The sequence below is a fragment of the Mustela erminea genome, chromosome 5 (assembly GCF_009829155.1).
Source record: "Mustela erminea isolate mMusErm1 chromosome 5, mMusErm1.Pri, whole genome shotgun sequence".
Lineage (NCBI taxonomy): Eukaryota > Metazoa > Chordata > Mammalia > Carnivora > Mustelidae > Mustela > Mustela erminea.
Window position 1 is genome coordinate 119,775,850 of NC_045618.1, and position 144,179 is coordinate 119,920,028.

At 45.4% G+C, this 144,179-nt stretch overlaps 1 protein-coding gene and 2 long non-coding RNA genes across 3 annotated transcripts; 2 read left to right on the top strand and 1 right to left on the bottom strand.

Moving 5' to 3' along the window:
- Positions 1-7,141: 7,141 nt before the first annotated feature.
- LOC116591644 lies at positions 7,142-7,733 on the bottom strand. The gene is made up of 3 exons (XR_004286089.1): positions 7,548-7,733; positions 7,368-7,478; positions 7,142-7,206 (listed from the first exon to the last, which is right to left on the bottom strand). It is a non-coding gene; the product is annotated as an uncharacterized LOC116591644 (long non-coding RNA).
- On the top strand, positions 7,142-11,717 carry LOC116591643. The gene is made up of 3 exons (XR_004286088.1): positions 7,142-7,458; positions 11,213-11,536; positions 11,626-11,717. It is a non-coding gene; the product is annotated as an uncharacterized LOC116591643 (long non-coding RNA).
- Positions 11,718-36,528: 24,811 nt separating this feature from the next.
- LOC116591646 lies at positions 36,529-92,757 on the top strand. The gene is made up of 8 exons (XM_032344725.1): positions 36,529-36,614; positions 38,141-38,329; positions 45,516-45,787; positions 54,657-54,756; positions 55,558-55,679; positions 88,945-89,025; positions 90,603-90,740; positions 91,814-92,757. The coding sequence occupies exons 1-8, from the start codon at positions 36,576-36,578 to the stop codon at positions 91,917-91,919; spliced, it is 1,047 nt and encodes a 348-aa protein (XP_032200616.1). The 5' UTR covers positions 36,529-36,575; the 3' UTR covers positions 91,920-92,757.
- Positions 92,758-144,179: the final 51,422 nt, after the last annotated feature.

Genomic DNA, 144,179 nt, shown 5'->3' on the forward strand with positions numbered 1-144,179 from the left:
AGTTAAATCCTTAGTGTCGTAGGTCCCAGCCCTCCAATACTATATCAAACACTGTTATGCACATATGCAGCACTGTGATCTAATTTAAATAATACTTTTTTATTATTTATACTACTATATATAATATACATCAACACTTTTGCTATATAACCTAAGTGATGACCCTCTTTTAGTTACCTGCCAAACTCGGGACTTTGGTTTATATCGCAGTTAACACAGTTACAAAGTTGTAATGGTGTCTTTTCTTTGTAACAGAATGTGTAAATCAAAGTATATACATTGTGTGGTGTTCCTGTTTCTGGAGTTTCATGAGGATTTACACATGGCATTCAGTGTTCTGTATAGACCTGCCTACCTTCGTGAATTCATCCGTTAACCCCTCTACCTTTGAGAGAGCACCAGAGGTGGTTAACTCCTTGTTTTCTCTCTCTTCTACTGGTTATTCTTGAATTAAGCACAGACTCGTCAGCTCGGTTGCTTTTATCATGAATAATGCGTGTGTGACCTTGACATTCTTCCACAGTTCAGCAAACAAGTGCTAGCTTCACTGACCAAAAATTAAGGAAGGAAAATACGATTTTCAAAATGATCCATCTTTTAACGGCCGAAACCGATGTGTCTATGGTGCTGCGTTTTGCTGTCTGTCCTACTTTTGAAATCAGACCTAGGTGAAAGATCACTTCTGACTTTACTGTGATCCGCTCACAAGTACCCTTCCTGTTCGTTTCGTTAGCGTTGAAATCAAGACTATTTATTTGGAATACGTTCAACAGTGTTTTTCCACTGTTATTTCATTTGCAAAAGTTGAGAACAGCCTTCCCTACCTTTTGCAAATAACTGATATTCCATATTGGATTCGCACCGACTTCGATATGGTGAGCCTGTCAAACCCACAAATTGTATTTCATCCTTTCATTACTGTGGCCTGAGTTCCCAAACCCCCACCCCACCCTTTTTTTTTTAGATGAAACTTAGCACAATTTCAGTTATTTAAACATGAAGCATTTCTTGAGTCTGTATGTTGAGGCCATTACAGCTCCTAGCTGATTCAGTAGCCAATTTCATGCTGTGTTACTCACACTCACTACTTATTACTGCCATGGTGAAAATGTGGGGTGGGGGGAGTACCCGGGTGTGTCTGGGAAGCATTATACACTTGTACATTTTTTTTATACTCTGATTCTGTAACATTTCTGAGTTGCGTTTTTGTTTTACAGAAGAAAAAATAATAATAACGGTGATAAAGCAATCAGAAGACCAAGAGGTTACTATCGACGCTTAGGGTCGTCTGACCTTTGCTGGCCAATAGTCCTACATGGCCAAATGATAATTTACTAGAGTAATAATTTTTCAAAAGCCAATTTTTTTTTCTGTATTTTCTGTATGAAACTGCCAATATCATGAATAGAAAGGGAGAACCATAAAGGAGAAAGGAAGTGACGTTCAGCTGTGTTTGTGTTACTAAAGGAGCGACGCGGAGGCAGGCACGATCAGCCCAGCTTTGGGGACCTGATGGTGTTGCTTTGGAGGGATCCATATTTGCATTTCGCATTCTTCATATGTAATCATATTGCCAAAGACAAACTATTTCATCATTTATTGTAAATAACACTTTTCCCCAGACCTACCATAAAGTTTCTGTGATGTATTGTCTTCCAGTTGCAATAAAAATTACTGAGTTGCATCGATTGAAGAACAATGCCATGTCGTCTTGTGTGCACTGCGGTCCGTATGCAAATGCCGGGCAGTAAAGTCATTTTCTGTGTCTCACCAGCACTAGGGTGTGTGTGCCATTCTTTACAGTTTGATTTTTTTTTTTTTTAAGGGTCTCAGCCACACTTTCTGGACCCACGCATCCCTGTGCATGCTCCCCTTGTGGGGAAAACACAGACACAGACACACACACACACACCCTTTTTGCAAATACACAAACTCCCCACCAGAGGCTGTTCTCACTTGTGGCTCTCAGCTCTGGTCCAGAGAGTCATTAGACAGCAAGCCTCCCAACACAGAACTTAGAGCTTGTGTTAAAACAGATTCTGCCTTTCATCTGGAAGCTGGCAAACAATACACTAAAATTCTGTTTGGGGGCTAGAGCCTGCCAGCCTCTCCCGGGTCTTGAGGGTTTCTTGTGATAACTTTTCTAACCCTTAGACTTTTCTTCTCCTGTAGATTTAAGCTATCACCAACCATGACCCCCACAATACACCCCAGAGCCAGCACGGAGATGGACGGCCGGAAGGAGTGGTCAGACAATCAGTAGATCTTGGGGCCCCAGTCACCATGCTGGAGGAGCAGAAAGGGTGTTCTCTCCTGTGCTGGTTTCGTCTCACTGTCCCAGCGAGCCCACCAGAAGCCCCCTCCCCCCAAGACCTCTCAGTGTGGTCACCCCGGACCCCACATGTTGGCATTGCTGCCATTTCTGTTCCCACTGCTAAAATCCTCTAAGAAGCTATGCTGTCTCCTTCCAGATGGCAGACCTTCAGTATTTAAGGAAGAGTGGTTGGGAAGAAAAGCAGAAAGTCCTTTGGGTCAAATCTGATGAATCAGGTAGTTGACCAAGTTGAGTATGCTCAAGGTCAAGTGTAATGGGTGGGGGCTTCAATAAAAAGCCCATATTGAGTGTGTTTCCTAATTTAACCTCAAGGTGGTTAAAAAAGACTCCCAGTTAGACTGAATGCTCAAATACCTGAGGAAGCTCTGTCCAAATGAGAACACCTCCAAATGCTCATAGGACCTCCAGAGGCCCACAGACCATCCCACGGAAGAGAGGAAGGGTGGAAATCTGGTACTCAGTTGTGACCTGCAGTGAAGACCAAAATGCAAGTCCTCTCGGGTACACTCCGGTGTAAGGGAAAAAGGAGACAAGTAGCAAAGACTTGAAATAAGACCACGGCGGTAGGAAAAAAACTGCACCAAAGTCAAACTCATCGAATTAGGTATTGCATATTATTTCTGGTAATGATGCTTGTGCTATCCTCACGAGGCACTTCTCTTTTTTAATTCAAGAAGCATCATTTGGCGCCAATCCTATCCCAGTGACAGGTGGGTGACAGTGACAGGTGGAGCCAGCCTTGAAGGGACTTGCAAGCTAGTGGAGTCCTGAGCTGATGTGGAAGGCAGATGCTCAGGCTTAAATGGCCCCCAAAGGGGTTGAGGCCATTCTTTCTGGAGCAGAGCTTCCTGAGGGTTAAGCAGGGGCAATCTTATTGGAACAAGTTCAAAGTATTGCCAGGTGACTGGTTTGAAAGGACAGCACTCGGGTGTATCTCTAAGCTGCTTCTATGTGTGTTCACTTCCTTACTCTCTATTCACGTGCCTCCTCATCCGGGTTCTCTGCCTTCAAGATGGCAACCGGCCACCGCCTCCTCCCTCTTCAATTCACACCCCAATTCCCAAAAAGAGGTCAACGAAGGATGACTACTGTCTTTATTTTATTAAAAGCAGCTTGGTATAAATGCAGAGAAAGAAGAAATCAGGGGTACTAATAAAACTCACACTTGTAAGGGACTTTCTGTCCTTCCTGCCCTGGTTTTAACTGCAGCGTTCGCCAGGCTGTGCTGTGCATTTGGTTGGAGAGCTCTAGGTCAAAGTGTTCTTGGAGCCAAACTAGACTCTGCCTTGAAAATGTAATGATTTGCTGGATAGATGCGTTATTTGATATCTAAATAATACGTAAGCTCTCCTTCTAATTTTTAGGTATTCTGGTTGTGGGCTGTCCCTGCAGTTTAAAAATTCATCCTGGACAATTGAAAATGGGTTCTTTTCCGAAAAGATCAAACACTGTCTGTAAAGTTTACTCCTCAGAGTAGTGAAATTCTCCACCTACTTCAGTGACCCCGAGGACCCTTTTGTGTGTTGATCCTGTGCTAGTGGCGTTTCTTCTCTAGTCCCTCCTCCCCTCTTGACTGCTCTGCCTGATGAAAAGGAAGTGTCTGAACTCAGAAATCATCACCCTTCCAGAAAGTTCTGAACAGATGAAGGCAATTTCAGAGGAAGTCTGGGCATGACGAGGAGGCTTTTGGCTATGTGTTGAAAGCTCATGTCTGTTACCTTGCTTCTCAAACCCCTAAGAATGAAAAGGGCCTGAGTTATGCACAAACATAGTGACCATTTTTCCACTGATTGGAGTACAAAACTAAGGAACTGGGGAAAGACAATTAAAAAAAAAAAAAAAAAGACTGAAATGCAAGTGAATAAACCGGTTTATTAAATGTCCACCCCTTCCCTTTGTTTTGTGCGAATAAACCTCCCCAGGACAGCGCATTTCAGTAATGTCTTAGGAGCAGCATCTGGATTTGAAATCATTCTTGGGCATTGTTGAATAAAGTATACTAATGACTCGAGAACTGTGTTATGCTTCTTCATACTAAAGTACTTGGGGGAGCATATGGCTAAATTTCCTTCAAAGTGTGGCAATTTATTTGAGAAAGATCAAGGAATTCTATTTTTTCTCATCTGCTCTTCATTGCAAAACTGATTTCTAAAAATATGGAATATGGAAGAAGTGGAGTGTGATGGGGTAAGTCCGAAAGCAAGACCGTGGCTGATTTCTTAAACCCTCTGGGATACAGTTTCTTCACGACCTAGGTCCATTCTATTCACTTCTTAAAACTGGAAAGGACCTTAGACACCAGTGAGTCCCAACTCCCTGTCTTACCCAGTTGGCCGCTGTGGCACAGAAAAAGACAGGGATTTGCCCGAAATGCCACAGCTCGCTTGTGGCAAAGCCGGACCCAAAGGAGGAAATTGTCCTTCTTATCTTGTGTCATACCCATCTGTCTGGCATGCAATTAGAATCATCACATCTGTAGAATTTTAGGTGGCAATCCCCCATAGGTGCACACACCGTTTTCTGTCCTATGCATTTTCCCCACAGGTACCATGAGCATGACTTTTTTTTTTAGATTTTTTAAAAATTTTTTTGACGGATCACAAGTAGGCAGAGAGGCAGAGGCAGGCAGAGAGAGAGGAGGAAGCAGGCTCCCTACTGAGCAGAGAGCCTGATACGGGGCTCGATCCCAGGACCCTGGGATCATGACCTGAGATGAAGGCAGAGGCTTTAACCCACTGAGCCACCCAGGTGCCCCATGAGCATGACTCTTTAAATGAGACATAATACTCTAGCGAGAGAATGCCTGTCATCTTCAACCGTTCCTTCTTCGTTGTTTACAGAGCTTGGACTTTTCTCTCCCTGATAAGTAATACCACAGTGATTATCTTCAGGCATGTGTCCATTTGCACGTTTTCAACTTGTCTTTTGTTAGCTAGCCTGTTGGACTGTTGGAACAGAAGGGTTAGCAATGTCGAGGTCTTTCCCTACAGGCTTTCCAAAAGGAGTCGGTGTGGATAGCAGCGAATGAAAGCACCAAAGTTTTCACCGCAGCCTCGTCAGTATTGGAATTTACTTTTCCCCTTGCTTCTTGCTAACAGGCAAAATCTCCGTTATTACTGTTCGAATTGTCATTTCGTTACTACCAAAGTAATTTTTAAAACTGTTTCTCGTAATCTTCTCCTTGATTTTCTCTTTTCTCAATCATCTGGAAGCAACTCCCTAGGAGTTTGAAAGAAAGGGAAATGAGATACACGGACTCTTTTGTACCATGTTCCCGATTAGCCATTAGGTGGTGCCAAGATGACCAAACCCATCACCTGAACTCAGGGGACCCTTTCATCTTGAGACCCTGTAACTGTCCTGTTATTGAAACAAAAATTTCACTCCATTAAACTTTCATGGGAAGGTTCTTGGACGAGCCTGGAAGTCCACAAAAATGCAAGCTAACTCTTCTTGCATACAGCAACCATTTCTCCGTGTGGAAACGATAATTTCCTAAGTCTTTTCCAGAACAGACATTTCAAGTTCCATCTACTCTTTCTCTCTTTCTCTCTTCTGGACATGTTCCCATCTGTGATCAAAACCGAGAGCTGAGAATAGAACTACAGGTAAGTTTGAGGAGGGGGATTGTCACCTCCTCCCTTCTAGATCTCCCATTTCTATTCCTGAAACCAAAGACTGAATTTTATTGTCAGAAGACTCATCATGCCACTGATTCAGACTGAACTTGCAATTAACTAAAACAGGTAAGTCCCAGCCATTGGTGTCCTTCTCCAGATATTAATTTGGGATCAGAGTCAAGGGCTTTGGGGCGCCTCAGTCGGGTGGGCATCTGCCTTCAGCTCCGGTCAAGATCGAGTCCATTCTGGGATCAAGTCCTGTGTCCATCTCCTTGCTCAGCAGGGAGCCTGCCTCTCTCTCTGCTTGTTTCTCTCTCTTAAATGCCACCTCCTTAGATTTGGTCCACAGTTCAAGGCTAGTTGAGATTACCACTGGGGGATGGTGTGAGGGTCCTGATTTTGCTGTCCCTCCTGATGTTGTTGGATCACAGATGTCTTTTGTATATTGACTTGGACAAAGCTGACGCCCTGTGGCATGGTTCTGGAAAACTGGTAGGTCAGTTTCCTTCTGATCAGCACACTCTGAGGGCAGATGCACTTGGCTTTATGAAAATAAAACCTACATTTCTCCATCCAATCAAAACTGGAGATCTTTGATCTCCAGGTCAAAAGTCCAGAGTCTTCCTTTATAAAAGAGGAAATAGAGTCATACTCTACGCTAATATGAATTATGCAAATCTGAAAGAAAACAACGAGAAAGAATAAAGTTTCACTGAATGAACAAAACTTGAAATGATGTAAATCCTGCTTTATTCCTATGGGGGAATTAGTCGTGATTTATGCGTGTACTAAATTATATGAGGTCTTAGGGAACATATCCCTCATAAAAGCAACCACGCTTTATTCATCCATTCCTTCCTCCCTTCATGCACATATCGTATCTTAGTGAGTCCAAACTGGCTTCCTTGCCAAGAACTTATGAACCATACTCACAATAATCCGGCCAAGAATATTGCCATGAGACTATAGATCTATGGTTTGCAGACAGGCTTCTCCTGTTTACAATCAGGACATTCCAGTATAATGTTTAGTGGTAGTTCTTCAGTCGATGGGAAGCCTTTTTAGAGAACTGCCGTATCTTGCAGGTAGTTAGCCTTTAAATATAGTCAAATGCATTTAAAATAATTGGGCTTCCTTTAAAACAACAACAACAATAACAGCAACAACTCAGACGATGAGTTTGGGTACTTCTGGCACTTACTTATTTTTAAATACATGACTCCTTTTCCAGCGTGGCATATACAGTGAAGCCTGTCCAAAAACATGAAAGGATTAGGAAGAAATAGATTCAGAAAGTTTTAAAATAGATTTTTCTCCTTCTCACTCACAGTCAACCCACACTTGTTTTTCAGCGACTGCTATGTGCCAATCCGGATAGGTGCCGGGATGCCGACGAGAAATGTGATTCCTACCTTCCGGCGTGCTCACCTCCCCAAATCTAGCTGTGGCGATTCATGGATGTCTCACTGGCAGCTGGTGGATCGTTCCCCAAACTTTTCAGTGGTGGGTGGTCTTCTTCAGGCCTAAAAATACTGGTTGCAAAGAACAGTCCGGCCTTTGTCACCCCCCGCTCGTATCTCTCCACTCCTCACCGCTGTTGGCTGGTGTGAAGTCAGGGAACAGAGCCCGGGGTTCACTCCAGCTACGGCAGGCTGAGCTCAGCTGGGGAAGGTCAAGGAATGAAACTGGACGCCACAGGCCCGAGGCCAGCACTCCGGTCCTGCGTCCCGTCCACTGCACACAGGATGTCTGTCCCACACAGCCATCTGAGACTTCATTCTGGCTAAAATGTCACAGACTGAAGGACAAACAGGACCAGAGAAGAGACAACCCCTACCCCAGGCTCCCCACCCCCACCCCCATCCCCCAATCTCCCACCTCTCAGGCCAGCCCGGACTCGTCTCCTTCTGCGTGTGGCTGGTAGGGGTGGAGGTGGAGGTGGGGCATGGGGTGGCGTGGGCATGACCTCGGCAGCCCCCGCCTCTGGCCGGGCCTCGGTCTCCAGCTTCTGTCTTCCTGACTGGCCACACTGGAGCCTGTTTCTGTGCGGGAAATCACATCACAGTGTGTCTGCCCCAACACGCTCAGCATGGATAAGTCAGAATCTTCAAATCATCACTGGGGGGGACAATCGATGCTCTTGTCCGGATTTAATGACAATCAATTCTCTCCCTGGCTCTTTGCTAAGTAAGTGTCATTGAGAACAATTGCATTTTGTTAACCTGGTCGCTGGCCTTGAATTTGCAGCTTCCTCCAGGTGATGGGAGTCCGAGCGTCTTGTTACCGCCCTGTTCTCAGTCAGTCACACAGGATGCTCAGCTGTACAATTAATGTTCTTTCCGGGCTGTTTTTTTAAGTCAACATGACAGCTCCACTAATCAGGAAAGAAAGTCCCTCCTTGGTGCCTGAACTCCCAGGACGGGGCTGGGGAGAGCCGGGGCGGTGCCGGCCTCTTTGCTGACCTGGAGGAAATGAAGCCAAATGCTCTTGTCGGGTGAAATGTTTCCAATCCCAACTCTGCCCTTTACCAGCTGTGTGACCTTGGGCAAATCACTCACCCTCTCTGATGCTGTTTCAGTATCAAACAGAATGAGATAATAATAGTACCTACCATGTAAGGTTAAGAGGATTAAGTGTAATGGTGCATGAAAAAGAGAGTTAATGTGACATGTGTCACATCTAAGAGGCTCCATAAATGACCATTATTATTAATTACTACTACTACTACTACTATTATTATCACTTTATCCTTAAGCATCCCCAAACTACCTTGTCCAGCCACTATCTGTGCTGACACACAGATAATGGCCCCTGCAGATGAAACTGAGAAGTGCTCTAAATATACTGGATTTTACAGACTCAATATGGAAATGACAATGTAAAACATTCCATTAATACCTTTGAAAATATTGATTACATATTGCAATAATATTTGGATAATATTGGGTTAAACAAAATATATTATTAAAATTAGTTGCACCTGTTTCTTTTTATTTTTCTAAAGTGGCTACTACTTTAGTCACTTTTTTTTTTCTTTAGCCACTTTTTGATTTGAAACAACATATGCAGCCCAGATACTGTCTCTCTTGGGCAGCGCTGCTGTTTCTACATAGAGTTGCTTTCAAAGAAGTCCCATCAAATAGCCAAAATAATCAACAGCCACAACAAGAAAAAGCAGACGACAAACAAAACACCCAGGAATTTTCCATCTTTAGTTTTCATCTCTTTGAAAAACAACATATAAGCACCATTCATGCTTCTCACAGTTCCTTTCCTCTTGTCCCAATTTCCTTGCACTCAATGCTATTTTGAGGCCTTTCCTTTGCCACTTCCCCGCCCCCACTGCCAAGCACTCCTAAACCATCTCCCCACTTCAGCCCACAGGACATTTGTCTGCTCTCCACTGTTCCTCCAGCTCCTCAAGTACACCCTTTCTCTCTAGGATCTTTCCTTTCCTCCTCCTACCTCTCACGCCGGGCTTTTTCTTATCTACTTCCTGAATTAGCATCTCGGAGGAACTGCTCTCTGGCTTTGACAACCACTCCCAAAGAACTTGGTTGGAGCAGAGCAGACTACCATTAACCAAGATCACAAAAGACTGATGAATAAACCAGAGTGCCCCTGGGTTAATTGACAAGAGAGAAAGCGTCTTTTTCAGGGACTGTACGCTCCCTCCACAGTGGAGGAGCGTTGACCCCAGATTTATACTATACGAGGGTGGGTTATCCCTTGCACAAAGCAGGGAGATGACATTTACACCGAGTGTCCTATGATGTTAAATGTACCTGGTGATTCCCAGTATCAGGGCTCCTGAGAAGATGAATTGGTCAGTTTGGTGAGCTCGGTATTAGAACCAAGAAAATCTGAAGAGAAAGATTTTATCAAAACCATGGAAAAACCTGGTGGAGGCTTCCGGACTGGCCGCCCAGTGTATCTACATGGAGGCCAGAGTGCCCAGATCCCCAGATTTGCTGCCTCTCTCTCTTGGCCAGGGCCGGGTAAACATGGACAAATTCTTACTCTTCTGCTCTTCTCCCAGGCTCCTGGAAGAACCGTGCTGTTGTGATTATAAACCTCCAGCCTGGACAGGAGGCATTTGATTGGGTTTCTGCTCAGTGACATGTCAGTTTTCCCTCCCACAAGTGCATACGCTGGTCCCCAAGACTTATCTCGGGCTTCATTCCTGTCCTTGGCTCTGTTCTGGGTTGAGTTGTGCCTCCCCGCTTTCCACAATCATCTATCGAGATATTGACCCCCCTCCCCAGTCCTTCAGAATGTGACCTTATTTAGAAATAGGGTCGGGGCACCTGTGTGGCTCAGTGGATTAAATCCTCTGCCTTCAGCTCAGGTCATAATCCCAGGGTCCTAGGATCGAGCCCCTCATCGGGCTCTCTGCTCAGCAGGGAGCCTGCTTCCCTTCCTCTCTCTCTGCCTGCCTCTGTGCCTACTTGTGATCTCTGTCTGATAAATAAATAAAATCTTAAAAAAAAAAAAAAAAGAAATAGGGTCATTGCAAATCAGATTAAGGTGAGGGTCATACTGGAATAGAGTCGACCTTTATTCTAAGAGCACTGTTGTCTTTATCAAAAGGGGACATTCAGACACAGACATAGAGGGAGAAGACCATGTGAGGACTGCAGGTAGGCTATCACAGGGAGAGAAAGTACTTGGAACAGATACTTCTCTGGCTTTCAGACGGAGGTTGGCCCTGTGGACCCCTTGACCTGGGACTTCCAGCCTCCAGACCTGTGAGACCAGACATTTCTGTTGCTCCAGGCCTCCAGTTTGCTGTGGTTGGTTAGGGAAGCCCTGGAAAACTAATTCCTCCACCAACAAATAGAGCTGCCTTTACGGGTGGCGAATCTCTCTGCCATTATGGGTAAACTCCTCCTGATCTCACTCTGGGAAGGACCCTGAATCTTCAGGGTTTGTTGGTTTGTTTGTTTTTTAAAGATTTTATTTATTTATTTATTTGACAGACAGAGATCACAAGTAGGCAGAGAGGCAGGCAGAGAGAGAGGAGAAAGCAGGCTCCCTGCCAAGCAGAGAGCCAGATGCAGAGCTCGATCCCAGGACCCTGAGATCATGACCTGAGCCGAAGGCAGAGGCTTAACCCACTGAGCCACCCAGGTGCCCCTGAATCTTCAGGTTTTAAAGATAATCTGCCATCACTCATAAATGCTAATCACATTATTAGTATTGTGAACAAAATCTTTTAAAATGAAACATTTAAATTCTTGGCTTGCTTTATTATAAGGTATCCTGGTGAACCCTTCGAAGGAAACACGCTCTATTATGCACTCATCTTGTTTTGAGAATGGATGGACGAAACCGTCAATGCGAGAAAGTCTTCTGCGTTTATGGCCACCATTTGGAGATACTGTTCATTAAGTTACTCGAGGACCCAGAGCCCGATATCTGACGACCCAGACAAAATCCTCTCAAAGCTCAGAGCCAAGAACCGGTGGGTTTCTGCTTATTCATTTTCCCCCATGATGAACTTGTATACAGTGAAAGATACAGGCTGTGTCTGCTTCCCTGTTTCTTCCTTCCTGCAACTGCCCTCGGCCAAGGGCTCTTGGTAAGTTGTTTTCTCCTTCCCCTCTTCTGCATGTTGTTCTGCTGTTGTCCCTCACGAATGCTGGTTTTACTGTTCCTTTACTTTGACAGCAGCCACCTCGGATCTCTTTGAAGAAAGCAGGATATGAATCAACAAATTGAAAAGAAGCTAGAAAACACCAAGTGAGGAAGTTTTGGGTGACGGGAGGGAGGGTGGGATGATTTGACCAGGAGCCTAGCCTTAAAAACAAAAACAAACAAATCAAAACCAAGCACAGTCGTCCTCCAGCTGACGGTAGGGCCGGCAGGCGTGTGGTGGAAGCTGCAGATGGATGGAGAGAGGAAGGAGGGCCAGGGGTGTTCGCGTGCACCCAGGAAGGGCCGCGAGCTGACTCAGGAGTGTGGGGACCCTGCGTCTTCCCTCTGCTAGATGTGGACCCCCGCTGTTCTGCAGGGACCCAAATTCATCAACTTCGTATTCTTTTCTGCATCTAGAGCAAACAGCAGGTCTGCTCCAGAAGCTTTACAAAAGGCCAGACTGGGCTCCCAGCATCCTGATGAACACCCCTGCTCTGCCCGTCCGGGACTAGGCATGGGGCCCTCTGTGCAGTGCAGTCCCCAGGGTCCCGGCATCTCCCTCCCTCTTCTGTAGGACTCCACAGTGGGGCGAAGGGGGGGGGGCAGTGGTCACTGAAGGACCCGACTCCATCCACGGGACCCTCCCTTGTTCCTGCCATTGGAGGGGCCCTCAGTGAACGAACATGGGCACAAGGGCTGTGCCCTGCCCCAGCAATCCACACGCAGGTCCTGGGGTGAAGGGTGCGAAGCAACAACACTTCTTGTTTTCTGGACTCTCCCTCACCTGGGGGTATGGGGCCCTTTTTAGCAAACAAAGGATTCGAAACAGAAGAGCTAGGAGGGCGCCTGGGTGACTCCACGGGTGAAGCCATCAACTCCTGGTCTTGGCTCAGGTCATGATCTTGGGGTCCTGGGATGGAGCCCCATGTGGGCTCTCTGCTCAGCGGGGAATCGGCTTCCCCTCATTCTGCCCCTTCTCTAGCTCTCATACTCTGTCTCTCAAATAAATAACTGAATCTTTAAAAGAAGAAGAAGAGCTACTGACACGGGGTGTTGAAGCCTGTCAGCCTGATCAGAGCGACCATTTGAGTGCTGATTGTATACCAGGGCCCGCGGCTGGCACTTCGTATGCACAAGTGTACGAGGCAGCATCTTCTACTCTCCACACTTCATAGATGAGGAAACGGAGGCAGAACATGCCCCCAAGATGTTCTGCCAGCCTCCTCAGGAGCCCCCACCCGTGGGGGGAGCCACTGTGTCCCCCCGGCCAGGCTAAAGACAGAGGTAGGACCCAGCAAGACCTTGACCGTGACCCTGCTAGACCCCTGCTCATCAGTGAAGGGACTTTTGAAGCTACTCCCCAATTTTGGAGTTCAAGAGTGGCTGAGGAAATAGGGAGGAAGCCCCATTCAGGGATCTGGGGTCTGGATTGGATTTAGGATCAGCTCCGGGGTGTTCTCTGGACATTGCTTGGGGCCCCTGCAAAAGGGCGGGGGGGGGGCTCTCTCTGGCTTACTCAGATGCTCTTAGCACCTAATGTGGGGATAATGCAGGCTTCCATCGTGGGCGGGGAGGGCAGTGGGATCAGGACAACCCTGTGCATAATGAAGCTATTGGAGCCCTGCCAGGCCCCCTTAGCATGCATGTTCCAGCCCCCACCAACAGGACTGTAGGGGGCGCAGCGCCCTGCCGGAGGGTCTTCTCCAGGCCAGGGCAGCCCAGCGAGCTGGGGCCCTGGTGTCCCACCCCAGCAGGCCTCAGCCAATGCCGGAAGGCTGCTGGAGTTTAATATCCCAGCTTTCTCAGTCTTCTGCTCGGGTAATTGTAAAGTGTGTGCTCTACACACTCTTGCTCCTCGAAGCGTGGTCCCAGGGCCCGCAGTGTGGACCCCAATGGCGGCTGGTTAGTGGTACAGAATCTTGGGCCCCACCCCGACCTGGTGCATCAGAATCGGTATTTTAACAATGTCCCAGGAGTGAGTTAAAGTTTGAGAAGCACTATCCTGTGCTGCTTCCCAGAGGTCCCCAGAGGGGTAAAGTTCTGGTGGCCCATAGTGGTGACCTGCTCTACACCGTACTTCTAAGGATTTCCTACACTTTGGTGTCTTACTCCCCCTGCCCTCTGCCACTGCTTTCTGGCCATGCCAAATACACTATGCCGTCTCTAGATCTTCTTCCTGGGGATACCAACCTAGGACCCATGACCTCTTTGGGACAAAATAATGGATCTGCTACAAAGCCCAGCCCAGCCTTCTCAACTGTGCAATGCCAGGCGAGTGACATTCGAGAAAAGCAGTATTTAGTTCTTAGAATTAGTCTGAGGATTAAAATGAGTGGCTTCTGTGAAGAGTTCGCACAGTGCCTGGCACTCGGTCGCCCTTCCAGAAATGTTGGCTAGGGCTACTCTTCTGCTGCTGCTTCTGAAACCCTCCCAAACTCCTGTGTCCAGTGAGTGTACCAACATCCAGGCCACGCAGGAACAGGGACATGGAGCTCTAGAAAGGGCTCTGGACTTGAGGTGGGAGCAAATGGCTTGGATTCAGCTGTGCTGCCAACCAACTGAACCTCAGTTTCCTTATCTGTGAAATGGGCATGTTAATACCAACTGTTAGTCCCACCAGGCTGCTGGGAAGAAGAAACGAGGTGGTGTATAGAAACCATTTGGCAGTGAATCTGGTCTGCGGTGGATACTGGGCAAATGTCTGTGGGAACAAAAGTAGGAGGGAGAGCAACTCGGAATAAATCTGCTGGGGTTGGGCACCTCTCCCAGCCCAGGGCATGACCCCAGGATGACTCATCATTCTTAAACCGCAAACTGGGGCCTGGCCTTCTGCCCACTGGTGCAGCCTCCCTGCCTGGGTCACCCCAGGGCCACCTTCCCCTGAGCAAACAGGAAGAGTCAACAGGCAGAGAGGCTGGGCCTCTTGCCACTCCGAGTGTGGCTCAAGTTCTTGTTTCATGCCCAGACAGGAGATGGTATTGTTCCATGGCTTTCCTCGGGGAAAGCCAGCCAGAGCAACTGTGGCCCCGTTGTTCCTGGGAGTTGGATAGGCAGGCCTGCTGGGGAGGTGGGGGGCTTGACCAGAATGAGGGAGTGTATTGCAAGAGAAGGTGTGTTCTCAAGTGATCGCACCTAGACCAAAGGACAGAAGAGGGGTCTCCACTGCAGGAGAGAGGAGATGCCGGCCTACTGCTCCAGGTACAGCCTTCAGCCTTGGCATCTGCGGTAGACTCACCACGAGTAGATGCTTTCTTGGAAGGGGCTACGAAACTGAAATGAGACCAGGCATTTTGATAGGTTGCTTTAATTATACAAAAGGTTAGTTGTTTACCAGCTTATTTATCTTCACAACCACCCCGTGAAGCAGGCTGGACACAGGATCTTATTTGACAAATGAGGGGAACTGAGGCCCGGAGAGGCAAATAATCAGCCTCAGTCACATGCTAGAGTCCAAAGTAGCAGGAGTCCCAGTCACATGAATTCTCCACCCCAGAAAATGGACAATTTAAATGGCAGGAAAAGGAGAGCCTCTGTTTTTTTATTATTATTATTATTATTATTATTATTATTATTATTTTACAATTGTATTTATGTATTTAGAAAGAGAGCTTGTGAGCGGGGGTGGGCAGAGGGAAAGGGCAAATCTCAAGCAGACTCCCCACTGAGTGTGGAGACTGACTTGGGGCTCGATCCCAGGACCCTGAGATCATGACCTGAGCTGAAATCCAGAGTCAGATGCTTAACCGATTGAGCCATCCAGCGCTCTCTCTGCTTTAGTTTTTAAAGTTCTTTTAAAAGTAAGAAGAAAGCCTTTTACAGATACCTCGTACAGATACCATTTTCGGTGCTTGTCATTCTTTTCTATAAATGCATATTTCCATCTAGTATCATTTTTCTTCTGCCCAAAGGACTTCCTTTGATGTTTCTTATTATACCGGTCTGCTGGGAATGAATTCTTTCTGCTTTAGCATGTCAGCTTTCATTTACTGAAAGATATTTCTGCTGGGTATAGAATACTAGGTATGTGGGTTTTTTCTTTCACTATTTTAAAGATGTGTCTCTACTGTCTCTCGGCTTACGTTCTTCCTGGTGAGGAATCTGCTGCCACTCTTCTTTTTTCTGTTTGGTATACACTGTATCCTTTTTTATCTCTGGCTAATTTCAGATGTTCTTTTTATCACAATGGCTTTAAGCAACTCAATTGTCCTTTGCCTTGGTGTTGTTTTCTTCATGTTTCTTGGGCTTGGGCTTCACTGAGCTTCTTGGATCCATGAGTTTACAGTTTTCTTCAAATTCGCAAAAATCTCAGGCATCATCTCTCCACCTTTTTTCTGTTCCTCCCCACGCTCCTGGAGAGACTCCAGTTACACATATATTAGGCTGCTTGAAGGCGTTCCACAGCTCACTGGTGCTTTATTTTAAATTTTCCCAGTTATTTTTCTGTTTCATTTCAGATGGCTCCTCCTGCCATGCCTTCAAGTTCATTGATATTTCACTCTGCAATGTTTAATCTGTTGTTGTCATCACACAGTATATTTTTATTGTAGATGTTGTATTTTCTTTAAAAAGATTTCTTTATTTTATTTTAGAGAGAGAGAGAGAGCACAGAGGGTAGGGGCAGAGGGAGAGGGAGAGAGAAACTTCAGCAGACTTTGCCCTGAACAAGGAGTCTGTTGTGGTGGTCAGTCTCATGAGCCTTAGATCACTAACTGTGCCAAAACCAAGAACCGGACAGTTAACCAACTGCACCACCTAGGCACTCCCAGACCTTGTATTTTTTTTTTTTTTAATCTCTAGTAGTTCAGTTCTTTTGGGGTCTGTTTTTAGAGCTTCTATGTCTCTCCTTAACATGTTCATGTTTTTCCCTGTCTTGCACATACAGAATACAGTTTTAAAAAGTCTTAATGTCCTTGTCTACTAATTACATCATCAATGTCACATTGGGGTCTGTTTCTATTGACTGATTTTTCACCTCATTTTGGGTTATATTTTCCTTCTTCTTTACATGCCTGGTAATTCTTAAGTTGGATGCCAGATGCTGTGATGGGTACTCTAGATGGGTGCTGGTATTTTTGTTTCCCTTTACATATTCTTGGACTTTGTTCTGGAATGTAGTTAAATTACTTTAATCTTTTTGAGGCTTGCTTTAAGCTTTGTTGGATTGTTCTAGAGCCTCCTTTAGCCTAGCGCTAATTTTTCCCCATTGCTGAAACAACACTTTCCAAGGACTCTTTCGATGCTCTGTGTATTATGACATTGCCCGCAACTTGGCTGGTAAGAACACGAACCACTCCCGCCCTGGGTGAGCCCTCTGGGTTGGTCAGCCTGCTCATTTTGTTGGCTGTTTTTCCAGGTAACTTCTTTACATGCACACACTCATCAGTGGTCAGCCAAGGTCAGATCTTCAGTGCTGTCTCCCTTTGTAACTTCCTCCTCGCTCTACAACCCTCTTCTCTGCCCCATGATTTCTAGCTACCATGGCCTGCTTGAATTCTTGACTCTCTCTTCACAACTCAGGAAAACCATCAGGCTCTGTGAGGGTTTCCCTCCCTGTGCTCTACCTGGAAATTCTTTCCCCTTGTTTATTTCTCTTCCCTTGGGGATCGCATCATGCACTATTGGCTGACATCTGAAAAGTGTTGTTTCATATGTTTTATTCGGGGTTTTAGTTAGGACAGGAGGGTAAGTTCAATCCCTGTACCTCTGTCATAGCTGAAAGCATAAATGCTCATCAGTTTCTTAATTAAAAAAAATTTTATAATGGTAACATATATCTAACATTAAAATTTAGCACTGAAGCCATTTTTAAGTATGTAGTTCAGTGGCCTTAAATCTCTCTGTCTCAATTTTAACCAGGAAAAAAAAAAACAACAACCTTATTTCTTCTAATAATTGCTCAACACTTACTCAGTGCCAGGTGTTGAAGTAGACATTATGGTTACACCCATTTTAAAGACACAGAATGTGAAGTTTAGAATAATAACTTGCCAAGGTGTCAGGGTAGTTGGTGGTGTAGTTTGGGTTTAGTCCCACAAAGCCAAGAGATGAGCTTCACTGAGAAACTGTTCCTCCACCTGCAGGCCTTCGCCTGTCTGGAAGGACTTCCCCTGGAAAGCTATTTCTCGGCTGGGAGCAGGCATTCCAGAAATTAGCCTCTAGTCCATGGTGACAGGGGCCTGTTCACCTGAATAACAGAAGTCCTCTGGGCTCGGGGCCAGGCCGATGTCTGAATGGTGGAGTGTCTGTCACCTGTGACCCAGGACAGGGCCAGGCTTGGCACACACATCTGAGAGAGGCTCTGTCCTCGAGGCACTGTGCAGGGCAGGGGTGCACCAGGAGTCAGCTGGCGTGTGGTGCTGGTGGAACCCCGAGACCACAATACATAGTCAGCCACTTGGAGTTAAATGTCAGCTTCATTTGCATCCCTGGCTTATCTTAAATTATAATTACAAATCTTCTGAAATCCCTGTTTAACTTCCTACCAGCTCCAAATGGGCACGTTAGTGGCCATTGATCCAGCCCATCAGGGATTCTTGGCTTCAGGGAGTCGATCCCTTTATGTACATGAATGAAAACAAGACTCTTGTCTCAGAAATACTCTGGCGGCCTCTTTGCAAAAGCTGTGGGGCATTTTCTCCCGCCTTTCACAAGAAAACCCTAGAAGCACAATTCCTTTGTATGGTTTCAGTTCTGTCAAATGCACTTTAAGAATCACAAGTGGGTTCTTCTTAGTTATTTCCCACTAGCGACTCATGAAGCTTGGAGTGTTTTATAGGTGCTCCTCTTACCAAAAGGGGTATGAAGGCCAAGGGACAGTCACCCTCACAGGCTCTCCACCCAGTGGGGGCAGCGCAGAGGCCACACACCCCCACCCACCCTGTTCATCTGTTCTCCCTTGAGTCTCTCTTTGCCTGGAGGTGTGCTGCCCCTCATACTGGGTAAGCTGTCCTCTGAGCCCTGGAGGGCTGGACTGTGCTTTTTTCCTCTGGTTCCCACCATGGGACATGGAGCCCAAAGTGCTCTTGGTTAAAAATTCCAGCCTTCACCACTATCACTTTATCTTCAATCGGTCATAAGTTCTGTGGTATCCAACCATCCCTGGTGCGTTCCTGTGGTGGTGCACTGGGAAACGAGTGGCCCACATTTGACCTCTCTTCACCCAGCACAGATGTGGTGTAAATCTCAGTCCCAAAGAGACCGCAGGTAAGGACACAACTACCCAACAGTCAGATTTTCCAGAGCTCCAACAGAGTAAGAACTATTCATTTGGTAAAGCAATGATTTGTTTCAAAAAGATCTGGGGGTGTGCAGTTCTGGGGAATCGACTTTTCTGGTGAACTGAGGTGTATACTTATCTCAGCACTTGGGTTGCAGCTGGGTATGGTAGGTTGAAGCTGATGTCTTCTGTGGGGGATGATGGAGAATCTGAAGGGCATTGAAGCAGCTCTTCTCTGAAGGTTAGGGGAGAGGGTGAGCACATCTGGCAACCTCACCTATAATCAAGGAAGGGAACAACCTGGAGAGGATGCTGTTCCCAGCATACTGGATACTCAGAACCAGGGCCAGCTTCATGCGTGTGCGACCTGTGCAGCCGCACCGACCCTATGTTCAGAAGAACTCCAATCTTGGTTTATTGTGCTACTGTCGCCATCTTTAAATTCTCCATTAATTTTGAACAAGGGAGCCTGTGCTAGGCCCTTGATGGCCAGTAGCTGGGCCCACATGGTCATACCTCAACCCTTCTCTTCCTCTACTGGACAAAATTATTTTCAGAAATAATCATGGAATAGAACAAATACTAACAATGGCCAGAAGAGAAATGCAAACATTGAAAGTTTTCTTTTATTGAACATTATATGTATAATATGTATAATAAATACATTCATTATTTTATTTTTAAATTTAAATTCAATTAATTAACATTTAATGTATTATTGGTTTCAGAGGTAGAGATCAGCGATTCATCAGTCTTATGGAATACCCAGTGCTCATTACATCACGTGCCCTCCTTAATGCCCGTCACCCAATTTCCCCAAACCCCATCCCCCTCCCCTCCACCTAATTACATTCATTTTTAATAAAATAAAAAATAAAATAACTGTTACAGCACAAAAAAGAAAATCAATTTTACTATTTGTCCAACAGTTTTTGTATATTAACACTTTGAACTTGGTCCTTTGGTTGCAGTCAGTTATCATATTTTATGAAAATAATTGTCCTGTAATGAACAATTTTTCAGTCCCGTTTCATTCTCCTGGCTTGTTCTTTAGTTTCTAAACAATCCACAGTTTAACAAGAAGAACAAATTTTGATTTTACAGGTAGTATTTAAATTCAGTAAACTATCTCAGGCATGAACGAAAAATCTGTACTTTCAAAGCGAAACCACCATACCTCACAGTTTATACTTGGTTTTCTTTCGCATTTAGACACAAAATCAAAATTGCGCATGCCCACATGGAATGAGCTCACTCAAGGTCTGTGCAGTCATTATGTCCAATTTCTGTTCAAAGGCAAGTATCTGGGAAACACGGTGTTGGGAACAGAGTTGTGCCCCAAGAAAACTTGGATTACTTCAAGCCATCAGGAAGTGAACCTCAAAAGGAAACTGCCAGCCCCTCCACCTGTCCCTGAAGGTGATCCCAGAACTGGGGGTTCTTTAAATGAACTCCATGTAGAAAACTATTTTTTTTACATTTTTTTAAATAATTTTTTAAATTTTTATATAAACATATAATTTATTATTAGCCCCAGGGGTACAGGTCTGTGAATCACCAGGTTTACACACTTCACAGCACTCACTATAGCACATACCCTCCCCAATGTCCATAACCCCACCACCCTCTCCCTACCCCCTCCCCCTGGCTACCCTCAGTTTGTTTTGTGACATTAAGAGTCTCTTATGGTTTGTCTCCCTCCCGATTCCATCTTGTTTCATTTATTCTTTTCCTACCCGCCAACCTCCCCACGTTACATCTCCACTTCCTCATATCAGGGAGATCATATGATAGTTGTCTTTCTCCGATTGACTTATTTCACTAAGCATAATACCCTCTAGTTCCATCCATGTCATCACAAATGGCAAGATTTCATTTCTTTTGATGGCTGCATAGTATTCCATTGTATATATGTACCACATCTTCTTTATCCATTCATCTGTTGATGGACATCTAGGTTCTTTCCATAGCTTGGCTGTTGTTGACATTGCTGCTATAAACATCTGGGTGCACGTGCCCCTTCGGATCACTACATTTGTATCTTTACGGTAAATACCCAGTAGTGCAATTGCTGGGTCATAGGGTAGCTCTATTTTCAACTTTCTGAGGAACCTCCATGCTGTTTTCCAGAGTGGTTGCACCAGCTTGCATTCCCACCAACAGTGTAGGAGGGTTCCCCTTTCTCCACATCATCGCCAGCATCTGTCATTTCCTGACATGTTAATTTTAGCCATTCTGACTGGTGTGAGTTGGTATCTCATTGTGGTTTTGATTTGTATTTCCCTGATGCCAGGTGATGTTGAACACTTTTTCATGTGTCTCTTGGCCATCTGGATGTCTTCTTTGCAGAAATGTCTGCTCATGTCCTCTGCCCATTTCATGATTGAATTATTTATTATTACTTGTTATTTGTTCTTTGGGTGTTGAGTTTGCTGAGCCCTTTACAGATTTTGGATACTAGTCCTTTATCGGATATGTCGTTTGCAAATATCTTCTCCCATTCTGTCAGTTGTCTTTCGGTTTTGTTAACTGTTTCCTTTGCTGTGCAAAAGCTTTTGATCTTGATAAACTCCCAATAGTTCATTTTTGCCCTTGCTTCCCCTGCCTTTGGCGATGTTTTTAGGAAGAAGTTGCTGCAGCTGAGGTCGAAGAGGTTGCTGCCTCAAGGATTTTGATGGATTCCTTTCTCACATTGAGGTCCTTCATCCATTTTGAGTCTATTTTCGTGTTTGGTGTAAGGAAATGGTTCAGTTTCATTTTTCTGCATGTGGCTGTCCAATTTTCCCAACACCATTTGTTGAAGAGACTATTTTTAGAAAACTGTTTATATTAAAGGATACGTAATAAAAATGCACTAATTTTAAGATAACATCAATCTTATTAAAACTTGACCAGAACTGCAGTAGTTGTGTAGAATTAGACCAAAAAACTGTCTCTGAGGGGAACTTACCATCAATAATGGGTAGTATTGTAGACTCATGGTGCCGATAAAAAGCAGACCAACTTTAGTACATATTGTTTTAAAACTTGCCACCAATGAAATGCCACCTGATTGCGTACATCTGAGTAGGGTTCCACCCCCAAGAGATGCCCTTTTAATTTTGCCATCAAAACGCACAAACTTTTTTGGTTTGAAGGGCGGTGGTAGCCAGTATTGCTAAGGATTCAGGGCTGCAAGTGGAAATACAACCATTGGGCAGGAAGATATGGCAAAATATCAAAAAGGCCATATCCCTTAATCTAGAAATTTTGCTTCAAGGATGTTAGTCTAAAAAGATAGTGTATCTGGAGAGTGAGCAGGAAAGATGCTCGACACAGTATTGCTGAGAATAAAGACGCTGGAAACAAATTGGTTGAATAAATCTCAGTACACCCATGCATTTCCAGTATGTGGCAGCCAGGTTTAAAGTGTTGTGTAAGATATTTAATGGTATGGGAAACTTGTCAGAACGTATTCTTAAGTGAAGCAATCAGATGATAAAACACAATGTATTATATTTCCCTTTTTAAAGGAAATCAGAATATGCATATTATTAGTACATGCCACCCACTTACCAGCTGGAACACAAAATAAGTTTATGTTTTCTTTTATATCCAAATTATGATTCCAAATCTCTGCCCCAAAGATCACGGGAAATCCATTCTTCCAGCTCCCATCCAAGGGCATTCTGGGAAGTGCGGGCCATGCTGGTCAGTTTCACAAATCTGACCTGCTTGTTCTTCCCTCAGCATCCTTGCTTTGTGGCTGTGCTGCTCAAAAGCCCTGCGGGTCACCTTCAGCAGCTGTTTTGGGAAGTAGCTCTCTTTCCTGGCCACTGGCTCCAAGCAGGCTCCCTTCCTTACCTGTCCCAGCTGCCTAAACCCAAGCTCAGGTGTTCAGCAAACTTCTGCGGAATGGTTGGGATGATATCCCAGGGTCAAATGCAGTGAATGCCTTGGTAGCTGAGGGCTCTACCTCCCTTCAAGGAAACCCCCGCCCCCCAATCACCCAACCACAGACGCACACCCCAGGTACATTCAGGCACACAGAGCTTGATCTGACCTCTCTTATAAAAAAAAAAAAAAAAAAAAAAAAAGCAAAAACAGTAGGTGTCAGCACAATTCCCAAAGCCAGTCACTGACATAACTAAATAATGCAACGTAAGGAAAACCAATGGTCCCGCCCAAACTGTCATTCAGATAAAAATCGTTTCTCCAGCTCGTCAAAGGCACAGTCAGGCTGCATAATATCCCTGTCTCCATTAGAAACCATGCCATACCAGACAGCCACCGTCCTGCCTCCTGCCTCCTGCCATTTCTCTTTCAGTTTGCCCGTTAAGTCCTTTACATGGGAGTCACTAAAGACCCCAGTCTGGGACTTTTTCGAAAAACATTAGAAATCTGCTCTAAGGGAGAAATGATATCTCCACTTCCAGAAATGAAAAATTGTCAACACGTTTCAAATGTTGTTCCTGCAGTTACAGGCTTCCACGAGGAAGAGGGCCATCCCAGCAGTCACCCTATTACCAGTGTGTGTGCACAAGTGTGTGTGTGTCCCTGTGCATGCGTGTGTTTTGTGTTGCATGGAAAACTGGTAGCATGTACAAAATCACAAATCATCGCCAAACTGAAGTGAAGAAGTTATGGGCAATGTTAATTTCCTCTTAATTGTCTTTTAGGTCTGTTTTGCTCGAATTTTAAGATTAGTTTGAAAAGGGGAGAAAGCACAAAGCGCACATTCGAAGCAGGGCTTTTTGTTGGTTTTAAACCCTTAATATTTTATTTTCTCTTCCCTCCATCTTTCTTCTAAAAACCAAAGCCCCGCATGTCTGATTAATTAAGGTTTTCAGCTAATCAGATTTTATTAGGTGTTTTACAAGTTTTCTAGACAATGTCCTATAAGCTGGTCTGACGCAAAAAGGGCACACGGGGCCTGTCTAATCACAGAAAGGAGCCTAATGAACAGAGCAGACTGAACAGGGAAGGTGTTTGTGTGAATCAGTGTGATTTGGAATCGGGAGAGTTTGTTTTAAAAAATGTCCATTTTAGCAAACAGCGAACTGAAATTAGTGATATTTATTTAAAACCCTACAGTGAGTTTTGAAACCACAGGGGCACCTTGATTATCTTGTCTGTAGCTCACTTTTTGGACTCAAATCTGATTTTTAAAAAGTATTCATTTTAATTTTAAAACTTTAAAGCAATTGTTTTTCTCAGTGCTTGAGCAGTTTCCCATCTGTCAGGTGGCAAATGGGCTGGTGCTTTTTAAAACAGTCTTTTATTTCAAATTACCAAAGTAATACATATTCATTGATGAAAATATGATAAATACAGAAGAGCTCAAAGAAAAACAATCATCCATAATCTCACCATGCTGTTCATGAAAAAGCTGCTCATTTGAGGCATTTACTTCTAGTCTAATACACACACACAAACACACACGTACCCCCGTACGGACTTAGCCCCACGAAAGCACACACTTTCAGGTGTACACGATAACCAGGTCGTTCCGACACACGGCTTTGTAGAATGTCATACATGTATCTTTAGAGATTCTTAGTTGTTTTTTGTTTTATTGGGTTTTTTTGTTGGCTACATTTTTCTCTGTCGTATTGTTGGATATTTACGTGATTTCTAATTCCTTGCGAGCATAATGACTACATCAGCATACATTTTTCTTGTATATTCCCTATGAATAATCTCCTTAAAGTAGAATTGCTAAAGCAAAGAAAGTGTGCATTTTCGAGGTTTTTGAGCCGTCTTGGTAAATATCCGTCTGGACAATTTGCACTCATGGCTGCTTCTTCAAGCCCAAGGGGAGAGCATTCTTTTCCCCACCCCTGGTGGGTATACCAGTATTTTAAAGACATCTTAATATCTTGGGCTAGCAGGCTAAACTTTTCTTTTTTAAAGATTTTATTTATTTGAGACTGGGGTGCAGCTTAAAAATGTGGACTTATTTATAAGTGTTCCTGTAATAAAGACAATACAATGAAATAATAAAAAACATAACAATAATGTTAAATACATTCGTATATTTATTTATATAATTTATTATACCTGATACAATATATACGTTTATTTTTTGTATTCTCTAAAAATAGAATGTAATAAAAAGGGCTGCCTCACTGTAATCTTCCCACAGAACAATTTATATTAGTCAACATCATTCTCACTGTAGGTGGAAACTTTGTAAGAGATGTGGGTAATATAAGGGGATATCTGAGAGTTGAGGGCCGGCCCATCATCTCCCATCAGGAATTGATGAAACCATTCCTAACCCCTGGGGCAAACAGCAATCAACCTCTGTTGCCCATCGGGTCACCTGGGGAGTTTTATTTATGTATTTTTAAAAGATTTTATTTATTTATTTCACAGAGATAGGCAGAGAGGCAGGCAGAGAGAGAGAGAGAGGGAAGCAGGCTCCCCGCTGAGCAGAAAGCCTGATGTAGGGCTCAATCCCAGGACCCTGGGATCATGACCCAGAGGCTTTAACCCATTGAGCCACCCAGGTGCCCCACCTGGGGAGTTTTTAAAAATGCTCATGTCCCAGGTGATTTGAATGTGCTGTCAAGGTTGAGAAGTGCTGATCCAGGACAGGTGTCTGTCCTGATAAGAAAGGTGATGGTAAGAGAGGGAGGGGCCCCTCGTTGAAAGGGGCCAGTGGAGGCCTATCTGTGTGTGTTGTATGGGTTCTTCGGGTCCTTTGCAGAGAGGGCCTGGTCACAAGATCTCGATCTGTTAGACACACGGTGGCACATCCCCTGCTTATAGGGTCTTCTACAGATGATGCAAAAGGGATGGAGGAAGTGGAAACAGTTATTCTCGTAAACGACTGAGAAAAAAGGGAGAGTTTTAAAACATGGAAGTGCTTCAAAGCCAATGCGAGTCAATCAACATTTAAAAATCCAGTTGCCGTTCTTTTTAGAGCGTTCTTGGAGAGACTCCAAAATTTTGATTCTGTGCTGTGATCTGGCTGGCCCTCCTCAGGGAGCTACTTTTCTGAAATTACTGGAGGAGCCTGGACAGGAGTCTGGACTCTCCGAGCCAGTGCAGGGCACAGGGGATCTGTGTGGGAGGCCAGGGTCTTCGGACCATCTGCTTTGGTCATCAAGGACACCTGCTGAGGGAAGAAGGAGGGAAAGATAAACTCTGCCGACAGTCACTTATTGGGGGCCTGAAAAACAACAGGAGGCACGGAGATCACGGGTCCTGATGACAGCGTGGCGGAGGCCAGGAAGCGTGTGCTGGCGGCGGCTGTCCAGGGACAAGATGTCAGAAGACCTTGGGACATCACGGGACGTGCCCAGCTTTCATGCCCTCCTCGGAAAACTGGGGAAGGTGTCCGAAACAGCTGGCACCCAAGGCCTCCTCTAGCTCAGACATTCCAGGAGCTGGTAAGTTGGAAGCGTAGGTTACCGACCAGCTCCGAGAGGGAGAAGAAGGAAGACCTCTCTTGTGGGAATTGTGTTCAGGAGGGTTGGAAGAAGAACAGCAAAAGAAGAGTTGAGTGTTGAGTGACTCTTCAGGAAACAAGGGGGTCTCGGGACAGAAGCGAGCCTGGGCCCTCAGTTTGTCCTCTGACCTGGATGCTGCCATTCAGATTATGAGGCAGAAAATGGCTGTGGTGCCAGCTTCTTCCCAGTTTCGTGGGGACTTGCCGTTACCATGGCGATGGCTAGGTGGTGTGATGTGTGGCTTTGTGCTGAGACCACCGCCTTCTTTGTTCTCGTCCCAACTATAGGTACTACCTCTGGGGCTATAATAAAGAGTCCAAGTAGGGGATTTCTGAGTTTGTTTGACTCACCTCAGGAGCAAATCTCTTTTCCCTCCTGCTATTGCTTCTATCCTCCAGGAATTAAGTTTCCTGATTAGAAGTTCTGAGGCATTTGGGTCCTATTTTCTTGAAGGCAGCAGAGAACAAAATCTGAAATATAAAACCCACTAGATGAGAAAAGAATAAAGTTTGGTCTGTCCCTTTGTTCTGTCTCACTAGCAAGAGATACTTTATGGGAAAGACACAGCAGCTGCCTTCAGTGATGTCTGTCTCTAAAGGTTAGGGATATGAGCCTCTTTGACTTGCCCCTTCACAACTCTTTCTGGCTCCATCATTCATGTGAGCTCCTCTAAGTCCTTCTGGAACTTATTTACCCTTTCAGCCTTTCTTGGATTCCAAATGATAGAGGCAACCCCTGAGATGAGCCCTCATCCATCAGCTGTAGACTCCAATTGGGAAGTAATGTTCTCTGTAGAAAGTTCTCTGCTGGGGTTCTTTCCTTGGATCTGCCTCTAAAAAGCTATGACCCTGAGCAAAGTCCTTCAATCTCTCTGAGTCTAGGTTTCCTATTCTAGAAAACAAAAGGAGGAGCTTCGGACAACCCCTACCTCATGGGGTGGTTGTATTTTGAGGGCAAGAATGGTGTTCTATTCATCGTTGCGTCCCTGGAGCCCAGCACAGTCCCTGACACATAACAAGAATTCAGTGACTGTCTGTCAAATGGAAGAGGTAAAAGGAAACGACTCTAGTGGTGATACTTCTGTCCCAGTTGGAATTCTTGGTGGCAAATGACAGAAACCAACTTAAACTAGCTGAAGGAGACACAGGACGTTTCCATCTCACATGCCTGGGAAGTCCAGGGGTAAAACTGGTTTCAGTCACGACCAGATTCCAAAGACTCTAGGAAGCTAGGAGAGCACAGACCGTTGGAGCAAAAACGAATCTTGCTTGTTGGGGCTCATACCTCTGCAGGGAAGGAAAATGTCAAAAGATGTCTGGATTTCTCATCCTGCCCTGCCCTTTCTGTGTTAACTGACCTTGGGTGAGTCACTTTTTTTGAAGTCCTGGCTTTCAACTCTCGAAGATGGGAATAAGAATATTTGCTCTCCATAAGGTGGTTGAAAAAGCTCCAAAAAAGCTAAGAATGTGAATTTTTCTACTAGCCTTAAAATGTAATTTAAATGCAAGGTAGAGGGCATGAAGCCTAATTTGCTTTGCAAGAAATCGTTTCAGAAGCATGTCCAGAGCCCTTCTTTATGTAAGCCTGCCTCTGAGTTGACTTAGACCCGCTAGTGAGTGCTTTACGTGGATTATCTCACTTAATCCTTACCTCATTCTATGCAGTAAGGCACTGCGGTTAGTTCCATTTTAAAGATGAGGACACCGAGGCTCTATGCATGCAGGGAACTCGCCAAGGAACACAGAAGTAGGTGGTGGAGGCAGGACACGGATCCTGGGGTCTGACTGAGGATGCTGCGTGTACCACCCCTGGGGATGTCCTATCCCTGTTCTCAAGGTTCTCTGTGCCCGTCCTAGCACGTTGGTGCTGGAAGTGACTCAGAGAGGGCAGAAGCCCCTTCCCCCTCTTACTGAGGTTCAACAGAGCCAGGACCTCAGCCCAGCTTTCTGACCTCTGTTCTGCACCTGCCAGAGTTTCCAAGAGGAAGTCCCAGAAATGCCAACCAAAGGCATCAACTGCATGAGAATCCCAGAACTGCTACAGAAGCTGGAGAACCAGACTGGGGTCCCTCCTCCGCTGCCCAGCACCAGACACGACAGTTGGCAGCACCTGATCCAACCCAAACCCATCCCCCACCTCACCCACCCAGACCCTGTCACTCTGTCTTCCCGTACAGAGTACTGTTCCCACCTCCCGATCTGGCCCACCCTGGATTCAGCATCTCGCTAGGGACAAGGGACAAGTGGAACATATGTCCCATGCCCAGGTCCTGGCTGCAAGGAGGCCTCAAAGGCAAGCGCCTGGCAATTTGAGCTTTTGGAGTGAGAAGCCGCATTCCTTCCTCCCAGTTCTCCAAAAAGGGTGGGGGAGGTTCCCAGACCATGAAAGGGGAGATAGATATCTGATGGGCAAAACTAACATTCTTGGGATTCTGGATAAGAGTAAATGGGGTCTCAGGACACGCCAGTTGGCTCCCCAACACCCACCCGAGTTGCTGAAGAGCAAATGGCATCTGCCCCTTTCCTGCCTCCCTGGGGCTCGGGGCGCGTGTTCTTCACGAACTGCTCTGAAGCTTGTTCTCCGCCCTCTGCTTCTCCGCCAAGGTGGTCTGCAGCCTCTGTCCTGGGTCGCACTCGCTGTGTCCTGTTGTACCGTACATAAAAGTAGGTGACGTGGACATTTAGGGAGCAGAGCCCCACACTCTGTCAGGTGCCCCAAGTTGTGAAGGGGAGAATGAATCTGGTGTCTGGGCCCTCGGTCTGTGGGCAGCCTGTCTGCGTCTATCTCCTCAAGCCCTCCTCCGCCGCCCCCAGCCCTGACCCCCAAGGCAGCCAGGCGTGGCTTGGGCAAGGAAAAGGCAGAGGCTCCCTGGGCTTGAACAGTGACTTTTCCAGGGACCTTCGAGGATGGAGCAAAGAGCAGCTGCTGCTGGGTCGAGAACTCTTCCCGCCGGACAAGCCAGTCTTTTGACTGTCGGGGCACAGGTCCTGGGTGACAACCTGGGACAGCAGAGAGTTTCCCGCTCCTTTAAAAGAGATGAGCTTTGGGCTTCTTTGATTTAAATATTTTAAATAGATTTGTGTGCGGGGTATTTACAACATGTCAGAGGGCGTCTCCTTTGCGGCTATCACAATGTGACTACCCCATGCTGTAAATGGGCAAACTCAGCAGAGCGGACAAACGACCACCCCATCCCTCCCCACCCCGGGTCACGAGGCTGGTTCCCAGGGGTGTAAGGATGGGGACCCAGCTTGTCGGACACCCGGGTCAGAGTTACTCAAACCAAAGACTTTGAGTCAGAGGACCCTTAAGTTTTCTCTCTCTCTCTCTCTCTCATTTTTTTTTTTAAGATTTTATTTATTTGACAGATCGAGATCAAAAGTAGGCAGAGAGGCAGGCAAGGGAGGGGGTGGGGGGGAAGCAGGCTCCCCGAGGAGCAGAGAGCCTGATGCGGGGCTCAATCCTAGGGCCCTGGGATCAAGACCTGAGGCGAAGGCAGAGGCTTTAACCCACTGAGCCACACAGGCGCCCTAAGTTCTCCTTTTTTAAGCAAGGAAACTATGGCCTAGATTGGTGAAATGACTTGGCAATATTCACACAGGTAGTTCGTGGCTGAATGGGGGTCCAGAACAGGCACAGAGCATGACTTTGAGAATCAAATGAAACCAGGTTAAAGTTCTACCTTTGCCTCTGTCCCAACCAGCCCACCCCTGAGAATGGGCACAGTCAGTTCCATTTCTTAACACTGCTTACACAATTGAATGAAATAAAAACACTAAGCCACTAAAGCGGCAGCTAGCACAGAATAGGGATATAATCCATGTCCTCTCTTCCCATCCCGACTGGACTCCTAGTCCAGTGCTCCTGCTGCCGCCTTGGCGTGACTGCCCCTGATAGAGATTCTGCTGGTCTTCTGTCCCATGGGGGTCAGGCTGGCCAACCCCCTCATTAACCACAATGACTTTGATTAAGTGCCAGCCTGTAATCCTAAAAGGGTCACATTATTAGGACCTCATAGAATTCCCCACAGCAATCTAGGACACCATCCTCCGGACAGCCAGATTATGGAGATTTCCCTCTCGCGTCTCATGCGCCACGATTTTATAAGCAGTGATTGTCATCTCGGTTTTTTCCAACTTCTCATTTCAAAGGATTATTTATGCAGACATCCTGCAAATCTGTGTCCCCTGCATTCCCAGGGTGGTGCCTGGAATGACTGTCCCTTCTCTCTCCCTCCCAGCCCCGAGTTTTGGCTCTGTGATATCTCATTATATTCTAAAGAGCTATCCACGAGGCAGGACACCACGGATGAATTAAATCGGCTTCTGTGGCAACACTGCTCTTAAGCAAAATATATTGATCGCTGAAGCTTTGGACCCACTTTAATCAAGTAATCTAAACAGGGCTTAAGCTTCAAAAGCCGAGCGATGTGCCCGGCTTCAAAGCGCTTACTTACACTGAATTAATTTATCCGGGTTGTACTAATGCTCCCCACAGCCCTGTGGATTAGAATGTTAGAGGTTGTAGTCAGGGCTCTGATCGTCTCCCCGAAGCCCGGCCTCTATTGATTGTCATGAAAAAGACACAAAGAGAAGTGGGGTACAGGGGAGGAGGGAACAAAGGGATTGGATCTGATTAAGACTGAGCCCTCCCTGTCTACCGGTGGCCCAAGGGTCCTGATGGCTCGCCCCAGAGGCTCCCAGGGCTGGTTCTGGGGATGAGACAGGGAGGAAGTCGGGTCTGCGTGTGAATGGGGTTACATTAGTGGGGGAATTGCTGCAGAACGTTCCAGCTGTGACTCTGAGTGGCAGCCAGAGGGATGGCTTGTGTGTGTGTGTGTGTGTGTGTGTGTGTGTGTGTGCACGTGTGGGAGAGAGGGAAGGAAACTAGACATCTGCTCTTCTGGAGACCAAGCTGCCAATTCCCACCCTGCTGGTAGTTACTTCTCCCCGCCAATCCCGTCAAGGAACTAATTCTCCTTGACCTCAATACTGGCTTTTGAGTGAGGCCCCAACCACATCCCCAATCTGGAGCTTGTGACCTTGTTACTCATTCATTCAACAGTTTTTTTGAGAGCTTGCTAAGTGCCAGACATTATTCTAGGTCCTAAGGATGCAATAGTGACCAGGATAGACAAGACTCCTTCTCCTCATGGAATTCATTTTCCAGTGGGGTGGATGGGACCAGGCTAACATCCTGTGTTTTTCCTTGTGATGGCCTAATGATGACATGCACTCTAGAGGAAGGGAGAAGGGACAGGGAGCATGTCAGCAGATATATGTGTAGGTGGTGGTGTTGGTGTGAGTTCAGTTTTAAGTCCAGTGGTCCTCATCGGGAAGGGGACCTTTGAGTAAAGACCTGAAGGAGATGTGGGAAGGAGGCACCATAGACTTCTGTGGGAAAAGTGCTCAAGGCAGAAGAAAAAGCACGTACAAAGGCCCTGAGGTAGAGCTTGGCTGCCATGTTTGAGGGGCAATGAGAGGGCCAATATGGCTGGGACAGCATAGGCAGAAGCAAGAGTACGATGACATGAAGTCAGAGACGATGGATACAAGGGCCAGGTGGAGGCCAAGGTCAGTCAGTGTATTTAGTTCCCTGGTTCAGTGATGGACCAGTGACAGAAACCATGAAGAGTGTGTCCTAATGAGACAGTAGCATCTTGTCACCATGTGAAGAATGAGGACAAAGCCAGAATGGAGGACAGTGGAGCCCAGAGATGGGTGACGTTGTCCAAGTCTCTCCTCCTACTGAGCCTGAAAACTTCACAATACTTGGATTTTTTCAATTTATGGGAGCCAATAGATCTTCCTTTTTGCCTAAACCATTTTGAATTGTTTTTTGCTTCTAAACTTTAAAGCCATAAGATTCCTACTTCTTGACACTATAACATCCATTTTCTTTCTGTATCATGCTGGGGGGCCCAGTCTGGCTCACTTTTCTCTTTAGAAGTAGGAAGGACCTTATGGCTCCTGGGTGGCTCAGTGGGTTAAGCCTCTGCCTTTGGCTCGGGTCATGATCTCAGGGTCCTGGGATAAGCCCCGCATCGGGCTCTCTGCTCAGCGGGGAGCCTGCTTCCCCACCCCACCCCCTGCCTGCCTCTCTGCCTACTTGTGATCTCTGTCTGTCAAATAAATAAATAAAATCTTAAAAAAAAAAAAAAAAGGAAGTAAGAAGGACCTTTGTGTCTCACTGCAGGGGACTAGGAGAGGACTTGCCCTGCTCTCTTCCTTTTACTCTCTCTGCCGCTAGAGGGCCCCTGGGCTAGCAGGGGTGGGGGATGGCAGCACTCAGAACCCCTCACCAAATCCACTTTCCTCCCTTCCAGCCAACAGCACCCTCAGTTTGTGCTGCTGGCCTTCTCCCACCTGAATCAGCACTAACGAAGGACCTAATATGTGCCAGATTTTACATACGTTGAGTTTCTACATATGCGATTATTTTCGCACCTTGAGGAGCTCACTCTGATATTCACCCAATATGACTGTGATGGTGGACAGTCCAGCCTCCAGTTCTCACGGTTGGTGCCCAAGCCACACAGGCAGCTAAAGCTTTCAGATATGACTCTTGGAGGTTATTGTCTCCTTGTATCTCTGGGGTCGGTGCCCCCCCCACCCCCCCCACCCCCGTCCTTAGATATCCAGATTAAATGGATCCAAATGCTGCTCTGTGGGTGGTCACAGACAGCCAGGCTTTCTCCAGTCTCTCGGGGGTTTTGTGGAGAGTAGAGGTGATGGCTTACATTTTCCTATTCTCCCCTGGCTCCAAGATCCTCTGAATTGCCAATCACATTGCCCCGGTGTGGACCCCCCGCCCCCCCATAATTAACACAAGGCATTAGTGTGTAGAAGACTTTACTGAAAGGGTAGAGCAGTGGAGTAGGGGTACATCACAGTAGCAGGTAAGGAGAAATCAAATATTACACCTCCCTCTGTATTTACTTACTTGGCCCTTTCCAACAAGAAGACCCTGCCGTGTGCTCTTTGCCATTCCAGCCATGTTGCTACACTGTCTCTCTTCTTCTAAACTGCTCACTTACTCCTCTGATTTTCAGGCTCACTCCCCTTTCTCATCCCCCTTTTCTCTCATTCTTTCCCTCCCCACCGTCCAACCTGATTCCCTTCTGCAAAGGGAAGGGAATCTAATCCAACCTGATTCCCTTCTGCAAAGGATTCACTTCTGCCAAGAAAATAAATTCATTCTCTACTTCTCAGCTCGGGCCTTAATGCGCTCACTTATCAAAGGGACCAGCCCCACGGGTCCCTCTTCTGAGCAGCACAGAGGAAACAGCTTGACTGCATGGTCCTCCCTTCCTCCCAGCTACCTCAATCTCTGCTGGGGCTGGGGTGGATCCGTGGTCGGTTCCCCAGGGTTGTTTCTGAATAATTCTATCACCTGCTAGAGGCAGAAGAAGCCACCCGTGTCCAGCCTCGGTTTCAAGACGTAAACTTCTCTTTATTAAACCACGCATTTTACTGGTGACCAAAACGAATGCTCCGTGAGGTGGGGTGAATCAGTCACTTGTCCAGTCCAGCACCGCTAGTCCCCAGGAGATAGCGGATTTGGATCCAGGTGTGATGATGACAGATTTATGCCGTTTTTACAACAGCATGATGAATTCCATCAAAATCGAGTCGTTACATCTACCGAGACCCATCCCTTCACATCCCCTGAGCACTTCCTATGCTGGGAAGGTGGTGGCGGGGGCGTCCGAGGATGGACAATAAAGGGTCCCTTCCCACAATGAATTCTTCGTCTCACAGGGAGACAGGCCAGAGGGCCCATGAATTAGGAGTGAAGATTCAGGAAGTTCAAGGAAAATGAAGAAAATGACTCCAAAAACTCTTTACCAATCTATTAAGGAATCAGGATAACAGTGGTTACCCACGGCAGGTTACGTACCTCCTCTGTACTTCGCATTTTTAACAGCTGCAATATGAAGATAATAACCGTACCTCTCTTACAGGCTTCCTGGGGGCTAAGGGAATTCACTGCCTGTAATACACATAGGATAGTGCCGGGCACATAGCAGACACTCCGTGAATGCTAGTATTGTTATTAAATAATGAATGCCATGCTTGGCCAACAATTATTTTACTTGATAAATATCACTAGCCCTGGCTGACTGTGGAGGAAGTTGAAGCTCAGGGGTGAGGGGACATCCTTCACATCGTGGAGCCATTTTTGGCAGAGGAAGTCAGAAAACGCAGGTTTGGGGATGTGGGGTGGTTCTCTTCCCAGTGTGTCCCACTGACAGTTGGGCATGCAGGACAGACAGCGAGTCAGGCTTATAGAAAAGGTGGGACTGACGGGGGGCAGAGCAGATTGGGTCTAGGAATGGATGATAAAGAAGGTTCACGGGACAAAAACCACTAGTTGTCCACCAAAATCTGTTCTCATCTTCCATGGTGACAGTGTTGAAGATGGACGCATGCTGCTCACTTAGGGACTACATTTCCCATCTTGCCTTGTGGTAAGGGGTGGTGGCCATGTTCCACTCACATTCCTTGGAGGAATGTGAGTGGAAGAAAGTGATTCCCTCCCAGGCTGGCACTGTAGGACCTGGGGTGTACCTTTCATGCACTTTCCCCTTTTTGTGCTTCTCAGACTACTTGTGTTGAAGAACTGGATTTCTACACCACCACACCCTCAATCTACAGCCAACCAACATTTTGTTCTACAATCTGTTCAGTGAGAGGTTTACTAGTTGTGCATATACTAAGACGTCATGGAAATGTCAAACTGCAGTTAAGTTTCCGAAAGCTTATTCTCGATGTCATGACTCAATTCGTGGTTTGGCTATCAAGAAGTTTGCATGCTTGAACTTTCTGCAGACCACACTTTAAGGAGCACTGCTCTTGGGGAGGCAGAGACAAACCCTGGTACTTTCCATGATGGATGCATGGAAAAGAGTGGCCTATTGGCCTGGAACATTCAAATGGGACAGTTAGATAAAAGAAGAAATTTACAAATCCATGTTCTTAAGCCACTGCACCTTAGGATTGCTTTCTTAGGGAGGTGTGTTTTACCCTAATATAGACGGGTCATGCCATCTATTAAAAGAGTGGGCTTTCACACCAGGAGAAGTGACCCCTTGATGCCCATGCTGTGGATAGACTGGGTCCCGCCGTGGGGACAGTACCATACCTCTGTGTGACATTCCTGAGCAAAACTGTGCCTGTATACCAAAGGATGATCCAAGAGCCCCTGGTTCCCTGCCAGCAACCCCCTTGCTGGATGTCTTACAAATTATAGGCTCTTAGTATGCCTTGAAATGATTTGGATCCAAATAAATCCATGTTCTAAGGCTCAAACGGAATCATAGGTATTGAAGTGCTTTGAAAGAAGCATGGTAAGCAAAGTTTAGCTCATAAAGCAGCTGGAGACCAGAAAGGATTGAGGTAAGGATTTAGGGACCCACAGGCAGATCTCTAAGAGCTCTGAGAGACCCTAAGGGGCACTGAGCAGGATCTAAACCTGGAAGTGAAGCCAAAATGTTTTTGATGCCAGGAATCACCCTGTCTCCGGATGAGTGGCCTCTGGCAGGTCACCTAGCATCCTCTCTGTGAAGGAAGATTGTTATGACAACGTTGCAGGATCGGCGTAAAGGTCTGGGAGAAGGTAGGTGTGAGAAGACCGGAGGGCACCTGTGTGCCAGCCAGGGCTGGTAGGGGACAGATGGCGCATTTGAGCTGAGTGATTTGAGAGAGTGTTATAAAGAGCAGCTTTCAAAGGTGCGGCAGGGACCGGGGAGGGGGGCCCTGCGAGGGACCGTGAGTACCTGGCTAGCAACGGTGTGTACAGGGTGGGGAAGGGGGCGTTACTTCCCCCAGGCCTGAGGGGGAGTGGAGGGGGCAGTTATGAGAATCTAGAAGTCTTGTTACATCTGGGTGGCATGACAGAGACAACCCTCCAATGGAAATGGCCACTAGCGCCAAGACGGATGCCGCCCCGCAGGGGGTTCTATAGGGAGTGAGCTGGGGAATCTATTCCCTGACCTTCCTCTTCCCACCCTCCTAAATCCTGCTGCTGCCTCCCACTGGCCAGGCTCTGATGGAAGGCAGGGGAAAGGGGGTCCCTGATGTCAATCGGCCTGCAGGACTCCGAGGAAGATGGAGAAGCAGGAGAAAAGATCCGCGGGTCCAGGGACTCTATCCCCCAACCCCCCACCCCCCGCCCCGGCCACCCCCGCCACCCCCGCCGCCCCCAGATGACGCTGCCCCACTTACAATGCCCCTTTAAAAGGCGGGGTTATCGTCTGCGGCTGTAACCATTAATGAGAAGGCCACAGGCATCTTCCAAGGCCCCACTTAGCTGAAGTTGAGACCTCCTGGATGCCAGGCCCGTGGGTCTGTTCTCACCTGGAGCAGCGTGTGAGCAAATGGTTCTTTCTGTGTTGGCTTCTCGCCAGATCTTTTTCTACCCCTTTATTCGCTCTTCTCTGTTGTCCTTGCCTAAGTAGCCACCATCTGGCCACAACCTGCCCGAGGAAGGGATTGGTGAGTCGAGGACCTGCGGTTGGGCCCCCGCTGCCTCACGAGGTGATTAGGGGCTGCTCGTCAGCAGATGTAGCTCAGTGGCGTTTTAATATCCAAATGTCCCCCCCACCACCACCACGCCGCGAGGAAGGCTGCGGCCCATTGAAGGCATTTCACACAGAGAGCCGTGATTGCCGCGGCAATAATTTCCTTCAACAGCCATTAACACACTTCTGAATGTGTTTTAAAAAAGAAAAAGGAGAGGAAAAGAGGGCGGACAGGGCGGGGTGGCAGGAGTCCTTCCCATTTCCTGGCAAATATCGATGTTCCCAGAGCCAACTTTGATTGGATGGGATGTTAATATCAGCCCGTTTGTGGTTACTAACGCCTGCTCAGGGCCCCACGTTCGTCCTGGCCTCCGCCTGGGGGTCACGCCTGCCCCTGAGACCTCAAGCTGAAGTGTACGTGGAGCCCAGCCCTCCTTGGGGTGCTTCATGCCTGGGCCGCCCGGCGGCACCCTCCCGTCCAAAGGGATGTTGTCTCAAGTCTTCACGGGTCAGTGAACTTTCTCAGTTCAGCTCCCTCCCTTGGCAGAGTCACCAGCTCTTGGGCAGGGCCCGGGCTCTGCCTCCTGGTCCAGTTACCAAAAGGTAAGCAAAAGTGAGCTGTGGCTTCTTCATGCACTCAACAAATGTCCACGGAGTGTCTACCCGGTGCCAAGAGCCCCAGATGGGGAGGTTGCTGCCAAGAGGGTTTGCAGAATGTGGGCACAGCACTGAAAACGCCCCCCAGAGCCAGGATGTGGGTCAGGGGGCTGAGAGAATGTCCCAGAGACTGACCCTCCCCCTTTAGCTGCTGGATTACGGAGAGCTGGGCAAGCCTGAGGAGAGGTGGGGCAGCCTGGGCAGCAGGGGCGGGGGCGTCACAGGATAGGGAGTGTTCATCAGTCTGGAAGTATTTCAACATCTTGCCGATTGTCCTCGTCCTATTGATATTTGGCAGTTGGGGAAAAATAAAGAAAGAAAACCCAGCAATATCTCCCATGTGCAGTGTGCCTCCTTCCAAGCACCAAGAAGCAGTCAGCTTGTCTTTTCTGCGCTTACAGGAGGGATATTGTTATAAAATCTTGCCCCAAGTGAAACCAGTAAGCAAAGGGTTAAGGGGGCTAATTCCCAGCAGCAGACTAGTAAGAGCAGCTGCAACTTTTTACCCAGCCTCTTTTGTTTGCGGTTAGATTTCCCTGACTCTCCTTGGGTGAGGTGGATGGCAGGCCTGCTCTCCTGTCTCCCCGTGGGCTGCCCGTGGAGTAAACCCCTTTCCTGGCCGCACGCTGGACTTCTCAGTGATTGGCTTTGTGGGCGCTGGGCAGATGAACTTCGGTTTGATTGCAAAACTAGCCGCAGCTCCATTTTCTGTGCTAGGCCTGTGTGGACTCAGGGACAAATCAGGAGACAAGTTTCAGGCCACCAAGGCACAGGGGTTGTTCAGCAGAAGCCTTTGGTCTTCGTTTACTGCAAGACAGAGCGACATTCTGGTGTGTCTGGATGGTTGGGATTGGAGATGTGTCTGGACAGCCATCCCCAGCACCCAGTCACCCCACCCTCAAGGAGGTAAGTGAAGAGTTTGCCTACATTTCTGGGGTCATGAGACACTGCTTCAGAAGAAAGACATGTTCTGCCCCCTTTTGTTGCCTCTCTTGGTCCCAAATGTTGGACTGTGCGGACATCCAACCGCCTCACTTGCTGACACCATCTGCTACCCCAAAGGGCTACCTTTCTCTGCTGGGTCTTTTTCTAGGTGGAAAGCTCTCATCCGTGGACAGGAAACTCATTCTCAGAGCTACACACAGTGGCATGGCTCCTCAAGTCAGAATGAGGGTCACAGAGGATGAGTCTAGTTTTGTCCCTGGAAACTAAGAACCGTAACGCGGTTACTATTGACAGTCCATGTCCAGGAGAGATGTTTTGCCAGCATTTGGTGGAAAGATCCCTGATTAATCAACCCTGGATTTCTGAGGATTACTAATGCTACCAAGGAGGCAGAAATGCCTAAGAAACAATGAGGGGTTGGGGATGAAGTCTGTGGTTTACAAAGCTAGAAGCTATGGCATTATGTTTCTTACAAATTACCGAAGGGGAGAATAGATGCCATCTCTCCTCTTCTGGGTTTCTCGGAGATCGAGTCTGCCAAAAGTTTCCTTAAAATCTGTCTGTTGATGTGCTTGTAAAAACCAAGTTACAGAACAGAGAATCTAGTAGGACTCTATTTGCATAAAAAGGAAGATATATACAAGGAATGTGGGCACGTCCACGGCTGTATAGAAAATGTTGGAAGAATAGACATGTTAGTGAATTCCTTCGGACTTCAAAGGCAGAAAAAGCTTATCTGTGAGACAATGTGTATTATGAAATGCATCAGTTTCCCTTTTCGCGTCAGCTGCTGGGAAGCTTAGATTTAAATTTGTATTCTTGTTATACTACTGGTGGGTTCCCCTGGAGAACAGTGGTTCCTCAACCTTGACCGCAAGTTAGAATCACTTGGGCAGCTTTAATGAGGCCCAGTGCCCAGGCCACACCCCAGAACAATTAAGTCAGGATTTCTGGGGAATGGGACTCATAAACTTCCTTTATAAATAATATTTTGTTTATTTATTTGAGAGAGAGAGGGGACAAGCAGAGGGAGCAGCAGAAGGAGAAGAAGCTTTCTCGCTGAGCAGGGAGCCCAATGTGGGGGCTCGATCCCAGGACCCCAGGATCATGACCTGAGCTGAAGGCAGATACTTAACTGACTGAGCCACCCAGGCACCCCTAGAATCTTATTTTTAAAATCCCTGAGTGATTCCATTGAGTGGCTCTCAGTAAGCACCAAGCAGTCTATTTAAACTCTTCCTTTCTCAAGTCAACAAGAAAGGAAAACCGCTCACCTGTATTTACATTTTCCTTGGATTTGATTTTTATTTACGTGTAATTTCTCAATTTGATTTTGTGCATTCTTGTAAATTGCCTCAAGTCCTCTATAGAACAAGATATAATATAAACAAAAATGATAAACTTGTGTTCAAGCATTATGACAAGTCCAGAGCTGTGTGATTTCAGTGAGGAGAATATTTTCTGCATGAGTGCATGTACTGGTAAGAGGGAGGGGGCACTAACATCCCATCAGGCTCCTGGGTGTGGAGTGAGTCTGCCCTAAGGAAAAGCCCACATCTCTAATTCCAAGAAGGACGCCCTTGGGACTAGTAGCTGTCCTGACAGACACCTTATTTGTGGGTGGAAGCAGGGGGTGTGGAGAATTCAATTGGGGGGGGGGTAGCAAAGCAAGATTTATTTATTTATTTTTTAAAATTTATTTGACAGAGAGAGAGACATCACAGGTAGGCAGAGAGGTAGGCAGAGGGGGAGGGGAAAGCAGGCTCCCCACTGAGCAGAGAGCCTGATGCTGGGCTCGATCCTAGGACCCTGAGATCATGACCTGAGCTGAAGGCAGATGCTTAAACCACTGAGCCACCCAGGTGCCCCCAAAGCAAGATTTATTAAGTGAGAATAAAATGGTAGTACAAAGAGGGAGGAGATCCAAGAGGGTTGCCGAGAATTCAAATTTTTTAAGGAATAAGTTCCAGGAATGTTGCAACATATTTTCTTCCTGATTATCTGAGGAAATGTTGACCTGCTAAATAAGGCTTGTGTGTAGGTCCAGAGAGATCTGACTCCCTCCTGAGGGGAATCTCCCCATCATAATTAGCTAAGACGGGACTGATTGGGTTAATTGCCTCCCACTGGAATCATGGCCACTGTTCTGGGGTGGGAGCCAGGTGGGGCTGGTTCTGGCACAGGGGAGGAGGGGGTACCATTTTCTCCTCTGACCCAGATTGTTCCCTTTTGAATGTTCCCCTGTGAGTCAGCCCTTGGTACTCCTTAGCAAGGCCATTGTCTGTGTGTAAGTGGAACTGGAACAGAGTGGCCGGAAGGCTGGCTGTTGCCTTGAACGCCAGTGGTAAATTTAATGTCCACAGGGCCAGAGAAGCAGAAAAATGTGAGCAAAGCCTAAGGGTGTGAGAGTAATGGGGAGGAGGGAGGGGACTGTCATGGAGTGGCTCAGAGAGCATTTAAGGGACATGAAACCTCAGATTGAAGTGGGGGTTAGGCAGAGGTGGGTAGAGAGCAACAAGAAGGGTAGGGTGCTGGGGACACAAGGGCCAGAGGAGAAAAGATCTCCAGAAGAGAGGTGATGCCACCAACTAATGGCATCCACGTCAAAATGTTGTCCAAGGGCATTGGCGGCCATGTGGCTCAGGTGCAACCTTAAAGCTCAGAACCTCACACATGTGTAGCTTTGGTCACACACAGGCAAGGGAAGGGAGTGTTGGCAAATTGCCCAGCAGCTACTCGGGAAAGTGAAGGACCTTGTTAGCCTTGAGACTCCCTCCACACTGTCACAGATCCCTGAGTCCCACCTGGGGTGAGGGGTGCTCCCGTGCCCAATTGGCATCCAGGTCTCGCCTAAGTCCTGGACGGAAGTGACGGGAGGTACCTGAAGGAAGTCAGAGCTCACGCTAGTGAAAGCAGAAGCTTCTAGAACCCATGGGACTGATGTTAGCCGGCTTATTGCCCAGGAGATGATACAAGAGGACTTAAAATAGCATTTTCTATAATTGCTTGAGTCTCTGGGTGTTTAGTAACCATGTCTGGCAGTCTATACCCAAGACAGGCTGGCTGTGGGGAAAGCCATTGTTAAAATAAAATCATTAGCTTAATAGGCTTGATGAAAAGGTTGGCAAGATGGGAATTTCCTCTTGCAATATGTTCTCCATCGAAACAGTCCCTGAAACCAGTAAGCCATGTTAATTATTGACTAAAATGCCCTATCTCCCAAGTTGTTTTTTTTTTCTTCTTAAGAACCTCATAAACATTACCTCCGAAAAGTTTGGAGTCCCCAGAATTTGCAGCCTCATACAGGGCTCTATGTTATTCAACTGCTTCCCTTCCTTATTATCATGCATTTTGTTCCCTAGTGAATATATGCATACACTCCACACACACACACGTGTGCACATGCACACATGCCCGTGTTATGCACATTTTCCAAGGGAAAGGGATGTCTGCTAATGAAGTGAAAGCACATAGTAATGAAGACGGTTAGCAAGGCCAAGGGCCCAGTGATGTCAACATTCTAATGAAGACCAAGCCAAGAATAAGAAGGCAACCTGAGAGAATCATGCCCATCCCAGAAGGACCGACACTGGGTGAACGGCTAGAGACAGTGTATTAAAAAACAAGTCCTTTCACAGCCTTGCTGCAGTGGGTGAGGATAGCCACAAGTTCTTGGTCAGTCTCCTGCTCCCTGCACCCCGACTGAGAGATGGAGGTTATCTCCCTCCCCCTGACCATGGGATCGCTGAGGCCAAGCGAAAGCACTATGCCGGTCCAGGGCCCGAGAATGGAGTTGGTCCAGCAGCTTTCCCTTTGTGCTTTTTGGGAGCCCTTGAAATGCCAGGTGACAAGTCTGACTACCTGGCTGGAGACACTGGGTGGGAAGAAGACGCCCTGAGACTCCACGGAGAGAAAGCGAGGCCGGGTTTTCCAGGGCCGAGCATCCCGACGACTCTAGCCTCAGCTGCCATCTGGCTGCAAGCACATGAGAGGGCGTCCGCACCAGCCGCAGAAGAGCCACCTGGTCAACCCAGAACTGAGAGGGAGAAAAATGGTTGTTATTGTTTTAAGCTGCTAATTTGGAGGGTGGTTCATTAAGTAGGAAGAGATCATCAAAACACTGCTCAAGCAGAAACAGAGGGCACGTTTCCTGAGAGATGATTTCCCACCACTGTTCTGATATTGAGCAGTTCCCATCACTGCTCTGATACTGACTATGCCCTTCCTGGGCTTTCTAGGTGTTGCCTTTTCTCAGCTGGCAGAATTAACAGCAGTGAGACAGGAGTCAAGGCCCGGGAGGAGAGGCCTTTCTTGGGGGATTGCCATCTTTTCAGATTAGCTGGGTGGCACCTCTCAGGGAGGACTGCAGGCCACTGGCACTGGAAGCCATCCAATGAGGGGGTAGGCAGGCAGGGCAGAACCCATGGGTCCTGGTAAAGAAGGCAAGGGGTGGGGGGGGGGTCTTCGTCAAGCAGGAGACAGAAAGGTGCCAGATTCTAACCAAACAGGCCCAGAGTATCTAGGAAGACAGGGAATTGTTTTCCTGTCTTTATAACACCAGTTTGCTGGCCAATGTCTCAAAATAGAATTCTGTGACCCTAATCCAGTTCCTCCTTGGAGAAAAGGAGAATGGTTCGAACTCACAGTTAAGGGGCCAGGACTTACCCATTGGGCACTGGGCCAGGCACTGTCCTGCACACTATCTCCTACGCTTCTCTGGAGAGACTGGGTCACTGGGGCTGACTTTTGGTTGCTTGAAATCCAAAACTTCTAATTAGAGTTGACTCAAACCTTGAGTCTTGTGTTATATTTATTTTAATTTAGCCCCCTTTCAACTCAAGATAGAAAGAATGTGACTTAAAATAATACAAAGGAAACAGGGTAAAAGAATCCATGTGTACTATTTGTTAGCTTTGATAGAAGTGGAAATGTAGCAACGTCAATGTTTGAACAAGTAACATTCCCACCCTCCCCTCCCCCGCAAATATAAACGTGCCAAGAGGCATTTAAGATGTCCTTTGTCCTTGATTTTCTGTTTCACTTTTCACCCTGACATCTGAGCAGCTTCCACGTTCAGATCACAGTAAACCATTTCCTTCTTATTTAATAAGTCAGGATTTAAGGCCTCGGTTTTATTTGAATACACCAAAAGCTTAGAAAGAGAGAGAGAGACTTTTAAGTACTTGGTTATTGTTGATCCGTAGAAGAAATCAGCTCCTGTCACTTGCAAGGCATTTAAAGGGGATCTGAAGGAAGGGTTCGTGGTAGGGATGACCTGTGCTTTTCTGTGTCTACGCTGAGAGATCAAAGGACTTCTCATCACCGAGAACTGTTAAGCACCAGAACCAGCTTGAGTGGTGACGAAATGTTTGTGTGTGTGTTTCTTACTAGAATGGTTCTGGGATGGCAGCATTTGAAGGCAGGAAGTCGCAGCTTTGTTATTCTTGCTACACTTATTAATGAGTCACAATTCATTTATTTTTAAAAGTAGCTATAAATAAAGCCAGGGCATGGTTTTAGCACTGTTTAGACTGAAAAGATTATTTTGCAATTTTTTTTGGTGAATCACTAGAACAATTAATAAAATACTCCATATCCATTGGAGCCCATTTTTGGCAATGCCCCTCCCCTCAGGATCTCTCTAGTATTAAATATTATACTGTTACAAGGCACTATGAAGTATTGAAATATTTATGTACACACACATAATATTTAAACATCTGTGGAGAAAAAAGTCAGCACACAAATGGGGTAAATTGCCATTTAAAAAAAAATAAGTCTCCCATTTCAAGTTCACTGAGCTGAATCTTTTCCTGTCTCACATGATCATATTGCTTTGCCCAGTAGAATGTGGATGGTCAAAACGTATACTACCCCCGAGTAGAGATTTTATCTTATTATTTTTTTAAAAGATTTTATTTATTTATTTGACAGAGGGAGATCACAAGTAGGCAGAGAGAGAGAGAGAGAGAGGAGGAACAGGCTCCCTGCTGAGCAGAGAGCCCAATGCGGGACTTGATCCCAAGACCCTGAGATCATGACCTGAGCCAAAGGCAGCGGCTTAACCCACTGAGCCACCCAGGCGCCCCTGAGTAAAGATTTTAAATGTGCTTATGTGTCTTGGCTTGACCACCTGCCCAGCTGTCTGGCACTGCGAGAGGAACCTACCCCAGGCAGGGGCTAATCTTTAAGCTTCAGTCTTGAGCAAAGACCTATGAGGAGTAGACTTGGATTAACCCAAAGTCTGAAGCCAAGCCATGACCGCCAACTCACAAAACTCAGAAGGAAACGTCTGTTGTCGTAAGGCCCTGAGATTTTTGGATTTGGGACATGGCATTGGCTCAGCAATTGCTGACTGATATAGGAGCTTTCAGATGAGTTTTAAAATTAATTTTCTTTTTCTCTATCTGCATTTCCCATTTTTTGACAATGAACAAACGTTATTAAATCAACTTAGCCCTGTCGTTCGATAGTGAGCACCAACTGTATGCCTGCTCCTGGGCTAGAGACTGGGAATGAGGTGGTAGGAAAACAGTTGGAAAGACCTGCCCTCGTAGAACTTAGAGTCCGATGGGGGAGGCGGGCCTCCACCAAGCACCGTGCACACAAACATGAAACGCAGCAAGGCTGTGCTGCAGACGCAAAGCGTGTGGGGGCTAGAAGCCCGCGGAGAACAGAGCTGTGACTCAGGCAGACCCACGAGGGATGGCTTCACAGCAGATGTGACAAGCGAGCTGACATCTGGAGACTGATTAGGAGCTAACCAGGTGGAGTGATGTCCTAAAACCCAGCTTTTAGGAAAATAAGCGTGCTTTTATTTACCAGGTTCTGCCCGAGGGCCACAACATTACAGGGAACATTTAGCCCGAGGACTAAATGACCATTGATCTTGACATAAACCTGCCAGAGGCTTGACAGCAGGAGCACCTAGCTGTCCATCAAAATCCTTGCTCTCCCTCCCACAGTCCAGGGTTGTTCTTGGAAAGTAGCTGCCCAGCCACCAACTCCTCTCCCGGATGCCTTTATGTCTAGGTGCCGTGGTTCAAACCGGGAGGTCTGAACCCCAGTGATGAGTACCATTTTGGGGCCAGGATGGTTCAGAAGGAAGTTGGCCTTCTCCACACCAGAGCTTTTCCCCCTCCTCCAGCAGATAACCCTGACCACGATGGGACTCCGAAGGGCGATGTGGAAGAAAGCTGACCGTCAGCCAGAAACACCTGCCTGGGAAACACCTTCCCCTCTCCCCCCTTCCCCCCAGAACGCGAGCAAGAAACATACTATTCTGTCAGACTTCCAGAATCTGAAGGCGCATTTATCACAGCCTCTGTGTGACACAGATTCGTACAAGACCTATTTTAAACACCGATTCATTATTTTCCTGAGTCACACCTGTACATGCACAGCCAACCTTCTAACCAGGTGGAGTATTTCCTTTGTGTGAATTGAACTTTATGCCCAATTTTCCCTTTTTCCCACCTGGTAGGACCGTCGTGGTGTGGGTCCTGTGTGTCACACCTGATTGGTGAGTTGGGTGGAAGTGCTTGCTTTTATAGACTATTAATTTTGTTTGCTTCTCCACTTTCATGAATTCTTACAGGCGATGCTGACATTTCCAGCATGAGGGATGTTTTACACAAATCAGAGGTGCTCTGCTGGAACCTGAAACACATTACCTTGAAAGAAATACCATATTTGCTCACATAAATCTAAAAGGCCACATTCATGAGGGTGGATGTCAGACCGAGGAGCCTGATTTGGGAGGCGGTGGGGAGCCATTGTAAGTTCTCTAGTGAGGGAATGATATGAGGGAAGAGGTGGTTTAGGAAGATGAATCTGATAGCAGCACACAGAAGAAACGAGAAAGAAAATAGCTCAGAGGCACAGGGACCCACTGTTGCCACAGTCCAGTTGTGAAATAAAGAGGTCTCGTCTGGGATGGTGCCAGTGGGGATGAAGAGAAGCAGGTGACAAGGCGGGCTTGCAGAAGGAAAGAAAACCACCCTCGCCCACTGTTCCCAGCTCACCCCTACATCTACCAAACCCCAGAGTTTCCGTAGACCCGTTCACCCATCGGGGTCCCTTAACACTAGCTTCCCCGCGAAAATACCACTGCAGACAGGATTATGAAAATTATGCTATTGTTTTTTAAAGAATGCTCATAAGAGAAAAAAGAGTAATTGTTCCACTAATTAGGAATGAGACAAATGAGCTATTTCCTAAAATCGTTTCTCATAGCTGACTAATCTCTAGAGAAGAAGAAAAGGCTGTATGTCTTAGTTGGGGGGTGGGTGGGAATTACTTACATATTTCTGCTGGATGGAGGAGAAAGTCAGCTAAAAGCTGGGAGACTAGCATGAGAGAAAAGCGAATGCCTGACCATGTTTTTTTGAAGGCACTGGCAAGTCGCTTCTATGACGTGTGCTGTGCTGGAGCAAAAGTCAGATGGTCAGGCTTGAATCTGGTTCTGCCTTCCTCCCTGACCTCACTGTCCCCAACTACCCTCTACTCACAGGGCTGCAGAGACAGGCCTGCTTTCCGTTCCTCAAAGGCACACACTCGTCGGTACCTTGGGGGCCTTTAGTCAGCTCTTCGTTGGGCCTGGAATCATCTTCCCATCGGGTTCTTCTTGTCCCTTAAGTAGCCCCTTAGAGAGTTTTTCCCAACATCCCAATCTAATGTAGCCACCACCCCCAACCCCAAACCCCCCAACCCCACTATCCCCTACCGTGTCTTCTGGTTTTAATTCTCTCCAAGCATTTATTTCATTCTAATATCCCCCATATATCTGCGTGTTTGCTTCTTGTCAGTTTCTCTTGCTAGAATGGAAGCCCCATGAGAAAGCACCTAGCCAGCCTGATTCCCCACAGTATCTATACCTTCTAGAATAGTCCCCACAAAGAGTAGGAGCTCAATATTTGCACTTCATCGAATGACCAAATCAGGGACTAATGATGAGAGTGCCTGATGAATTAACCCCCCACGAAATAGTCTCTTCTCAGAAAAGCTTATTCAATGAAAGTTTTTTTTCCCCCTGTGGTTACATTTGATTAAGAAATATATTTTCGCAATTATGACTGAATTTTTCCAGTCTGTATTTTATATCAGACAACTAGACTCTAGGAAAACATAAGGTTCCTAATCAAGGGGAGAAAAAAAAATCAACATTTAAAAAATCATCTCTGGGGGAAGTATAACCTTAAACACATGTCATGAATTTTATGCATGGTTTCTGTGGCTAATTAGCATCTTCCCTGTTTTTAAAGTTACAGTATCTTCTTGGTAGCACCTATCACAGTGTTATGCACACATTCAAAATTCAAAAACTCTCAAGTCAAGGATGAGGAGATAGTGTTTGTGATCTGTGGGTTTGGATATGGCTGAGAAGTCCAAAATATACTGTTTATCACCACCTCCGGGAAGTCTTTCCTGATTTCCCCCAGGCAGGATTGAATTTTTCCTTCTCTGCTCTCCTAACACTATTTCTTTGACTCTACAACCACCCTGATGTCTAACACCAATGAGGTATTTAAAAGGCACTCAGTTAAATGGATGCATAAATGAATAAAATTATATAAGGAAAAGCTGTATGGATTGGGACAAGCTTTAGAAATCACCCAGCCAGTGTTTCCCAAAATTTAGTGATTTGCATCTCCCATGACAATTTTGGGCATACTATTAATTCTTACATGTTTCTTCAAGTCCATCTTTCTACTTAAACGCATTTATATTTTAAGAAAACTATGCATCATAATCAGTAGAAAACTGGCATGGTTGCCATAAGTAGAAAGTGATCCCCACCCTTCCAAAAACCAGTGAAAACTAAATAAAAATCTAGCTTGGTCTTATTGGCTGAATTGTGCCCCCCTCCCCCAATTCCTGTTGAAGTCTTAGACCATAGTACCTCAGACTGTGATTTGGGGATAGGACCTGAGAGGTATTTAAGTTCAAGTCAGGTTGTTAAGGTGGCCCTGATCCAATATGACTAATGTCCTTATAAGAAGTGATTAGGAGGGGCTCCTGGGTGGCTCAGTGGGTTGGGCTTCTGCCTTCGGCTAGGGTCATGGTCTTGGGGTCCTGGGATTGAGCCCCCCATCGGGCTCTCTAATTGGCGGGGAGCTTGCTTCTCCCTCTTCCTCTGCCTGCCTCTCTGTCTACTTGTGATCTCTCTCTCTCTGTCAAATAAATAAATAAAATCTTAAAAAAAAAAAAAAGTGATTAAGATACAGAGACACCAGACATGTATGCCATGGAGAGGTGAGCAATGAACACAAAATAAGAAGAGGAGCCAAGGAGTGAGGCCTCAGAAGAAATCAAGCCCACCCACACCTTGATCTTGGCCTTCCAGCCTCCAGAATCTGGAGAAAATAAACATCTGCTGTCTAAGCCCACCAACATGTGTACCTTGTCGCGGCAGCCAGAGCTGACTAACACACCGCCTATTACTGCCTGTGAGGGACACTGAGCCCAAAATCTGAGCTCATTTGGTGGAAAAATGAGATTATAAAAGAAAGAGAAGTGTTTTAAGACCTACTATCACCAACGGAGACTTTCTCCTTGACAAAGAATTAAGTAGAAATTAAAAGGAAATGATTTTTATCCCTATAAGATGTGTATGGGTCAAGCTGGAATACGATGTATTAGAAATAATCTCAGTGTTTTAACACATCAACGGTTTCTGTCTCACACCTGCTCTGTGTCCTGCACAGGTTGGCAGGAGGGCCTCCCTCACCAGGTCCCTTGGGGCCCCAGGCTATGAAGGCTCTGCCATCTGGAATACGTGGCACCTTCCGTCACCAGGTGTGAGGAGGAAAGTCTGGAGAATTGTGTATGGATTTCCCATCCTCTCAGACTGTAAGTGACGCCCATTGTGGCTGCTCAGTGACTCCTACTAGCAAGAGGACCAGGAAATGTAAGCAAACAAATAGATTCTTCCATGTGTGTTTCTATCTCTTCCACAAGATGCTACTTAATATCACATTCTCATCCTTAAAAATCATTTCAAGGATGCATCCATGTTTGGGGGGAAAAAAAAAGTTCTGGGTCAGTCTCTTAATTGCATAGCTGAAATTCACAGGATACCTGCTTATTTGGTGTTATACAGCCTCTTCGGGGTAGGTTTGCAGCCAGAGCTCTCTGATCTCTTCAGGTCTACACTTAAGCTCTTTCTGCTCAGCCCTGGGAGCACAACATTGTAGCAACTAGAACAATTTGGATGTCTATTTTTGGTACAAGAACTTTGCTATTGAAAGAAAGTGAAGGCAGCTTGTCCCATTTAACATTTCATCCGGAACACGCAGAGACCTTTCCCACTCATGTCTGAGGCGACTACATCTGCAGAATCAATGAGAACGTATGATTGCTCAGTGTTGTCTGGTTAGCATCCAATTATGTACAGTGTATTTATTTTAAATTTAGAAGACGCACACAAGAGATTTCCAGGAACAAAATGAGAAGAAATTGGCAGTGCACTGAATGGAAAAAAATTAATGACTTGAATTATACAGCCTGTGCATCAAAGCCGACAAGACGGGGAGCGGAGACAGGGTGCACTCGTTCACGCTCTAGTCCGCCGACGGTCCAGAGTGGTACCTGAGAAGTGTCACCCTCCACGCAGCGGTCACATCCTTTATTTTCATGGTGAGGCTGGGCTTTTTGGGTCATGAATGTGCCACAGTTTCAGGGGCACCAACGTGTTGCCCCTAAACAGACTTCCATGGCAAACTTCCTTTTAGAGAATAGATTAAGTGAAATCACATTGTTGGCTCCGTGGGGCAAGAGGGAGGTGATGAGTGAGGAAAGCCTGAGTAAAGAAACACAGAGTAGGGCTTGGGACATTTATGCTGATGGAAGGGATCAGTATTTGTTGAGCTCCTACTCTGTACTGTGCCTGTTATGTGTCAAGGACCTTCACACACGTCCCACTTATCCCTCGGGATTATCGCTGATTTTATACTGTGGGTTGAACCATAACCCCTCAAAATTCAGACATTGAAATCCTATTTCAGACACTGAAATACCTCAGAATATGACCTTTCTTGGGCATGGGGTCATTACAGAAGTCATTAGCTGAGATGAGGTCCTACTTGAGTCAGGTGGACCCCATATACAATATGACTGATGTTCTGATAAAAAGGAGAAATTTGGAGACAGAGACACACACGCACAAGGAGGACTCCATTAGAATGAAGGCAGGTATGCGAGTGATGCTTCTAGAAGCCAAGGATGCCAGAGATTGCCAGGAAACCCCGCAGAAGTTAGGGGAAACACATGGAACAGATTCTCTCTCACAACCCACTGAGGAGGAACCTACCCAGCCAACACCTTGATCTCAGATTTCTGGTCTCCGAAGCTGAAAGACAATAAAGGCTGTTGATAAGCTCTCTGTCTATGGTGTGTTGTTCTGGAAGCCCCGGCAAATTACTACAACGTGCTGACAAGGCAGAGGGCCGTTGGGTCCGTCCAAGTCTAAACGTTGTCTGCGAGGGCAGGGTCAGTACCTGTCTTGGCATGTCTCAGAGTTTCCCCTCCTTTTCTAAAGGAGGAAACTGAGGCCCCAAGGATAGACTGGCTTGTCCAAGGCTTCAAGTCAGAGAGCTTTGGGCAGAGGCAGATTTTTCTGGGCTTTTTTCCTATCTTGGATCATGATTCTTTTCTTCGTTGTTCAGATTTCAGAAGGTTGAAGCCCAATTCTTGGATTTGTGGTAAACCAGGAGTTGAAAACAAAAAAAAAATGTCCCTGATCTTGAAGTGCCTGAAAGCTGTTCATAGGGCAAGGAGTTGGGAGGCTGGCAGCTGTCACCTCAGAGCCCCCTTAGCCAAAGAAGACCATGTAGGGGGAAGCCGAACCCCCGGGCTGGGGGCCCCCACTCTCATGGAGGACTGGCTGCTGGCTTTGCGTCACGTTACCTTCATGGATCGATCAGACTCATTGTGTCTTTTGTCATTTGTCCTGTGAGTTAGGTCTTATAGTTCCTGTATTATACATGAGAAAAGAGACTCAGACACTGTGCAGTTAGTTGCTGGGGAGCAGGGACCTGAACCTTGCAGATTCCGAGGCTGAGCTGCACACACAGACTGTGTGCCCCCACCCAGAGCCCTCAGGTACACTCTCCTGCAGGGCCTCCCTTCCCACCGCCGAGGCTCATTCTGGGGCTTCCTGGCCTTCTTCCTTCTTATCCATCCTTTCTGCAGTTCCCTCTGGACAGGCGTACGTGTGAATTGTATCAGAGATGGTCATGTTCTAACCATCGAGGACTTGTAAAAGGCAGATGGAAAAATCAGTCTGTGACCCTTTGATGACCGTCACCTCCAAAAGAGGGTTGGGTTTGGGGAAAGGGTTTTAGAAAGCACTACCCCATGGAGGTGATGGGGGCGGGGATTTCTATTCTTATCTCAGATCTGGTGAAAGAGATGCCGGTGTCCACTGGGAGGGCTTGGGATGCGCCTCTGAGCTGGGGGGGCATGGCGGACTACTGGTGTATGATGTGTGCAAGAGAGCCGTGCTATCGAAGGGGGCTGTGTTCTCACCTGACCGAGGTGCCGGTGTCCCACGGACCACACACAGGCCGAGTGAGGACGTCACGCTCGCTCCACTCACTTCCGACCATTCTGCGTTCCGTTGGCTAGAGCCAGCCACAGTTCGCTAAGTGTTTCGGGCTCTCTCTGACCTCGGGCTGCCGCACGTGCTGTTCCCCTCTCCTGCATATGCTGCCTCACCCTTCCTCCTGGCCAACTCCGAAATTGAGAGAGTCCTGGCCCCGGGACCCCAAAAGCCAGGTCAGCTTTCCTTCCCAGGCTCACGAGAATTCGAGCCTTCCCACTTCCAAAGGTTCCTGCACCAGACTGAGAACTCCTTAGGGGAGAAGAGTCTGGTTCACACCTTCCTCCCAGAGCCCACTGCAAGTCTCTCTCAATGTACAGTATCCACTCAGTGAGTGAATGAATGAATGAATGAATGAACGGGAGCCCCAAGGTGCTCTTGGACAGGGTCATTTGGGGGTAGTGGCACCCTAAGTGGCCTGTGGGCTGGAGGTCCCTTCTCAGCCCAGTTGACCCCCAGCCATGGGATGCGTGAGCTTCTCCCAACAGCAGGGAGGGAGGAGGGCAGAGGGATGTCTTCCCCTGCTGAGCCTGGCCACAGATTGGGGGGCAGTCGTTTCATGAGTGTTTCAGTGATTGTCAAGTAACTTAGAAGTGTGATGTGGCCAGCAGAACGAAAACAATTGTTCTATTTGCTCCCACTTATTAATGGTGTGTCTGGAAGAAGTTCCATCCCTTTCCTGAACCTTCATTTCCCCAGTGAGAAATGGGCATCACCACACACCTGGTTTATGACCAGGCACAGTTACGCACACAGAAATATTGTGCCGCTGTCAAGTCACAAGAGGGAGCCAGGGCTAGCTGGTTCTTTCTGGGCCGCTGTTGTGACAAGGTGGTACCTGCTTGAAGATATGTTCGAAGTGCATAAAGTATTGTGTGTCAACCTGTCCTTCTCAGAGACTTCAGGAAATGGATTTATTCCTGAGCACGCTCTGGGGTTCATGGGAGATGCTGAGATAAACTATTTCTGCCTTCAAGGGACTTATAATGAAGTAAGGGAGTTAAGATCTTTAATAGCTACTTAAATGTACTAATACATGACCTTGATGTCCACTGTGATCTCCTAGCCCTTTAAAATCTAAATAAGATTGGCTGAAAGCTCTTAATCAGTCTTCCATGCAAGACCAAAACCGTTCCCAGGATTTGTGAGGAGTCCTAGGAGAATCACAGCCCCTCAGTCACAGGTCAGCTTTGAGTTCTGGCCACGATTTCAGGACTGGTGCCCTGTCCCTCCTTGTTGGCTACCTCAGTGAACCTGACACGGGGCATCCTGGATTCCCTTCCTCAACCCCAACTCAGACAACGCTGTGTGTGTGTGTGTGTGTGTGTGTGTGTGTGTGTGTAGCTGACTTTATTGGAGCTTCAAGAGGAAGGGGACACAAAGGGGTTTCTGTTGCAAAATTGCACTACTTAAAGTTGAGTGTTGCAGGGTGCCTGGGTGGCTCAGTGGGTTAAAGCCTCTGCCTTCGGCTCCAGTTGTGATCCCAGGATCCTGGGATCAAGCCCCACATCAGGCTCTCTGCTCAGCGGGGAGCCTGCCTCTCTGCCTACTTGTGATCTCTGTCTGTCAAATAAATAAATCTTTAAAAAAATAAATAAAGTTGAGTGTTGCATCAAAAACTCCCAGCCACCCTTGACCCTAAGGATGTCATCACATGATGTCCAGGCCCCGTCCCATCTCACTCATTCTTGCTTCCCTTCTGCTTCTCACCACCCTTCTCCACCCCCTCCTCCAGATTCTCTCCTGTATCCAAAGCCTTCACCTGCCTCTCTGCAGAGCAACTCCTGTCTCTAATACGCCTTCCAGGCTCACTTCCAGAGCACCCCCCTGCAGATCCAAACTCTTCTGGCAGGGGGCGATCCCGGGAGGGGCCGGGTCTTCAGGAAGCCAGCTCTTTACAGCAACCACGAGTCTCCATTCCCCAGAGTCTGGACCTTTGGAGACAGGACAGAGACAGATTCCTGTCTGAGAGATCGGGCAGGAGGGATATGAGCCTGGGGCCAAGACAGCAGGGACCAAAGCCTCTGGCCACCAGTATACAGCCTGCAAAGGGACAGACCCAGGGTGGTCGTACAGGAAGGACAGAGGGACAGAGAACCTGGTTTCTCCCCAGCATCAGACTGGCCCCTAGTTTGTTTGTTTACCTTTTATTCAACTAGTTTATATATACACACACATACACACATTTATATGCATAATGTTTATATATATAATTTTACACATTTGTATTTTCTAATATATTTATATATTATGTATTTACAAACATATGTTATTTAATACTTATCACTGTATAATATGTATAAAATCTATTCACTGAGATATGTAAATATATATTTGTATTTTCATTCACATACTGCACGCGCCCATGTACATTACCAGGCACCCAGGCCTTGAAGCTGAGAGCATGCCAGGCTCCGTGGGAAGCACTCTTCTGACTACTATCTGCACAGATTTGTTTTACCTGTTTGGGGACTTTATATAAATAGAAGACTAAGGTGCATCCTCCTTCATGTCTGGCATCTTCCAGCATTTTATTTGGGCAAGGCATCGCCATTTTTGGATGCGGTCACATATAGCACATCATCTTTACTGTGTGACTATCCCATAATTTATTTCTATATTCTGTTGTGGAGGGACATAGGTTGTTTCTAATCTGGAGTGACAATGTGGCCTCTGCTTTTGAACCAGATACTTGCAAAGGGCCAGTTACCTGGAAGGAGATGCTGGACACCAGAGGGAGTCATTCGTTCACTCAGCAAACATCTGTGGAGTACCTCCCATGGGCCAGGTAGGTGGACAAGCGCTAGAACCCAAACAGACACCAAAATCAACGTGACCCAGCCCTCAAGGAGCTGACCGTCTGTAAGGGAGGTGGGTGAATGTGGAGACAGACAGGTAGAACACAAAGACTTAGAGCTTAGACAGGGGTGGAGAGGAACCAGTAAAGGGAAGGCTTAAAGGGAATCAAGCAAAGGGGACTGAAGGGAGTGTGTTCAAGGAGAAAGAACAGCGTGTGCAAAGGACACATCTGTAGAACTTGAAGCTTCCGGTTACTGAAGCCTCAAGAATGGGGTGGGGAGCGGGGTGAGGCCAGGTGGTATTGGTAGGCTGGGGCTGGATCTCGAAGGAAAAAGAGAGTCATTTTAAGGAGCGAGGGTTTTTCTTGAGATCAAAGAGACTCCATCTAATTAGATAAATAGCATCAGCTGCTTTGCCTTGTAGAAGCCCCTCGTGGCTGTGGCGAGGGGTGGACGGAACAAGGCATGCAGGGAGACAGACGGACAGACAGGACAGATGTGGCCAGAGAAGAGGTAGCAGACCTGAGCCCCTTTCCCCCAACCCTGGCCCCTGACAGGGACTTCACAGTGTAGCCTACAAGGTGATTGATTTGCCAGAGACCGAGAACGGTGTCCTTCACAGGACACATTTGCAGGGGGGTGGGGAGGGGGGGCGTCCCACATGCTTCCACTACGTTCCTCTGCTGTTTAGTCTGGAAGCCTCCAAATTAAACTCCCATCTGACCTTTCCGTGTTTCTGGAGCCCTCTCTTCCCATTTGGCATTCTGATCCTTGATGGCTGTTTCCTCCAGAGCTGCCCGGCTGGGCTCTTCCAAGTCACGGAGACGGAAAGAGAAGGCTGGGTCTTGCGTCGTGGGGAAAGAGGCAGCTGCTGGGCCATGTTGCCCCCGCCTTGCTTACGCTGCATTTTTGGGTGAGCTGTTCTTGTTTAATGTAAGCAGAGCAAATCCATCCATAGCAAAATCAGAGAAAATAACTTGTTGATGTGTAAACCAGGATGTCACAAATAACCCAGTTTGTTTAATTATAGCAGACTGAGTGCTGTGAGCAGGGAAGGGGGTGGTGTCGGCGGTGGTGCTGAGAGAAGGGGAATTCAGGATACCACCGCCAGCGGCCCGCAGGCCTGCCGAGGAGACCTGGAGGAACATGTGAGCGCCGGGAGCCACGTGGATAAAGTGGGGCACATATGGAGCATGAGTCAAGCTCATCGGAGTGGGTAGACGGCTTTTGGTGCTAATGGGCGTTTGCTGTAGAGTCGCTAGACAGAAAAATTAAATCATAGGTAAAAGGATAAAAAAGATACATGGAAATAATAAGGCTGTGAGCGTAGGAAATTTCGGCTTTATGACTACTTGTTTTATGAAGAAGTTTGTTCTTCCCTGTGAAATGCACCAATGTGGTAGAAGGCTGAGGACACTGGGCACAGGAAGAAGGGTCTCCCCACCCCATCTACCATTAGCTCCTTTTTCCATTTCAGGAAGAACATGGAAACCAGGACTTTAGGAAAGTCAGAAGGAGTGTATTATAGCATTTAAGATCATGGCTTTGGGTTTAGGTAGGCCTGTGTTCAAGTTTCTCTTCTCTTCTCTTCTACGTGACTCTCGGAGTTAGCTCCCCTTAAATCCCTTGGCTGGTCATCGAGTGTTAGAGCAATCCAACTCGAGAGGCATAGACACACTCTTAGCCCTGTGCCTGGCACAGAGGTAAATATCAATGAATAAAATATAAGGTCTACCCCACTTTTCTAAAGTTCACATTATGTCATTTTGCTTTTACAAAAGATTGCCATCAGTACCTGTTTTCACTACCTGGAAGGAATCCAAAGAGGAGAAGTACTTTTATGAAAAAAGGCAAAAAGCAAAAATCGTTCAATATTTGTTTTGCCTCTCAGCTCCTTCCCCTCGAAGTACACTTAGCAGCCCAGCATCAAACCACCAGAGCTTTGAACTATGTCTGTGAGCATCTGAGTTTTGTGCATCCTTACGAAGATGTGTGCTAAGGTATCAGGAAAGCTTTCATAGTGTTGCTTTGTAGCAATGCTCTACTTTCCAGTAGCAGGGGAAATTGTAGATATTCAAATGGGAGATGAATGCAGTGAACAAGGGTGTTAGATGATTCCCTTCCACACACACCAAGCCTCCCTCCCACCCGCATCACCTCCCAGGAGCCGCCCCGCCCCCTCCCCCTGCCTCCATTAAGTCTTTTAAGGAAGCAATCATTCCAAGTGGCTTAAGACTCTCTTTCCTAGAAGAAGGTAACACATTGGCTAGTGAATGCGACTGCAGAGCTGACATTTTTGGGAGATGACAGAACATGACACTTACCTTCAGAAATTTGGGGAAGGGCTTTTGGGAAATTAGAACTTTCCTGGGCTCATGGCACATTTGTGTTCATGGGCCTTTTTCCTCCATAAAAGAATTAAAATAAAATAAAATAAAATTATATTGTATGAGTGCATTGGCATAAAGAGGAATGTGGCATAGCTTGTCTTCTTTATTGTGTATTCATAATAATAATCATTTTTATTCTGATTTTAAAAGAAATTAAAAAATTTTTGTGGCCCCTAGGCACAGCGCCTATTGGAGGGCGGGAGTTAGTAGCATGGAAAGTAAACGCATTATCTAAGTGAAATTTTTATAAAAACAGGACAATGGATTGAGTTTTGCTTAAAGCTACCTTTATTTAAAGAAAAGAGAGCTTTTTACCTGGATACTTTTGTTGCTTTTGTGTTTTCTTTCATGGTTAAAATTGGCTTTCCCTTAGGAAATGATCTTTAAATTACATAGTAATTTTATTTTATTTATCTTGTTTTTTAATGCATTGTTAATCTGACAAGATAAAAACAGCCCTGGGCTTACCTATTGCTTTTGCCATTCTTGCTCCTTCCTGGCTTGCTTCTTTCTGTAGGTAACAAGGTTCCTTTGTTGAGCCGCCCCTCCCCCACTCTCTGCAATTCTGCTTTGGGTGGGGCTGGGCACACCCCCTTGAACTGGCCAATCAGAGTAGTCCTCCTGGGCCCTGATTGGTTAAATGATAATAAGCACCTAATTGCAGACGGGCCAATGGGAGCCCAACCTGGAATTCTTGTGGGTGATGTGGAGGAGCTCTTTTCCTTGGGGGGATTCCTGGCTATAAAGGCAAGTTTAAGTTACCTACTCCCAGGGGCTGCCAATGATAAATGCCCACGAAAGAGTGAAGCCCTCACAGAGAAGAACAGAGCAAAGAGAGAAGTGGAGCTCTGATAGCATCAGTTGAACCCCTGGATTTAGTTATGCTTGAAGCTAGTTAACCCTTGGAATTTGAATTACAGGAACCAATAACTTGTTGTTGTTGTTGTTAAATCCATTTAAATTTAGTTTTTTTAAAATCAAAACAAAGAATTCTTATACAATTGACAACCTCAGATTTTATTTTTTTTAATGCCTTATGAAATACACATATGAATGTCAGAGAATGTTTGTTTTATGCCTACCTAGAGTAAGAGAAAGATGTTCCCAGGCATGTTCAACCAGTATTTCCACTTGGGTCACCTGGCTTTGGCAGCAGCCCCCTCTTCCTTTTATCTGACTTTTAAAAAGTTACTTTAAGGGACACCTGAGTGGCTCAGTGAGTTAAGTCTCTGCCTTCAGCTCAGGTCATGATCTCAAGGTCCTGGGATCAAGCCCTGCATGGGGCTCTCTGCTCAGCAGGGAGCCTGCTCCCCCCATCCCCCTCCCCCTGCACCCCCCCCCACATGTGATCGCTCTCTCTGTCAAATAAATAAATAATGACTACAAGACTTCCTTCATCAGCAACAGGCTGCCTTGACATTCTTCTGAATAAAAATATGACCTCTTTTTGTTTATCAGGAGCAGATGGAACAGGCCTTCCCTCCACTGTGTCCCAGAAATGTGCTATTTGAGAACTTCCTCCTTAAGAGGAAAATCAGCAAGCAATGACAATCAATGTGTGTGATTCATTCACTACAGGCAGGACACGTTGAAGATGGTGTGGTCCATAGACCATAGCATGGGCATTATCCAGAAACTTCTTAGAAATGCAAATTCTTGGGCCCCACCCTTGATTTACTGGGTTAGAAGCTCTGAGGGTGGGGCCCAGTGATCTCTATTTTTGCGACCCTGAGAACCACTGGCTTAGGGGTTTCCTCTTTCAGTTACTATAGACACAGCTGCTGGGTGATTAAAATCAAGCCTGAGTAACTGTTGTAGAATCACTCCGGATTTGAGCATTTGCTTCTCACTTTGAGGATAAGAAGGGTCAAGCTATAATAAATTGGCTATTTTCTCTTTTTTTCCTTTTTATTCATTAGAATTTTGCTAAATATACATTCTGTTTGTATTTTTTCTTCAAGCATTTTTTTTACACTCTACTCAGCATATTTGACTGTATGTATTTCCACCAGTGTTGAGAGCCAATCATTATCTATGACCTACTGCCATTTAGAAGATTAGACCTTGCGGCGCACCTGGGTGGTTCAGTTGGTTAAGCACCTGGCTTGTGATTTTGGATCAGGTCATGATCTCACAGTTGTGATGATGCAGCCCTGTGTCAGGCTCTAAGCTCAGTGGGGAGTCTGCTTGGGATTCTCTCTACTCCTCCCTGAATGCTCTCCCTCTGTCTCTCAAAAAAAGGTTAGACCTTGATACTTCATTGTGTCTTTCCCGCACCCCCCCGAACCCTCACCTCCATTTAGTCTCCTTTCACCCATTCCCAAGCTTTGTTGAAATCTTTTGATTTCAAAACAGAGAGAGTTTTTTCTTAACAGTTCATTAAACTTTGTGGCCATGTTTTTGATGGTCATTTGGACTTTACTGCTTTTACACATTTAAAACCACACTTCCTTGACTTGAAACCTATCTTCCTCTTTCTTGGATTCATTTTTCCTATTGGTGGAGTACATCCCCTAGAGAATCTTTCAGAAAGCACTTGTGGAAAGAAACTTTCTGAGTCCTTGCTCTTCTAAAATTGTTTCTATTTTGCACTTAAATAATTTTTTGCCTGGGTATAGAATTCTAGATTCAACATTTTTTTTTTCTACAGAAATTTATGGCACTACATCTTATGGAATTTTATACTTACTACCCTTGAGAAGTTTGATGTCCCTTTGTTCTTCCTTTGAAGTTAAACTATTGGGATTTTTTTTTTTCTTCTTTGGGATTGGTTTTCTTTATTCACGGAAATTTTACTAGTATGCCCAGGGCCAAATCCTCTACACTCCTCTCTTGTGTTTCTTTTCAATACTTTGTGGATTCTTTTAGTATGAAGACTTAAGAACCTCTTTAGATTTGAATTTTTTGTGTGTAATTTTTTAATTATTTTCTCTATCCATTTTCTTTCTGGATATTTTTTGAGACAGAGATTGGAGCTCCTGGTTCTGTTTCTTTGTTGCTGTTGTTTTTGTTGTTGTTTTAAGATTTTTTATTTTCAAGTAACCTCTACACAAAATGTGGGGCCTGAACTTACAACCCCAAGATCAAGACTAGCACACTCCACTGACAGAGCTAGCCAGGTACACTGTGGTTCTGGGTTTTTTGTTTTTGTTTCTGTTTTTTTTGTTTTGTTTTAATATTCACTTTTCTATCTCCCACATTTCAATGGCTGGAATTTTGCACTATGTATTGGGTAGTTTGCTTGTTTTAACATTCCAGTTTGTCAACGCACTCTTCACTTGTATGCATTTTATTTATCAGTCCATCACTGGTGGGGACTTTTTTCATTTGAAAATGTTGCAAGCCATGGAAAATTACAGAAGATAACATAACAAACACCCATGGACCCATCACTCAGAAACAATAAACATTAATGTCTTGTCATATTTGCTCTTGTTCCTTTCTAATAAAATATTACTGATAAAAAATTGCAGTTTATTCCTCTCCCTACTAATTTATTCTTCTCTCCACTCCTTCATCTTTCCCAGAGCAATTATTAACATAGCATTATGTGTTTACATATATATTCCACCATCACCCCTCAGTCTTTCCTAGCTTCTTGGTTTTGGTTTTGCTTTGTTTTTATTTTGTTTTAACATTTTAAGATAGTGTCACACTGGATTTACCTTTCTGTAGTTTTTTTCACTCAACAATAAGTTTTGGAAATTTTATTTAAGTTGTTGGGTATCTAGTGCATTCATTTTAACTACCATGTAATAGACCTTTGTAGGAATATGTGCAATGCATTTATTCATTCCTCTAGTGATAGATATTTCAGCTGTTTCTGAGTTTTTTTGCTTTTAGAAACAACACTTCAGAAAACACATATGTTCATCTACTTGTACATGTGTGAGAGTTCCTCTAAGGTTTATACTCAGAGAAGGAACTGCTGCATCAAATGATATACACATTTTTGATTTATTAGAAAAACTGTTAAATTCTTCTCCAAAGATGATCTACAAGATGGCATGCTTGTTATGTATTCCTGTAGCACCCTTTGAGAATTTGTGACTCCCTGCATCTTCACAAACCTTAGAAACTGTCAGACTTTTTCATTTAGGAAACCCATTTAGGATGGGTGAATTAAAAAAAGAGAGAAAGAAAGAAAGCTGATGGTTGGAAATTATATCTTCTATCGGGCTTTAGTTTTTGTTAATCAAGATTTTAGTCTCCAAGAATCCTTTTACTTAGAAGGACTACTTAGAAGAACTACTTAGAAGTTTTGTCTGTTTGTCTGTCTATCTGTTTATCTATCTATATACCTATCTGTCTGAATAGGCAGCTGTCTCAACTGTTTCTGAAGATATTAATTATATTTATTAAAAAGCCTTTCTTTCTTTCTTTCCTTCCTTCCTTCCTTTCTTCCTTCTTCCTCTTCTCCATTGCATGAATTCTGTTTCTTCAGGTGTAAATTCTGGAGGTGAGTTGGTGCTTCTATTTCATTCTGTTAGTTTTTCTGAAAGTATTGGCAATTTTTAGCATCTACTCATCCATATTGCTCTGGCTAGAGTGGATTTCTCAGCCCACCTGAGAATCCCTCTTTACTTGGCCATGCCTAGAGGTTCTTAGGAGAGAAACCTGGCTCTCCCATGTGCAGAGCAAGGGAGAAGCAGATGCAAAGGTTTGTGTGTGAGCATGAGGTCTCCCGTCCACTGCCATGGCCATGGATGGCTGGGGCACTGCTCAGCTATTCAGGCCAAGAGACTCCTCTGAAAGTCTTCTCATTTTATCAGAAGCCCCAAAGTACTCTGGTACTTTGCCCCCCTCCCATTGCCCATCTTCTTCTTCCATCTGCTACTTCTAGTCTTGGTGTTTGTATTGGTTTACTGGAGTGTGGAACAAATACCACATATTGGGTGTGTTCTCACACAACAGAAATTCCTTTTCTCAGAGTTCTAGAGGCTAGATATATGGCCAAGATGATGGTGTCAGCAAGGTTGTTTCTTCTGTGGCTTTTTTCCAGGACTTGCAGATGACCTCCTTCTCCTATGTCTTTGCTTGATCTTCCCTCTGCTTGTTTATGTCCTAGTCTCTTCTTACAAGGACACCAGTCCTATTGAGTTAGGCCATCCTAACAGCTTCATTTTAACTTAATCACCTCTTTAAACACACCATCTCTAAATAGTGTCACATTCTGAGATACTGGGGTTAGGACTCTGACATATGAACTGGGGTTGGGGGGACACAACTCAGTCTGTAACTGTCCTATTCTAGCGTTCTGTTGGGAAAAAAAACTCTTTTGTGGAAGTCCCCTCTTTATTCTATCTTATTGATGCTATTGCATACAAACTGGTCAGTCTCATATGGAGGTTAGCTAATTTGTTTGATTGAATCCTGTGATCAGATATGTACTTGTATGTTTCCACATGGCCCTTTCTATTATAAACAGTTGGCAATAAACTTCTTATGGCTAAATACTTGTTCATAACTATTTCCTCTTATATAGTTTTCGTAATTCAAATTAGATAGAATGTAATAGATGAATTAAGGAAATTTCTTTGCATCATAGGGTTCTATAGTGATTATAACTCAAATGCCTAGAGAGAAGTAGTATCAAACACATAAGGGAAAAAGCTGTGGGGCAATTTAGAATGAACAAGGGAGCTTCTAGAGTGCTGGTAATGTTCTGTTTCTTGGTTTGGATGCTGGTGACATGGATATGTCCAGCTGGTAAAAATACATCGAGGGACACCTGGGTGGCTCAGTCAGCTGGATGTCTGACTCTTGATTTCAGTTCAGGTCATGATCTTGGGGTCTTGAGATGGAGCCCCGTGTTGGGGCTCTGCATTGGGCATGACGCCTCCTTGAGACTCCTTGAGATTCTTTGAGATTCTCTCTCTCCCTCTTCCTTTTGCCCCTCCCCACCCCACTCACTCTTTCTCTCTCTAGGAAAAAAAATGCATTGAGCTATCTGCTTATGATACATGCGTATTTCTGTACAGATAGTATATTCTGATAAAAATTAGAAGAAAGAGAATCTGGTGAGTGGGCAGCATAGGAACACAGTAACTCTGAGCACTGCTTGCTTGGTTGGCATTGCATTTTTTTGAAGATGGTTATGAATGATATGCTTTTTGGCAATTTATTTTAATGGTCTGGTGGTTCTTAACTCTGGCTGCACATTAAAATTGCCTGGGGATGTGTTTTAAAAATACTGCAGTCCGGCCCCACTCCAGATCAGCTCAGTAAGAACCCCTTGGGTGTGGGGCTCTGACTTCAGTATTTTTACAAAGCTCCCCAGTGATTCCAGCATGCAACGGGGTTTGAGCAAAAGTGGTCTAGAAACAGAATTATTTTGATCATCTGTGTTCTGTTTAGATTTGCTCCGTGATTTCAGAATTCTTGTCAGTTTATATCAACCACTCCTTTTGCATTAATAAAAAACACACATAGAGTTAAAATGCACTTTATTACCAAACTTCCTACAGGAAAAAAAAAAAGCTTTTTTACTGTGAATATGAATTGAGTCCCTATCCACCTCCTTTTTCTTTGAAATCATAGAAACAACTTCTTTAATAAAGCAATTTTTGTAAACTCAGGAATGTGACTATTGTATTGTAGTAGGATGAAGAGTGTTTCCTCCGATGCGTTCTTAGAAGGAAAATCGTTGGTTCGATGGGTATTTAATCTTCCAGCTTCTTGTGTTGCTCCGTTGCCCTGCCAGAATTCCCACAGATAGATAAGCAAGCTTGGTGCTCCCCAGCTTTGCTGCCTCCACACCTCCCTTACTTTTTTTTCCTTTATTTTTAAAAAACTAACACATAATGTATTATTTGTTTTGGGGGTACAGGCCTGTGAACTCATCAGTCTTACACATTTCACAGCACTCACCATAGCACATACCCTCCCCAATATCCATCACCCAGCCACCCCAGCCCTCCCAACCCTTCCCCTCCAGCAACTCTCAGTTTGTTTCCTGAGATTGAGAGTCTCTTATGGTTTGTCTCCCTTTCTGGTTTCGTCTTGTTTCATTTTTCCCTCCCTTCCCCTATGATCCACTGTCTTATTTCTCAAATTCCTCATATCAGTGAGAACATATGATAATTGTCTCTCTGATTGACTTATTTCGCTTAGCATAATACCCTCTAGTTCCATCCACATCATTGCAAATGGCAAGATTTCATTGTTGATGGCTGCATAGTATTCCCGTGTGTGTGTGTGTGTGTGTGTGTGTGTATCATATCTTCTTTATTCATTCATCTGCGGATGGACATCTAGTCTCTTTCCAGAGTTTGGCTACTGTGGACATTGCTGCTATAAACACAGGGGTGCATGTGCCCCTTCAGATCGCGACATTTGTATCTTTAGAGTAAGTACCCAGTAGCGCAATTGCTGGGTCGTAGGGTAGCTCTATTTTCAACTTTTGGCAGAACCTTCATGCTGTTTTCCAGAGTGGCTGCACCAGCTTGTATTCCCATCAACAGTGTAGGAGGGTTCCCCTTTCTCCGCATCCTTGCAAACAACTGTCATTTCTTGACTGGTTAATTTTAGCCATTCTGACTGGTGTGAGGTGATATCTCACTGGGGTTTTGATTTGTATTTCCCTGATGCTAGGTGATGTTGAGCACTTTTTCATGTGTTTGTTGGACGTTTGGATGTCTTCTTTGCAGAAATGTCTGTTCATGTCCTCTGCCCATTTCTTGACTGGATTATTTGTTCTTTGGGTGTTGAGTTTGGCAAGTTCTTTATAGATTTTGGATTCTAGCCCTTTATCTGATATGTCATTTGCAAATATCTTCTCCCATTCTGTCCTTGTCTTTTGGTTTGGTTGACTGTTTTTTTGTTGTGCAAAAGCTTTTGATCTTGATGAACTTCCAAATAGTTCATTTTTGCCCTTGCTTCCCTTGTCTTTGGCGATATTCCTAGGAAGAAGTTGCTGCAGCTGAGGTCAAAGAGGTTGCTGCCTGTGTTCTCCTCAAGGATTTTGATGAATTCCTTTCTCAAATTGAGGTCCTTCATCCATTTTGAGTCTGTTTTCATGTGTAGTGTAAGGAAATGGTCCAATTTCATTTTTTTCCATGTGGCTTTCCAATTTTCCCAACATCATTTATTGAAGAGGCTGTCTTTTTTCCATTGGACATTCTTTCCTGCTTTGTCGAAGATTAGTTGACCATAGAGCTGAGGGTCCATTTCTGGGCTCTCTATTCTGTTCCATTGATCTTTGTGTCTGTTTTTGTGCCAGTACCATACTGTCTTGATGATGACAGCTTTGTAATAGAGCTGGAGGTCTGGAATTGTGATGCCACCAGCTTTGGTTTTCTTTTTCAACAGTCATCTGGCTCTTCAGGATCTTTTCTTGAGTCATATAAATTTTAGGATTATTTGTTCAATTTCTTTGAAAAAGGTTGATGGTATTTTGATAGGGATTGCATTAAATGTGTAGATTGCTCTGGGTAGCATAGACATTTTTGCAATATTTTTTTCTTCCAATCCATGAGCATGGAACATTTTTCCATTTCTCTGTGTCTTCCTCAATTTCTTTCATAAGTATTCTGTAGTTTTCTGAGTACAGATTCTTTAGTTAGATTTATTCCTAGGTATCTTTTGGTTTGGGGTGCAATTGCAAATGGGATCGATGCCTAAATTTCTCTTTCTTCTGTCCTATTGTTGGTGTTTAGAAGTGCAACTGATTTCTGTGCATTGATTTTACATCCTGATACTTTATTGAATTCCTGTACAAGTTCTAGCAGTTTTGGAGTGGAGTCTTTGGGTTTTCCACATAAAATATCATGTCATCTGCAAAGAGTGAAGAGTTTGACTTCCTCTTTGCCAATTCAGATGCTTTTTATTTCTTTTTTTTTTTTTTTAAGAAAAATATGTTCATTAGAAAAGTCCTAATTGTATATAAAATTTCAAGGAGCAAGTTAAAGCTACCTGATGTCCTACCACCCAGGTCACCATTCTTAACATACTCTTGTCTCACCATCTGGGTGTGTACAGATGTATGTCATGGGCAGGTGGTGAGACAAATAGCAGCCTCTCTTCCTTCCTGCCCACCATCTCTTCCTGAAGCTCATGGTCAGGACAGGTGGCTTAAGCGTGGCACCAAGGTGGTTATTATTTTTGAAGAGCTAAAACTACAATCATTTCATAAGAAATATATATACATATATATTTGTAGTCAATACACATGCATATTTTTCTTCTAGATTCAACTAAGTGGTCTTTGAAAATAAATTTTGGGTTTATTTTAAACACTTTAGGAGAGAAACAGTCCCTGGCTGTTTCTCTCTTCTCCCTTTCGCCATGTCCAATCGACACTTACCCCAGCCAGGACTAAGTGGAGAAGGAAATGATTGTCCTTCCACCAGCCCCTGTGGCTGCAGAATCTCAAGAAACAAGAAGGGACTAGGGCACTGGGGACCTCCTCCATGGATGCTCTCTGCAGGTAACTCACACTGGACAGAGACATCTAAAATATCTATAGTTGAACTCATTATCTATCCCATCCTGATTTCTTAGTCCAGGTCACGGTCAGTGGTATTTCTCAGCCTCCTAAATGGGAGCTCAAGGTCACATTGGATCCCTCCTCATCCCTAAGCAGAGTCTGGCCATAGAGCCCTGACCTATCCCACCTTCTTATCTGGCTGCTTCTCTCCAGGGTCAGGCCTCACCTCTTCTCCATCAGCCTCCAGCCTTCTCTCAGAGTCACCTTCTACAACAGATACCCCTTCCCTGCTTTCAAGCCTCTCTGGGCTTTCTCTGGTCCCCAGGACCAAGTCCCAAGTCCCTAGCTCAACAGTCAAGGCCCTTTACCACCAAGAGCCTTTACCCCTTCATTCTGGCCCCAGCTTCCCTCCACAGCACCGCCACTGTGCCAGCCATTCTTCAAACATCCAAGCTTCTGTGTCTTTGCATCACTGACCTTCATCTCTGAATACCCTTCCTCACTGATAGAGTCATCCTAATTTCTCAACACCCACTTTAGAGATCTTCAGTCTGCGGACATTTTCCTTAACTCTCCTATCCCTCCTATGGCCATTCCTGGTGAGGGAACGGAGGGTCATTTGACCTGGGCCACACATCCAGAAATAATCTCACATTCAGACTCCTGATGCTGTCTTTCAAAAGATGCATGTGTACACAGAGACATCCTCAGGATAATGTACTGACCACATTGAAAAGCAAGATTTATCGTGGGCCTCTGAACGTATCTCATCCCCCAACCTACACTGGCCAATGTGTGCTACAGTTTCATGGTTATTTTCAAATAATGAACAGCGATTATGTCACGATAGACACAATCATATTGTACTATATTTTTGGTTAAAGTCATTAATTTGTTAAAAGCAATATTTGAAACATCCCACAGATTTTATAACCTCTTTTGACATCTTCTTCTTCTTCTTTTTTTTTTTTTTCAAAGATTTTATTTATTCATTTGACACAGAGAGATCACAAGTAGGCAGAGAGGCAGGCAGAGAGAGAGAGAGGAGGAAGCAGGCTCCCCGCGGAGCAGAGAACCCGATGCGGGACTCGATCCCAGGACCCTGAGATCATGACCTGAGCCGAAGGCAGCGGCTTAACCCACTGAGCCACCCAGGCGCCCTTCTTCTTCTTTTTAATATACTGAGAGCATTGAAGTCTAGGTAACTCTCTACTTGGTCTCCTGAAGATGTCAAGATACATCCATTGTGATGCCAGCTGTGTTAGGTTGTTGAAAAACCAGGTTATTCACCAGGCTGAGCTCAGTGGCTATAAGAGGACACAACTCCACTCTCTCCCCGCACTGCCACCCGCCATGCTCTGTGGTCTCTCCCTGCCTCACAGCTTTTCAGGCACTGTGAGAACAGTTCTATGTGGGGGTACTGAAATGGACTGTCCAGCAGAGATCAAAATTTCGGTCTCCCAACTAGTGTCATGGAGCTCTCCTCCCAGTCCAGGCCAGTGGCTGGAGGCTACGGTGGGGACAGGGACAGGGCTGGACTCACTCTTCCTGGTTGCTTCACTACTCCTTCCCTGCATTCTGCTGCTTTGTCCAGGGTTGGAAACGGGGAAGGTCACCTGAGGGACAGGGTTGGTGTTCTTGAGAAGTGCATGGCAGGCCCTCCCTCATACTGCCCATTTGTGAATGCCTCAGAGAATTCCCCAACTCTCGATACACCCTCTCTCTGACCTCCAGCAAGCCCCTGTTGTTTGGGGGCTCACCTCCCCTGCACTCACAAGATCTTTAGAATGAAAGCCCTTCGCTTGGCAGGAGGCTCTGGGAAGGTCCTTCCATGGGGCTCTCTGGGCCCTCCTTCCACTGTGGCCCTCCATCTTCTCTCTGTCCTTGCAGGAAGCTTGGGCAAGTCTCCTGCCTTCACTGTCCTGCAGCTGGTTGGGAGATACCCGACTCCATGTTCATGTTACCCAGACTTGCGGGGATACCTCACATTCTCTGAGGAGTTGTCTTCCTGACCTTGTGCCAGTGGGACAGGCCTTCAAGTCTCACAGCTTGTCAGATTTCTCTAGCAACCTTCTCAAAGCCCCCCTAGTCTCCAGGAGCTGTTCTCTTGGGGCCCCAGCTGGGAGATCCTCCCAAATTGAAAATGCTCTTTTCTCATACACATGCCCCATTTTTGTTTCTATTATTGCTTTAATATATTACAAAAACTGAGTAGCTTAGAACAACACACATTCATTCAGTGCCCACCCCCCGCCTGAAAGATTCAGAATAATCTTCTCTTGCCATAGTCTTTAACCTTGATCACTTCTGTCAAGTGTCTTTTTTTTTTTTTTTTGCCAGGTAAAGGGACATGTACACAGGTGGTTCTGGGGATTAGGACTTTGGGGGAGCAATATTCTACCATATCCAAATATTTCCGTCCCTCAAGTGTCTGCTCTTGTTTGCTATAGGTTGGAGGAGGGCAATGGGGTTACCAGTTTAGGACAGGCTACACATTTCAGTAACTCCTGGAGAGGCAGCTCTCTCTAGAATATAGGGTAGTTAGTACCTATTGCTCTCGGCCTGAAGACTATAACCAGAATCCCAAGCACCTGGAAAAGTCACATGCCATACCCCAGCCTTCCTGCTCCGGGCTACGAGATCCTTGAGCGCAGGGTCTGTTTCCTGTTTGTCAGACATCGGTGCCAGACACAGTGTGTGCAGCCAGCAAGCCTTCTGGAAAGTTCTGTTGTGTATATGTAGAAGAGAACCAAAAGTTATCTGCTTTGCTGCTTGGAGGAACTTGGGATATAGGACACTTGTCATACCTGCTGGATAAAATGACATAATACACATATTTAAAAGACTAGGTGGACTTGAGACAAATATCAGGCCACATTAACTTGCCAAGAAGGGAAAAAGACGTGTGACTCTCCAGATTGCTGATGCTCTCTTGGTGATTTCAATCAGCACGTGGCCGTGGGAGAGCGCCTGCTGGAGTTCTCGCCATCAGTCTGCTTGGGCTCCTTGTACAGCCTTAGAGCGATGGCTCTAAATCCCATTTCTCTTCTTAAATGACTGCAAAGTTTACTGCAGGTAGAATATTTCTGGCACTGCTTTAGGGGCCCCGAGAAGGTGGGGAACCCCTGGAATACTGATAACTTACAATGGAACTGGGCACCAGTGCATCGGGACAAGCTGGCTTTCACCCTCATATTGACAGGAGTGGACACACTTGCTTGGAGAGCCCCTTAAACAAATCTGCCTGCTCCCTCTTATTTTTGTTTGGTCCCCAGGCAACCTGAAATTCCTCCTGTGGCTTTTAAACAAAGCATGGGGGTAGGAAGAGGGGAAGGAAGCATGGGCCTGGCGGGTGGTGTCAGTCTTTCACACTCTGGCTTCCTTATTTTAAATACTGTGAATACTGGAAATGTAGTCACACCCAGATTCAAAACACAGTGAACATTCCCAGGTAACTGTGTGTGAGTGTGTGTGTTCTGATTTATGCCTCATTCTTCTTTATTTGGTGAAGTACACTGAATAATGATCTCCTTCAGGGATAATAAGAATGAATATCCGATAGTAATTCCTGGAACCTATACATGTTACCTTAAACAGTTAAAAAAGGGGGGGAGGGGTGTGGAGACTTTATAGAAGTGATCACGAAGGATGTTGAAATGGGGAGAGGGTCACCCTGAATGCAACAACATGTATTCTTGTCAGACGGGGGCAGAGGGAGATCTGACTGCCACGGAGGAGAAGACCATGTGACCAAGGAGGCAGAATTGGGAAGATGTGGCCACAAGCTAAGGGATGCCAGGAGACCCAGAGCCTGGAAGAGGCAAGTAGAGGGTTCTCCCCAGAACCTCTGGAGGAAGTGCCTCTGATTTCTACTCTGAAGAATTGCAAGAGAAGAAATTTCTGTGGTTTAAGCCACCAGATTTGGAGCCATTTGTTCCAGCCTTAGGCAATGAATACGCTTGGTGTAAGACTGAGCACGGATCAGATGCATGATCTGTACCTTCTTCAGACCTTTGCTCTGGTGCCGGCACACCGGAGCTGGGGAGGTAGACAGGAAGGCACTGGGGGACACGCCCGTCCCACCCCACCCCTCAGTTCTACACCAAATGCTCCAAATGGGCACATTTTTCTGAGGAGAAATTTTATCATCTGTATCAGGCTCCAAAATGTTCGCATCCCCACAAAGTTAAGAACCTTTAATATAAATATTGATGGCCAAAGTTTCTTCCTTGGCAGACTGAGTCCTCATAAACCTCAAAGACATTGAGGACAAAAAAAAAAAATAAATGCAAAAAGGCATTCTTTGGCTTCCTTGGAAGACTTAAGAGATGATATTTAAATATTTTTTTAAAGGGGCGCCTGTATGGCTCTGTCGGTTGAGCATCTATCTGCCTTCGGCTCAGGTCATGATCCCAGGGTCCTGAGGTCGAGTCCCACATCAGCCTCCTTGCTCAGTGGGGAGCCTGCTTCTCCCTCTGCCTGCTGTTCCCCCTGCTTGTGTTCTTTCGCTCTCTGACAAATGAATAAATAAAATCTTTTTAAAAATACTTATTTTAAAAAATTTTTTAAATTTTAAAATTTATTTTTAAAAAATAAATATTTTTAAAGATTTTATTTATTTATTCATTCATTCATTCATTTAGAGCACACACAGGCAGGGGTGGGGCAGAGCTGAAGAGGGAGAGCCAGAACCCCAAACAGACTCTGCACCAAGCACGGAGCCTGATTTGGGGCTTGATCCCATGACCCTGAGACCATGACCTGAGCTGAAACCAGGAGTCAGATGCTTAACCAACTGAGCCACCCAGGTGCCCCAGAAATTTCAATATTAAATTTTGTTGTTTATATTAAAATTTAGAGACCATTGTTTTATGTAGATATTTACCAAGCACTTGCCGGATGCCTGCTGCTTCTCTAAGCCACCAGGGGTTCGGAGGGAACACAACAGACCCAGACAGCCCTGTTCTCATGAAGCTAACATTCTAGTTGAGAAGAGGAGACAACAACAAAACTATAATAACCAAACAGATCAATATGTAACAAATGAGTTTGGTGACACTAAGTGGGCTGCGGAGGGGACAGAGGTTGGTTGTGGCCCCTCGGGCATGCTTCATTTAGAGAATAGTAAGCAAACTGATTACAACTAGTTGCTAGTTTTGTTTAGCTGATAAACAGCCTGGCAGTAAACAGAGGCAAACCATTGAAATAAAATGGAAGTTTTTCCTTGGTGAGTTCAGATCTCAGGGACACTCCTTACATGGTGAATTGTCACCCAAAGGAAGGTGTCACCCAACCCTGTTGGGTTGTTGAGAATTTATCTCAGGGGAAGAAATATACAAACTTCAACAAGCAAAGGGACCAAAATGATCCAGAAGACAAATGGGACTTGGGTTTTTAGGCAAATGTGAAGGAGTAATGAATTGCCCCAAAAGAAGAAGTACGGGGGCGGGGAGGGGGCGCTTGGTTGCGTGTTTTGTTGAATTTTTGTGTGTTTGTTTTCAGTATACTGTAACTGAGCCTCCTCCTTGGGATGATGTTTCTAAGTTCCCAACTAAACATCAATTAAGTAAGCAGTTTTCCCGAAAATGACTGGACAGTGTGCTCTGGAAAGCCCTCCAAACCCACGAGCTGTCCTTTGGAAGACCAGTCCCAAGGATCTGGAGGGGAATGTGAAAACACATTACTCCCTGAGGGCCTGGATTGGCAGAAATGAGATTTCCAGGGCCCTGCTCCCTGAAATGCTGTTAGGAGGCTTGTGCCCAGCAATTTGGAGGTAATAAAACTCTGATTCAATTCCACAAATGGAGACAACTGAGAGGCAGGACGGGGTGGTGACGGAGAGCATGGGAACAGACACAGAGCTGGCCTGGGCTGGAACCCGGTCCCCCGTCTCACTCCGTGAGCTTGGGAAGTGAATTTCCCCATCTAAGTATCCATAGTGGGGTGAATAGTGTCCTCCCCAATTCATGACCCCCCAAACTCTCAGATGAGGGTCTGTGCAGACAAGGTCCTCCTGGACTGTAGTGGGCCCTGAATCCAATGGCGAGTGTCTTTGCGAGAATAAGGAGAGGGGAATCCAGACATGGAGACAGACCGGGAGGAGGGCCCCGTGACCACAGAGGCAGAGACTGTAGGGATGCGGCTGTAAGCCAAGGAGCAAGAAGGATTGCTGGAAGAGAAACGAAGGATTCTCCCCTAGAATCTTCAGAGGGAGCTGGGTCCTGCCAACACTTTGATTTCACCTTCCAGGCCCCAAAACTAAGAGAGAGAACATTTCTCTTCTTTTAGATCCCGAGTTTGGGGTCATCATTGCAGCAGCCCTGGGAAGGAATCCAGCATCTTTGTCCTTAAATTGAGATTATTTGAATGGTTTCCCTCTCTTTATGGCTAGTGTGTTTACCGGCTCAACAAAAGTCGCAACTGGCTTTCATCGGTTTGCCTGGGACTGACAGCTTTCCCAGGATGCTGAACCGGGAAAGCTGCAGGCTCGTGGGGAGCAGTAGGTCACGCTCACATGAGGTCACTGAGGGATGGGTGAGACGAACTACTTCACGCTGGCCCTGGGGCCCACAGTAGGTACCCAAGGAATGCTCTGTGGGTCTGAGTCGGGTGGAGGCCTCTGTAGTAGAGGTGGGGGAGTTGCCACTCTGTATCTGCTGGGTCCTAGTCCTCTGACCTCGGGCCACTTAAAAGTGGCCTCCCAGAAGGAAGCTGTGGGCACCCTTTGGCACCTCCTTTCTGCTCAGCAGTACCCCTGCCAAGCCTGAGAGAGTCACCAGCTGGGCTGACCCTGGGAAAGTTACCAAACTTCCCTGGGCCTCCCTTAATTCATCTGCGTACAGAAATGATAAAACCCCCCTTTTTGAAATGTGTAGGGGATTGGATGAAATTAAGTCGTTTACCTAACAAATATTTATAAACAACCTTAATACACCAGATAGTAATTACACGAACTGATACGCAGGTTGAACAAAGAACACATAGTTGCTGACCTTCAGGATGGTACAGTCTAGGGGGAGGAGGAGATTTATACAAGTAAATTACAACCTGGGGTAAGTGTGGCCCAGAATACGGGGAGAAGATCCCGGTGGGTCTGCTCGGGGTTGAATGCAGGAAAAAGCCTCTGGGAACCAAAAGGTGCAGAGCCAGCTTTTGACATTTCTTTAAAATTTAATTTAAATTTTTTTTCAGTGTTCCAAAATTCATTGTTTAGGCACCACACCCGGTGTTCATGTAATACATGCCCTCCATAAGAGCCACCACCAGGCTCACCCAAGCCCCCAACCCCCTTCCAGCTTTTGACATTTTTAGTGAGAATCCATTACATATATAAACTAAGGGAGGGACAAGTGACATTTTTATAATATTAGCTTTTCCTATCCAAGAATAGTTCAAACTTTTCCATTAATTCAGTCTTCTTTCACGTTAAAGGGAAGTGCTGTTTCCAGGGTTTTAATTTTTGTTTTTAACAATGAACTGACTCATTGAAAATAAGAGAAACAATCGTGCACACACACACACACACACACACACTCAAACCCATGGGCTCTTCCTACATATCAAAGACCCGCCTCCTGCCTCTAAGTAAGGGCACACACTCCCCAAACCTGTATGTATACATCCTTGTCTTCGTGCATAATTTTATACATTTCTGTGTATACTTGAATAATACATTGTCCATTTTGCTTATTTTTGGAATTCATATAAATGGAATCACACTCTCCGCTTTTTCTTGAAATTTGCTTTTTTTTTTTTGAGAGAGAGAGAGAATTTTTTTTAAATTTAATTTATTTATTTGACAGAGAGAGACAGAGAGCACAAGCAGGGAGAGTAGAAGAGGGAGAAGCAGGCTCCCTGCTGAGCAGGGAACCCAATGAGGGACTTGATCCCAGGACCCCGAGATCATGACCCAAGCTGAAGGCAGTCGCTTAACCAACTGAGCCACGCAGGTGTCCTGAGAGATAGAGAGAGAGAGAGAGAGAATCATAAGCAGGCTCCACATCCAGCGCAGAGCCAGACAGGGAGCTAGATCTCATGATCTTGAGATCATGACCTGAGCCAAAATGAAGAGTTGAATGCTTAACTGACCCAGGTGCCCCGAAATTTGCTTTCTTTGCTCAACATCAGGTTGCTGAGGTTCATACGTATTGAGAGTGTGGCTGCCGTGCCTTCCTTTTCACATGAGCATGGTATCCAACCATGACTACACCATGACGTCTGTACCCATACGTCTACTGGTCCACATGTGTAAGTTTTTCCAGACATTTAACTGGGAGTGGAATCAATGGATCATAGGGTATGTGCATCTCCACCTGAAAGGTAATGCCCAAGTGTTTTCCAAAGTGGTTGAACCAATTCATATTCCCACTAGCAGCACATAAATGTGCCCTTGGCTCCATGTCTTTGTCAATACTTGGTATTGCCAGATACTTTTCTATATTCTCTTGGGTCAATGTGGGTGTAAAATGGTAGGTCCTTGTTTTAAATGAACACTTCCTTGCTTTTTGAGGAGAAACATCTTTTCAGACGTTTGTGGTCACTATGTTCTCTTTTGTGAAATGTCTTTTATTGTGTTGTCCATTAAAAAGTTGGTTTGCCTTTTATGTGTTAATTTGTAGGGTACTTTAGACATACTAGATACCAATCTTTTGCTAAATAGGTAAGGCAGAGGGCGCCTGAGTGGCTCAGTCCGTTAAGCATTTGCTTTCAGTCCTGGGATTAAGCCCTACATGCGGCTCCCGGCTCAGCGGGGAATCTGCTTCTCCCTCTTCTTCTGTGCGCATGTGCTTTCTCTCTCTCTCTCTCTCAAATAAATAAAGCTTAAAAAAATAGGTAAGACAGATATCTTCTCCCACTTTGACGAATATCTTTTAGTTTCTTTATGGTATACTTGATGGAAAAAGTTTGTAATTCTAATCTAGTCAAATTTATCACTCCTTTCTTTTATGGCTCACATTTTTGTTTAAGAAATTCTTCTTTATACTGAGGTTATATAGGTAGACTTCTATAGCTTGGGCTTTTAACTATTTTTTTTTATGCCATGGATCCTTTGGCATGTTTTAAAATGTATGAAATGAAACTCATTAGATTACAAAGAAAACCAATGATACTGAAACGTAGTTATCAAAATACAAAAAATTGTGACATAAATGCATTTCTCCTTTATGCTTTAAATAATGAGATTTAGTAGAAAATCTAATAGCTGCTGTAAATATTATGACAGACATAAATAATATTTTACAATACCTACAATAAATATCATGGGATATGAAAATGGAAGCTTTTTAGTGGCAAGATACAGGTACCACACAATTGCTATGGTCTGTTGTCTATGTTCATGACTGGATCTCTAATTAATACGAGGTCAGTGGAAATAAATATCAATTTTTTTCCCATCTGTGGTCACAATTCTGTTATAGAATATGATAGAATATATAGAATACTGAATTCTATTCTCTGGGGGGGCGGGCTGTGGGACCTAGGTAATGAATCCCTGTATAGTATTTTCTAAAAATAGTACACATTTTATCTTCATGTCTTATCTTTTGTCCATCAGAACTTGTTTCTTTATATGATATATCACATTTCCTTTTTTCCCTTTTATTGATTAATTTATTCCTTCCCCTTTGATCTACAGTGTCTGTGCTGGCTTAAATCATGGTTCTTTTAAATGGTCCATCTGTTTCTAGGATCTTTATTCTACTCTACTTACGCAGTTAATGATCTGTGTAAACCCACATTGTCTTAGTTACTATAAAGTCTGACCTCTAGTAAGGCAAGTCTCCCTACCTGTGTGTCGGCTTCTCTCTGGTCCTTTGTTTTTGTATGTAAATTTTAGAAGCAGCTTCACAAATTCCATGAGAAAGTCCACTGGGTTGTTGACTAGAACTTCATTGAGTCTGTAGGCCATTTATTTATACCTTCAATAAAATTTTATATTTTTTCCATTAAAGATGTGTACATTTTTCTTAGAGCCGCTTCTAGGACTCTCTCTCTCTCAGTCTCCCCCTACTTACCTATTGCACTTGGAAATTATGTTTTTAAAATTATATTTTCTCTCTGTTGCTGATGTATAGAAAAGCAATCATTTTTAACTATTGCTCTTTTATCCCTCAACTTTTTTAAACCTGCTTATTCAATCTAATTGTTTGTAGAATTTTAGGGAGTTTTCTATGAAAATAATTATATTACTTTGAATTAATGTCTGTTTTGTTTCCTTGATTCGGAACCTCAAATCTTGTATTTCTTTTACTTGTTTTATTGCACTCACCACTACCTTCAATACAGTATTGAATAAAAGCCACCTTTTTTTTTTTTTTTTGACACTTTTAACCTTTAAATATGATGTTTGCTGTGGGCTTTTGGTAGATGTTCTGTGTTAGGCTACAGAAATTGCTTTTTATTTATAGTTCATCAAGTTTTAAAAAGACTTTTTTAATTTATTCACTTAGAGAAAGAGCATGGGGGCATGGAGAGAGGCAGAAGGAGAATCTCAAATAGACTCTACACTGAGCACAGAGCCCGGCGTGGGGCTCGATCTCACGACCACCTCGAGCTCACAACCTGAGCTGAAATCAAGAGCCAGAGGCTTAACCAGCTGAGCCACCCAGGTGCCCCTTGATTTTGCCTTAAAATCATAAGTGGATACGATTGATTTTTTGCTTTTTGTTTTATTTTTTAAGGATGGATACCAGAATGTGTATGCATGTCCATGGCAAAGGTTCACGAAGGAAAAAAAAACCGAGGATGCAAAACAGGAAGGAGACCAGCGGAGCACTGAGTCGTTGGGAAGGCTGAGGGTAGATTTTTAATGTATTTCTTTGGGCATGTAAAGTACTTAACATAGTGCCTGGTCTATTAGTTTCCTATTGCTGCTGCCACAAATAACCACACACGTGGCTGCTTAAAACAACACACATTTAATCTCATCCCCGTGGAGATCAGAAATCTGGCTAAAGTCAAGGTGCCTGCTGGACTGCCTTCCTTCTGGAGGTTCCACCTGAGAACCTATTTCTTACCTCTTCCTCCTTTTAGAGGCTGCCAGTGATCCTTGGCTAGAGGCCTCTTCCTTTATCTTCAAAGCCGATAGAATAGCATCTTTAAACCATACTTGGCCTGGAGAGCCTGGGTGGCTCAGTTGTTAAGCATTTGCCTTTGGCTCAGGTCATGATCCCAGGGACCTGGGATCGAGCCCTGCATGATGCTCCCTGTTTGGTGGGGAGCCTGCTCTGCCTTTCCCCTGGCTTGTGCATGTGCATGTGCTCTCTCTCTAATAAATAAGTAATATTAAAAAATAAATAAATACATTGCCCTTCTTTTATTGCAGCATTTCTTCCTTCTACATAAGGATCTTTGTCAATGCTTGGGCTCACCCTGATAATCCGGGATTATCTTCCTGTCTCAAAATCCTTAGCTTAATGATATCTGCAAAGACTCTTTTCCCATGTAAGGTAACATGTCCAAGTTTAAGAGGACATCTTTGGGGTCCAGTATTCAGCTTACCAGTCTTGCATGCATTTGATTAAATTGTATGTGTTTGAGGTGAAAAAAAAAAAAGTTGAATATTGGCAGTTCTATGTGTTTCAACCTGAAGATTCTCAATATACAGGAGTTGCTATTAATACTAAAAACAAAAGAGATTATTTTACCATAAAATGCTGGTTCTAGGCCTGTCTCTGTTGTCTTGGGCAACTTGAAGTAGGGTCAAGGATTTCTAGTACTTCCTGTGTCACTGCCCCAGAAGCCCCACTGTCTTGGAAGAGGCTAGCTGAAGGACTGCACGATCTTCTTCCCACAGGGCAAGAGAGTCCCTCTGCCTAGCTGTGAGACCCTCAACCCTACAGCCCAAATATTGTTGAGCAGAAAGCAACTCTAAAAGTCTTCCATGTTGGAAATGTGTATGAGGCTGTTGCCAAGACACGACCTATTGGGACCTGATGCCAGAAGGGAAAACCAATCAGCAAGACTGATCCTGTCATAATTTAAAAATTTGACATTTTATTCACCATAAATCATTTTGTATCCATTTGGGTTTAAAACAAAATATTGCATTAAAATATTATTTATCTTGATTACTGATTTTTTGGTACCATTCCCCCCCCACCACCAATTTACACCTTGGATTTCACTCTCTTCACCTTCATTCCCTCTCTCGTCTTTGGATCTCTAGTCGTAGCCATTTTCTCTAATGACAGTTTTGGATGAACACTCCTGGCAAAAGTTCAACTCTATCTGTAGAGAAAACCCGCGACGGTTAGGATTTACTGAGATAACAGGAAAGGAAAGCCACCTCCCAACCTCTGAACTGCCCATTGTCCAAATGACTCTCTTTCTGCCAATTGCGTTCTCCAAGCGGGAAAGAATAAACTAATTTCATACCTATTCAGTCCAATAAAGCTCATTGTCCTACCTCTACCTCCAGTGATAAGAGACAGGAACACTTCATTTTCCATTGCTAAGCAACAGCAAAAACAGAGCCGGGCATCTGTGCCGGGCCTGACCGGCTGATAGGGATCAGCCTCTAAAGTTCTTGTTTGCATTTTGAAGTCAACAATAATTGCAGTTCTCTATTAGTGTTCATTAAGTTGGTTTATGGCTGGACCAACTCCAATCTCCACTCGGCGCTTTGAATGTGCTGTCCTCCTAGGGAAAGAAATATTTGGCAATAAAAACCCTGTGCTGATTTCCTCAACTCATTTCCCCTTGATAGGTTGAGAAACTATGGTCACTGTGCCCGGTGCTCCAGCAGCAGAGAACAAGGCCTTTGGTGAAGGCTCTGGAAGAGTGGGTGGGGAGCAGGGCAGGGAGGGTGGCTCTGTTCTTCTCAAGCTGGCTTCCTTCCACTCCAAGCTAAAAGTAGGCCAGTGGAGCAGAAGTCTTATTATGTGAACGAAGCCGGGGTGGAGAGTACTGCTCCGTTTCCCCCACGCCAGCACTCAAGTTTGGAAAAAGCTCTCTGAGCTTCTTTCCATGGACCCAGTGCCAGAAGCAGGCACCACCCGGGGACATGATCTGCTCCTGCCTCCCCAGCCCCTGGAATGGGTCAAACAGTGGCCTCCGAGAAATGGTAGAAAGTTCCACCCAGCTTGAAAGAGCCGCCCTTGGATGCCACTTCCCAGGTGTTGACTCACCCCGGGCGGCTGAAAGTCCGCCAGGCCAGGGGAGGAGCAGGTCGGCTGTGCCTTACGTAACCTTCCCTGCATCCCCAGTTCTCAGGAGCTGGGTCTGCTCTGAAAATAAAACCAGAAAACAGCTTAAAGCAATTAATGAGGATGTTGCTCTCCTTTCTCAACTCTGGTCCAAGACTCCCTCTACTCAGCACTTTCCAAAGCAAAGGAGTGACTCCTGGTCGTCTTCATCTTGTCTCTTCTGCTCCCATGAGAAATTTCTTAGGGCCCAGCCGGATAACAAGCCTGCTTGCACCCCCTAGTGTACACAGGAGGCCAACACCATTCTAAGCCGAGTCTGGGCAAGGCTACTAGCCCAGGCAAGTGGGATTGTAGAAGTTTATATCCTAGTGATTGGGGTTTGGGGCAGGACGTTCTCTGAGGCTGCGTTCAGGTAGGAAGAAAGCAACTTTATACACCTTCAACTTTATACTCCCAATTCAGTTCATGACCCAGACAACTGGATCACATTCTTCTGACTCTCATCTCTCTTCCTCTGCTTGCTACAAAGCAAGAGGCTCTCTTTGTGTCTTCATGACTGAGAACCAATTAGTCACAATACTTTAATCTCATTGAGAAGCTAGCGAGTAGCCCTGTCTTGTGGTTGACACGTGCAGAAGCCTCATTGCTGTAAAGTGAGAAACTCTGAAAGTTCAGGCTCATTTGATTTGCTGCTGTGGTAAAAATGTGTATATACTTCTGTTGGGTTCAGAGGTACCGTAGGGTGGCAATTCCCACGTAAGAGACCAGCTGTGGAAGGTTGAGAAGATGTGAGCAGCAAGTACCTTGGATCCTTGTAGTTCCATAAACCATTCTCTGACACGTATGCAGAAGAGAGTTTAGGTACATGTGAAATAGGATCTGTTTTCAGGATAAGCCAAAGCAGGATGGGCACTGGAGTATGTCAAGAACCATCTTTCTTCTTTAGAAGAACCACCATTCTTTTTTAAAAGAAGAATCGACCACCACCTACTTGGGATAAATAGGAGGCTTACTTGCCTAGAATATTTCCAGATTGACTATTCTGATCAAAAAGTCAAGAGCAGGGATGGCAAATAGGTTTAATATTATGTACCAGCTTTAGTCAGCAGAAGAGCCTAAGCACCGAGAGGGTTCCTGAAGGTTCGTTTCAAGGAAAACTATCATGATGGATTAGTGATGTCTGCCATGAGTGCAGAACAGAAGAGTGATGGTAAACCTGACAACAAGGCAGGGAGAAAACAGAGTATATTATAAGAACTATAATTATATTCTAATTATAAGAGATTATTAAGAAAGCTAAACGACCTCACCTTTTGATGCTGTTTTTTTTGTCTTTCTTGCAATCGTGGATTGTCATGATGTTGTGGTTTTTCCAACTTCCTGTACTAGGGTGCAGGGAACTTACTGCTCCCATCTTCCTCCTTAGTTTGCATAATTTCTCTGCTGACTTGAAGGCTGATGTGGAATAACAGGGCGGAGGTGAGTATGCATCTGTGTCTCACCTGTCTTGAGGTTATAGAGTGATGGCTCAATCCCCAAGTATGACTTGATTGTTGACTATATACCCAATAGGCTAATAAGTACTATGAGTGTACAGAAATAGAGAGGAGGCAAGTATATATTTAAAAAAAAATCCTCAGTTGACAGTCTCCTTAGTTGCCCAACCCATAAGAGGCGATCAGAAAACAGGGTCCCGGCTGGCATACCACAGCCTCAGGAGAAACCTAAGAAGGGGGGAGGGGCAAAGGTAAAACAGCCATGGTCCTCCCCCCACTCCCCTCCCTGACCCTGTAGACCCTCATGCAGTCATAGGTTGGAAGGAGGAGAGCTGCTGAGGGTCTGGCTCAACTCTGAAGGTGTGCCCCGACCCCTAGAGACCCTATGGGCCCCTATAGACCACCACGGAGCCCTGGGAGTCCTACTGTGCTCCTTCCAAAATGCACCTTGATCTCTCCACTGCTCTTCATCTCTTCTGCTCCCCTTCGAGTCCCAGCCATGGCCAGCTGTCCTCCAGCAACTCTCCCTGAATCTGTCCCCTGCCCCCAACCCCTCTGTCCACTCGCTCCCCTGGGGTCCACTCTCCAACAACAGTTGGTGGCGTGACCTTGTTGAACACAAATCGGACTCAGTCATCCCATGCTTAATGCTCCCTCAGGGCTTCCCACCCTCTCCTACATCCTGCCCTGTGGGGCCACAGCTGCTTTCTCCAACCCAGTGTGCCCCATGCCTCCTCCTCTTTGCTCTTACCAGGTAGCCCCATGGGCCTTCGTGTGGCCCCTTGAAGTAATACCTCTGCCTGGGTGCCCTTACGCCAGCCCTGCCACCCGACTCCCTTGCCTTCCCTCTCTTTCTCCTCTTTTCTTTGTTAACATCAACTTCCTACTCTGTCTCTCAGCTTGAATGTCACCTCCCTGTGGCTAAGTCAGGCCTTCTGGTTATGGGCTCAGAGAGCACCTTAAATTCTCCCTAGGGACATCAATCACAATTTTGGTGGGTATTTGTAAAATTATTTGCAGAACATCCATTCCCAGCTACACCATAAGCCCCACAAAACGAGGTCTGAGTCTCTTATTTGTTGCAGTGTCTCAAGGTCTTAGCATGGCCCCTAACACAGCTCCTGACAGGTAGTAGGTGCTGACTATTTATTGAGTAAATTAATAAATGGAAGGGGAGAGAGTTGTATGGATGGATGGATGGATGGATGGATGGGACTTTCTGAGATTCCAGTTGATTTCTACCCCTTGCCTATCACAGTAGGAGAGAGAAGGCCTGTGGCTTTTGGAATCATCCCTAAACACGGGGGAAGGAGAGTGGATTGGATGGGTGGGTAGTTCTGGATTCTAACGTGATTTCCCACACATCTGAGCTCTGCCTTTCCAAGACTTGCAGGGTGGAATGTCTAGAATAGAATCCCATTCCTCAGAACGTTATTTAAGAAAAGGAGGAATCCAAAAGAAAACTTAACAGATCAGAGGGTGGGAAATCGAACTTGAGCTTTCATTCATGCCGCAGGCAAAGTTAGATGCAAATAATCCACTTCTGTGGCTGCTTTTGAGCCATTCCATCCCAGCAGCAGCCTAACAGTCACAGAGTGGGTTGCTTTGCCCTGGGGCCTTCTGAAAGCTAAGAAAGCAGACAAGGCTAGAGTTTCATGACCAATTTGTTTATTATAAGGCAGACTCCAAAGACATCTACCCGCTAATTATCCATGTGAATTACTTCCTCATGTATATAACATGGGAGAAATGGACTCTAATATTGTATTTGGTGCCGTAGGATCTATTCAGACATCTCGGGCCCGTGCTGCTAACTTTTTTGAAGGAAGGAGAGCTGAGGAGTGGGGCACGCATGAGTCAGCAGCAGAAGTCCAACAGGATCTTCCAAACACTAAACGTGGGGGCAGGTTCCGAGATTCAGCCCTGGTTTCCACGCTCCCTGCTGAGGGCGGGGTCTCCTCTCTTATTCCAGGGGTGCACATTGCATCAGGTCTCTGTTTAATTGTACTGGAGGTGTGAGCTCCATTCTGCTGTCAAGGCCCATTCAGACCTGGGCTGATGAACGTGAACATCAAAAATCGCAGAGGATGTGATACCTGTGGCCCCCACCTGCAGGGCTGTTGTGTGGAGCAGGGAGCATCTTCCGAGGATGCTGCAGAGGGAGTGTGGCTGGGTGAGGTGCTCACGCCATGCTCCCACGGCACATGGAAAGCACGGTTTCCTGCACCATGCTTATCGGTCACAGGCAGGAAGCTCTCTGAGCAGAGGGACCAGGTCTGCTTCTTTAGAGTTGTGCATAGCACAGTATCTGGTCCCTAGACCCTGATGAACATATGCTTGCTGATGAGGCATAAACACATGGATGGATGGATGGATGGATGGATGGATGGATGGGGAAATGGGCTGAATATCACTCCACATTTTCCAGTCATTAGAACTGTCCAAAGATGGAATGGGCTGCTTTGAAAAGGACCACCAGTATAAATTCTAGTGGAAATGGGGCAGCACTAAGGCGGCTGGAGGTGGGAGACAGATGTGGAATTCATGTGCTCCAGAGTCAGGCAAATTTGGTGTGAGCCCTGATTGTGAGACTTTAAGGCAATTTGCCTCCGTTTCTGCATCTGTAAAATGGGGCTAATAATCCAGTTTGAGTTTCCTTAACGAAGAGCCTGAGATAAGGATGTGAGTAGAGATAGTTTGTTTAGGAGGTCACCCAGGAAGCAGGAGGGAAGCAGCAGCGAGTGGTGGGCAGAGAAGGAGGAAAAGCCTATCAAGGGGGCCTTAATAAGCCCTGGCAAGCCAGTGGGACTTACTCCGATTAACAGTCTTCAAGGAATTAGTTGGAAAGTCTTTCCTTTAAGGGTGAAAGACCCAACATCTCTCTGCCACCTCCCATCTTCATTCTTTGAGGCAAATTCCCCTGCCCTTGAAGGCTGCATCTTATTCTGGGATGAGATCTGTCCCTCCCTCATCTCTCAAGAGACAGGCCACTGGAGGTGAGGAACTGTCTATCCCAGCGCCAGCTGAAGTCAGAGGTAGGCAGAGAGGATGTGACCCAGGGCACTGTTCTGAGTCCTCCTCAAATCTTTCTATGGTGATAGAATGGAATGGGAGCCTCATGAGGGAGGGACTTGTCAAGACCACAGTCATTTGGTAAGTGTACTTTGGGGGTGCCTGGCTGGCTCAGTTGGTAGAGCAGGTGACTCTTGATGTCAGGAAAGTGAGTTTGGGCCCCAGGTTGGGTGTAGAGTTCACTTAAAATAAAGAGATAGGGAGATAGATATGCTTTGAATTAATATATTATAAGGATTAAATAAAAATGAAACTCTAAAATGTAACAGACTGCCTGAAAATAAAGTGGTTTATACAGCTATTAGTTGTTATTAATTTCTTTTTAATAATAGATGATGCTACTTTTTAAGAGGAAGAGGAAACATTTGGGGTAACTTTGTAGCATTTGGGATTGTGGAGTTGCTTAGAGGACCCATTGTTTTGGAGCTATATATAGTTCTGGCCTTGACCTACAGAACGAAAACTAGAGGAGTTAGGATAGCCTTTCAGACGTCTGGGCATTTTGGAGTGTCTCATCTGGATTTTAGTGAAGCCACTGTCTTTGATACCCTCTGACATGTGGCCTAAGAGTTTTCTGAGTTGAACTGACAGTTTTAAAGCAGGAACAATATGATTGTCTCAGGGAGAATTACTCAGAGACCCCAGACATCCTAAAACAGTCACTTGATTGAATGAGTTATGGGAAAAAAGTGCAGAAAGCTGTGCAGATGTGTCTGTTGCCATTGAGCTCAAACCCTACCCCGTGGTGCAAAAGGAACAAGTGAACAAAATGGGTTTCATCACAGAAATCCACACTTGGGCCAAGTCTGGGCCAGCCTTCGTTCTGTCAGCCGTCACAGGCCTCCTAGAGGAAGGCAGAACCGCGTGGGAGAAATGGACAGACAGTGACAAGTAGGCAGGATAGCTTTCTTGCTGCGGAAGTCCCACACTCTAGAATAACTCTTATTTTTTTTTTTTTTAAGATTTTATTTATTTATTTGACAGACAGAGATCACAAGCAGGCAGAGAGGCGGGCAGAGAGAGAGAGAGAGGAGAAGCAGGCTCCCCGCAGAGCAGAGAGCCTGATGCGGGGCTCGATCCCAGGACCCCGAGATCATGACCTGAGCCGAAGACAGAGGCCCCAACCCACTGAGCCACCCAGGTACCCCAGCTCTTATTTATTTATTTATTTTTTTAAATCTCTGGTTTTGACCTATATGTGCTCATTAAAGGAAATCTCTTCTCCACCCTGAACAGACTTGGCCTCAGGGAAGAAGGCAGGTGATGGGGGGAGGGGCGTGGGTGGAGAAGACAGTGCCAAAAATAAATGGAGAGAGAAAAAAGATGGTTTAGAAGGAATTCACTAGGACCACCCCCAGGCACCTTGGCATGGCTTCCCATAGCATTAGAATTCCCAAGCAACAGATCCCCTCTTTCAGGGACAGTGGCTTAGGTATAAGATGTCCCTCAAACTACACTAATTTCTACCATTGCCTAACTAGCTACTGAATGGCCACCTTGAAAACTAAAGGTTCTCATTTCAGGCATTTGATGTTCTCCTGACCTTGCAGAGATGGGTACCAAAAGCCAGCTGTCTTTTTGTGGCATAGTGCATAGCTCCCTACCGCCCCAAGCAAAGGCATATGGTTTACACCAGCGAGTGCCTCAGAAGAAAATATTCTTGAAATACATTGCTCTAGCTGCCCTGTCGATACTAATGCATTCTGGAAGCTGAAGGTGGTTCCCAGGACACTATGTCAGGTCTGGCATTCAAACATTTAGTGGCCGAGTAATTACTGTAATAATTAATTTCCGTTGCTTAATCCAGCAATCAGGCATGTTGCTTTACACATGGGAAAATGGTGGTCCCCACAGGGTTGTCTGTATGTGTGTGTCTGTGTGTGTGTGTGTGTGTGTGTGTGTAAAATACAGAGCAGCAATTGCTATTAAGTTAAGATTTGGAGATCAGTCTATAAAATAAATAAGATGTTTTTAGTTTGGTTTTTAGTTACAGGTTTGGGAGAAAAGCCAAAAGGTGAATAAAGAGAAAGAAAACTTAAAGGCCCCCAACTTCAAATGTCATCCTTGTGAGAACTTCTCTAAAGTATGATCAAATGTTACAATTTGCAGCTTTGGAAATGATACCTTGAAAGTGGATAATCTCACCCAAATCCCACCCTAAGCTTTCCAGAGATGCACCGCTCAGAAGGAATGCACGGCAAAACACATCAGTAGTCTTAAATTTTCTAGTAGCCACATTTTAAAAAAGTAAAAAGAGATAGTGAAATTATTTTTTTTAAGAATCAATTTTGCTTCACATGAACTAAAATACTATATTTCAAAAATATAATCAACAGGGAAAATATTAATGGGGTGAGACTTTGAAATCTGATGTATTTTTAAGAAGATTTAATTTCATGTATTTATTTTAGAGAATGAGAGCCAGAGGAGGAGCAGAGGGAGAGAGAGTCCCAAGCAGACTTGGTGTTGAATGTAGGGCCCGATGGAAGGCTTAATCTCCTGACCCTGAGATCATGATCTGACTCAAAATCAAGACTCAAACACCCAGGTGCCCCTGAAAAGTAATGTATTTTTTTGTACTTACAGGATAGCTCAATTCAGTTAAGAATACAGTTGCTCAGGGGCGCCTGGGTGGCTCAGTGGGGTAAAGCCTCTGCCTTCAGCTCAGGTCATGATCCCAGGGTCTTGGGATCGAGCCCCACATCGGGCTCTCTGCTCAGCAGGGAGCCTGCTTCCTCCTCTCTCTCTGCCTGCCTCTCTGCCTACTTGTGATCTCTGTCTGTCAAATAAAAAAAAAAAATCTTAAAAAAAAAAAGAATACAGTTGCTCAGTCTCCGATACCCAACAGCCACACGTGACTGGAGACCTTGATCCTAGCAGCACAGAGGCATAGAATGCTGGACAGATCCACCTCTAGGAAGCCATCACATCATAACAGAAATGATAACATGGTCATAAAAGAAATAGACAATGGTATTTTGTATGTCAAAGGATGATCTGATTCACTTTAAGCAATTCCTGGGCACCTTGAAGGACTGAGGGGTGGGGAATCATGTCCTTCCCACCTTGAGCCGGTTTTCATCTTCCCAAGATGGGGCACAGGACGAGGACCCAGAACATGCGAATTGAGTGAAAACCTGGCCTCCCCTGATGGGTGGGAGGGGGGATAGAGGATACAGAACAAGAACTGAGACTGACTCTGAACTCAGGGAATGTGCCACCAAGGAGAAGAAGCCGTATCAGACAGAATGCTAGGAGAATCCCACCTGATGGTCTGAAGTATGGGACCAGGTTAAATGGGATTAAATGCCACAGTGAAAGGTGGGGGGGAATAGAGAAGTCAGAGCTGGCTGGATTTACCAATTCTGGGGAATGGCAGGCCCTTTGAGGCTGGCTTGGGCTTGAGCAGACCCAGGGGAAGGGCATTGGGGAAGGGCAAATGCACTGTGGCAGTCCAATGAGCAACTCCCTCTTCCACATTCATTAAGACGCGCCTGTGGTTGCTTTGCTCTATTCAAGGCCAGTCAAAAATTGAAGATGTTTCCAGGATAATCAGATGTGTCTACTTCTCTGAAAGCCTCTATGTTCCCCTTTTGCCCTCGATTTTGACTTTCTTTTCTTTGCCCCCTATGATAGTCTTTAGTGCAGTGTGGAGGGATCTCTAGTGTCCCAGCTTCTGGGAGGCTTGGATGTCCTGGACCCTGTGTGGGCAGGCAGGGCCATGGGACAAGCTCTGGCCCTCGAGCTGTGGGCAGAAGTGAAGTGAGTCACTCCCAGGCCAGAGCCTTTCATTACCAGTGTGGGACCCCATTTGAAGGACTCTCTTTAAAGAACTGGCTTGAAATGGTGGCTTTGCATCACTAAGTACAATACTCTGAGCCTTTCTGCTGACTCCTCCTGGGCCTGTCATGGGAGACAGAAAAGCATGGGTGTGGTTTTAAATCCTATCCTATAGATATTGTTAGCACAATTTGACCTAGCCGGTGCTGACTGCTACCACCCTCCCCTGAGAGAGGACACCAATTCCTTGAGGTGGAGGGGTTTGGAAGAGGGGCCAAGAGAGTCATGTTTCTACATAGACATTCAGAGACCCTGGAATACCCTGCCTCCTCTACTTAGGCCACCCACCCCCATGGTCACCTAGGATGCTAGGGACCTCCTTCTGGGAAACCCACCTCCAGTGCCCATCTCATGGAACAAAGGCATAGTCAGTGCTCTGTGCTGAGTGCTGGAGGAGGATGTGGCGGGGAGAGGGGGGAACACGTGGCGGGGAGAGGGGGGAACACTTAGATCTGTCCCAGAGAAGGAGAAAGAAGAAATTGAACAAGGGTCTGGCCCACCAGTGTTTAAAAAGAAAGAAAGAAAGAAAGAAAGAAAGAAAGAAAGAAAGAAAGTAAGTAAGTAAAGGCTTACGGCCAATGAACATCTCAAATGACCCTTGACCTACTCCCATAATGCCCTCTTCCTCTAGAGCCCTACAGCTCATGTTGCTTCTGAAGACCGCCCTTCCCTTTCTCCACCCCCTCCAGAGAGTCCTTTAGTCAGATTTTACCTCGCCAGGGAAGCAGCGGGTCTCTCACCTTCACTCCATTATTGAACAAGTGGGCATTGAAGGTTTCCAATATTCCAATATACTTGTCTTTAGGATACTGTGCCAGACGTATGCCCACCCTTGGGGAGTTCCATCTACAGGAGCAGAGCGGCAAGTAGGGCTAAAAGTCCTGAGGTGAGTTTTAAGTGCTGGGACCGACAATCCAGAGGCAGTTATCACCGAAAAGGAGACCTTCCCCCAGCCTGAGAAGTCAAGGAGGGCTTCCCAGTGGAGGTGAGGCCGGAGTCCCTGAGCAGAGTTCAGGGAGGGGCCGTCCAGGCATATCTGGTAAGGAATGCAAAAGAGCAAGTGAGTGAAGGCGAGATCGCTGGGCTGTGTCCACTCAGGGAACGCGAAGTGGCTAGGCAGGAGCGGCTCAGGAGGCATCGTGGGCAAGCGGTGAGCTGTGAGGCAGACGTGGAGGGAGCAGGACCTGGTCGCAGAGGGCTCCATAACCATAGCAATGGTGAGGAGGACAGGCTAGCCAAGAGCTACCTCCGGGATATAAGCGAGGGAAGACCTTGAGCAGGTTTGCGTGTCTTTGGGAGAGGAGAGATGGATCGGTTTTGTTGTGTTTTGTTTTGGTGAGCTGGCCAGACAGGAAAAGATCTATTTTGTGGATTTATTTGTGCGTTTGTGTGTTTATTTGTGTTAAACAAAACTCCCTCTGGCACAGGGGATAGGAAAAGAGAAACCAAGATTTTGACAGACTGAGAGCCCTTGCTTTTTTTTTTTCCTAAATAAAGGACCCAGGAGCTGGGCTAGGACTGGAATGGTGGACAGAGAGCAAAACCATGGAATGTGAGGAGGCTGAGGGAGAGAGAAGGCGGCTCGGAGGAGAGGGAAGCGAGATGGGGGAGGCTCAGAAGTTAGGAATATCTTTTTTTTTTTTTTTAAAGATTTTATTGATTTATTTGTCAGAGTGAGCACAGGCAGACAGAGTGGTAGGCAGAGGGCAGAGGCAGGCGGAGAAGCAGGAGCCTGCCGAGCAAGGAGCCCGATGTGGGACTCGATCCCAGGACGCTGGGATCATGACCTGAGCTGAAGGTAGCCGCTTAACCCACTGAGCCACCCAGGCGTCCTGAAGTTAAGAATATCTTAAAGGAAGACTGGCTGGAGAACTGCAAACGGGGGCGTCCAATATTAAATTCTAAGTGATTAGGTCTGCCAGGAGCTTTACTTAGTCTTGCCTTGGGCCTCCTACATGGACGGCTTTCCATAGATTTTTACAGTTGGGGGAGCCCAGCCAGCGCCTCTGACAGTGATTTTACAACTTTAACGAAGGACCCACTAATGAGTAGTGATATTCTTTTAGCAGATCATACCTGGCATTAAAAGAAAAGGAGAAAAGATATAGTATAAAATTTAAAAAGGAAAGAAAAGAAAATAGAGCGTAGCATGCTAAGGATAAGTGTTGTTTTCAGTTACAGAGACGTGTGTAGGTCACTATCAAAAACCAAGGTGTTTGAAAGCTACGGAGGCAGGAGGCAGGACTCTGTGTCCAGGAAGGTCACAGACTAGACAGTAACAGGCCTGGGGCTGAATATCACTTCTCAACCTTGTGACTTTGGCCAATATTGAGCCTCGTTTCCTCATAGGTGCAACAGGTTAACTTCGATCACCGGGAGAGGGGCACAGGCCCCAGGACTGGGAATAAATCTCCCGTGGGTCCTTCCCCCGCCCTTAGTTGTGCGCACCCCCTTTCTTTTTAGGACAGAAGAGTTGCTTGTCTGGGCTTCTCACCTGAGGCTAAAGCCAGGACTCTTACTTCTTCGGGCCTCGCTTTCCCTATTTGTAAAGGAAGGTGCTTTGCCTAGAAGACCTTTAAGGGACTTGGGCCCCGGGGCAGTGTAAGTCCATGTGTCCGGAAGGCACGTGTTTGGGGCGTGGGAGGGAGAGTGCCGGAATGACCCTCACCTTGCCTCCGCACCTCTAAGATGCGGGACCCCCGCACCAGCCCCCAGGCAGGAGCTGGAGAGAGGAGCAGCCGCACCGAACCTCCTCCGGGCGCGAGCCCCGCGCGGGGCGCCCCGCGGCCTTGGCCTCCGAGAGCGGGCGGTGCGGCAGCGCCACCGTGTGGCCGCGCGACATCAAAGCGCCGCCGCTCGGCCGCGCCCCGCGCCGCGTGGCGGAGCCCGGCCGGAGACTCGCTGGGAGGCGGACAGCGGTGGAGGGCATCTCTTCCAGCACCACCCCCGTTCCCGTTTGCTGGCACAACGTCCGGTCGCGGAGCGGTTGGCGCCAGCAGGTAGCGAGTGGACGGAACAGGCAGCTCGGCCCGCCACGGCCCGCTCCCGCCGCTGGAGGAGGCTGTGGCCAGCGTCTAGTTGTCGACTCCAGACCGCGCTGGTCTTGTAAACGCGGCCACGGGTTCGAGCCCTGGCGAGCAGAGCGCCCAGGTTCTGCGTTTGCTTTCGGATTCCGCAGGGGAAGGAGGAATACGGGCAGTCTCCGAGGAGGGAGCCCAGAGGGACCTGGTTAGAGGTGAAGGGCAGCCAGGTGCATCCTGGGCAACATGGGTCCTTTAGGTTCCAGGGGCACCTGGTCCGGGGGGTCCGCGATCCCGAAAATGCCTCCGTCCCCGCGCTGACACTCCAGACCTGGGAGTTTGCCGGAGCTCGGCTGGCGGGTGGAAGAGGAGGGTACTGCCGCTCGCCCCCACCCCTACTTTAAGTCGTATTTGTTGAGGCTCTCCCTGGGTCAGGATTCCTGCCAAATGCCCTCCGAAGGGAACCCTGTGAGCGCTGGACGAAGTCGACCTAAGGAGTATGAGGCCAAAAGGCACTAAGTAATTTTCCCTTCTGCTTCTCCAGCCCCGAGCCTTGGGGGTTGGGCGGATGAGGAGCTGGTGGTTGAGCCGGATCAGGGACACCTGGGGACTGGGGACGAAAACACGCATCTAATGGACTAACCTCTCCCTTAGCCAGCAGGGCCCCTGCAGCAACTTGCCCGCCACTTCCTCGGCTGTGAAATGGGAAGGCGCCGAGTCTCCTCCCACCTGTCTTGACTATTTCAAGGCCCACACGTGAATGAATGGAGACAGAGAAGAACCTTGAGGTGAGAACCCAAGGTTAATTATCCGGCCTGCTAGGGGCATTCGGGGCGTTACTCTTGGGGGTAGTGATCATGATTAAATCCAGATTTGGAGCAAGCTACTTCGAACTTTCAGAATCTGCTCTCCCTGATGACTCCTACCAAGAGCTAATACTTTTGAAGAGCTTATCAAATGGAAGCAGAATCGCTGAATTAACACAGTGTTTACAAAAACATTGTAAGTGGTGTTATTCACCTCACTAGTCCACGGAAGGATGCTGAGGCACAGAGAAGGTCAATATCTTGCCTGGGGTCACACAGAATCCAGGATTCAAACCCAAGCTTCCTAGCTCTTCATGCCTCTTCCCCTACTATGCTGCCATCCAAGACGTTCAGAGTCTCCTTTAAGGGTTTTCTGGAGTCAGTACAAAAATATGCCTTCGAAGAAACACAGTTTTGGCAACTGTTCTGTCTAAGTCCTCAGTTTTGAGCACGAGGAGATTTTGTTCACACCATTCATGAGGGGAAAAAAGGAAACTACCTTAAAAATGAATTCTCCCTTGTGCCTGTTTCTGAGAGATCTCTATGGGAGGAAGATGTTCTCTGTGTCTGACAGTAATATCTTTCATCCTCCAGAGAGACCAATACAAAGTCCCTGTTACATCCTCTCCCCCAGACACTTTATTCTTTTTATTCTGAGCGGAATTATGTTGATGCCTCGTAAGAAGGTGCCCACCCTTTTGTAGCTTTTAAAACAAGAGCAAACACACCAGGTTTTTTTGTTTTGTTTTTAAGATTTTATTTATTTAGGGGCGCCTGGGTGGCTCAGTGGATTGAGCCTCTGCCTTCCGCTCAGGTCATGGTCTCAGGGTCCTGGGATTGAGCCCCATGTCAGGCTCTCTGCTCAGCGGGGAGCCTGCTTCCCCATCTCTCTCTGCCTGCCTCCCTGCCTATTTGTGATCTCTCTCTCCATCAAATAAATAAATAAAAATAAAACCTTAAAAAAAGATTTTATGTATTTATTTGACAGAGCGAGAGAGACAGCGAAAGAGGGAACACAAGGAGGGGGAGTGGGGGAGGGAAGAGCAGGCCTCCTGATGAGCAGGGAACCTGACGTGCAGCTTGATTTTAGGACCTCAGGATCATAACCTAAGCCCCAAAGGCAGACGCTTAACAACTGAGCCACTCAGGCGCCCCATAAACCGGGTTCTCTTTGCATGTTCATGTGTCTCATACCGTGTGTCCCATACCATGGGCAGTTAGGTTTGGCAGCAGATTGTATTTTCCAAAAGTGGTCATGATAAGGCATCCTATTCCATATGCTCTTAAAATGTACCCATGACACTCCTCTTGAACCTGTGTGGACCTTTGTGACTGCCTCAACCAATTAACTGTGGGCACAAGCCACGATAATAGGGCTTCTGGGGCTGGATCCTAAAAATGCCCTGTGTGTCTACCTGGCTCTTGTGGGACGCTTGTTCTTGGAACTCACCTGCCTTGCTGGCGGGGAAGCCAACCGGCAACTTGGAGAAGTCATGCGCTGAGGTCCCAGTCGGATGCACAGCCAGCATCAGTCCTCGGATATGTGAGCAAATGACGGAATTTTTAGATGATTCTAGCCGCTAGCCTTCCCACCACCCCAGCCGATGCCACGGGGAGCAATCAGGAGCTTTCACTGCCAAGCTCTGCCCAAAGGGAAGCCTCATCAAGAGAATAAGTGATCGTTGTTTTAAACCACCAGGTTTAGGAGGTTTGTTTCATAGCAGTAGATTACTGGAGTTGTCTCTCACACTTTTTCCACTATTATGAACTGTTCTGCAGTGAACTTCTTGAGGCCTCTCGCTTTCTGCACGTGCCTGAAGATTTTCTAAGGAGACATCTAGAAGCAGTACTGTTGGGCCCAAGTATAAACCTCAAAGGGAACCTCATAGAGCAGCTAAAATCAGTGAACCATAGCTACATCCAGCAACATGGGGCCACCTTGAAAACAATGTCCAGTGAAACATACAAGCTGTAAAACGATACGATATGGTACGACATATGTGAAATTCTAAGAAGCCTGAGAACATTATATGTTGTTTATGCTACATACAGCTAGTAAAAGTGTGATAACATACAGGGGAGCAGCACACTGAGTGAGTTTGAGAGCTTCAGTAGTATCCATAATATTTCAGTTCCTTAAAAAAAAACAACCCACAGCTGAAGATCTAAAGCAAAAACTGCAATATTGACATCTGTTTAATCCGGGTGTGGGGAATATATGGGCATTGCTTTTTAAAAAATTTTCTTTATATTTTTATATGTATTGCTTTTTTAAAAATTTTCTTTATATTTTTATATGTATTGTTATTATGTTATTAATAGTTCTGTGACTATTTCACTATTAAAAAAGGTTTTTTTTTAAAGATTTTATTTATTTATTTGACAGACAGAGATCACAAGTAGGCAGACAGGCAGGCAGAGAGGGAGAGAGGAGGAAGCAGGGTCCCCACAGAGCAGAGAGCCCAATGTGGGGCTTGATCCCAGGACCCTGGGATCATGACCTGAGCCAAAGGCAGAGGCTTTAACCCACTGAGCCACCCAGGCGCCCCTTAAAAAAGGTTTTAAAAGTCTCCACTCAAATAGAATTGTGGTGACAGTAATTTTGCCCTTTGTGATTTTCTCTCTGATCACACAACTCACTGATTAAAGCAAGACGTTGATTTTGACTGATCATTCAGTTCAAAGAGCACCCTCTTCCCACCGTGCATTCTTCATCCTGACCACACTCAAGGACTCTTCCTTTAAGAAAAGCTAAAGCTTCCTTAGTTTTCCCAACTTTACATGAGATAATCCCTCTGTCTGGAATAATAAGCCCAGAGATTTCATTTCAATAATCATTCTCACATCTTGTGTCTCATTCAGTCTTCACCAGCCCCCAGTGACAGGTGTAATAATCTATCATTTACTGGAGGTTTATACGAGCCAAGCATCATCTTGGATGCTTTACATGTGTTTTTTCTTTTTTTAATTTTTATTTATTTCTAATTTTTAATTTTTAATTTTTAATTTTTTAAGTAGGTCTGTTATTGTCTTTGCTTTTTTTGCAGACCAAAAAAAAAAAAGTCTTTGGCTTAAATGTTAGTTGCTCTTGTTGTGGTGGTTCTTTTCCCCAGACCTTGGCTGTAGAACAAGAGTCAACCCAGGTCTATTCAGAGTCCACACCCTTGGCCCTTGGACCCTCCCTCCTCCTGGGAGAAAGCTGTTCTTTTTTCTTCTCCAATTAACAGATCAAGAACCAGATTCTCCGAGTTTCTGTCCTTGTCTGCCTGATGAACTACTCACCTCGCTAGATGCATTGCAACGTCACCTCACTGGAGAAGCCCTCCTGCGGCCAGACCCTCCGTCAGAGCAGGTCATCCCCCTCCGCCATCGAACGGGTCTGTATCCTGCCTTCTCCTCCACTTCATCTCAGCTCCTTAAAGGTAGAGACTGGCTGATGCGCATTCGTATTCCCAGCACCTAGAACAGCCCCTGACGTGTTATGGGCACCTTGGCTTTTCAGAAATAAATATTGATTAGCACCTGCCTCGCTCAGTCCCCGAACTACATACCTGCCCATGAACTCTGGGGACTAATTCATTTCACCAGTCTGCACAGGGCGCAGCTCATGCAAAATGGCTCACAGACATCCCGATGATGTTTCTAAAACAAAAACAAGAAATCCCTTGGCATCTTTACCAAAGAAACTTGCAGGACTGCCTGACTAGAGAACTGGGATCCAAAGACAGATACCCTGAAAGTTCCATAAGAGTAATGCTAATAGAACCCGAATGACTGTGCACTGGATATTTAACTCATGCCAGGAACTGGACCAAGTAATAGACATGGATTTAATTTTCACAAAATAGAAGGAACCATTGCTTTTCTTTTTTCGGTGAGCAGTGTGTTCTGGTTTCTGTGTTAGGGATGGTCCAAATCAGAATGTGTTGGGGAGACCTGGGGGAGAGGACAGAGGGTCTTCATTCAAAAGCTTTGTCATCTTCTCATCAGCTGGTGAGAATTCTCCCAGCAACGCAGCTTCTCCGAGCCAAGGGTGGCATTAGTCATATCAAGGGGGACAGGTGTCACAGTGCCATTTAATGATGCCATCATACCATACTTTGTCAATATCTCCTTTCAGACGGTCTCAGGAGTGACAGGCAATACAGGGTGGACTGATCTGCGTTGTGACATTAGATACTGACAAAGTCTCTTTTATGGGACTTACTTTTCTCTGGCAGTTTTGAAAGAATGTTGGCATGGCACTGTTTCTTCTCTTTCAACACCACATTCAACTCACTCCTTTAAAGCCTCCTGTGATGTTGTACCTAGGAAGCTGCAAAGCCACACGAGGGCAACTGAAACCGATGGACTCGGGTGACCCCAGGGCTCTGCATCTCGGCTTTTTGTCTCAGGATCTGTCTGCTCAGCGTCTGCCAGACACTAGGTGGTGGACAGGCCAAGTCTCACCTCTGACAATGTATCGGGTCTGTGCTCTGTGATAGATATTTTACCTGGTTCTGTGAAAGATTTAAGGGAAATTTAAGGTTTGGTCTCTACCCTCAAAGAGTTTACAGCCCGACTGCAGGGACAAAAGGAGGATCTATGAAAAACTTACAAAACAGGTGAGAGTATGTCTAATACCCGGGCTCAAATGCCCATGAGTAAAAGTAGACATTGGTCAAAATGTGTGTGGCGGGGAGGGGGCAGGAGCAATGGAAAAAGAAAAGCAACTTCCATTCTTAATTCCGTCTCCTCCTCCAAAGGGCCAGGGAAGAATCTGATCTGATCTCGTGATCCTCAATCTTGACCTTTCAGACCCCAATCACCCATGATGACAGGAACCTTTAAACCTTATTGAAGCCACCAAACTTGAAGTAGGGTCCAAGTTAACCAGAGTTAAAGGTATAATGAGAAAAGGTTTCTCCTCTCCCCTCAGGCAGTCAGCAACTAGGCAGGATTTAGGTGTTCCTTCTTGGGCTTTGTGCTAAGGTTATTACGTGGTCAAACAACTATCCCCAAGCAAAACACTGAAGAAAGCTCTAGGAAACTATGTCATTATATCTACAGAAAAAGCATCTGACAAAATCCAACACCCTTTCATGATAAAAGCACACACACACACAAAAACCAAAAAACAAAAAATCACCAAACCAAACCAACCAACCAATCAACCAACCAAAAAATAAAAACAACAAAAAAACAAAACAAAACAAAACAAAACAAAAGCAAACCTTCCAAACTACTCTGTATAGAAGGGAAACTCCTCAATCCAATAAAGGACATCCATAAAAGATACACAGTTAACATCACACGTAATGGCGAAAGACTGATTGCCTTCCCCTTGAGAGCAAGAACAAGAGAAGGGTGTCTCCTCCTGCCACCTCTATTCAACATTGTGCTGGAGTTTCTAGTGGAGGCAATTAGGAAAGAAAAAGAAATAAATGTATCCAGATAGCAAAGGAAAAAGACATCACACATACACAACCCCCCCAACAAATGACAATCAGAAAAAGAAAGAAATAAGATTTCATCAAAATTAACTTTTTTTGCATCAAAGGACACCATCAAGAAAGTGAAAAGACAACCCCCAGAATGGGAGAAAAAAATGTACAATTCTATATCTGAAGGGACTTGTATCTTGAATATATGAAGAACTCCAACAGCTCAATCATAAAAGACAACCCAGTTTTTAAAATGGGCAAAAGAAATGCATAGTTATTTCTCCAAGGAAGCTACAGAAATGACCAGTAAGCAAAGATGCTTACTGTTTGCTATTAGTCACTGGGAAAATTCCAGTCAAAACCACAGGGAGACACCATTTCACACCCACTGGGTTGGTTATAATAAAAAAACTCAGAAAATAACAAATGTTGGCGAAGATGTGGAGAAACTGGAGCCTTCATGCATGGCTGGTGGAAATATAAAATGGTGCAGCCTTTTTGTAAAATAGTCTGGCAGTGTCTCGAAAAGCTAAACGTAGAGTTACTGTATGACCCAGCAACACCCCTTCTACTGGCATACCCCAAAGAAATGAAAACATGTGTCCAAGAAAAGTTATACATGAATGTTCATAGCAGGATTATTTATGTACAAACCAAAAGTAGAAATAGCCATGTATGAGTAGATGAATACACTATAGCATATTAATATAATGGATATTGGACAGTAAAAAAGAATCAAGTTCTGATATGCACTTCTACAATATGGATGAATCTTGAATACATGTTGAGGGAAAAAAGTTATACAAGACCAGTTGTATGACACCATGTATATGAAATATCCAGAGTAGGCAAATAGGTAGAGACAGAAAGAGTGGAAAATGACTGCTAAAGAGTACAGGTGTTCTTTTTGGGATGATAAAATTGACTTTGGTGATGGTTGCATGACTCTGTGAACATATTAGAACCATGGAACTATTCGATTTTTCAAAAAATTTAAAAAAGATTTTACTTATTCATTTGACAGAAAGAGAGAGAATTAGAGCACAAGCAGAGGGGAGGTACAGAGGGAGAGGGAGAAGCAGGTTCCCAGGGAGCCCAACGTGGGTCTTGGTCCCAGGACCCTGGGATCATGACCTAAGTTGAAGGCAGATGCTTAACTGACTGAGCTACCCAGGCACCCCTAAACTATTCAACTTAAAATTGTGAGCTGTATGGTTCATGAATAAAGTTGCTAATGTTAATGAAGCTGTCGAAAGAAAAAAGAGTATCTGTGCTATTACAGGACTCTTGGGGACTAAAAGAAGCATTAGTAAATTAAATGTATACTTTAATCAGAAGATGCAACGTGATTTCAGAAATGTTGTGAAGTGCCATCTTGGAACTGAGATAACTTGATAATATACCCATTTCGTAGATGGGAAAAGTAAGTCCTAGAGAGTTTAATAATTTGCTCACCATTATATCGTTAGTAAGTATCAAGGTCAGTACTTGAGTGAAGGACAGCCACCTCCAGGGATAGTGAATTCTTCACCTTAAATTTAGTTTAGGAAACTGGATAGTGTTGATTCTCTGAAAAGCTTGGTGGAGTGCCATTCGAACATGGACAGTGAACTCGGGGAGCTTCCAAGAAAGGCTGTCCTTTGGACTACCTCTGCCTGCTTTGGCATGGGGTCCAGGATGTGGACAATGTATTGTGAGGAGCTGTGCATTGCAGGCCGGGGCTCAGAGGACCAAGCACCAGTAGGCATGGGACTCTCTGGACCTAACCACAGGCCTGGGCAGAGTTGGTTGCCCCATGTGGCTTTGGTTTTATCCCCACTTCGCTTACCTAACCCCTGGGACCATCAGCCAGACTTGTTTACATACCTCATGATTGTCTTGTATTTATTTTCCCTCTGATCCTGGGCACATAATTTTGCAATGCTTTCGGTGTGTGAGCCCAAAAGGACCGGTTGTGTTTGAGTTGGAGCAGTTCTCTTCATTCAGTATCAGTAATCGAGAGGCCATGGGTTCCTAATAGACTTTTTTTTTTTTAAATTTAAAGAGATTCCTGGTGTACTGCCAAGTTAATTAAACCATGTACTGCCTTGTCTATTAACTTTATGGTTTATGAATTCTGTTTTATGGACTAGAAACCCAAGTGCAGAGGCCATGGGTCTCATTCCGGGTAACTCAGCAGCCACAGCTCCCAAGATCCTATACTATTAACCCTATGGGGGTTACTCTGCCTACATCCATGTCATCTACCTACCAGTGAGGTCTGAATGTGGGTTAGGACCATCCCTGAGGAGGGCATTAACTTGGGGGGAGAGGTGTTGTTAAGTTTCCAAAGCACCATTCTCTAAATTCTCATTTTTCATTTAGATTCTTATTATAACCCCAAGTTTATAGTATTATTCCTGTTTTTTCGGATGAGGAAACTGAGGTTCAGAGTGGCTTGGTGACTTGTTCGAGGTCACATACTGAACCAGGATGTGAACCTTGGAATGTTATAGACTCTAGGCTGAGATTCTTTCTCTGCCCACTCCTATTTCCCTTTGGTTTGTGCCAGGGAAAATTAGTTCTGGCCCACAACCCCAACTTGTCCTGCCCCTCCAGCCCCATATGTAACCTAGTGAAATTCATTTGGCTTTAAAGGACACGCACAAGGACCTTGAGGAAGAAAGGAGACATGAGTGGGCAAAACGAGCCTGTGGTGTGTGTGTGTGAGAGAGATTTGGTGCCTTGTCCTTGGTGATGAGGGTGGGGCAGTTAGGGGGAGAAGGCCAAAAAGTGTAGGTGCTTTGAACAGGCTAATAATTTGTCAACTCTTTCAAACCAGTGTCCTCACTCTGTTCATTAACTGCTTTGTTTTCATATGAAAAAGTAATAAATGTTCATGGTAAAAAAGTTCAATAATTCTTCCCATACCTCCACCTCCCCAGATCCTGTCAAGAGAGGACAGTCTGTCCTGTATCTCCCTCAGGAACATTCTAGTTAGATAAAAACACACACTTCTTGTCTTTTATTTTTACAAATGGAAACATACTCTGTACCCTGTCCTTTACCTCATTTTATTCCCCTATCTTGAAGGGTCTTCCATATTAGCTCACATACCTCTATCTCGTTATCTTCATTCTGTTACAGTTGCACGGTTACGCTATCCTATGGGTGCTCCTTAATTTACCTAACCAGCCCCCATTGCTAGGGTCATTTAGGTTGTTTACAAATTTAGGCTGTTATAAACAATACTGGGGAAAACATCCTTATATTTTCATTTTCAAGTTTATCTCTGTGATAAATTCCTAGAAGCTGAACTGATGAAGAAACAGTTGAATTCAAGAAAAAAGACATTTTATTCTGGATAGAGATTGCAGGATTATCTGTCATGCATCAATCCTAACTCCTACCACCAGGCTCTGGGAATGCCTGCTTCCCCTCAGTATGACATCCCTATTAGAAAGTGTTGTGGGCTGAGTAATGACCCCTTAAATATATCAGGTCCTAATTCCTCGATCCTGTAAAAAGTTGCATAATATGGAATAGGGGTCTTTGCAGGTGTGATTGAATTAGGAAATTTGAGAGGGATAAATTATCCAGGAAATTAGCCAGGTGGACCCAACGTAATCACTGTCCTTATAAGAGGGAGCTGGAGATTAGATTACTGATGGAAGAGAAGATTATGTGATGGAAGCAGGGGTCAGAGAGAGAAGAAGCCACATCGCTGGCTTTGAAGATTGAGGAGGCAGCCGTGAACCTAAGGAGGCAGCTGGAGAATTTGGACAAGACACCGCTCTACCAACACCTTGATTTTAGCCCAGTGAAACCATCTCAGACTTCTTGCCTCCAGAAATGTAAGAGAAAAAATTTCTGCTGCTTTATTATTGTTATTGCAACAATAGGTGGCAAATACAGGAGGGAAGGCTTTAGTGCTATGAGGGTGACGAGCAAGAGAAGGGCTGCTGTTCCTTGGCCCCCAACACACACACACCCCCACACCAGCTCTTCACTCCCTAGTCAATGGGCCAAACAATTCTCCCCTGGCCCGGGCCTGTAACCCTTCTCCCAGCAAAGCATGCGCAAAGCCTCCCTGCACATTAGCCCCGCTGCAGGGGAGGCGGCTGAAGCTAACATCTGAAGCAAACTGCATATTGAAATATTTCCTCCAAGCACCCACAGATCTCACTGAGAAGATATGGACCAACACCATTTTCTTCACCTCGCTTCGTTTCCAGTAATCCCTACAGATTTGCCCTTGGGGACCTCAGGGGCCCATAAATTTGGGATTTTTACAGCACTAGCTTTGCGAGTCCCTGCCGCAAAGCAATTGGTGGGGGCGGGGCCTGACTGGATCTACTTTTGGGACCGCGTGGCTCTTTGGGCTGTGGACGTTGCAAGGTCTCTTGGAGTTGGGGTTCTCCTGGTCCTTGGGGTGAGGTAAGCAATCAATGTTCCTGGTGATTTCTGGGACCTGGCTGGGAGGAATCCGATCGGAAGTTTGAGACATGCATTCGAAGGCTCAGATCTGCTGTGAGAGCTCCCTGACGAAAGGGCGGGAAGTAAATTGTAGGGCAAATAAATCCTGTCTCAGGCACAGCATTTATCTGTGGTACAAGCAAGTAGGTGCTTGATATAAAGTCCACTTTGTTCCCCCCCCCCCTTTTTTTTATTTTAAATAAGCTCCATGCCCAGCATGGAGTCCAGTGCGGGGCTTGAAGTCACAACCCTGAGATCAAGACGTGAGCTGAGATCAAGAGTCGGTCACTTAACTGACTGAGCCATCCAGGTGCCCCACACTGTGTCCATTTCTAGTTGTCAGGCATTTCCCTCCCCCTTCCCATTCCCTGGTTCTGGCTTACCAGTTCCCGCTCTAGGCCAGGCAGGTGAGGCTTACAGGGGACTCTGTTCTCTGAGCCACCTGTTAGAATAATTCTGGGCTCCTCCACCTCTCCCTCCCAGGCAAGTGGATCAGGCCATGCAACAGGATGACAGCCTAATTATCCCAACCATCAGAAACTTCTTCTGTGTCTTTAATCTACCTTGACAATCCAGTGGCTTGTCACTTCGAGGCCTCTTAATTGGCTGCGTGATTGACAAGGAGTGTGGGGGCTTTTTATTTTAAGAATTGAGGAGAGCCTGTGCCTTCAAAATTAGCGTGGTTATATGATGCTAGAGACCTAATTTGCACCCAGCCTGGGCTAGAATCTGATTTATTTTTTTCAGTCGTTCTGATCCTAGGTAACCAGTCAGAGTGTTGAGAGAAGACCAAACAACTTTCTGTGTTTATTATTTACCTTCACCGGACGTCTCCTCAGCCCTAGGTTAACCTGACATTCTCTTTCAACAGGATTGTGAAAAAGAGATTTAAAAAAAATTTTTTTTAAAGATTTTATTTATTTGACAGAGAGGGTCACAGCGAGACAGGGAACACAAGCAGGGGGAGTGGAAGAGGGGGAAGCAGGCTTCCTGCTGGGCAGGGAACGAGATGTGGGGCTCGACCCCAGGACCCTGGGATCATGACCTGAGCCAAAGACAGACGCTTAACCGCTGAGCCACCCAGGCGCCCCATGAAAAAGACTTCTATGGTCTGAAAGTTTGCGACCTCTCCAAATTCATGTTTTGTTTGCAGGTTTATTTTGTTTATTCATTTTTCATGTTCATATAACTTATAAGTCCAAGCCTTGAGCTGCTTGGAGTCCCAGCCAGATTCGAGTGCTTAAACACTATGGACAGAGCTCTGTCACCTTTTCCAGCTCTCTGTACTGCCTTCCTTCTGCAAAGTTCTTCTGTTCATGTGGTGAGAAAGATGGCCCCTTAGCAGAGTCAGCCTTTGGGTAGGGGCCCACTCTTCCAGAGAATGAGCAGACCTCTCTCGGGAATCCTATTACCCTCGCCTTCCTGGGAGGCTCTGATTGGTCCTGCTCAGGCCACGCACCCTTTTGGATCAAGCACTGGTGGCAGGAGAACAGAATTCGGTGATGGTCCAGCCCCTCCCCAACCTGGTCATCTGACCAGGAAGATGAACCAGGATCTGTGGTTGGCAAGTCTCATCAGAACCACGTGAAATAGTGGAAGCGTCTTTCCCTATGGAAGGAAGGGGCCAGCCAGAAGACAACAAGTATCCCCTACAGACGTTAAAATTGAAATTATTTCAAACGTGGTCACCTGGGTAGGTCCTGTGTCTCCACCTTTTCTTCGGAATAGTCTCTCTTCATTGACAGCATAGCCCATTATGACAACAAGCCTCCCAGAGTTGTCAGAGGGGAAGTTTCTGAACATGTGGGAAGCTGCTTCCCTTCCCCATTCTCGGGTCTTGGTGCTCATGAAAGGGGCTAGAGACCTCACTGATCAGGAGTGATTGTCACCTTTCCAGAGGATGACAATGGCCGGGGGCTCCTTGGGCGGGAGCTGATAAACACGGGGAGGTACGAGTGTCCCCTCTGGCTGTCACCTTGTCCACCCGCAACCCCTCCCAGTCCTGCCTTTCCTATTCCTGGTCTTCCTAGCAGTTTGTTTAGCCCGGGCGCAGACTCAGAGAGAATGTCTTGAAAACTTGCTGTTTTCTCATTTCTGGTCTTTTGTATGCCTCAAAGAGAACGTTTCCTTCCTGGATTTTCTCTCTTTTCTCTGCCCGTATATTTCCTAGACCGTCTAAACTGGGAGGAGAGAGGAAAAGCCTTTGGAAGCTTTCAAGCAGAAAAATCCTTGGAATTTACCTGGCCTATTTGCCCAGTTGAGACTGAAGTCCCTGCTACAGCATCCCGGGGTCCTCAGGATCTCTGCATAAATACTTCAAGGGATGGGGGACTCACTCTCTGGCTGGCTGATTCCATTGCTAAACATCTCTAGTAGTTATAATGTGCTTTATTGGGAGGATACATCTGCTTGTTTGTTTTAGTTCTGGCACATGAAAGTTGTCTCACCTTCTGTAGCCATTTAAATATTGGAAGACTATTTTTTAATGTTCTCTCTTAGCTCCTATTTATTGAACACATACTTGCTAATGCCTTGACATGTCTATGCTCACTTCATCCGAACTGTATTGTAGGTGATACTTTCATGCTCATTTTATAAATGAGGAAGCGGGGGCACAAGGAGTCCCCAAGCTGACCTGTCAGATTGGTCTGATGCCAGAGCTCACACTTACAACCCCAGGAGCACCCCGATTTTTTTTAAACAAAATAAACCATATAAACCCAATGTACTGAGTAATCTTAATACCCTTCATGATGGACTTTGAAATCTCCAGAAGAGCTCAAGGAAGAGGACAAACTTTATAAGCGGCGCAGAGGCGGTGTGGAGACTTGACTGGAGAGGACAAGGAAGCAGATACCAAACTGGAGCCCCCAGCCCCTGCGTGTCCACCATCGAGGGCAAATCTGAGTTACAGGCCAGAAGAAGGCACTCTTGAGGGTGACGAACAAGAGAAGGGCTGCTGTTCCTTGCCCCTCAACACACACACACCCACACCAGTCACTTGTGGTGCACTTGTCCTAGTCAGAGGTTCAGGAGAGCTGGGTTTTATTCTGGGCTGTGCCAAAGAATCAGGTTCAGTATCGTGCTTCAGTTTCACCAACTGAGAAACGGGGATACCCTGTAGCTCCACCCACTTTCCAAAGAAGTTCTAAGAAATCAGTGCCCTAATAGAAGTTTTGAAGTCCTTGGGAAAATGGTGGTAATAGAAAGATCCAGCTTTACATACATACATACAATTATTTATTAAATTTTATTTATTTGGGACACCTGGGTGGCTCAGTTGGTTGGGCAGCTGCCTTCAGCTCAGGTCATGATCCCAGCGTCCTGGGATCGAGTCCCACATCGGGCTCCTTGCTCCGCAGGGAGCCTGCTTCTCCCTCTGACTCTGCCTGCCTCTCTGTCTGCCTGTGCTCGCTCTTGCTCGCTCTCTCTCTGACAAATAAATAAATAAAATCTTAAAAAATATTTATTTATTTGACACACAGAAAGAGAGCACACATGTTCAATAGCACAAACGGGGAGTGGCAGGCAGAGGGAGATGGAGAAGCTGGCTCCCCACTGAGCAGGGAGCTGCAAGTGGGGCTCGATCCCAGGACCCTGGGATCACGAGGATCATGACCTGAGCAGAAATGCTTGACCGACTGAGCCACCCAGGTGCCCTTCTCCAGCTTCTCTTCTAGATAATCAGTGCACCTGGGCCAGTTTCTGACTGTAACATGGATTCCTGCTGAGCCCAGCAAAGAGTCAGCCAGAAACCCATGATGTGATGAGTATGTTGTAGGATAGATGATAGATGATAAGTCATTCATCTCCCATGAGGCAGTGGATGGAGATGGGCTGAGAGGAGGGATCATTTTGTCTAATGAAAACACCTGCTTCTCTCCACATTTGTGTCAATAAATGCATCTTGCTCTTATTGGCCTCTTTGAGGATTCTCAGAGTCAACTTGAGGACAGTTTGTGACTTAATCTATGTAGTTGGAACAGTTAATGTCTGAGCTCATTATGATATTTGTTCTGTCTTCTCCCACTGGGCAAATTTAGCTTGCCTTAGCCACTCAGCACAGTGTACATACAGATTCATCTTTCCCAAGTATTCCTTTCATCCTGGTATTTCATGGCTTTTTACCTGCAGAATAAAATATTACCTCCTCAGTCTGTTCCCAGCTTGTCCCTCCCATATCCTTTCCCCCTTCGTTCCCAGAGGAGCTTTTTATTTTGGACCATCTTGTCTTCCAAACTATTTGCAAACGGTGTATCCATCCCCACCATCAATTTTAGAGTATGTCCAGCACTCCCAACAAGGAGACTCCAGCGGCTGTTACCCATGGCTCACTCCCTCCTTTCTGGCCTCCCCAGAACCCCTGCCATCGAGGATCTACTTTCCTTCTGTAGAGGTTGCCCTGGTGTGGACATTTCATGAAAGTGAAATCCCACAATATGAGGTTCTCTGTGACTGGCTTCTTCCACTTAGTATGATCTTTTCAAAGTTCATCCATGTCATAGATGGAGTTATATATGTCATAGATGCATCAGTACTTCGTTCCTTTTCATTGTCCAGTAGTAATCCATTGCCTGGGTGTACTACATTTGTTAATTTAATTAGGGAGGTTTGGGCTATTTCTACCTTGGGGATATTATGAGTAATACTATGGAAATTTGTGTACACGTTTTGTGTGGATGTATTTTCACTTCTCTTGGGTGTATACCTAAGAGGGGAATTGCTGGGTCATTAGTAACACTCCGCTGAATCTTTTGGGAAATAGTCAAACTGTTTTCTAAAGGAGCTGCCTCATCTTCCATTCTACCCTCAGTGTGTGAGGGTTCTGGTTTCCTCCGTGTCCTTCCCAATGCTTGTGATTTTCTGTCCTTTCTATGCCAACTGTCCTCGCGTATGTGAAGGCGTATTGGAGTTTTGATTTGCACCCCCTTGATGACTAATGATGTTGAACATCTTGGCAGATTAGTCATTTGTTTATCTTCTCTGGAGAAACGTCTGTTTGGATCGTTTGCCCATTTTTTAATTGGGTCATTTGTCTTCTCATTGTTTAGTTGCAAGTGTTCTTTGTATATTCTAGATACAAGTCTGTTATCAGATATATGATTTGGCAAATATTTCCCCCCATTTTGTGGGTCTTCACTTTCTTGATGATTGTCCTTTGAAACCCAAGTTTTTAATTTTGTTGAAGTCCAGGTGATATATTTTTCCTTTTGTTTCTGGTGCTTTTGATGTTATATAGAAGAAACCATTGTCTAATCCAAGGTCACAAGTATTTATGCGTTTGCTTTCATTTAAGAGATTTTAGTTTCTGCTCTTACATTTAGGTCTATTATCCATTTTGAGTTAATTTTTGTATAAGGTGTGAGCTTAATTCTTTTGCATGTGGATATCTAGTTGTTCCAGCACTGCTTTTTGAAAATCCATTGGGTAAAGGATGATCTGATCTAGAAACTCGCTATTTCTGCCATAGTGCACCCTAGCTATTCTCTATGCCATATAATAGCACCATATTCTCTATACCATATAATAGCATAGTATGCCCTAGCTATTCTCTATACCGTATAAATAGGCCTGAACTGATTGGATCACAACTGAGCCCTGATTCATGTACTTATTGGAATGTCTTTTTTGGAAAAATGTCTTTTCAAGTCCTTTGCCCATTTTAAAAATTGAGTTGTTTAGTTTTTGTTGTTGACTTATAAAAGTTCTTTATATAATCTGGATAGTATCCCCTTATCAGATATGACTTGCAAATATTTTCTCCCATTCAATGGGTTGCCTTTTCCTTCTGCTGATTGTGTCTTTTGATACAGAAGTTTAAAATTTTGATGTAGTCCAGTTTGTCCACTTCTTCTCTTATTGTCTCTCCTCTTGGTGTCATATGCAAGAAATTATTGACAAAGAGCTGTATTGTCTTTTGAATGACCTTTCAATTCCCACAGTTTTGTCCCAGTCCCTCTGGGGTCTGGCCCTCTGTTTGAGATTTTTGACTTCCTTATTTCCATGTTTACCCTATTAATAAACCATCCTCTCCTATGGTGACCTGGATATACGTCTCTACTCTTGGAAAATAAAAGATGCCACAAAAACATCTCTCATCTACCAAATAGACTTGGTATTCTGGGTTATGGGGAAGCATTTTCCAATCCCTTCACTGAAGAATCTCCATGCATTCAGTAAAAACAACGTGTGATGAGATGAACACAGGAAATGCTATGAAGTCTACCTCTTGTAGGTCCAAATTGCATATTAACACACTACAGTTTCTGAGAAGTCCTATAATAAAGAAACCAGTTTAATGTTGCTTAAGTGATCAAGCTCATTTCCTCAGGGGAAGACTGGTTTCTCTTAAACTCCCCTGGGAAGCTCAGTCTTAAGGAAAAGTGAGGACCAAATGAGCTAACACACATGCACCTGCAACGCTGAGTAAGCACGACCGCCGAGCTAACAAAACATCTTTATTTTTTGTCTCCTACATCCCTTGTCCCTTATTCAGTAGGCCTAACTTCCCCTACCTATTCTAGCAAGTCACATGACTTTTCTGCTCACCTTTGAATAATCAAGTGCTGTGATGATGTTAAGTCTGAGTCCAAGTTCAGGAATGAGAATGCTCTGTCTAAGCTATTCAGCTTAGCTCATGTGTGCTTCAAGCTGTCCCCAGCACTGGGGAAGGGGTCACTGCTGATTGCTCCACCTCCTGGCTCGCTGCTCCTCTCCTCATCCACTCTTGACTGCAGTTTGGACTTTTCCTGGGGGAGAGAGGAGAGCTATGGGAGAGGAAAGCTTGTACTCTTCTAGGTGACTCTGCTCCCCCTGGGCTTGGTGGTGGTCAAGGCTGGTTCTTTTTTTTTTTTTTTTTTAAAGATTTTATTTATTTATTTGACAGACAGAGATCACAAGTAGGCAGAGAGGCAGGCAGAAAGAGAGAGGGGAGGAAGCAGGCTCTCCGCGGAGCAGACAGCCCGATGCGGGGCTCGATCCCAGTACCCTGGGATCATGACCTGAGCCGAAGGCAGAGGCTTTAACCCACTGAGCCACCCAGGCGCCCCAAGGCTGGTTCTTATTGGCAGGTTCCTTTCTAGTCTTTTCTAAGAGGTCTTGCTGAGCCCCGACTCCTGCAGTCCCCTTGGCTCAGGCTGGTACATCTGTGTTCTGAGGGATCCCTCCAAGCCCACAGACAAGCAGCAGGCAGCTCTGTACCCTGTTCCTTCCCTTCAGAAGACGGTGCAGCTTTAGAGATAAAGTTATCCACTGATGGCCTTGACTTTGTGCTCTGCTGTCATGGTGAGTCTCTACTATGGACCATTCCTGTGGAGATGGCAAATCCAACATGGCAGCCTTGTCCTGCAGCTCCACCAGAGCATTTACTTAGCATTCATCCTGAGTGGGGTGAACACCATCCTCCGCCTACGTCCATGTAAGGTTTTTTGGGTGTGAGCCAGGCCCCAGGACTTGGGGCTCCAACAGTTCAAAGCCCTGGTCTTGGGATCAGAAGGCGATACTTGTACCCCTCCCTTTGGAGACTCAGTGAGGCAACTAAGAAATCCTCTCACCTTTTCCCTCACTTTAATTTAAATCCCTGGCCCTGCATCGGGCTCTCTGCTCAGCGGGGAGCCTGCTGCCTCCTCTCTCTCTCTCTCTGTCTACCTGCCTCTCTGCCTACTTGTGATCTCTTGTCTGTCAAATAAATAAATAAAATCTTAAAAAAATAATTTAAATCCCTGGTCTGTTGAGGGATCCAGAAACAGAGTCTCCTGATCGGTTAGGAAGTCGGCACGTGGGAGGTATCATTCTCACATCACTTTGAACTCTTGACATTCATCATATGGGCTCATCACTTAAAATTCATGCTGAAATAGCATTGTTTTAACATCTGGTCACATATATCAAACCTCCAGCATTGCCTAACATATGACAGATGTGCAAAACAAGATCTTTTTTTTTTTTGTCTTCTCTTTCTCTTGAAATGAGAACTTCTCCATTTTTTTCTGAACCTGCTCCAATAATTTCTCCTCTGGCGAGTCCTTCCAGATCAATCTCCCAAGAGTGGAAGCCCCTCCAGGGACACTTGCAGAGATTCCTTTGTTGCTGGGACCTGCCTGGGACTTGGGACCCCAGAATGGGAACAGCTACTATGTAAGCCCACTCAGGTCCAGAAAGGAGACCTGAATTCAGTGAGATCACACAGTCAGTTAGTGTCCAAGCCTAGAGTAGACTGGGTGTCCTCACTCCCAAATGAGGCTTCAAATTAAGAGCAAACTGAGAAAACAAATACTAAGAGCATATCAATTCCCCTCCTGATATTTGCTGACCATTCTTCCCCATCCCTATTTCCAAGTAAAGCTGCCTAGTAGAGCATGTGATTTACTCACTGTAATTCACTCACTTACTTTGCTGTAACAACTCATTTATCTCCAGATCCATAGAGATGCAGAGCAGGTCCTATGGCAAATATTAACTAATACAGTTTCAAGTCCCTGCCACCAACAGGCAGGTGTTGGTAGCCTCTTGAGTGCCACAATTTGTAAATTGCCCCATTTAGGGATGGCTTTTTTTTTTTTTTTAAATCCCCAGCTATTGAGATATAATTGAGATACAACATTGTATAAACTTAAGATGTGCAATGTAGTGAGTTGATAGATACATATTGCAACATTATCACCACCATATTCTCAGCCCCCCACCTCCATCCCATCACATAATTACATTTTTTCTTGTAGTGAGAGCTTTTAAGATCTATTCTCTTAGCAGCTTTGAAGTACAAAATATAGAATTACCAGCTATAATCACCATGCTATGCCTTAGATCCCCAGAACTTATTAATCTTACAACTGAAAGTTTGTCTCCTCTGACCAACATTTCCTCATTTCTCCCCGCCCCCAGCCCCTGGCAGCCATTACCAGACTCTCTGTTTCTGCATTCAGCTTTTCTAGGTTCTACATATTTGTGAGAGCATAAGTATTTGTCTTCCTCTGATTTATTTCATTTAACGTAATGTGGGTCTGGTCTTTATAGTTAATTCTGAAAGCTATTTTTTGTGTGCCTTTCAGGTCCCCGCAGCAGCTGATGGAGAGTTGCTCCCCATGGCCTTGCTGACCATTGATGCCTTATTTAGTTATATGTGCCCTGGAAGGGATCTCTGAGCTTCGAGCTCCATGTGGGGGTGAGGTTTGATGACCTGGAAAGGAACACACCCTTCCCACCCAAGGAGAATAATGTCACCGCACCCCCTCTTAACAATGACCAACCCCTCAAGGGAAGGCTTTTTTTTTTTCCTTCCCCTCTCCTTTCAGAGAGTGAATAAAGTCTCCATAGAGAATCATGTGCTTTGGGAGTTCTCTGGCTAAAGATTAAACTTCCAAATCTGAGCAGAGCCAAACTCTTAGACTGGATTTCTGGTGAGAAAACATCATGCTTGGCCCCCTCCTACTGTGGGAGAGGGATGGATTGCTGCCCCATTGACGCTGGACTTGGCCATATGAGTTATGTGATGGAGTGTTAGTAGGTGTGACATGAGCTTGTGTTACTGTGTGTCTGTCACCTGTCATGAGGAAACTTGTCCTGGATAGCCACTCCTCATCATACGACAGTGGGAATTAATGAGATTAGGAATTAATTAATGAGCCTTTTCACAGTGTTTGTCAGTTTGTTCTTAGTTTGAAGGCTTATCCGGAATGGATGAGAACTGGTTCTATCACAGGTTCTCACACCAGCCAGCTACATGATCTCCACCAACAGCACATCTTGCTGGGTCTTTGTGGATTTGACTGTAAAGTAGCAGATTTGAAACCAGCCTGAGTCAAAGCCTCAAAAATCCGTGGCAAGCCCAACACAGCCACAGCTGACCCGCAGAGCAGTAAAGCAAGAAAACAAACACCTGTAGCGAGCCCGAGTTTTGGGGTGGCTTGTTACACAGCATATTTGTAGAAATAACTGATAGTTAGGCTGAGATAAAAAATAAAAGACCTCTGAATGGGATAGAACAGGTCCCCATGACTTGTAATGTGTTGGAAATTTTCCAACTGAAAATAGAAAATTTTATCTTGGGCCATTGCAGCTTTTGTAAGAAAAACAGCACAGGCCATTCCCCTGAAAATTCTGGGCAAGTCCAGACCCCACTGTGCTCTAGAGCGCTACACAGCTGAAAAGAGGTCTAGGTATCAAGCATGAGAGATGTGTCCTGTCCAGTGCATTCACTCCACCCTCAGGAATACAGAGCACATGTTACATGCAGGACACTGTGAGGGTGTCTAAGGGTTCTTGTCTTTTCACAGCTCTGGCAGAAAACCACTTTTATTCCTGCCTCAGGACCTTGGCTCTTACTGTTGCCTCTGCCTGGAATGGTTTTTGTGGAGATCCTCACCTGACACGTTGTGTATTTATTTGTTTGCCATCTTTCTTCTTCCATTACAGTGTTAAGCTCCCCAAGAATGGGATAGAATCTCTTATTCACTGTGGTATCCCCAACTCCTAAAGCAGTGACTTCTACGTTCTAGGTGCTCAGTAAAAGTTCTTTTAACAAATGAGCAAGGTGGCTTACAATGAGGCAAAGATAGGGGCGTGAAGAGAAAGAATGGTGTGCATCTGGGACAAAAATGACCTGTGATAAATGTGTGCAGTGTCACCCGCCTGAGAGAACAGAGGTTCTAGAGTCCTACTCATTCTACCATCAGCTACCCAATAAGCTTGGGCAACTTACTTGTATTTGCTAACATCACTTTAGCTGCCCCTAACAAGGGGCCACAATAGTCACAGCTTAAACAATGCAGTCATTTATTTCTCCTAGGAGGGGGCTGCCTGACTGGTTCTGTCAGCTAAACATCTGACCCTTGGTTTTGGCTCAGGTCCTGATCTCAGGGTCATGGGATCGAGCCCCATGTCAGGCTCCGTGTTCAGCAGGGAGTCTGCTTCTCTCCCTCTCCCCTGCCCTTCCCCATCTCCTGTGTGTGTGCACACATGCAAGTGCACTCTCTCTTTCAAGTAAATCTTTTTAAAAATGTCCTAAGAGGTCGTCTTGGGTTGGTGTGATGTCTCTACAACCATCAGGGAACCAGGCTCCTTCTGTTCTAGTGCTCTGCCATCCTTCATGGCACTTCCAGCTTTGCCCAGATCAGGGGCTCCAGCTCCTCTTATGTCCACATTCCAGCCTGCAAAGAGGAGGAATGATGGAAGGGAAGCCTCCCCACCTCCCCCCCGACCCCGGCCTGTACCCTTCAAGGGCTGGACTCAGAAGTTCTACTCATCACTCCCATTCTCATCCCATTGTGTAGAACTTAGTCTTATGGGCATGCCTGACTGCAAAGAAGTCTGAGAAATTAATTTTTAACTTAGTGGTCATGTTCCCACCTGACACATTCTGTCATCACAGGAAGGAAAAATGCGTCAGTAGCAGTCCCTGGCACGTTCTTCCTACCATCCCACTCCCAGCCCTCGGCCCCTGTTCAGTTTATTTGTAGGATGTGTCTCACTGTGTCACAAAGAAAGAAGATGAGTTATTTGGAAGTGTGCTGTCAGCTCCGAAGTTGTATCTGTACTTAAGTTATCCATTGTAAGCGAGCGGAGAATGCCAACGGAGGGCTTTCGGAATCCTAGGACAACGGGAGATGTGTTTTACCTGCAATGAAATGAGATTATGTAGCAGGTACTTTTTGAAGCTGGACATTGCAGTGTTGATAGGCTTTTGTGAAGGTGGGAAATAAAGGCCACGGCAGGGAGTGGGGGCGCATGGAAAGCATCCCGGATGATGGGAAAAATAAGATCAAAGGTAATAAGGTAATAAGTTAGAGGGAGGACAGGGTCAAGAGAAGGGCAGTGGACCAGGACCAGGACAAGCAGAACTTTCATACCATGGGCAGGACCTGGGGGGACTGAGATGGGAGGGTGGGTAAGACATGATCTTCTCCACAAGGACATCTGTGCCTGGAAGAAGATGGTCTTGGGAATTGGTGGGGGAACTCATTTAAGAGACTTAGGAGAGCCCCCGTGAGAAGGGCACAGGCCTGAGCCAGGGCCGTGCGGATGGAAAGGGAGGGCTGGATGTGAGGGCTCTAGCACAGGTAGGAGCACCAGACTCGGCAGTGGGTGGGCTGGAGTAGAGAATAAACAGGCACTGGGGGATTTGCCGGGTACCACTGACCAGGAGGGAGGCCTCAGGAGGAAGGGCAAATTCTGGAGGAAGAATGTAACTTCAGAGTGTCCAGTGTGAGTCTGAGCAGCCCCAAGTAGTGAGAAACTTGAGGTCTGCATATAAAACTTAGGACAAAGAACTAAAGAATTTTCCAAAGTGATAAGGATGCTTATTCAAAATCTTGTTGCCTCTTGGAGTGTGATCTAATGTCTAACAGCTCAGACAGCACAATTAAAATTCAGTCTTGGGGAATAACTTCTTTCCCTTCCTGGAGCTCTGGTTTCTGTAACTCACTTTTTATGCCCAAGTGAGGCTGGGCTGTGTCCTTACTTGACACATGGAGGACAGTGACAGAAGCCCTCAGGGTTAGGGAAAACATTCAGCCATTTCTTTCCTTTTCCCCAAACATACTCCTTTGGTCTAAAAACATCCAACCTTAGTCCTTGGTCCAGCTGTGAGAAAACCTTTCCAATTTTTGCTCATAGTAGCAAGAAGAGGTTAAAAATATCCTCTTAAGCTCAATCACAGATGAAAAATGAAAACTGGTCAGGAGGATTGTGAGTTTTTTTCCCCTTCAGAATTTTCCATCATTGCCATAAAATTGATTATGCAAACAAGTGCAAAATGATTTTGTTTAAACATGACCTTGAGAGTCCTCGTGGACAGTGGAAGGTCCTGGATGGAGGCAGAGTCCTCAACCATGCAGAGCCACTGATTCTACCATGACACTCTGCAAAACTCCCAGTGACTGTCATTTGGTTCTGAGTAATCCATCTCCTTTTGTTATGATTTGACCTTGAACATCCTGAGCTGGGAGACAGAATTTATCAACCACTCATGGCTATTATGATCATTTCCCCTGTGCGTTTGGAGACCCGTGTAGTCCAGGCTAGGAACAGTGTTACGTTCATCATCCAACAAACAGGAGTAATTAAACAGGAGTAATTAAAATGTAACTAAAATCCTCCATTTGTGTCTGTTAGAGAACATCAAAGGCTTAGTTCCATCATAATGTATCACAATACCTTGTAAACTTCTCTCTCCATAGCCCCAGTACTCCCACGGAGTGTCTCTCCCTGTGTGTCCTCAGCATCTCTTTCCATCTCCTTCATATGAAATTAGCCTGTCTTCTCTCCTACCATGAAATAATAATTCCTTTTTAGGAAGGAAGTAAGCAAATTCAGGGTTTAATAGGCAAATAGAGGAGAAGATATCTGGGAATAATCACATGGCTAACATGTGATTATTCCCACCCCTTAATTAGATGCTGTAATTCATTATTTTATATTATTAATGAAAAGTGAATAGTAATAGCCAACTTCTATGTAGTGCTTTACCACTTCCAAGGTGCCTTTATATCCATAACCCCTTTAGTGCTCATGACAAGAAACACATTCCAGTCACCATCCCTGTTCGACAGATGAGGAAAGCGGGGAGAAGTGGAATGAATGTCCCTAAGTCACAGAGCTGGGAAGGAGAACCCGGATTCCAGTCCTGGTTCTGTGGCTCCGAAGACCCCAGTAACTTCACAGTCCCCACTCTGGACCGGGCTTCAGGGGCTCGGCTTCCTGGGTGTTCTGTCAGTGGGGCTGTGGCAGACTTCTGGCTGGGCTGCGGGATGGGGACCACGAGGTGCCAGCGGCCCAGAGGGGAGGTACTCGCCTCACCCTGGTAGCACCCATGCTGGGCTTCTCCAGGGAGGAGGGAAGAATCCCAGCCCCTCCATCCTCCTTTCCACGCCCAGCACAACCTGTCTCTGGAAACAGAGAGGAGGGCAGCACCTCACTGACCTTCACAAGCAGGCAGGAGTCTTAAGCATGGCTGAAGTGGGCTTTTGGCCGCTGCAGGAAGCTAGGGAAGGAAAAGTGGGTCTGGTAACTTGAGTGAACAAACAGGAGATGTTTATGGTGCCATTTAAAATATTGAACATGGGATGGGTAATTTAATATTTCGTTGGTGATTTCATTGTCTCTGCGCTTTGCCAAAGATAAATGATTCATGTTCCTACTCTCGCCAGAGCAAGAGACAGATTCCAAGCTCATTGTTCAAAAAGTGAGACAGACCGTGGCCACTGCTAATGTTTTTTAAAGAAATTAAGTCTCCCTATTTTTCCTTTGCCTTTTTTGGGCACATGAGTAGCGATGACCTGTCTACCATGGCTTCTGCCCATGATCCTGTCCCCATCAGGTGGTCAGGACAGTGGAGAGTTACCACCGTGAGCAAGAACAAGACCCCAGCATAGGAATGTCTTTGACTCAGGATGAGGGTTGGTCTCAGACTTTTCATCCCAAGTGGTGAGAGCTGGACTTGAAGCCAGGTGACAGACCTAATCTCTGCAGACATACCTTGCATCTGAAGTGGAAAAAGCCTGGGTCCGAGGCTGATTCTGTCACTTTTGGGTGAGCTTAAGTGAGTCTCTGGGCTCACTTGATACCTTTATACCTCAGGTGTAAAAATGAGAGCCATGGTCTGGACTAGAGTGGTTTGGACTAGAGATGGCAAATAGACATTGTTAATAGCCTTGGAATTCTTCCCAATGCACTGCTCCAGGCAGTCATTATTCATCAGGTGGACTGACAGCAGTGTTGGGCTAAGTGTTTAACAACTGGCTCTCTGTGTGTGGCGGGGGATTGTAGTTGGTGTGTTTGCCCATTTCTGTGGTGTCATACTCCCACCATGGCACATGTCACAGAGTCCCGGGACACACTGCTGGAAGACATGTGCATTCTTGCCTCTCTCCAACTCCAGCACATCGTTACTTGATGGCCCTATCCCATCCCTGCTTTAGACGACCTCCAAAGTGCTGTTTGTTTCCAATTGTCTAGAATCTGCTGTCCAACTTTAGTCAGTAGCACCTCTTGTGAATTTGCATTTCTTAAGGTCACTGTTTTTTTGAGTTCCCCAAAAGGCAGGTCTGCATGAGGACTTGGTGTAGCTAGCAAGAGTCCAGGGTGCAGAAGTGAAGAATGGGATACCAAGGAGCAGGGAGGAGGAGGCGGCAAAGCAAGAATGCAGGAAAGGTGACTGGCTGCCCCTACCATTGCCTGAGAGGTCACGTGACCTGCATTTCCGGGAACTCGCTAGAGAGAGCAGAAATGGCTGTATCCATTTCACCTCCCCACCATGAGTCCAAAGGTTGGGCCGTGGACATGAACTCTCCTGTGTTTCCAAGGCTGTGCTTGCAAGGACACTAAGCACTAAGGACAAAGGCATAGCTCCAGAGGTAGGAGGCACAGGCTTGAGTGGGATGTGGTCAGGTGGCCCCTGTGTGAAGCCGGCTGGTGTCTAGGCAGAGCTCGTCCTCTCAGTGGTCATGGGAGTGAAATCACTAAGCAGGAGGCGTCTGAGGTAGAGCGCCTAAAAAATGGAAGAACCTGTATGGAAAGACGTGCAGTCACTCCTTAGTGGCTTCGTCTTGTCCCTGAAGCTCTGACCTTTATGAAGGTGCTTTTTCTTTACAGCCTGGATTCAAATGCTGGCTCTGCCACTAACTGGCTCCATGACCTTGAGCAAATCACTTAATGACTCTGAACTTCAATTTTTCTCACCTGTGAATTTGACCCAAAAATGGCATCCAGCCCAGTGTGTTGTTGGGAAGATTAAATGAGTCATGACCAGTCAAGTGCTTAACACAGTTCTTGACATATATTAAGTGTTCAATTAAAGTTAGCTTTTATTAGAGTGTTTCACTGTTTTTGAGGAAATTTGTGCAAGACCCATATGTTAATACCTGTGACATACTGTATTTTCCTAGACTGGAATAGTATTTCCTAGAATACAACCATATTTTTGGACCTTCCATCCTTTTCAGACCATGCCACTCTGCCTACTGAGAGTCTGTGTCTTTCCCCTGAATCTGGGTGGACACTTGCAACTGTTCTGACCGACGGAGCATGGCAGAAATGATGCTGTGTGACATCTGGGTAGGTTTGAAAAAGGATACAGCTTTTGTCTTACATTACTCCCTCTCTCATTCTTTTTCTCTCTCTCTCTCAGGATACTTGCCCTGGAAACCGAACCACCATGTTGTGCAGAAGCTCAAACCATTTGGAGAAGTCCTATCAGGTTCTCCAGCCAATTGTCCAGCTAAGGACACTGCCAACAGCCAGCATCAACCACCAACCATGTGAGTAGACAAGACTTTAGATGGTTCTCTTTGTCATCTTTGGAGTTTTCCAGCTGAGGCCCCAGACATGATGCATAAGAGACAAACCATCCCCTTCTGCCCTGTCCCAATTCATGAACCCAACCCCAAATAAGAAATAATAAATATTGTTGTTTTAAACTATAAATTTCTGGGGTAGTTTCATAGCAATGGAGAATGATTGACCTACCAAACTTCCATGCAAGTCCTCTTTTAGCCTTTGTTTCCCAGATTAAAGAGTGCTTGCTTATGAAACCTGTCTTTACACAGGCGATTACCCTCCCTAGAATACCTGGGTCCTGCCTCTTGATTTGTGGGGCACTAGTTCTAGCAGAACCCTGATCTGTGGGAGCACCTCTGAGTATGCAGCAGAAGCATGGAGCAGGGTCAGCAGGTCCAGGAAAATAGAAAGAATCAGAATTGAGGAGGGGAAAAGGAGTCGGAAAGGAAAAGAGGGGACAGATAATGGAGGATAGGGGTATATGGCTGAGGGGAGCCTGGGATTGCCAGCCATGTTGCCTACTCACTCCCAGGTAGGCCCTGGATGACCCTCTCTGCAGGAACTTGATGAGTCCTACACACCACCAGACAGGCCGTGGGAGGGCATCTGCCTCTCTGACTCAAGGCTAGGGATGCCAGCTGGGGATGGTCAGATCTAACTGGTTGAACCATCACTTCCTGTCAGACTCTGTGCTGGGCTCTGGGAATATGAGATGCTCCAAGCCCTGCCCTCAAGGAGTCAGAGTCCATTTGGGAAACAGAGTTAATAAACAGTTCAGTCACTCAGCATTTTTTCCAAGGGGGACCTCAGCTATTAAATATGTAGGTGGAAGTCCTGAAATGTAAAGTGTGGGGTGGGAGGTGGGTAGATAGGCAGAACCTGACCGCTGCATGGATTTAATTAAAACAAAAATTCTGCTTTTTATTTTGAAAGCAGTTGGTTGATGTTTATTTAGCATCTAGGGCTGATTGGTTGGTTGAATCTAGAGACTCTGGTAAATAACATGAAAATATTTCCAAATTGAGTATATTTTGAGTCTAATCATTGGACTTTAGTTGGTACATTTTTAAAGGGACTGAAACCAGCTCAAACTAGCTTGAGGAGGAAAGGAGTGTATCGGCAGATGTTCAGATACATTCATCGAGACTGGGTTTTTCTCCATCTCTAAAGTCCGCCTTCTACCCTGCTGGCTTCAGACTCACACTCCCTTAGGTGGTTCTAACTTCTTCAGGCTCTCCCCTCATCGTGGCACGACGGCTGCACAGTGCCCGTCCTTCATCCTCTCAGAGTCCTCCTCCTCTAGCCCAGCACACCTAGCAGAAGTTTCTGGGTGGGTGTTGTGTCCAACCCTGAAACCTTCATGGTGACCAGAATAGAACTGACTGACTAGCTCAGGCCCACAGCATTTGCCTAACTATGGAGCTGGAATGGTGGAGATGAGGAGACCCCACCAAACCCACAGGGATTAAGAGTTAGGGAGCTTTGGATCTCCACACAAAAATTGGGACTTCCAGCAGGAAAACGGGAGTGAGTGCTGGGGAATAAAACTAGACAGCCCTACTGTGGTCCAGAGACAGTGAGGCCGTGGGCATCTCAGGGGCAGAAGAAGGAAGCTGAGCCCATGAGGGGAGTTAGGCCAACATGGTTCTGGAGTCCAATTCAAATTGGCCTGCCCTGCTGTGACAGACTTACTGGTCACCTAATATGTACACATGTATGTGTTTCCCTTTCCTTTGTAGAGTGTGCCAGTCATGGGGGTATGTCACTCCTGTCTTAAAGAAAGAACTTCTATTTAGCTGCAAGGAGTGCAGTTAGCTTTGGAGCTAAAGCTGTGTGCTTCCAGGGCCCCCCTCCCCCCACCCCCAGCCAATAAGCAGGACCATTTCTGCCCGGCACAGGAAGCTTCCAAGGGGAGCTCGTTGCTCTGGATCTCTCTGTTGAGTTGAGTTGGCTGAGACTTTGTCGGATGTGCTCTGCCATCTGAGGCCTAGTCCCTGAATCACTGGGTAGAAGGTCTTCCGCTGACCAGTGTCTTTGGTGGTAACTTTCTGCATTGCCGACATACTTCCTTATAACTCCTACTCTGGTAAATATAGATCTTAAAAGTGGAAATACTAGAAAATAGTTTTAAAAAGAGCTTGGCTGTTGTCTTCATTCATGCTGCTACAACAGAATATTGTAGCCTCAGTGTCTGTATAAACAACAGAAATTTCTCTCTCATGGCTCTGGAGCCTGGAAATCCAAGATAAGGTACTAGAAGGTATGTGAGGGCTGGTTACCCAGTTCATAGATTGCTGTTTTCAAGTAGTGTCCTCATATGGGAGAGGGGATGAGAGATCTCTCTGGGGTCTCTTTTATTAGGCCACTAATTCTGTTGGTGAGGGCTCTACCTTCATGACCTAATCACCTCCCAAAGCCCTTACTTCCAAATACCATCACAGTGGGGATTAGGTTCTCACATAGGAATTTTGGAAGGACACAGACTTTCAGTGGATGGCAGCTGTCTTTAAGTGGCGGCTCTTAACAAGAGCTCAACCTTGAAAACCCACCTCTGTTCAGTGTTTTAAATAACATTTCATAAAAATGAGACACATACGTGGAAAGGTGCCCAGAATATAAATGCATAAGATCAACGAATTATCACAAAACAAAACACTGCTCTACTCACCATATAGGTTAAGGAAAAAAAAAAAAAATGTTCTCACCCTAAATGTACCCTGCCTCCTCCCCACCCACCATCCATCCCTTCTCAAAATGCTTGACAGGTTTCACATTCTAAATTTAGTACAGGAAACAGATTTGTCCAACACTTTAGTCAATGGACGGATGGAGTAGAAAAGGTAGAGAGAAACTTTCTCTTAATGGTTTTGTTTGTTGGCTTTAAACTGAGAGACTGAGTTTTATCTTTAAGATGTTGTCACATCCCAGAACATTTGTCAAGCACTGGACAAGGAAGCAGGGGGAGGGGAAGAGGCAGAAGTTAAATTCTGTTCTATCCTTGTTCAGGAGTCTAATCTTGATAAGCAAAGAATGTAATTAAAATGGATTACAGACTATTAAACACAAACAAGAACAAAATGATTGCAGTGTGTGCAAGCCAGTAATTAAAGCCTTAAAAGAGGAAAAAGTCACCATCACTTAAAATGTTTATTTGTCAAGGTTAGTAACAAATATTGACATGAGAGCTTTTTTCTTTTATTTTCTTCCTAGCAGCAGGCTCCCAGCAATTAGTGGTGCATATTCCAGAATCAATATGGTCTTGTGTCCGAAGCAGTAAGCCCCATACATTTTAAAATTAGTCGGTGTAATAGCAGACTGGCTCCAGAGAGCAGGTCTGCTTGGCAGCATCATTCAATTACCACTTATTACAAGACAAAGAGAAGCACGTCAGGAATCACATCTCCTTAAATTGGTTTCATCTCAAAGATATACTCGTTATAAGGACCATCAGGGAGAGACTTCTTAATGGCAACGGATTTTCTGTTTTACCTCTGCTGTTGCAAAACTTGACTCCATAAGATGGAACGTTTCTTAAAAGTATGGTTTCAGTGATGAAAATCCTGGGCTCTGGGGTCAGGCTACCTGGATTCAAATCACAGTTCTGTCACTTTCTAACTGTATGGCTTTGGGTAAGTTATTCCACCTCTCTGTCTCTTAGTTTCCTCATCTGTAAAATGACAGTCATAATCCTATCTGCTTTTTAAGGTACGTTGAAGAGTAAATGAGATAATAAATGCACAGGTCTCGATTATGCAGTAGGAGCTCATGCTGTGTTAGCTGCCAAAGCTCGGGGGCTTTGCTCAATGAACTTCATTTCTCATTCATGGGTCATGGAGGAGGAAGGAAGAGGGGGCTGCATTGCATATAGCAATCAGGGACCCACCACTTGGTAGCTACACCAAGAGGAACAGGCAGCAGTAGCCTTGAGAAGAGATAGTAAAAACACACTCAGAAGTGATCCTTGTGATTTCTAATACATCTCCTTATTCAGAATCTGTCTACTGAGTGTCAAGGAGGCTGGGGAATGTTGGGGGTAAAATATTTAATGAGTCTCTGCCATACATATTATCATTGTCCTCATTATTAATGTTATAGGTTCCGTATGAGATTTACAACATGAAATTTGGAGAATACATTTGACCTGCAATATGACCAAATCCCCTGATAATTCGCTCATTCAATAGCTGTTCATTAAATACTTATAATGAGCTGATACTGTTCTAGATGTGGGAGACTGGGATAAATTTGATCAGATGAAGACCCTCGCCCCATGGAGCCCCATGGAGCTTCTAGTACAAAAATGAGCTGATACTGTTCTAGATGTGGGAGACTGGGATAAATTTGATCAGATGAAGACCCTCGCCCCATGGAGCTTCTAGTACAAAAACAATATAACCAAGTCTGAAACTAGGTAAGGTCCAATGGCATCAGGTTCTAGCAATGTGTGTCAGGGGTTGGGGTGTGGAGTGGAAGTAGTGTTTGTGCTGACAACCGAATGACAAGATGGAGGCAGCCAGAGGGAGAGTTCCTCAGGCAGTAGGTTTCAAGAGTTGTAAACAAGGGACATCTGGGTGGCTCAGTGGGTTAAAACCTCTGCCTTCAGTTCAGGTCGTTCCTGGGATCGAGCCCCGAATCGGACTCTCTGCTCAGCAGGGAGCCTGCTTCCCTTCCTTTCTCTCTGCCTGCCTCTCCGTCTACTTGTGATCTCTGTCTGTCAAATAAATAAATAAAATCCTTACAAAAAAAAAGAGAGTTGTAAACAAGCACAGTGTAGCTGGAAGATGGAGGGCGGGGGAGAGGTGACAGGAGAGGAGGTGACAGGAGGTAGCAGAGCCAGCTCATGTCTGGCCTCACAGGCCAAGGGAAGTGGGTTTGAATTCAGTTGAAGTGAGGTGGGAAGCTGTGGGAGGCAAGAATGGAAGGAGGTTGAGAATGGGAGAAGGTAGACCACTGAGGAGGCTCCTAAGTCGCCCAGGAGAGAGGTTGTGGTGGCTTGGATTAGTTTGAGGACAATAGAGAGAAGCGGTCAGGTGGCACGTTTTGGAGGCAAAGCTGCATGATAATGGAGTTGGCTTCTTGAAGGGCCCTCCCTTAGCACCTTCTGCCTAAATCAGCCGTCCTTGGATGGCCATGGAAAGATGATAGCTCTGAACCCTTTCACCTCTCAGACACCTCCCATAGGTTCTGGGACAAAAATTTTAACAGAGTCTTTGAAAGTCCCACCTCACAGTGAAAAACAGTTAAGGTCAATGCTTTTTGAATGAATGAAGACATCTAGTGCCAATCTCTCATTCTGCTAGGCTTACAGCCTAAGGCCATCCTACCAGGAAATCTAGCAGTTAGGGCTGCATGTGGATTAGAGTTATCTCTGCAGTCAAATGCCTCTTGAAGGTTTCTATCCTGTCCAACAGAGCACTGGTTTTATTGGGGAGGGAGACCAGCATCCCAGGCAGGGCCCTGACCCGGAGGCCAGGAGTCCTGGCAATGGTTGCCAACCATTCCCACCTGCCGTGGGATTGGACAGTGTACCTAGGTTCCCTGACACAGCTCATGCTCCTGGTTCTTTTCAGTTCTAAGCACAGGGCCTATTGAGATGCATAAAATAGAAGTTCTTGCCTTAACTCATCCACAGGGAGTTAGCATAAATGACCCTTAGCATTCCTTCTAGTACTGACCCTGTGATTTTCCCAATATTATAAAATCTCCCCTGTCCAGTTTCCTAAGAGGTAATTAGTGGAGCCTGGAATGCCTGTCTGGCTTTGCAGACCTTGAGGCTGGTTCTTACAATAGCAATGCACCCATCCAAGCAGTAAAATACCTGTGGGACCCATGTGTCTGAGTTTGTACCTCTGTAAGGTTATAAATAACCTCCCCTCTCTAGGAGAGTTAATATCTGTATATTAATGAGTTCAGTATCTGTAAAGCCTTGCCAAGCAGGGGTCAGGAAGTGGGGTGTTTCTATGAATCATGAGACACCTCATGTTTATCAGGAGTGATCTTTTTGGGTCACCAAGGCAAGGGACCGTAGCTTGGTTCTGCCATGAGCCAACAACACTGAGATGGGGTTGGCTAAAGCCCAGCAAGACTGGATGTGCAGGGACATGTGCTGACCAGAGGTTACCTTTGGGTCCTGGTCAGGCCAAGGCCAGGTCCAGAAGGTAGGCTCAGGCCAAGGGAGACGTGAGCTGCATTCCAGATTTCTGGAGGGAGTTCTTGTGCAGACTAAGAAGGAATGCACACCCGGTGGGAAGAGGAGGAGGGCAGGGAAGCAGATTGGGCCCAAGGTGGGGCCTGAGAATGAGAGATTTATATCACGTGTAACATGGGCACAAAAACATAATCGTCATAGGGTTCTTATGAAGATCGGAGGAATGCACGATGCTACAAGTCACAGAATATCTAAGTAAAAAGGATTTACTTAACATGGTTAGAATTTCACAGATAGGGCCATTTCAGCATTGGTTCATTAGCTCAACAATAGGTTAAGGGCTCGGGCTCTTCCCACATTTCTGTTCTGACATCATTTTTTTTTTTTTAAAGAATTTATTTATTTGACAGAGAGAGAGAGGTCACAAGTAGGCAGAGAGGTAGAAAGAGAGGGAGGGAAGCAGGCTCCCTGTGGAGCAGAGAGCCCGATGTGGGTCTGGATCCTAGGACTCTGGGATCATGACCTGAGCCGAAGGCAGAGGCTTAACCCACTGAGCCACCCAGGCACGCTGTGACATCTTTTTTTTTTTTTTTAATTTTTTAAAAATTTCTTTTCAGTGTTCCAGAATTCATTGTTTATGCACCACACCCAGTGCTCCATTCAATACGTGTCCCCCATAATACCCACCACCAGGTTTGCCCAACCTCCCATCCCCCCTTCCCTCCCAAACCCTCAGATTGTTTTTCAGAGTCCACAGTCTCTCATGGTTCATCTCCCCCTCTAATTTCCTCCAACTCACTTCTCTCCATCTCCCCATGTCCTCTGTATTATTCCTTAGGCTCCACAAATAAGCATCTTTGGGATCTTTTGACTCTGGACTTAGTTTGCTCCCTCATGGTCCCAAGATGGTTGCCACAGTTCCAGTTGTTGCATGTAGACATGGCAATGCTTGATGAAAGAAACACTCCTATTTGTCACATTTTACTGGGGAGGAAATCTTCCTAGAATCCTTCAGCAGTCTTCTCCTTGGGCCTCACTGGCCAAATTGAGGGTCACAGCTGCATGAGAGTCTAAGAAATCAGGTTTCTGGCTTTTTCAGCCTTTCAGTGGGAGGTGGTTGTGCAGCCAGGAAGCAGGGGATGGTAAGGGATGTCTGGAAGGCTAGAGGTCTATCAGAGGACACTGCACTGTGTTTGCCACACACAGAACTTAGTACATGTTAGTTGTTCTTGCTCTTTATCCTCATATCCTACCATAACCAACCCACCACACCATCTGTTTACTTTCAGTAATTCTAACTTCTATCTCCAGCCATCCCCTCTCCCAAGAGCACAGATAGAGTGTGGCTGATCAGCTACTGAACACCAGTGGATACATGATTCTTTAGACCCAGAGAGACCATTATGCTGGGCTATAAATATCCCCAGGTATTTGGCTTTCTCTCTCCCTTTGGGTGAATCTAAGAACTAGGCAATAATGCCAGATAGCTTAACCTCAATAAAAAATATCCAGACCTCCCTGGTTTTCCAGCATTAGAGCTATAGGACATCTAAGTAATGAATATCCCCAGGACAAGCTCACCATCTGGAGAATTCCCACCTGCCAAGGTGACTATTGTGCTCATTATTGAAACCCCACAGAGCAGTAATGAACCATTATCTGGGGAGGTCACACCCCCCAATTAACAACATATATGTCAAATCCTGTTAGGGGCAACTCCAGGGCATCTTTCAGAATCTTTTGTTACAAGGAAATCAGTTCTTTTGGAGGATATCCTGAAACAAGCCAGCTTCAGGCTGAGATTTTAAATGTCATGCTGTGTGTACTTTTAAACTATGCCTTTTAAAGTTATAAAGTAATATAATCATGTTACAGAAAACTTGGGAAACAGGGAAAGGACAAATAAGCTTACCAATAATTCCACCACAGAAACACAACCACTATTGTCATTTTGGTGCAACTCCTTCATGTTTTCCTTTTGCTCAAGCGTTTTTACATAGTTATAGTATGTGTATTAAGTTTTTATTTTTAAGATTTCTAAATTTATCTGAGAGAGAGCAGTGCACGAGCGCATGGGCAAAAGGGGAGAGGATCTCCAGCAGACTCCCCACTGGGTGTGGAGCTCCATGTGGGCTCGATCTCATGACCCCGAGATCATGACCTGAGCCAAAACCAAGAGTCAGACACTTAATTGACTGAGCCATCTAGGTGCCCCATGTGCATGCTATTTTTATTCTGATTTTTCCACTTAAATTTAAGAAGTATTTATTGTGTATGTATTATGGCAGCAGACTAAGTGGTAGATGGTAGGGGTTCAGTGGAGTACATACAGGAAGATACAGACAGTAAAGACTGTGCAATATAAGTGAATAGGAGTATATGGCAAGGATTTGGGAGACTGCGGAGGCATGGTCTCTGTACATGGTCTCCTGGCATGGGCAAGACCCAAGTTGAGCAAGTATGTGGTGTTTGAAGAACATGTTACGAGGGTAATTCAGCATGTGTGGGAGCTTGGTCTCTCTTAGGGACTGAATTGTGTCCCCTGACCCAAATTCACAGTTGGAAGTCCTAAACTCCCATGGTACTATAACTAAAGTTGGGCCTTTAAGGAGCTAACTAAGGTTAACTGTGTTCATAAGAGCAGGGTTCTTCTCTAGTAAGTCTGAAAGCAAGGGAAAAAAGGAAGAAATTTATTGTAAGGAATTGGCTTCTGTGATTATGGAGACCATTAAGTCTAAAATCTGCAACACTGATGTCCTAGTTTGAGTTCAAAGGCTGGAGGCTGCGATGGAACCAGGAAGAGCCAGTGTCCCAGCTCAGATGTCATCAGACAGGAAAATTGTCTCTTACTCTGGGGAGAGTCAGCCTTTTGTTTCAGACAAGTCTTCAACTGATTGGGTGAGGCCAACCCGTGGTATAAGGGGCAATCTGCTTTTCAGTCCACTGATCTAAATGTTAATCTGATCCAAAAAACACCCTCTGGAATGACCCAGAATAATGTTTGACTAACTTCATGAGCACTTCCGGGCCCGTAAGATTAACCATTACAGACTCCATGATGAGGAGGTGTAAGAGGAGAGGCTAGGCGGTTTGGCAGTGGCCAGAGATCATCATGAGCTTCCCTGCTAGCCAAAATAAGGAGTTTGTACTAGATTCTGAGGTCAAAGGGGGTTATTGAATAGTTTTAATCAAGGATTATCATGTACAATGTATTTATTTTAAGAGCCATCATTAAGACTGCAGGGTAGGAAACACATTCAGGACTACCCTGTACAGTTGGTTAGGTTGGGTAGTATACAACTCTAGTGGAGGTATCATTTCCATCCTGTTCTGCAGGAAAAGCCCCTTTAGGAGTTGTGTGGTGTACAACTGAACACGTGTGAAGGGGCAATACTGGAGACAAGGAAATCAGTTAGGAGGCCATGGCAGTACTGTGGGTCTAAAGTTTTGCACACAGTCATGATTTGATGGCTTTCTCTGATGGATTTACCTAACCATTTTCCTGTTGTTTTTAAGTGTAGGTTTTTAAAAAAAGATTTTACTTATTTATTTATTTGACAGATCACAAGTAGGCAGAGAGGCAGGTGGGGGGGGGAAGCAGGCTCCCCGCTGAGCAGAGAGCCCGATGCAAGGCTCGATCCCAGGACCCTGAGACCATGATCTGAGCCAAAGGCAGAGGCTTAACCCACTGAGCCACCCAGGCGCCCCTTTAAGTGTTTTACCGTGGTGTGTTAGATGTAAACAGATTTATCCTGTATTCAAATGCCCCCATGTGACCATATGATTTGTCATTCAGCTGGGACACTTTTGAGAGCAAAGGGGTTCTAAGAGACTACAGTGAGAAAACAGATATAATCTACAGCTGTCCTGGGCATACAAATGAATGGTCACCTTCCTTCTCCCCTTTCTCTCTGGACTTCAAACCTTGTCTCCAGGGAGTTTCATTCTTGAGAAAATCAGTAGTCAGATGCACACAGTGTACTTACCTAGTGTCAAAAAACTTCATTCTCTTTCTACAGATTGAAACCCTGTAATTTTTGTGCTTCAGCAAAGTAAATGGTACTGTCTACATTTATTTATATTCCTCTCACATCTTTAGGAGCAAGAGAGAGCTGAGAACATTTCATTCTCCTCCCACTAAGTTGCTATGATTTCACTAGGGTTTTTTTTTTTATTTTTGTTTTTGTTTTTATCTTTGGGTGAGCATAGTCCCTCCTGAAGTTTTTAAGGCAAGACTTCCAGGCATAAAAGAGCAAAGAGGAAAGAAAAATGACTGTTTCTCTCCTGTGTTTGGAGAAAAATAGGAAGGAGTAAGTTGCCAAATGATCAAAATTCTCAGTGGTCTTCCTTCTAACCTTAGGAGATTTGCCCTCTGCCCACACCTTTGCTTCTGACCCCAGTGGAGTTACCCAGAGAACAAAAAAAATTCAGTGGCTTTCAGTTGTATGGCCATTCTTGAATCAATTAGAGGAGCCAGGGTTTCTTCTGAAACTTGAATGGGCCACTAAAAGGAGCTCCCACTTGGAGAAGAGGAATGCTACCCCAGAAGGATAGTGGCAGGGACTGCTTAAGGCCATCAACATCCACGTCTAAACTTCTTTCTGGACAGCTACACTGCATTTCCTGTCCACCCTTGGAGTTAGGGTAGCCATGTAACCAAATTCTGGGAAAAGGTATGCAAGCTGAAATGATGACCACCACTGTCAGGCATTACCCACATACACCTCCCCTAGTAATCCTTGCTCCCCTTCCCCATCTACCTGCCGAAGGGAGAGTACTCTGAGACTGCAGAGCTGGATGAAGCTACAAGATGGAAGGAACCTGGTTCCCTGGATGACCGTGTGGAGTAGAATGCCCCCTACCTGCTCCACATGGGAACTATATGTTAGTGAGAAGTAACTTAACTACATTGAGTAACTGGCGTAGGGGGAGCTCTTTGTTCAGGAGAGGTCTGCCTAAGATGGATAGACACACAAGTACCTTGGCTGTTATTCAGCCAGAGCGATCGGAGAACAATGATAACAAGGAGGAATGCATGAATGAATGTTTACTGGGGCTATCCTCATGCACCCATTTCACTACCTATCAGGAAAGAGTGACTTAGTTTAGAAGTCTCCAACCACAGTTGCCTATGGCATCTGCTTTTTTTTTTTTTTTAAGATTTTTTATTTTATTTATTTGACAGATAGAGATCACAAGTAGATGGAAAGGCAGGCAAAGAGAGAGAGGAGGAAGCAGGCTCCCTGCTGAGCAGAGAGGCCGATGTGGGGCTCAATCCCAGAACCCTGAGATCATGACCTGAGCCGAAGGCAGAGGCTTTAACCCACTGAGCCACCCAGGTGCCCCCATGGCATCTGCTTCTTAAAGGAGATTTTTCTCCAGACTAGAAGGGCTTTTTTTCAGCAAATTTCTTGGTGAGGCTTTGGTGGTAAAAAGACAGTCCTCAGCATGCAACCTCAAAAGGCATGACATTAGGAGAACTAAAATTCCTCTCTTAAAAAAAAAATAGTAGATAGATATATGTATATATCTCTATATATACATATATACATATCTATATCTATATCTATATCTATAACTATCTATCTAGCTAGCTATCTATCTGTCTATATGTTTTTGGGGGAGCACTGGAGAAGAATGTGTTGGGAGGGTCACAGCACTGACTGAGACAGCAGGGCCGGGCCAAGCAGAGAAAGGCCAGGGGTTCCTGGAAGTGGGGGTGGGGAGGCAGGGGCCTTTTAGGAAAGATTTCTGATGGACCATGTTTCAGGTATCTGCTGTGTCTGCTACAGCAGAAGACCCTGGGATGCTCCTCAAGTGGCCTGTATATCAGGTGCTCACTCAGCTTTGAGCCTGTGTGTCACCAGGAAGGGACAGAGGTTGGCTCCAGCCAGACAGAGGCTCACCATGAAATACAGTGTTGGAGAGAAGTAATGGAGATAGAGACCCAACGTGGGAAGATGTGAGACTCCTTCCCCTCAGTATACCAGAGAAAGAGTAAATCTTGGGACTGGTGGGGACCTTGCAGTTCTATCAAGAAGATAAAATAGGTTATATAAAGAAGGATCAAGCTACTTTCCAACTAGGTAGAAAGTCCCTTCTTTCTACAAAACCATTCCAAATAGAAGTGTTTTCCAGCATACCACTGGGCTTATATATAGGGAGGGCCACGGAAAGGCGCAGTGGTTAATGGGATGGACTCCATCAGGCAAAGGTCACTGTTGGCCAGGGGTCAGGAAGCTGCATTAGGCTGGGAACTCAGTGCATGTTCACTGCATGCTGTCCTTGAGAGCAATTAATGGCTTTCTAGATAGGTGGGAGGAAGGATTAGGGATCAGGTTGTCTGCTGGTCTTGTCACAAGGAGGTGGAAGGCATCATCTTGATTGAAATTCAGTCAGGCCTTTTCATTCTTGGCCCTCTACCCAAGCGGGGCATGAACTGGGCCAAGGTGTTAATGCAGTCTGGGCACAAGCTGGTGCCCAGCCACCCACCTCCTCTCTGACTCACCGACTGCAGTGCCCTCCAGATGACCCCTTCACACTCTCCCCGAATGTCCGCAGCTCACCCTTGGCACTTTGCCTGCTTGAGAGGAAAATTCCTGTGATAATCAGTTGAAGATCACAACCCATAAAGAATAAGAACCACTGACTACAGTACTTTTCCTGCCCCATTTGGGACATCCCAGGTGCCCATAACTTCCTGAATGAGCTGTCTGCTCAGTGACCATCCACAGAGCCCCAGCACAGATGCTGGCCCTTAATGTGTGTTCCACCAATTACATCTGCTCCTCCTCCTCCCACCGTTCCTGTTGCCGTCCCTACCACCATTGTCACTGCTACACCCAGCTCTTCCTAGGATGGGGCCTACCGCAAATGTAGTGGTTAATTCTATTCCCTCCTGCCAGGATGTCAGTATATCTTAGCCCTAAGGAAAGCCAGATGCCCTAAGAATGGTCATGATGCCCAAGTGAAGCCTACTACAATAACAGGGCTCAGACTATTCGGGAAGTACCCAGCCTCCCCTGTCATAGTAAAGATGGCTAGAGGGTTCTGCCTATACACAGAGCAGCCATGGCAATCAAGAATCCATTTTGTTTGCTGGAATCTCCTCACTTTTCCTCCTTAGCCACTTCTTCATTTGTCTCGAATGAGCGTTCTCCCTGAGAAGGGGCACCACAGCCATCTGCCCAGGGCCCAGAGCAGTAGCACCCGCTACTTAAGTGGTGTGAAGGGGCTGGAGTTTTAGCTTTATGGGCTGCTCTGACAGGGCCTTGGGCTGATCTTGGTAGAGTTTCATGGCCCGGAGTCTTAGCCTTAGGATTGGGTTTCCAGGGAATCCAAGTTACTTAAGGTCTCTGATCTCACTTTCCTAATCTATAAATGGGATTAGCGATTCATACCTGGTAAGACTGTCCTAAGGAAAAATTGAGATCGTGTATGCCAAGTGCTTGCCCAGTGCCTGGGACTACCTATGCTAGACTAACGCTGAGCCAAGGTAGAAGTCATAATGATGCGGTGATAGTTACTCCAGACTGTATTAAACTCAGGCAGGACTGATTCTGCCCAGCACATAAGATGCTGGACAGCTGACAAACTGGAGTGGTGAAGGTAGGAAATACGTCTGCCAGATAATGTAGAATATCCAAGTCCTGCAGCATCTTTACCGCTACAGGGAACCCTGAAAATCTGTATGGGGAGCTCAGTGGGTGTGCTATCGATGCACAGAGGATCAGTAGATCTTTATGGGGAATGATGAAAAGCCACTTTCTAGCCCAAAGCTACCAACTCCATTGCACGGATATCAGGATATGGGTGATGATCAGCCAGTGGTGGACAGACTGGCTAAGGCCCTTTCCTTACTGGTTAGTTCTAGACCTTATGGAGACACTGTCCTTCCATGAGAGCATCCTTCCTTCAGCCTGCCCAGGTGCTTTCTACCTGTTGAGTGTCCTCCTGCTCGGTGTTATGTAGGTGCTGAGAAATCTCCGAGACTGCCCCACTTGGACTGATTGTTTCCAGGCCCCTGGGGCAGTACATTTATAGACTGTGCCTTGAAGTCTTGATGCACCTAAGGGCATCTCCTGCAGGTGGAGATTACCTTATTTGATATGGGCTTTTAAAATATTCATTCTTAGAGATTAAATTATTTTTTTCCCCTATGAGCCCAAATCTTATGGGCTCTTGACTCGAGAGCTCTGCATACTGGATATAGGATCCCTAGGCAGCTCTTCTCATTCTTTTGGGTGTGAAGGTGGTTCTTTGTCCCAGAAAGGCAAAGGGAAGTGCTGGATATTATGGAATTGGGACTTTGACCTTCTTCACCTTTTATGACATGCATTCTCCATCTTAAATACTTCACGTTTTTCCTGGATATCTTTGTCTCTAAAATCTCTATCTCTAACCTCAACTTCCAGTGGGGTGCTGGAGCTGGCTTGGATGTACTCAGGAGGATTGATTATTAAGCAGTTAAGAAATTTGCAAACTGGCTTTTAAGCCATTGGTAACCTGAAATCAGCCATGGTAGCTGAATTTACACCACAGAAATTGGCAAATGCCACATATTGTGGGCTTTTTTTTTTTTTTCCTTCAGAGAGCAGGTTTACCAGAAGACTGCTACATGACCTCCCTCCTAAACTGCAGGACAGCCAGCAACCTAGTGGACATCTCTACATAGGTGACCCATAAACACCTCAAACTCAAGGACTCCAAATTGAACTCAGTTCCCCCACCCACCCCACTTTCAGCCTCTTCTATTTTCTCTCTTCCTCAGTGGCACCAACAGAGACCAAGGGCCAGGGGATTTAGAATACAAAGGGGATGAGTCAAGAGTTTAGGCAGAGGGGTGAGTTCAAGGACAAAAGAACTCCCACTTCTCTGTAACCAGAGGCTAGAAGGACAGCAAGGCTGGGTCCACATGTAAGTCAGTGTGAGTACATATGTAAGTGCTCTGATGCTTGAAGGCAAAACTTCCCTTTCTATTGATAATGTAAAGGTAGGGATAATTTCATCTCTGAGGGGAAGGAGTAAAGTAATGCTTCAGTAATCACTTAATAGGGGCAGGGAGTATCTGAAAAGGATTAATTCAGTCATGCAATAGATATCTAGCTAAATCTGTAATATGAGTATTTTCTCTTTTTTCCTTTAAGATTCTAGTTGCTATTTTAGTTCAACCTAGTTCTGCTAAGAGAAGACAGGGAGAGGTTTGAGAATCTGTTTAGTGTGGCTTACAGATGTCCCTGAGATAGGATGCAATGCACTCCTGGAATGGGGGACGGGGACAGAAGTTATAGAAAGAGAAGTTGTGGAGGGTGGGGAGATCTCAGGGGATGCTTCTAGACCCAAGCATTATGGCCATTTTTCCAACACGGCTTGCTTTGAAGAGCTTGCTCGTCTTTGTGTCTTCCTTTATTTCACTCTCCCCATTTATGTGTAAAACCCACGTTGTTCATCAACTGCAGTATGTGCCTCACTGAACCAGCAAGTACCCTGGAGTCTTTTCAGCAGCCACTACTGCCTTAGGCAGCTATGAGAGTCCCACAAGAAACCTTGAAGCAGCTAATCCAACCATACTCTGCATCCCTGTTTGCCCTTTCTCCTCTTGGCCATCTTAGCTCCTTAATGCTGTTTCCTTCATGTCCCACCATGATCATCACCAATCTTTATACTTTGCTATTTATTGTGGTAAACATCACACTTCCCTGGCATCCTCAACTTCCGTGTCTTGTGCCTTAGTTCAACAGGGTTTTACAAGGACATTCCTTCCCCTATAGCCATCTACTATACAAGAGTCCTTTCTCGCGTAGCTCACATCTGGAGGTGGGCTTGGTCTTCCATTAGGTGTGGGTTCCATGCTGCATTTTTGTTTCTTCTCTTGTGGAAGCTTCTGCCTCCCTCCCCTGAAACTCACACCTCCCTCACCTACTTCTACAGTCTTCCTGGCCACTCCCCCAATTCTTCAGTCTCTTGGCACCTGGATCTTATTCTTTCTTTCTACCAGATGCCACCATTCTGAATGCCATTAACCACCCAATTCTCTGGCCCCAATCTTAATAACCTCCACCTTCCTCTACTTAAGCCACTCTCCCCTTTCTCTCCCCCAGATCTTATTATTTCTTGAACTGCTTCCAAAGTCTAAAACTCTAGAATCCCTCACTCTGAACACAGTCTTCTGTCCTTCCCCTTCTTAGAACCTAAATATGTGTACTTTTTGACCTCCAAGAGATCCCTAAGTAGCTTGATCACTCTATTTTCTCACACCCATTTCTGGCCCTGCATGCTTCTCCCTCTAGCCTAGAACAGTAGCCAATATACCATTTATCCCTACTGGATATACACTAAAACAATAGGCATGTTACATGCCTATTAGACAGTCTGTTTGAAAGTCCCAATGCTGCGTTGACCTTCAATTCTACTACCTGCTGGTATTCTATAGAATTCAAATCTATTCCTTGTTGTCAAATGCCACATCTGAATCATCTGGCCTCTGCCAAAGCTGTACTGACACAGATGGGCACCCCCACCTAGCACCACACCAGCCAAGTGGAATGTTAGGACCACTCAACAGTCTGTTGTCCTTCTATCTCCCTCACTCTATGCCATAACTTCCCCCATTCCCTTCAAATCACCTTTCCATCCCTGTTCTCTCTGCCTCTGCTGTCATCCCCCTAGATCTGTTTTCCATGTTTTACTGGTCGTTTGGCTGTGCAGCTAGTGCCCACATTTCCCAGTCTTCTTTCAGGTAAGGGTGACCATGTGACTAAGTTCTCTGTAATAAGTGTTGAACAAAAGCAAGATGTATAAGTTCTTTTCTTAAAGATCTCACCCTAGACTTGCTCATCTGTTTTCTTCCCATGGGCTGGTTATAGCCTTGGGAGCCACATGCTGAGGATGGCAGTGTTACCTTGCTGGCCTGGGTCTCAGGGTGATTTTGTGATGCAGAGCCTGCCTACTCTTCTGACTACTCTTCTTACTACTCTTCATAAGATGGTCTACTGGACCATCTCATGAGAGAAAAATAAAGTGCTGTCTTATCTGAGCCACTAAATTCTATGGTCTCTTTGTTATAGCAGCTTAGCCTTATTGCCTACTCACCTACTTAATTATCTGTACCCTTGATTGCCTCTTCATGAGTGTCAGAGGTTGAGATGTACATCTGTTTGCTAAGGGTAATCCCCAAACCCTCCCCATTGTGCTTATGCATTTACCCAAAGGCTTTGCTTCAGCAAGTCTCTCCTCTCTCTTCTAAATCTCTACATATTCTCTTTCTTTTAGCTATGTTCTCTCAACCTGCACATTCTGTCCATCACATTGCTCACACCTCAAAGAAAAACTACTGTGACCTTCCTATCCCTTCTATCCACAGGCTTCTCTCTCCCCATTGCTTCTTGACAAAGATTCTTAGAAAGACAAAGAAGTAGTTGATGCTTACTGTTTTTACTTCCTTATTTCTCATTTCTGACACAGCCCCCTGAAATCTGGCTTTCATTTTCACCATTCTGTTGGAACTGCTTTTGCTAAATCTACCCATTGTCTCCATAATTTTAAACCCAAAGAAGGGTTTTCCAGTCCAGGTCCTGCTTGTTCTCTCAGCTATCACTAACACTTAGGACTGACATCATTGGAATGGCCTATCTCTCTAGCTTACGTTCTGGCTCCTTCCTTGATCCAGTGCCCACTCTAAACATGGGTGTTGCACTCAAGGGTTCTGTTCTTGTCCTTCTCCCTCTACATGCTTGACTTGGATAAGCCAGTGGTTCCCTTTTAATCGTGACTACCAGGATGACATACCAAATCTTACTTTCACTCTAATCTTTCTCCTGAACTTTGACTTATGTATCCAACTGCTGACTTCACACCTTGGACATCCATGGACACCTTCCACTCAGTCTGTCCAAAACTGAGCCTCTTTCTCCTTTATGAAACTGTCTCTTCTCCTTCTACTACATCTTTCTGTTGGCACCACCATTTTCTCAGTCACCCACCCTGGACTTGAAAATTTCATGTATCTTCCCTCACCCTTCACAACTACTCAAAAATTAATTCTTGCTCCTTTAGTTTCATAGATATTCCCCAAATCTACCTAGTCCTTTCCACTCTAGCTGAGGCCACACTTAGCAATTACAGCAATATCTTTCTGGCCTTCCTGCCTTTAGGTTTGCTTGTCGTGCTCCCCTTTCCATGTTGCTGCCAAAATTGTCTTTCTAGAGTATAGGCTTTTACCATATCTTTAAGTTCCCACCATGCATGCGAGGTCCTCCCTGTGCTCCTTTGAAAGGCTCTAGCTTCTCTATCTGCACTGTACCCTCTCTACTATGGAAACTGAACTGCCTGTGCTTTTCTCTGTTTACAGTGTCTGTTTTCCTGTATTCACTGGGCTACTATTCCTCTTCATCCAGACTCTGCATCATTCCCTCCAGCAGTGGTTGGCCAAGTTCCCCTTCTCCCTACTTAGTGCTCCTAAAACACTCTGTGTGTGCCTCTATTGAGCACTTCCCACAATATTGTGAAATACATATTCTATTGATCTGTAGTAAATATTTGTATTTCCTTTTGGTCAAATTCTGAACCCTCTTCTGATACTTGGTATCCCCATTTCTTATAAGCCCTAATTCCCACTACAGAATCGGAAAATGCCAGATACACATTAACCCAATCTTCCTTTTGTTAAAGTGAGGGCTCCTGACTTGTCTCCTCCAGTATATACTCTTCTCTCAGCTTGACCCGCAAATTCATAGCACAGAGAGGTGGGGACCCCATGCTGATGAGGATGACTACAGCAGTGGCACCTGTTCCAGGGGCCACAACTGGGATCCTGCATTGGTGACACCATTAGTTCAAGCTGGGACATACTTTCAGGCTTTGGTCCTATGCTCTGCCCCAGTCTTTAAGGCTTGCAATATTCTTTTAATAAATTCCTTTTCTACTTAACTTAGTCTGAACTGAGTTCTGTTGTGACTAAGAGCCCCGACTCTATTTTCCTGTTGAGACTGTGAGCTCCTCAACGGCAGGAGTACCTTCATTGTCTTTGTATCCACAGTCCCAGCATGCAGTGAACATTCAGTAATTGTTTCATTTGCGCATAGACTGCCAACAACGTCTAGGCCCAACTCCAGGAGACATTATACACTTGAACACTTTCATCCTTTTGCTTCCAATGAGGCAACAATCACATCAGATAATAATTCTCTCTGTCTTGCATACACGGATTCTCTGCTGCCCAAGAAAATGTCTATCACCATTACCTCCATTCTCCCACCCCTGCTTCTTCTGTGGGGATGAAGGCTTTTTCTCTGCATGACCCAGACTCATTGGAAGGTAACAGATGATCTCTTGATTTGGCTGTATCATCACCCCCTTCCTCATTTTACCTGGGATAGGAAGGTTGAGATGTTCTTCCTTGTGGGCCCCGGCTAATGTATCCCATGCAATATTTATGCTCTGCACGTACCTGAACTTCCCAAGCTGTGCCCTGTTTATGCATTCATGAGTAAGTGCTCAAGATAATGTCATTTCATCAAATGTTGCTGAACCATGGCTCCACTTTATGAGGGATTACAGGCTGTTTTTTCTTTATTTGTAAATGTGCCAGCCTTAAAAATGCCATGTTTTGTCAGAGACAGCTGATTAAACACCTCTGAGTATCTGTCAGTGCAAACCGTGAGATCATTAATTTATGCTGTAAAAAGAATAGCTGGGTGAAGTGTGACTTGGACTGGTGTTGTTCCCTTCCTCATTTGAAACAAATAACATTTATATCTTTGGAGAGAATGTTGTGAAAAATCACCCTAATGGATCAGTGTTTTCCAGAATGACATCAGTGGTGTCACTTTGGTGCTCATCTATTTAAAGCCTCAAAGTGGATATTTTAGTCTTAAACAGCAGGTGTCCTGATAGGGAAAAGCTTCTAAATTTGCTCGGACTCAGGAATCTTTGGTCTTTTTTCTGTCTCTCTCCCTTTTCTCCTCTTGTCACCCTCACTTTCTTACTACCTGTCATGGTCTTACCATTACTACCCAGTTTTGAGATAATTTTTGCAACTTGTTAATATTTTGGTCTGGATTTGGAGATCGTGGGTTATATTTCCTGGTGGAATTTGCCTGGTGGGTTTGTTTTGAATTCTGGACCTTAAAGAAGTGTCAAATGATGGCTTTTCAAACCAATAAAGAATAAGGAGGAGAAAACTTCCCTTCAGAAGGTATAGAGGTTGCATTCACTATGTTGAACAAAGGTTTTTTGAAATGGAATGTGTTTATAACATCTTTTTATAAAACTTTTTTTAAGATTTTATTTACTTGTGACAGAGATCACAAGTAGGCAGAGAGGTAGGCAGAGAGAGAGGGAAGCTGACTCCCTGCTGAGCAGATAGCCCGATGCAGGGCTCAATCCCAGGACCCTGGGACCATGACCTGAACTGAAAGCAGAGGCTTTAACCCACTGAGGCACCCAGGCACCCGTGTTTATAACATTTTAATAATGAAAATACCTCATGAATCTTTTGCTTTCAGTATAGAATCTGGTTTTCATATAGCATTTGTAGTGGCAGCCTTTTAGATCTGCTACCATTTCCCAAAACACTTTCCAATAGATTACACATTATATTCTACTCTGCATAAATAAAAACAGGGCCCCATCAATTGCATCATTAAAATTATACAACTAGGGCGCCTGGGTGGCTCAGTGGGTTAAGCCTCTGCCTTTGGCTCAGGTCATGATCTCAGGGTCCTGGGATCAAGTCCCGCATTGAGCTCTCTGCTCTGCAGGGAGCCTGCTTCCTTCTCTCTCTCTCTCTGCCTACTTGGGTTCTCTGTCACGTAAATAAATAAAATCTTAAAAAAAAAAACCCTATACAACTATTTCATTTCATCTTCACAATAACTCTAAGAATAAACAGGACCCTATTTTGTAGGTGGGGAGACAGTATCAGACATTTCTAGAAGGACTGGCCAAAGATTTCATAGAATCTTTAGATAGTTTGGTTTAATACACAATTAACTTTCAGGTTGTGCTCAGAGCTAAAGACTAAAAAATGAATTAAATATAACTTCTGCCTTCAAGTTCAAGGCCTAATGGTTAGAATTTAACCCGTTTTTGTTTGTTGGTCTGTTTGTTTTGTTTTTTAGTAGACGCCCTTTATCAGATTAAGGAAGTTCATCTTCTCTTCCTAGATTGCTGAGATATTTCTTAAAGATTAATAAACATTTATTAAGAAAAAGTGTCTGCAGTTCACCAGATCTTTTGATTCCAAGCCCTGTTTCCCTTTGCTGTCTCAGAGCTAAGGTTGGGATCAACCTTGGGCAAAATCATCACATCTGAGGAGTTTGCTTTCACTAAGCAATCTCCTTCCTCTCTTCTTTACTCTCCTTTCTCCTCAAACATCTAACATCCTCATGCTTTCCAAGACTCTGTCTTAATCAGAGCCCATCCTCATTCCCTTGGCCAGGCGCTCCTATGCAGGATACAACCTAGAGAGTGATACAGAGCAGACCTCACAGCAAGAAATTTGTTTGCATTGCCAAATGGGTGGATTGGCATGAAATGCCGTGGCCACTGTCCGTGGTCCTGAACAATAACCAGTTACGAAGACATTATGTCTTCTGTCTCTGAGTCCCCAGTGATTCTTGTCAAATGTGTCCACTGCTCGTAGGTTTTCATTGTTGTTGTTGTTTTAATGATTTATTTTAATTTTTTAATAAACATATGAGGTTTTTTTTTTTTTTAAATCTTGATGAGGAGTTTGCCCTTTTTACGCTGTCACAACACAAATAGAACCTGAGTCACATGTCATAATTTTTGAAGGAGAGTATCTTCAGACAGTCTGGGTTTTAATCCCCCACTCACTATTTTTTTTTAAAGATTTTATTTATTTATTTGACAGAGAGAAATTACAAGTACACTGAGAGGCAGGCAGAGAGAGAGAGAAGGAAGCAGGCTCCCTGCTGAGCAGAGAGCCCGATGCGGGACTCGATCCCAGGACCCTGAGATCATGACCTGAGCCGAAGGCAGCGGCTTAACCCACCGAGCCACCCAGGCGCCCCCCACTCACAATTTGCTAGTGGGATCTTGGTGGGGCCTGCCTAGCTTCTGTGGATTTTAGTTTCTCCATCTTTAGAGGGAGGATAAGAGTAATAAATAGCTTGTAGGATTGCTTTGAGGATTAAATAAGAAAATATAGGGGCGCCTGAGTGGCTTAGTGGGTTAAAGCCTCTGCCTTCGGCTCAGGTCATGATCCCAGGGTGCTGGGATTGAGCCCCGCATTGGGCTCTCTGCTCAGCAGGGAGCTTGCTTCCTCCTCTCTCTCTGCCTGCCTGCCTGTCTACTTGTGATCTCTGTCAAATAAATATATAAAATATTTAAAAAAATAAATAAATGAGAAAATATATGCAAAGTGCTTTGAGAGAGTTTATAGGAAAAACTCAACAAAGGCTTTCCAGAAGTAGAAAAATCTATAGTTCTGAATATAATAATTAAGGTAATTTTAGGAGTCATCAGGTTTTTAATAGGACATTTTCTTGTCACCAGGAAATGGAGGAAATAAATGTTCCTGCTCTCCCTGTAACAGGGCTGGGTCAGGAAAACAGAACCCGTACTAGTTATTTTAACAGAGAGTACTGTGAATTTATTAAGCAGAGGCCAAAGGAGGGCTAAAACTAAAAGGGAACATTGATGTAACTTAGAGAGGAGAGTAATGGCAAGAAGAAGCTACTAACCCCTAGTGCTGGAGCAACAAAGGGAAGAGGGTGGGGTCTTCAGAGCCTCAAATGTTGGAAGAGAGACACCTCTCTGCCCCATGATGCTATTAATACATAATAAGAAATGAATGACTGGAAGTGGCTTGATAAGCTATCAGTGCAGTTGACCAAGAAAGAAGGACCTCATATGTACCTCAGTATACTATGAAATGTATCTATCTCAGAGTATCCTATTTTATATCAGGAAACAAAGATTATTCAAAAAATGGAAAAAGGCAAATAATATACATGTCCCTTATTTTAAGGTTTGATTATTGAGAGAGTGTGTGTGTGAGCAGGGGGAGTGGCAGAGAGAGAAGCAGACTCCCTGCTGAACAGGGAGCCCCATATGGGGCTCAATCCTAGGACCCCAGGATCTCAACCTGAGCTGAAAGCAGATACGTAACTGACTGAGCTACCCAAGTGCCCCTGTTGCATGTCCTTTAATGTCATATTGAGGCATTGTCTAGCAGCTACTCCCAAGGGTTATCTAACTCTAGGAAAATGTATCTTTTTTTTCATTTACCATTTACTATTAATTACAGTCTGTACTGTCCAAAGTTCTGTTTTAGCTTGAGAAAGATTGATAAGGCTGCTAATATTTTGTTCAGTAGAGATGCAAATTATTTCTGTTTTTCTTACCCCAGTAGAAAAGATGGCCCCAAAGATTAGATATGTTTCTCCGTAGAATATTCAACACTTTTATATCTAACGTAGCAGTTCTATGTCAGCACTCCTTTCCTGACAGACTACATATGTTTCCAAATACCTTGAATAAGTATCTGTTTTGAATGCTCCTTGAGCCAGCTTCACCCTCCTGCAGAGTCCCTCCTTAATGAGTGTATTAGTCAGAATTCTCCAGAGAGACAGAACCAATAGGATATATATATAGAGAGAATAAAAGTTGTTATGAGTAACTGGCCCATGTGACTATGGAGACTGAGCCGTCCTACGGTCTGTCATCTGGAAGTTGGAGACTCAGGAAAGCTCATGGTGCAGTTGGAAGGCCTGAGAAGCAGGGATGCTGAGGGTAGGAGAATATCCATGTCTCATTTCAAACCGTCAGGCAGAGAAAAAGCCAATCTCTTCCTCTACCTTTTTGCTCTCTTCAAGCCCTCAACAGATTGAAGGAGGCCCACCCACACTAGGTCAACCTACTTTATTCAGTCTACTGATTCAAATGGTAATCTCTCCCAGAAACTCACAGATACACTCAAAGATAATGTTTAACCAGGTATCTGGGTATCCTATGAGCCGTTGAGTTGATGCATAAAATTAACTATCACAGTGGGTTAAATAAATCTTGTATATATGTTCACTGTATCCTTGTACAAGAATCATGCTTTTAAAAGTTCCATTTGACAAGAACCAAAATGAGATAGGACAGTGTATTTGGCCAAACTCACGCAGTTAGAAAACAGTGGAGTCAGGATTCCCATTCAAGTCTGGCTGACCCCAAAGTCCACACTGTGATCTCTTGGTGCCTTTACTCCAAACCGAATCTGTTTAATAGAGAAATTGCATAAGGAATTGCTGCCAAGCTTTTGCTTGAAATTTGATACAATTGGGAGTCAGCTAGAGTGATAAGCCAGTCTACAATACTCAGGGTAGATCTGCAGACTGAGATAGGTCAGAAAAGGTCAAATGTTGATGCAGAGCAGGAAAGATCATGAAAATGGTAATGAGAGTTTGAGAAAGGTGGCAGCACTGTTGGCGCGGGTGTGAATTTTAAGACAAACTCCCAGTTGCAGCTGTTTGAAGCCTGGACTGACAGCCAGCAACCAGCGCTAAGTGCAGGCAGACAGCCCACCTTCCTCAGCCCCCACCCAGGCCGGTGACACAGGCAGGAACGAGGGGCAGCTCAACCAGGCTCTCTTTGACAAGTTCTTAAGCTCTTCATGCAGAGTCAAGAGGATACTATTTGGGAATAAAAATAAATAAATAAAACCCAGCAAAAGCCATGCAGAAATCTAAAACAAACTTATACATTGTATCAAAAAATCAGTACCAAGAATATAGCCTTCAGTCAACTTAAGAAATATATGAAGACCTCCCAGGTGCAAGGCACTGGGGGAAGCATGAAAAAAACAAAAAGACTCTTGAAAGGAGTCTTAGAAACCACCATCTCCAAGAACTCAATCTTTGCTCTCACTTGTCAGTCAACAATTTTATTGAACTCCTGGGCACCAGGTTCTGTTCCAGCCCTGGAAACACAGCAGGGGATAAGAGTTGTGATGTCCTTGTTCTCATGGGGCTCATAAACTAGTGAGAGTGACATAATATATTAAAATATTATCAATATATAATATACTTTATTAACATAAATATGTATTATATAATACAAGTAACCTATATAATATATAATGTAAGCATGTTAATTATGGTTACTATATTATATAATTATGTATTAATATAAGATAGACCCTCCAGAGTGATTAATGCTATGGATAAAATAGAGTATATTAGGGGAGCCTGGGTGGCTCAGTGGGTTAAAGCCTCTGCCTTCAGCTCAGGTCATGATCCCAGGGTCCTGGGATCGAGCCCCACATCAGGCTGTCCGCTCCGCGGAGAGCCTGCTTCCTCCTCTCTCTCTCTCTCTCTCTGCCTGCCTTTCTGCCTACTTGTGATCTCTGTCTGTCAAAAAATAAATAAAATCTTTAAAAAAAAATAGAGTATATTAAGGGGATAGAGTTTTGGCGGGTTTGAGGAGCTATTTTAGAGCTAAGAAAGGCTTCTCTGAAGAACTTAATGAAGTGAAGGGGCAAAATATTTGAAAATATTAAGGGAAGGATGTATCTGACAGAGGGAACAGTAATTTCAAAGGCTCTGATGAGGGAGTGAATTTGGTGGTCAATGAAGAGGAAGAGACTGGCAGGAATGTGTTCGTCAAGAGGGGTGGCAGTAGGAGATGACATCAGTGAGGTAGGTCAGGGCCAGATCATGCCCAGCCTTGATGGCAGAAATAACAGTTTATTCCAGCAGTGACATCTGGTCCATTTGTCCTTTTTGTTAGCAAAGGAGGATACCATGGCCCATCATTTATTAAGCACATCCTGCAGAGCAAGTCTGAACATGTGTCCTGCCTTGGCTAATGTAGAAGATCTACAAAGATGAGAAAAAAATGACACTTCCCTTCATGGGACTCACCATCCAGGAGGCTCTCCCAGTATCCCAGAGAAGAAAAGGTCA

What these genes read in the sequence shown, in the direction of transcription:
- LOC116591646 (XM_032344725.1), top strand. Translation starts at nt 36,576, where the DNA reads ATGCCAGGCCCGTGGGTCTGTTCTCACCTGGAGCAGCGT. An exon ending in GTTCTCACCTGGAGCAGCGT is followed by an intron (nt 36,615 to 38,140) that starts GTGAGCAAATGG and finishes TTTCTGTGCTAG; the next exon opens with GCCTGTGTGGACTCAGGGAC. An exon ending in TGCTTACGCTGCATTTTTGG is followed by an intron (nt 55,680 to 88,944) that starts GTGAGCTGTTCT and finishes ACTTGTCTTTAG; the next exon opens with GATACTGTGCCAGACGTATG.